The sequence below is a fragment of the Pelophylax lessonae genome (genome assembly GCF_965119305.1).
Source record: "Pelophylax lessonae genome assembly, chromosome: 12".
In the NCBI taxonomy this organism is placed as follows: domain Eukaryota; kingdom Metazoa; phylum Chordata; class Amphibia; order Anura; family Ranidae; genus Pelophylax; species Pelophylax lessonae.
In genome coordinates, this window is record NC_138779.1 from 187,802,406 (window position 1) to 187,946,584 (window position 144,179).

Below are 144,179 nucleotides of genomic sequence, written 5' to 3' on the forward strand. Positions count from 1 at the left end.
CCGTCACCGTTAGCTCGCGCACAAAAAAAAACGTATACGTAAGTCGAGCCACAAATTAAATCGCTGTTCAAACCACACATGTGAGGTATCGCCGCGATCACCAGAGCGTGGGCAATAATTAAAAAAAAAGAGCTACACTCTAACTCTAAACTGGTAACCGTTAAATAAATTTAAAGCTTCGCAGATTGAGATCTCTATTGACCGTAGTTTGTCGCCATCCCACGGGGGGGCGCAATTTTAAACCGTAACATGTTGGGTAACTATTTACTCGGCGTGACATCATCTTTCACAATATACAAAAAAATGGGCTAACTTTACTGTTTAGTATTTTTTAAATGCAGTGAAATGTGATTTTTCAATTTTTTTCCAAAAAAATGGCGTTTTAAAGACCGCTGCGCAAATACCGCGTGACAAAAATTTTTGCAATGACCGACATTTTATTCTCCAGAGTCTTTGCTAAAAAAATATATATATATATAATGTTTGGGGGTTCTAAGTAGTTTTCTAGGAATAAATACTGGTTTTAACTTGTAAACAAAAAGTGTCCGAAATAGGGCTGGGGCTTAAGTGGTTAAAAATTTTTTTTAAAAAATGCATTTACACTGAAACAAATTACAATGTCTCTTTACTGGATTTTTAAAGAGGAAGTAAACTCTTCCTTTTTTCCCCCTGCATCGCATACTAGCACATTATGTGACACTTCCCTGCAACAAAGCCTACGTTGTCCCCATTGCCGGCCGCATTCCATCTTCGCCCGTCTTCTTTCTGAGTCTGCGGATTCCGGCTGTATTACTGGCCGGAGCCGCGTGACGTCACTACCACGCATGTGCGCGAGGAGCCGCCGGTCACGCTACATGGCTCTGAAGAAACGACACGGGCGGCCGTTTCTTCAGTGCGCATGCGCCGATGACGTCATCGTCTGCATGCACTGTAAATATCTCCTAAACAGTGCAAGTTTAGGAGATATTTGCAGAACCTATAGGTAAGCCTTATTATAGACAAACCTATAGGTACAAGTCATCAAAGTGGGTTTACAACCTCTTTATTATCTGATGAGCACCTTGAGAATTCATTGAGAATTGCTACTGCATCCATTGAACCAGATATTGAGGTGTTAGTTTATCAAAAACCATGTCGAATATTGCACTCTTTTACTTTTATAATAAAAGATATCACAAACAACAGAAGTTTGGTTACTCAGATAAGTACATTATCTATATTAGTGAATGATAACTTGTGATCTGCCCGACTTTTTCTGCTTATCAATCATCAATCCTTATTGTTAGTGTATTTTATGTGTAGCCCAAGACAATTCCTATTCTTCCGATGTGGCCAAGGAAAGTCAAAAGGTTGGACACCCTTGGGTTAAAGGATAAGTTCACCTTTGGGAACATGTTACATGTCTCCACTGCTGTAGCCGCTTCCCGCTGCCCTCTGTACCCTGTGACAGCAGTACTGCGAGAGGTTCCCAGTACTAGCTGTCTCTTTTTGAAAACAGAGCTCTGTGTATGAATGAACTACAAGTCCTGACATCCTTTTCTATCCATCCATCCTTCAAGCTGTCGGCTTGAAGTTTTCAATTACCTACCATGGCGCTGTGAAGTGCTCTGGTAATTCATGAAGTTTTTCAGTCAGTGTAACACTGTCTGGCTGTACAATGTGTAGCACTGTCCCCTAGAGGACTTCTGAGAATTACACTTTCTAAATTCCCCTGGGTTACCCTTAGCAACTGACAGCACATAAACAGCAATGAAAGTTCATGGATCAGTCAATAATCAATCCAAGGGATGTTGGTTTTTGTGTTTTTATTTGGAACTGGGATAGGAGAAGGGATGAGTGGGATACTCCAACTATTAACTATTCACAGTCTGAAGGACAGCTTACTGTAGAATGCGGTAAGGCCGCTGCTTCACCTTGCCACTAAGTGAAGATACTTTAAATATTCATGTGTAAATATTCTCTTCAGGGTTTTGAAACTGGCACCCCCGTTACTCTTAATGCCAGTGTGCTGACACCCGTCCGCTGACCCTAGCTTCAGGAGTGGTCCCCTTCCTGGCAAGCCCCTGGGCAAGTTCCTCTGTACTCACGGACACTGTTTTTCCAGAGTCACCATTGCCTCCAAACTCCACTTGTCAGTATCCACTGGACCTCTGAGTTCAGCCACACTTTTTGGTTCACCAGGTCGACTGCCTGTGACCACCTTCCACAACTTCAGAAGAGGAGACAGCCATCATTCTCCTTCTGGGACTTGGCTTCCCACCCGAAGACCCCCTGCCACATGTGTCCTTGGCTTCTATAGCCCATCCATCCCAGGATGCACCGCTGTCTGTGCCAACCCACTGAGACAACTACAAAAGCCTGTGTGTCACTGGTTGGGTTTCCTCCACTGTCCAACAGGCCCCCCTATTGGACTCAGTGGGGACACTCCCTCAGTCCAGGTGAATCACACATGGACACATGCAACAGGCCTAAAGCTCCGTACACATGTACTGATCGTCGGCCGAACGATCGGCCGTCTTTTGTCCAGGGCTGTCGTGTCTGTTGAAAACTGCAAAAGACTGCACACGAATTTTGTCGGCCAACAACAGCCGACTGCAGAAGTGATGTCATGTGATGGTTAACTTTCCGTGTGTTTTTTCTTTTCTGAGCATGCCCAGTCTTGCTAATCTGCTGTCTGTCGGCCAAAATCTGTACTGACTGGCGAACAATTGGCCATTCTGGTGTTGGCCAACAAAAATTTTAATGCCTGCACGACGGATTCTGTTCAGCCGAAAATGCGCTGTCGGCTGTCGGAAGCATCATACTAACAAGCCTACAATTGGCCGATCGGTCGTCGGCCGAATATTTACGGCCGACAATCGGTACGTGTGTACGGGCTTTACTAGACATCCTGCTCCCTGATAAGCAGACAGAGCAACTATGGTTTTCTTGCTGCTTTCCCATTAAGCAGAAATGCCAAAACTATATCTACTATCTAGCAACTGACTAGGAGGGTGCTACAAATGTATGGTGCATGGCCAGACAGCTCACACTGACAGTCTGCAGGAGACCTGCATGGCATCAGAGATCTGCTGATCACTGGTGCAATGCTTTCCATGCTCCTAAAAAAATAAAAAATGTGCATTTCTTTTGCCCCTCCAAAAAATGTACATCCAATTTTTTTTTTTTTTTTAAGTGAATGTATCCATGAAAGCATTACTTCAGCTTTTCTTCTAGCCAAAACCATGAATATTGATTGCTGTTATTAAGCTGCCTACGTGCACTGAGGACCGGATACGGGTCTCTAGATTTTTAGAAGCTTAGCCCTTTAAACATTGGTGGCTACCAGTTAGGCAGGAAGATGAGACAAGAGGTTATCTCTTTTCTCTGTCCTTTGCAGCTTCTGTACAGGGAACCCACTCTCCACTAGCCTGTTGTCAACCTGACCCCTATGTCAGGAACCTAATGCCAGCTGTCAGAGAAGCCGTCCTCTTTTTCCATCCGCATACGCACATATTCTCAAACATATCTGTCTAACAAAAAATGTATTCAGTAGCAATTCTCAATGAATTCTCCAGGTGTTCATCAGATATTTTGGTTCCACTTTTGCCCTCCGTGGTCACACACAACTGAATACGAGATTCCTGCACATGATGGCCTACATGGAATCATTGCTGGGTGGTTATTAAAGCGGAGTTCCGCTAGTTCTCCATCACCTGAAAAGGAATTGGATAGTTAGGTTCTTTTTTTTTTTTTACTCACCTTGTAATTGAAGATCGAAAATACTCACCTCAGTGTACTTCCTCCCTCAGCGCCGTGGCTCCGCCGTCACTTCCTGTCTCGCGATGATTCCTGGGAGCTGAACGTCATCGCTCCCAGGAATCAATGCGACGGCACCGGCCCCGCTCGTCACTTTCGGGGCGACTCCGCATTCCCTGCTAAACAGCTTCTGGGCATGCCCAGAAGCTGTGGAGGAATGCGGCACCGCACCGGAAGTGACGAGAGGGGCCGGTGCAGGAGCATTCTGGGAGAAGAGGACGCGGAAGAAGACGCAGAAGAGGACTGCGTCGGCTTCAGCTGCCCACAAGAGAGATGGCAACGCTGTGGAAGAAATTTTATAAGTGAGTATTTCATCTTGCAGGTAAGTGCGAAACGGGACAGATCAGAGGCTAGCCATTGTGGAATGTACTAGCCCTGACTGTCCCGGGGGTATGTTCACTGAAAAATGCTTTCTGTGCCCGGAACTCTGCTTTAAGTGTATTTGCTTGTTGTCAGTAGGGTTGAGCGAACACCTAGATGTCCGTGTTCGACGGGTTCGGCCGAACTTTAAAAAAAAGTCCGGGTCCGTGTCCCGGACTTTTACCGAACTTTTCCCGGACACCGAACCCCATTGAAGTCAATGGGGACCCGAACTTTAAGGCACTAAAATGGCTCTAAAACACCAAAGGAAAGGGCTAGAGTGCTGCAAATGGCAGCAAAACGTAATTAAGAGCATGGCAAGTGCTCTGCAAACAAATGTGGATAGGGAAATAACTTAAAACAACAAAAAAAAACAGAAAAATAAAACAATGTTCTTCTTCATCTCTGAAGGACGAGGCCCATATGGAGTAGGAGGGAGGTTGAGGTGGTGGTGGATGTGGCGGTGACTAGACATATGCCGGTTTTCGGTAATTCGATATATCGCGGTATTGCATAGCCACGGTATTGTTATTGTGGCATTTTTAAAATACCGAGTTTCTCTGTCAAGTCTGCCTGACTTGTGAATTGATACATTTCAGTGAGCTGGATGACTCATTCACTCACTCAGCTAACACCTTTCAGCATTAAGTCTCCTAACTATAAACAAAAATGATTACATTTGTATCTTTTCCTTCCCTCTGCCAGGGAGAAAGGAAGTTTAACCTCTTAAAGACTGGATCTTTTTCTGACACTTGCTGCTTGCAAGTTAAAATCAGTTTTTTTTTTGCTAGAAAAGTACTTAGAACCCCCAAACATTTTATATATTTTTTTAGCAGAGACCCTACAGAATAAAATGGCGATTGTTGTAATATTTTATGTCACACTGTATTTGCGCAGCAGTCTTTCAAACGCAATGATTAGACTTTAATGAATAAAAAAAAAAAAAAAAACGTAACAGTAAAGTTATCCCAATTTTTTTTTTTTTTGTTACACAGAGAATCGTGAGAGAATCGTGATCTTTATTCCAAGCTAAAAAATCGTGATTCTCATTTTGGCCAGAATCGTGCAGCTCTAATAAATATATATATACACACACACACGCCTAGCAGCCCACATTACATTATTATATAGCCATCAAGCAGTGTCTGGCCTACCTGGTGATGACTGGTCCTGGCGCTCTGATCCGATGGCCTGGTCTTTAAAGGGGCAAATCCTTGCGATCCAGAAGTGGTTAAACCTGCAGGAGGACCGGTGTTTTTATCTATTAATGACTTTACTATTGCTTTAGGCCTGGTTCACATGTATGCGGGTTGGTGGTTCACATGTATGCGGGTTGGCGGTTCACATGTATGCGGGTTGGCGGCCCACATTTGCACAGGCATAGCAGCCCATCGATTTGAACGGGCTGCTATGCCCTCATTTTCCGCAGAAAAAAGGTGCATGCAGCATTTTTTTTAAATTCAGTGGCCTTGAAATCCATCCTGCTTTTGCACCATGCGACTAACCTGCAGTTCCTGCTCTGGCAAGCTTTCTGCATTTTTTGTATACGTGGGCACGGCATTTAAAAATAAACAGTTTGCGTGTGCAGCAACGGCAGGTAAGTCGCATGGTGCAAAAGAAGGATGGATTTCATGGCCACTGCATTTTTTTAAATTCTGCATGCACCTTTTTTCAGCTGAAAACGCAGGCATAGCAGCTCAAGCCCATTCACATCAATGGGCTGCTATGCCTGTGCAAATGTGGGCCCCCAACCCGCATACATGTGAACCAGGCCTAAAGCAATAGTAAAGTCATTAATAGATAAAAACACCGGTCCTCCTGCAGGTTTAACCAATTAATGACTTTACTATTGCTTTAGGCCTGGTTCACATGTATGCGGGTTGGGGGCCCACATTTGCACAGGCATAGCAGCCCATTGATGTGAATGGGCTTGAGCTGCTATGCCTGCGTTTTCAGCTGAAAAAAGGTGCATGCAGAATTTAAAAAAAATGCAGTGGCCATGAAATCCATCCTTCTTTTGCACCATGCGACTTACCTGCCGTTGCTGCACACGCAAACTGTTTATTTTTAAATGCCGTGCCCACGTATACAAAAAATGCAGAAAGCTTGCCAGAGCAGGAACTGCAGGTTAGTCGCATGGTGCAAAAGCAGGATGGATTTCAAGGCCACTGAATTTTAAAAAAATGCTGCATGCACCTTTTTTCTGCGGAAAATGAGGGCATAGCAGCCCATTCAAATCAATGGGCTGCTATGCCTGTGCAAATGTGAACCACCAACCCGCATACATGTGAACCAGGCCTAAAGCAATAGTAAAGTAATTTATAAACAACACCTCCTTCAGGTTTAACCACTTCTTGACCACAAGGATTTGCCCTCTTAATGACCAGGCCATCGGATCGGAGCCGAGCGCCAGAACCAGTTATCACCAGTTAGGCCAGACACTGCTTGATGACCTATTTTAGGCCTGGTTCACAGCGTCTGTACTGACTGACTATATAATAATGTGCATAAGTGAACCAAAGCCCCTAAATTCAGCAATGAAATTGAAGTGAGGTGGAAATTTAATAATTTAAATTTAATAATAGAATACCGTGATAATACCGTATACCGTGGCAAAACCTTAATCAATTAATCGCAGCATGAAAATCTGATACCGTCACAAGCCTAGCGGTGACATAGGCGTGCGCACAGGGTGTGCTGGGTGTGCCTGGGCACACCCTAATCACCTAGGGCACATAGCATTGCCAGTGAGGAGATGGGAAAGATCTCCCTGGGACCTGCTCTGCTCTATTTCTCCTTGCCTACAGGTACATGGCCCCGATACATTACTCTCCCTGCTGGCAAACACATGCATGTGTATTTCAACTTTGGGGTGCACACCTTAATGCAATAGGCTGCGCACACCTATGGGCGGTGTAGGTGGAAGCGGCGGTGGAGGAGGACCAGGGCCGGATTAACAGCATCATGGGCTTGGTGCTGAGGATTTTGAAGGGCCTTAAGGGCCGTGCCTTGCCATGCACCCAGAGGAGGAAGGGTGCAGCCATGCATGCCTAATTCAACATGGGATGCTGTCTCTGAAGCCCATAAACACATCCATGCATCGCCAACTGTCCCTCCTTGTCCGGCCTTCACGCTGTGTGGGGAGGTTCTGAGGGTGCTGCCTGGGGAAGCGAGCATAGAAGCCAGACTTCTGTGTTTACAAGTGACAGAAGAGCGGTAACAGTGAATATGGCCAACCCGGGGCCTATATAAAAGGTAGGGGCCTGGAGCTGCAGCTCCAATAGCCCCTACATTAATCTGGCCCTGAGGAGGAGGACGAGGTAGCCAACACTGCTTCTTTTCAAAAATTTTAAATGAGGGTACACCCCAAAAGAGTGAGAAAGAGCAAAAATGGAACAATGGGTGGGTAAGGTCGGTATCCATTGCTATTCTGCATAAGGTACGGAAAAGTCCCGTGGGATCCATGCCTGGTTCATTTTAATGAACGTGAGCTTGTCCACATTGTCTCTGGACAGGCGGCTGCGCTTGTCTGTTATAACGCCCCCAGCCGTGCTAAATACCCGTTCAGATAATACACTGGCTGCAGGGCACGCCAGCACCTCCAAGGCGTAAAGGGCAAGCTCAAGCCATGTGCCCAATTTGGAGACCCAGAAGTTGAAGGGGGCAGACCCGTCATTCACTACATGTAGGCGTGTGCACACATACTGCTCCACCATGTTGGTAAAATGCTGCCTCCTGCTAAGACGTTCCATCTGAGCTGCTGGTGCTGCTGTTTGTTGTGGCGTGCTGACAAAGCTTTTCCACATTTCGGCCATGCTAACCCTGCCTTCTGAGGTGCTGGCGGTGCCCTGGTTGCGTTGGCGACCTCCTCCTCCTCCTCCTCTGCCTTGTGCTTCCACTGTGGCCCCGCTGTCAGATGGGAATGCCAGCAGCATGGCGTCTACCAGCGTGCGCTTGTACTCGCGCATCTTGCGATCGCGCTCCAGTGAGTGAATTAAGGACGGTACGTTGTCCTTGTAACGGGGATCCAGCAGCGTGGCCACCCAGTAATCAGCACAAGTTAGAATGTGGGCAACTCGGCGGTCGTTGTGGAGACACTGCAGCATGTAATCGCTCATGTGTGCCAGGCTGCCCAGAGGCAACGAAAGGCTGTCCTCTGTGGGAGGTGTATCGTCCGTGTCCTCTGTATCCCCCCAGCCACGCACCAGTGATGGCCATGAGCTGGCCTGGGTGCCACCCTGCTGTGAACATGGTTCCATCTCCTCCTCCAGCTCCTCCTCCTCCTCATCCTCCTCATCCTCCAGAACTGTGCCCCTGCTGGACAATTGCGTCCCTGGCGTTTGCGTGTGCAGGAACCCACCCTCGGAGCCCCTTGCGAATGACTGCCCTGAAAGCCTTGGAAATGTTACCTCTTCATCCTCCTCCTCCTCCTCATCCTGTGCCACATCCTCTTCCATCATCGCCCGAATTGTTTTTTCAAGGAGGCATAGAAGTGGGATAGTTAAGCTGAGAACGGCGTCATTGCCACTGGCCATGTTGGTGGAGTACTCAAAACAGCGCAACAAGGCACACAGGTCTCGCATGGAGGCCCAGTTAAATTAAATAGCGGAATAGAAAATATGATCCAAAAAAAGTGTATGTATATCACACGTACACAACCACACTGGGCCCCAATTACTATTGTTTGTACCCCTAAAAGGCTAGATGAGGAGTAGGGGGAGTATGGAACAGGCAGCACCCTCAAACCTTCAGAAGTATGAGATGAACCCCAACAACTTGGAAAGGTGGATCTCTCTCACACGTACCGACACAGACTATCCCGCAATTCAATTGATCCTCAAAGGTTTTTATTGAATAGCGGAATAGGAAATATGATCAAAAAAAGTGTATGTATCTCGCACGTACACAACCACACTAGGCCCCAATTACTATTGTTTGTACCCCTAAAAGGCTAGATGAGGAGTAGGGGGGGTATGGAACAGGCAGCACCCTCAAACCTTCAGAAGTATGAGATGAACCCCAACAACTTGGAAAGGTGGATCTCTCTCACACGTACCGACACAGACTATCCCCCAATTTAACTGATCCCCAAAGGTTTTTGATTAAATAGCGGAATAGAAAATATGATCCAAAAAAAGTGTATGTATATCACACGTACACAACCACACTAGGCCCCAATTACTATTGTTTGTACCCCTAAAAGGCTAGATGAGGAGTAGGGGGGGTATGGAACAGGCAGCACCCTCAAACCTTCAGAAGTATGAGATGAACCCCAACAACTTGGAAAGGTGGATCTCTCTCACACGTACCGACACAGACTATCCCCCAATTTAACTGATCCCCAAAGGTTTTTGATTAAATAGCGGAATAGAAAATATGATCCCAAAAAAGTGTATGTATATCACACGTACACAACCACACTGGGCCCCAATTACTATTGTTTGTACCCCTAAAAGGCTAGATGAGGAGTAGGGGGAGTATGGAACAGGCAGCACCCTCAAACCTTCAGAAGTATGAGATGAACCCCAACAACTTGGAAAGGTGGATCTCTCTCACACGTACCAACACAGACTATCCCCCAATTTAACTGATCCCCAAAGGTTTTTGATTAAATAGCGGAATAGAAAATATGATCCAAAAAAAGTGTATGTATATCACACGTACACAACCACACTAGGCCCCAATTACTATTGTTTGTACCCCTAAAAGGCTAGATGAGGAGTAGGGGGAGTATGGAACAGGCAGCACCCTCAAACCTTCAGAAGTATGAGATGAACCCCAACAACTTGGAAAGGTGGATCTCTCTCACACGTACCGACACAGACTATCCCCCAATTTAACTGATCCCCAAAGGTTTTTGATTAAATAGCGGAATAGAAAATATGATCCAAAAAAAGTGTATGTATATCACACGTACACAACCACACTAGGCCCCAATTACTATTGTTTGTACCCCTAAAAGGCTAGATGAGGAGTAGGGGGGGTATGGAACAGGCAGCACCCTCAAACCTTCAGAAGTATGAGATGAACCCCAACAACTTGGAAAGGTGGATCTCTCTCACACGTACCGACACAGACTATTCCCCAATTTAACTGATCCCCAAAGGTTTTTGATTAAATAGCGGAATAGAAAATATGATCCCAAAAAAGTGTATGTATATCACACGTACACAACCACACTGGGCCCCAATTACTATTGTTTGTACCCCTAAAAGGCTAGATGAGGAGTAGGGGGAGTATGGAACAGGCAGCACCCTCAAACCTTCAGAAGTATGAGATGAACCCCAACAACTTGGAAAGGTGGATCTCTCTCACACGTACCGACACAGACTATCCCCCAATTTAACTGATCCCCAAAGGTTTTTGATTAAATAGCGGAATAGAAAATATGATCCAAAAAAAGTGTATGTATATCACACGTACACAACCACACTAGGCCCCAATTACTATTGTTTGTACCCCTAAAAGGCTAGATGAGGAGTAGGGGGAGTATGGAACAGGCAGCACCCTCAAACCTTCAGAAGTATGAGATGAACCCCAACAACTTGGAAAGGTGGATCTCTCTCGCACGTACCGACACAGACTATCCCGCAATTCAATTGATCCTCAAAGGTTTTTATTGAATAGCGGAATAGGAAATATGATCAAAAAAAGTGTATGTATCTCGCACGTACACAACCACACTAGGCCCCAATTACTATTGTTTGTACCCCTAAAAGGCTAGATGAGGAGTAGGGGGGGTATGGAACAGGCAGCACCCTCAAACCTTCAGAAGTATGAGATGAACCCCAACAACTTGGAAAGGTGGATCTCTCTCACACGTACCGACACAGACTATCCCCCAATTTAACTGATCCCCAAAGGTTTTTGATTAAATAGCGGAATAGAAAATATGATCCCAAAAAAGTGTATGTATATCACACGTACACAACCACACTGGGCCCCAATTACTATTGTTTGTACCCCTAAAAGGCTAGATGAGGAGTAGGGGGAGTATGGAACAGGCAGCACCCTCAAACCTTCAGAAGTATGAGATGAACCCCAACAACTTGGAAAGGTGGATCTCTCTCACACGTACCAACACAGACTATCCCCCAATTTAACTGATCCCCAAAGGTTTTTGATTAAATAGCGGAATAGAAAATATGATCCAAAAAAAGTGTATGTATATCACACGTACACAACCACACTAGGCCCCAATTACTATTGTTTGTACCCCTAAAAGGCTAGATGAGGAGTAGGGGGAGTATGGAACAGGCAGCACCCTCAAACCTTCAGAAGTATGAGATGAACCCCAACAACTTGGAAAGGTGGATCTCTCTCACACGTACCGACACAGACTATCCCGCAATTCAATTGATCCTCAAAGGTTTTTATTGAATAGCGGAATAGGAAATATGATCAAAAAAAGTGTATGTATCTCGCACGTACACAACCACACTAGGCCCCAATTACTATTGTTTGTACCCCTAAAAGGCTAGATGAGGAGTAGGGGGAGTATGGAACAGGCAGCACCCTCAAACCTTCAGAAGTATGAGATGAACCCCAACAACTTGGAAAGGTGGATCTCTCTCACACGTACCGACACAGACTATCCCCCAATTTAACTGATCCCCAAAGGTTTTTGATTAAATAGCGGAATAGAAAATATGATCCAAAAAAAGTGTATGTATATCACACGTACACAACCACACTAGGCCCCAATTACTATTGTTTGTACCCCTAAAAGGCTAGGAGTAGGGGGAGTATGGAACAGGCAGCACCCTCAAACCTTCAGAAGTATGAGATGAACCCCAACAACTTGGAAAGGTGGATCTCTCTCACACGTACCAACACAGACTATCCCCCAATTTAACTGATCCCCAAAGGTTTTTGATTAAATAGCGGAATAGAAAATATGATCCCAAAAAAGTGTATGTATATCACACGTACACAACCACACTAGGCCCCAATTACTATTGTTTGTACCCCTAAAAGGCTAGGAGTAGGGGGGAGTATGGAACAGGCAGCACCCTCAAACCTTCAGAAGTATGAGATGAACCCCAACAACTTGGAAAGGTGGATCTCTCTCACACGTACCAACACAGACTATCCCCCAATTTAACTGATCCCCAAAGGTTTTTGATTAAATAGCGGAATAGAAAATATGATCCCAAAAAAGTGTATGTATATCACACGTACACAACCACACTAGGCCCCAATTACTATTGTTTGTACCCCTAAAAGGCTAGGAGTAGGGGGAGTATGGAACAGGCAGCACCCTCAAACCTTCAGAAGTATGAGATGAACCCCAACAACTTGGAAAGGTGGATCTCTCTCACACGTACCAACACAGACTATCCCCCAATTTAACTGATCCCCAAAGGTTTTTGATTAAATAGCGGAATAGAAAATATGATCCCAAAAAAGTGTATGTATATCACACGTACACAACCACACTAGGCCCCAATTACTATTGTTTGTACCCCTAAAAGGCTAGGAGTAGGGGGAGTATGGAACAGGCAGCACCCTCAAACCTTCAGAAGTATGAGATGAACCCCAACAACTTGGAAAGGTGGATCTCTCTCACACGTACCAACACAGACTATCCCCCAATTTAACTGATCCCCAAAGGTTTTTGATTAAATAGCGGAATAGAAAATATGATCCCAAAAAAGTGTATGTATATCACACGTACACAACCACACTAGGCCCCAATTACTATTGTTTGTACCCCTAAAAGGCTAGATGAGGAGTAGGGGGAGTATGGAACAGGCAGCACCCTCAAACCTTCAGAAGTATGAGATTGTGTTCACTGTACCCCACAAAGATTGAGTTCACTGCACCCCACAATGATTGTGTTCACTGCACCCCACAAAGATTGTGTTCACTGCACCTCACAAAGATTGTGTTCACTGTACCCCCCAAAGATTGTGTTCACTGCACCCCACAAAGATTCTGTTCACTGTACCCCACAAAGATTGTGTTCACTGCACCCCAAAAAGATTGTGTTCACTGCACCCCAAAAAGGATGTTGTTCACTGCACCCCAAAAAGGATGTTGTTCACTCCACCCCAAAAAGATTGTGTTCACTGCACCCCACAAAGATTGTGTTCACTGCACCCCAAAAAGATTGTGTTCACTGCACCCCAAAAATGATTTTGTTCACTGCACCCCAAAAAGGATTTTGTTCACTGCACCCCAAAAAGGATGTTGTTCACTCCACCCCAAAAAGATTGTGTTCACTGCACCCCAAAAAGATTGTGTTCACTGCACCCCACAAAGGATTTTGTTCACTGCACCCCAAAAAGATTGTGTTCACTGCACCCCAAAAAGGATGTTGTTCACTGCACCCCAAAAAGGATTTTGTTCACTGCACCCCAAAAAGATTGTGTTCACTGCACCCCACAAAGGATTTTGTTCACTGCACCCCACAAAGATTGTGTTCACTGCACACCAAAAAGGATTGTGTTCACTGCACCCCAAAAAGATTTTGTTCACTGCACCCCAAAAAGATTGTGTTCACTGCAGCCCAAAAAGATTGTGTTCACTGCAGCCCAAAAAGATTGTGTTCACTGCAGCCCAAAAAGATTGTGTTCACTGCAGCCCAAAAAGATTGTGTTCACTGCAGCCCAAAAAGATTGTGTTCACTGCAGCTCACACACAGAAAAATGGATGTGGATCACTGACACCTGCCTATCTCCAATCCCACACCACACAGCAATATCGATTGTAGTTTGTAGAACACAGTTTCCCTAAAATTCAGCAGACTCTGTCCCTAACAGGATTGAGAAGAGATCGTAGATCAGGACTGAGTGCAGACCCCACCCCCCACACAGCAATATCGATTGTAGTTTGTAGAAGACACTGACCCTATAATTCAGCAGACTCTATCCCTAAAATGCCTACAACTCGCCCTGCCTAAACACTCCGACCTGTCCCTCAATTCTATCCGGACACAAATGGTTTTTTCCTGCCTATCTTTCCCTAATCAGCAGCCAGCACGTTGATGTGTGCTCTGTCCCTGAATCTAAGCAGCATAATGACGCCGCTGCGGCTGCCTCGAACTTATAAAGACTTGGTCACATGCTTCAGACGGCCAATCACAGCTACTGAGACATTTGCAGGCATGGCTGGGATGGCTTAAGGCACACCAGTTAAACGATTGTTGATTGGCTGTTGAAAGCCCGCCATGAAAAGAGCGCCAAAGCATGCAAAACCCGGAAATAAAACGACCGAACACGGATTTTTACCCGAACATACAGTAAAGTGTCCGTGTCCGTGTTCGGGTACAAAAAATCCAATTATTCGGTACGAACACGAATAATACAGTCCGTGTTCGCTCAACACTAGTTGTCAGTGTTCCTGACGTCTGCTTGACTCTATTTCTAGAAAAAGAGATGACATACAAAAGAAAATGTCCAAAAGCGCCATATACTGTAGAGTATAGAGGTATAGATTGAGTAATCTTTCCAAAAAATGCACCCACAGGAGTTCCAAGTAAAAAATAACGGAATTTTTGTAAAATCTTACCGTAAAATTCCTTTCTCTGAGTCCTCCGACAGTCGCCGCCCACTCACAAGTCTTCACCAATGGGTATTGACCTTTGCTCCGCAGGAGTAGCTAGGCAACAAGAATTGTTAATACAAAAGATTTTAGCATAGACACACCCCTAGGGGCTGTCCCCTCAGTCAATACCTCCCTGCACCAGCATTCCCAACTCAGTTTGGTAGCATAGCAGTAAGAGTACACAAAAACCCCAAAAGAGGGGCGGGGGGCGGCGAATGTCGGAGGACTCAGAGAAAGGAATTTTACGGTAAGATTTTACAAAAATTCCGTTTTCTCTTACGTCCTCCGACAGTCGTCGCCCACTCACAAGTCTTCACCAATGGGATGTCCCAAAGCAGTGTAGACATGAGGGGTGGGAGACGCAACCGTAGAAAAGGCAACGCAGTACCCACATCAGAGAAAGGAACCTTACCATAGTAAGAGAACCAACTGGGCAACAGGAAAACGTGCTCAATAGGAGCAACAACCCAGGAAAACAAGTAACACCCCAATAACCAAGGGCCCAAAAAAACAAGGGTCCCTAAGAAACTGCCGCACTGAGAACTTTACGGCCAAAGGAGGCATCGGCCGATGCCTGAACATCCACCTTATAAAATTTTGAGAAGGTGTGAACGGACGACCAAGTCGCCGCCTTACACACCTGGGCCACAGAAGCCTGGTGACGGTAAGCCCAAGACGTACTCAAAGATCTGGTAGAGTGCGCCTTCACAGGGAAGGGAGGAACCTTCCCCTTTAAGGCATAGGCTTGCTCAATGGTCTGTCTGATCCATTTGGCAATGGTCGCAGCCGACGCCGCCATGCCCTTCCGAGGTCCCTCAGGAAGAACAAAGAGGGAATCCGACTTGCGAAAAGATTTAGTGGACGACAGGTAAACCCTGATAGCCCGAACAACATCCAGAGAATGCAAGGCAACCTCCTTCGGATGCTTAGGCTTCGCGCAGAGCGAAGGCAAGACAATGTCTTTATTAAGGTGAAACTCCGAGATCCTTTTCGGAAGAAAGGATGGGTTAGGTCGCAAGACCACCTTATCCTTGTGAATCACCAGGTAGGGAGAGCTGCAGGACAAAGCCGCCAGCTCCGACACCCTGCGAGCCGAAGTGATCGCCACCAAAAAAGCAACCTTCTTGGACAACAGAGACAACGAGATCTCCCTGATCTTTTCAAAGGGAGCCTGTTGTAACACGGACAGAACTAAGTTCAAGTCCCATGGAGGCAAAGGTTCCCTCCTAGGAGGGGCCAAATGTCGCACCCCCTGAACAAAGGTGCTAATCAATGAATTAGACGCCACAGGGCGTTGAAAGAGAACGGCCAGCACAGAAATCTGACCCTTAATCGTGGCCAACACCAAACGCTGGTCCACTCCAGTTTGGAGGAAAGCCAACACTCTCGACACCGAGTATGAGCGAGGGGAATACCCCCTGGACTCACACCAGGCAAAGTATGCTTTCCAAGTACGGTAGTAAATTTTCCCTGAAGAGGCTTTTCTAGCCTTGATCAAAGTGGGAATGACCTCAGGGGAGAGACCCCCATCCTTCAGGACCTGGCTTTCAACAGCAGGATGGAATATCGGCCCTTGAGACAGAAGGTCTTCCCGAAGCGGCAGGCGCCACGGAGTGTCGACTGCCAGATTTACGAGGTCTGCGTACCAAGACCGGCGAGGCCAGTCCGGTGCCACCAGAATCACCGCATGCTGTTCCGAGGCCAATCTGCGAAGCAGCCTGGACAGTAGTTGAATCGGGGGAAAGGCATACATCAGACGATACTGATGCCAGGGCGCCACTAACGCGTCCGAGGCGTCCGCCCGAGGATCGCGCGTTCTTGCCATGAACCTGTCCACCTTGTTGTTTAGACGAGATGCGAACAGGTCCACATCTGGAGAACCCCACTTCGCGCACAACATCTGGAAGACATCCGGGTGAAGGGACCATTCCCCCTGGTCCAGGGTCTGGCGACTCAGATAGTCCACCTGCCAGTTCTCCACCCCCGGTATGTGAACTGCCGTTATCGCCGGGACGTGCGTCTCGGCCCAGGACAGAATGTCAGCCACTTCCCGAGCCGCCCGGGCACTCCTGGTGCCCCCTTGATGGTTGATATAGGCCACCGCGGTGGCATTGTCCGTCTGAACTCGAACTGGACGGCCCCGAAGCCGGTCCGTCCATCGCAGAAGGCAAAGCTTTATCGCCCTCAATTCCAGAATGTTGATCGGAAGGGAGGACTCCTCCTCCGACCAAGGTCCCTGGGCGGACAAAACGCCCAGAACACCACCCCAGCCCGACAGGCTAGCATCCGTGGTGATCACCGTCCAAAATAATGGACGAAAAGACTTGCCCCCCGACACCGCCGGGGACTGGAGCCACCACAGAAGATCCCTTCTGGTGCGTTGGCTCAACGAGATCCACAGATCCAGGGATTGCGGCCGCCCGTCCCATTTGGTAAGAATCTCCGCTTGGAGACCCCGCATGTGAAACTGGGCAAAGGGGATCGCCTCGAAAGCCGAGACCATTAAACCTAGACATCTCATGCATTTCCGGAGAGACGAGTGCCGGTTGTCCCTGAGGGACCTGACCTCGTTCTGAAGTGTCCGAAGCTTGTCTTCCGGTAGGAAGACCTTCGCTTGGACAGAGTCCAGAATCATTCCCAGGTAGGGAAGACAAACCGAAGGACACAGAGTCGACTTCGGAATGTTTACAGTCCAACCAAACTCCTGCAGTGTCCGCATCGTGGTGAACAGGTCGGTCACCAGGCTCTGACTGGCGTTTGACCTTATCAGGATATCGTCCAGATACCCCAAGACAGCAATGCCCTGTGCTCGCAACAGGGCCAGAACCGGCGCCAGCACCTTGGTAAAAACCCGCGGAGCCGAAGCGAGACCGAAAGGTAACGCCACGAATTGGTAGTGATCCTCCGCAATGGCGAATCGAAGGTACCTCTGGTGACCTTCGAAAATGGGGATGTGTAGGTACGCATCCTTCAGATCGATGGAGGCCATGAATTCCCCCGGACTCAGGGCAGCCACCACCGAGCGCAGGGATTCCATGCGGAACTTGCGAACCCGCACAAAGCGGTCCAGAATCGGACGCACCTTGCCCTCCTTTCTGGGCACAGTGAACAGATTGGAGTAAAACCCCCGAAATCTGTCCCGATGAGGCCCTGGAACAACCACCCCTTGGGCCCGCAGGTCCCGCACCGCCAGGTGCAGATCCTGTAAGCGCTCCAGAGACAGTTGAAGATTTGAAGGAAAAAATCTGCCCGCTGGCCGAGAGAGAAATTCGATCTTGTAACCAGATCGAACGATTTCCTGAACCCATCTGTCCCGAATGTGGGTCAGCCAAGGTTGTAGGAAACCGCGCAGACGTCCCCCCACCCCAGAAACGGGTGAGGGCGCCCCTTCAGGCGGAAGTGGTATGGGAAGTCGAACCGGACTGGCCGGACTTCTGCTTACCTGCCCACGGCTTCTTCTGGGAGCCTTGGCCTTTGAAGGGCTTGCCCTTGGATTGCGACCTAAAGGCACGAAAGGACCCCTGAGAGGGTCTAAACGAGGAATTCCGTTTACCACGGAAGGACTTATGCTTGTTAGACTGGGGTAAGAGAGTACTCTTGCCCCCTGTAACCCCTTTTATCAGAGTATCCAAAGCCTCGCCAAAAAGGCGAGATCCCGCGTAGGGAAAATCTGCCAGCGTCTTGCGAGAAGATTGGTCGACCGACCAACTTTTCAGCCATATCAGACGACGGTTCAGTATCGCCACGCTGGACAGGCGCGCAGCCAAGGGAGCTAAATTCAAGTCCGCATCACACAAGTACATGACACCCTGATGGATCTGATCCACCATAGCCAACGTGGTAGGCGGAGCCGAATCAGCCACCAGAGTGCGCCTGAGCATCTTCGTCCAATCTGCAACAGCCTGTGCCGCCATAATGGAAGCAAAAATAGGCTTCAGCATAGAACCAGCAACCATATAGGCATGACGGGCAAGAGACTCCAGTCTCCTGTCCGTAGGGTCCCGGAAAACCGGGGTATCCTCAGAAGGAACCGCAGTAGCCTTGTTCAAAATGGCCACCGCGTGATCCACCTGAGGCGCCACACACCAACGCTCGTCGGTGGAGGGCGCAAACGGATAAAGCAGTTTAAACTTACTTGGCACAGTAAAGGGCTTCTTTAAATTGCGCCACTGCTCATTAACAGTATGCTGAAAATACGCAGGGCAGGGAAAAACCTGCGCTGATTTTCGAGTTCTCTGCGTTCCAAAAGAGGACACCCTAGCAGGAGGAGTAGGCTCATCCTCTAGGTGCAAGGTATCTTTAATGGAGGCAATCAGCTCATTCATGAGTGCAAGCTCTTCAGGCGAGCCAGGGGGAGAAACATCAACCCCCTCCACCTCAGGCTCCCCCTCGGACCCCAGAAGGTCCAAAGATGAGCAGGACCCAGAGAAGGGTACGCCAGCCACAGCAGCCACATCGCCCTCTGAATCAGAGGAAATGGATAACCTGGCCCTTTTTGCGGATCGATCAGCCATCAGCATCTGCACCTGAGAAACCAAGGACGCCACCACCGCGGCCCGATCAGCCCCCTCGGGGGGTGCAGCAGCCCCCTGGTCCCCCACCAGGGCGGGGGGAAACTTGCTATCCTGAGAATCCATGCCCCAGCAATGAAAAGGAAAAAAAGGCACTGGCCCTTTAACACCACGGCGAGCGCAGCCCACCGTACACTACAGTATGCACCGATCCTGCAGGGATAGAACACTGAGCAAGGAATGACAGGACAAAGAAGGTAAAAACCTGGAGAGAGCACAACAGGCTGCTGCCACCGATCGCTGTTCCCAGAGAAAGAGGAAGTGATGCAATAGCTGGCTGACTGATATAGCCTATGAGGCTCCGCAAACATGGCCGCTCGGCTGAGGGATGAGGCTACAGGAAAATGGCGCCGACATGTGCTTGAACGAGAGCGGCCCGCCAAAATGGCGGCGAATGGCGCCAAAACACGGCGCTGTACAGGGACAGGGCCGGCCACATCATATATGCAAAAAAATGGCGGATCGCAGCAGCGGCCGCCGCACAACACATGTCTGTACCTAAATCTGCACCCAGAGCATAACTCACAGCAGAGCAGGATGGCCCCCCCTCGCAGCCCACAGGCAATGCAGCCATACAGGGATCTGACAGGGAGCCCGCATTTACACAGACATGGGGGGGGTTCTACCCAGCCACAGACTGACACCCACACAGAAGGTCCCCACACAGAAGGTGCTTACCGTACCACATGGCGTGGGGAACCGTCTCCAGCGACAAACCGCTATCAAGGCAGACAGGGAGTGCCGCAGCCAGGACGCTTGTGGACTGCAGCCATAGACCGCAGCATGGCGTCCAGTGAGGTAGCCACCTCACAGGCAGCATCCCTGCAGCGAACAGGGATGGGTCGTTCAATGTGCCAGGGCAAACCTAAGCTGAACGCTCGATGGCAGGCTGGGGATCCATCTGGCACTCAGCCCTGAGATCCAGGGCGGCCAGTCCGAGACCCAGCTCTGCATGACACATCTTCATCCGAAGAACCCTAAACTAAAGCTGACAAAATAACAGCTAGTAAAGAAAAGAAAAATACTTGAAATAAAATCAAAAAGGGTAGAAGGCTGAGACTAAAGCCCCAGCACAGGAAAGCCTGCTACTCCTAAGCTAGGCAAGATCAAACTGAGTTGGGAATGCTGGTGCAGGGAGGTATTGACTGAGGGGACAGCCCCTAGGGGGTGTGTCTATGCTAAAAGCTTTTGTATTAACAATTCTTGTTGCCTAGCTACTCCTGCGGAGCAAAGGTCAATACCCATTGGTGAAGACTTGTGAGTGGGCGGCGACTGTCGGAGGACGTAAGAGAAATATAAGTTGATTGAATCCAGGAACAAGGGAGTTAAAATAAACAAAAAACCTTCCACCACACCACCATAGAAAGTTGACTACGTAGTCACTAAAAACATGCACACCACATGCATCCGCTGCAAAAATTCACCATCATAAATGATCTGAACCAATGACGATTTATGGCATACAAGGAGCAAATTGAAATCCAGTTAATGAGAAGAGTAGAGGCCCGTACACACAATAAGAAAATCTGTAGGGAAAATTTGTCCGACGACCGATCTGCCGATTTTCGGATTGTTAGTATGGTGCTTTCGACAACCAACTCCGACTTTTCGACTGACAAAATCCTGATGTGCAGGCTATAAAATTTTTGTTGTCCGTAATACAACGTCCGATTTTCGTCTCATTAGTACAGAGCAAGACTAGGCATGCTCAGAGAGGAAAGAACACATAGAAAGCAATCCAACACATGACATCACTTCTGAAGTAGAATTCTGTCGTACGGGAAAATTCGTATGAAAATAACCTCTTCCCTTTCCACATCAGACTAGCATGCCACAAAAAACGGGCGACAGATCGTTCGATAATCTGATCGTGTGTACGGGGCTTTAGACCGGTAGGGGTCCCAGAGGAAGGCAGGGTGAAGACAGTGTGAAAGGTAAGCAGCTGGCTCAGACTCGCACCAGACATGTGCAGTCACTGAGCCGCCAGACCGTTGTTGAACTCCTCCCTGTCACTACCTTGATGCTATGCCGAGGAGATACACCAGGTCTTAGCCCCTGCTCTACAGTGCTACCATGAACGCTTCCCAACGGTGCAGTTTATGCAGTCCAAATCCAAGGATGAGTGAGCCCAGCCTGACTGATACTGCCTGGCTGATAGGTATCATCTACTATTAATCCATGATGGAACTTAATAAGATTTTGAGACTTTTTGCTCCATTGATCAGTATCTCTTTCCATGCAATCCTATCAACCACACCTGTGTGATCAGTGTTGTGAGGGCTCCATTCTATCACTCAAGTCATTTGGTTCATTCACATGGGATCACTGACCTATTTCCTTTACAGGTTTATTTGTGGGATTTTTCCAATTCTGTGAAGTGCCATATTTTCTATTGCCCTCTTGACTGTTTTTGTACTTCACATGGTTTTTTTCTTATTAGCTCTCCAATTGCATACGGTGAGTTCAGTATGTTTCATGGATACCCATTATTTGGGGCTATCAGTTTGATATGATTGTCCAAGATGATCAGCACTGATTTTTACCAAGCTGGTCTGAGCCCTTGTTTTGATTGATTTGTTAGACTTTTGTGGGCATTATTTCACGACACTACTTCTCTTTCTTTTAATTTTGATGATTATTGGCTTACAGCTAGTGAAAACCCAAAATTCAGTATCTCAGTATGCACTCAATACTTGGTCAGGGCTCCTTTTGCATGAATTACTACATCAATGCGGCGTGGCATGGAGGCGATCAGCCTCTGGCACTGCTGAGGTGTTATGGAAGCCCATATTTCTTTGATAGCAGTCTTCAGCTCGTCTACATTGTTGGGTCTGGTGTCTCTCATTTTCCTCTTGATAATACAACTACAATACAAAAGAAATTAGATGAGATTTTTAACAGGAATTTTTAAATATAGGCACTGTTATGTAATTATAAGAAATTGCACATACAGGGGTTGAACTTTAAATAGAATTAACTGTGTATTTATCATTTTTTTTTTCTACAGAAACAGACTCAGCCATGAATGGCCTGTTTAACCACTTCAATACCGGGCACTTTTCCCCCTTCCCGCCCAGGCCAATTTATAGCTTTTAGCGCTGTTTCATTTCGAATGACAATTGCACAGTCATGCAACACTGTACCTAAACCAAATTTGTCATTTTTTCCCCACAAATAGAGCTTTCTTTTGGTGGTATTTGATCACTGCAAGTTTTTTTCTTTTTTGCTAAACAAATAAAAAAAGTTTTTTTGTTTATGTTATAATATTTTGTAAATAGATACGTTTTTTTTCTGCACTGATGAGGCCGCACTGGCAGGCCCTGATGAGGAGGCACTGATGAGGAGGCACTAATATGTGGCACTGATATGCAGCACTGATATGCAGAATTGGTGGGCACTGATAGGCGGCACTGATGGGCACTTATAGGCGGCATGGATGGGCACTGATAGGCGGCACTGGTGGGCAATGATGGGCACTGGTGGGCAGCACTGATGGGGAGGGCTATGGCGGGCTCCCTGAGCCCTGATTGCCATCCCTGGTGGCCACGGTGGGCATCCCTGGGATCATGGGTGGGCATCCCTGGGGTCATGGGTGGGCATCCCTGGTGGTTCTAGTGGCACCCCCCCCACAAGGGTCTGCACTGGTAATCAATGCTCTGATTACCAGTGCAGACCCCCCTGTCAGGAGAGCCGCTGATCGGCTCTCCTCTATTAATGCCTGTCAGGCACGAACTGAGGAAAGCCGATCAACGGCACTTCCTATTTACTATGTGACCAGCTGTGATTGGACATAGCTGGTCACATGGTAAAGAGCCTACGTCAGTAGACTCTTTACCAAGATCGGAGATGCGGCATGTCAGAGGGACACGCCGCATCAACGATCGCCGCTCTGCGCGCCATCATATGACGTCCGGTCAGGATAATGTAACCACCTTCAAGCCGTCATTTGCCTATAGGGCGGGTGGGAAGTGGTTAAAGAAAAAGTTTACTTCAACAGAAAACCCCCCTTTCAAATTTACTAGTGTTTTTATGGTTTGTACATAAAGTCATGCCTCCCACATACCATTAGAGCTTTTTCACACCATAGCGCATGCGCATTTGGCCCAATGAAATAAATAAAGGTCCAAACTCTGTTAAACTCTGCTAAACTCACCTAGACTGTTTTAAAAATATGCAGCTTAGATGAGTTTAGAACGCTGATTTTCTCCTGTCAGGATAAACAGCATTTACAAGGAACCAGTGTGCATGAGGCTTAAGGTAGTACTAGAGGGGTCAGGTATATGTAATTTACAGTGTGCAGGGGTCAGGTATATGTAATGCACAGTGTGCAGGGATCAGGTGTATGTAATGCACAGAGTGCAGGGGTCAGGTGTATGTAATGCACAGAGTGCAGGGGTCAGGTGTGTGTAATGCACAGAGTGCAGGGGTCAGGTGTGTGTAATGCACAGAGTTCAGGGGTCAGGTGTATGTAATGCACAGAGTTCAGGGGTCAGGTGTATGTAATGCACAGAGTGCAGGGGTCAGGTGTATGTAATGCACAGAGTGCAGGGGTCAGGTATATGTAATGCACAGAATGCAGGGCTCAGGTGTATGTAATGCACAGAATGCAGGGCTCAGGTGTATGTAATGCACAGAATGCAGGGGTCAGGTATATATATTGCACAGAATGCAGGGCTCAGGTGTATGTAATGCACAGAATGCATGGGTCAAAAATATATACACTGCACACTCTATTTTACCATCAATTCAGGACCACCTCCTTTTTAAATGTCAATTCCACCTATGCACACACAATTATTGTTTATAATAAAGGATTTATATAGCACCAACAGGTTGCATAGCATTTTTACAGTATAAAGGGAGCTGGTATAGTCACAATACAATACAGGAAGGTTAGGTGAGCCCTGCTCATAAAAAAAAACTTACAATGTAATAGGGCGGATCAAGTAACACAAAAGGTAATAAGTTTGATGCATAAGTTGATGGAAAAATTTAAAGTTCAGTTTTTAGGTGGAGGTGGCATAGGCTTCCCTGAATATAATTTTGTAGGGATCGCCTAAAGGTGGGCAAAGTAGATGATAGCCGGACAGATCGGGATACAGAGTTCCAAAAGATGGGAGAAGCCAGTAGAAATCCGTGACAGTGCTGAGGATAAGTGGCATGACAGGTTAAGGGTCAGCCCTGAGCAGAAGCTGGAGACTAAAGCCCCGTACACACGTACCGATTGTCGGCCGTAAATATTCGGCCGCCGACCGATCGGCCGATTGTAGGCTTGTTAGTATGATGCTTCCGACAGCCGACAGCGCATTTTCGGCCGAACAGAATCTGTCATGCAGGCATTAAAATTTTTGTTGGCCAACACCAGAACGGCCGATTGTTCGCCAGTCAGTACAGATTTCGGCCGACAGACAGCAGATTAGCAAGACTGGGCATGCTCAGAAAAGAAAAAAGACAAGGAAAGTTAACCATCACATGACATCACTTCTGCAGTCGGCTGTTGTTGGCCGACAAAATTCGTGTGCAGTCTTTTTTGCAGTTTTCAACAGACAAGACAGCAATGGACAAAAGACGGCCGATCGTTCGGCCGACAATCGGTACGTGTGTACGGGACTTTAGAGCTGGAGCAGTGCTGAGACAAAGTGTGAAGACCTATGTGATGGGAGTCATGGTTGCCTGCATTTGAATATGATTACGTTTACTACCCTGCCCCCCCCCCCCCCACACACCTATGTTTTATTTTTCCTTCTTACTTTTAAGATATATTATTTACAAAAAAAAATGTACTCACATGCCCAGCAAATGAAGCAGTGTTCTGTAGGGATCTGCCACTCCACTGTTGCATGCCAGTGCCATCTTAAGAGCATTAAAGGGCCCCGGGCAATGCAGTGCACTGGGGCCCTGTCTACACGTCGATCATACAGGAGAATAAAAATGCAAATTATTGATAAGGAGATATTTATTGGTACAGCAGTGCCAGGCTAATGACAGTTTCCAAGTTTGGCGGCTGGGTCCGGTGAACACACATATGGACAGGAGTCAGACTGCACTGCCCTGTGTGTGCCTGTTCCCATGGAGGCGGACAGGCATTCCTGCAGTTGTGGGCTCCCCCTCCATGGCCCAAGTGGCCTGACAGCAGCACAGGGCCGACAGGTGCTTGTCACCAGCTAAGTTCGGGACATCAGGACTAATGCTTGGCTGGGGCTGGGTCGCTGCCCAGCGTGCCCATTCGGTAAGATGGCCCTGTTGCATGTCCGGTCCTGTGCCACTATCTTCTTCCCAGAAGTCATCTGGAGTCGGCTTTATCCTTCAGGTTTTTGCAGCTGGCACCCAATTGATGTGCATGTGGTGCATTGCCCCCCGCAACTTCAGTAACTCTGTAGAGTACCCTAAAACCTGGTGGTGTCTGATTTCAGGCAACTTGGAGGCTATTCTCGCCTAGGTGAAAAGTATAAGGAGGATTTCACCCCCCCCGAAAAAAAAGTATACAAAAAAAAATAATAAATGGTTGATTGTTAGAGAGGAGGAAGGCATGAGTTTAAATATGGAAAGTGGTTGGGGTGGGTTAAAGTCTGCTTTAAAAATTCCCCTCTTACTGTCTAGGCCCCATTCAATCAACAGGGGCCCGGGGGAAGGAGGGGACTACTTTACCGGATATTCGGATGCAGGCAGAATAATCCTCTGTGCCATGGCTCCTGAAAAATGAATTAAAGTTCCAGCCTGTCCTGGCAGATTGATAGAGAAGAAGAGTCTGGAACTTTATTTTTTTAGGAGCCACCGGAAAAGTATGACCTAGTCTCCTCTCTGCTCTCAGCCCCCCTGTTGAACTTATTGGGCCCGATACAGGAGGGCTGGCCCTACCGCTTATTGGTGGCCCTGCCTCCAGCCAAATGTTCCCAGTCCTTCCCTGAGATATCTTACTTGGATTTTTTTTTTTTAAATTGCAATGGTTTCATATGCAGGAGTTAAGCATTTTAGTTGTAACATCTAAAGCAAACCTTCCGATCCAAGAAGATGTATTACGCATATTTGTGCCGGGATCTGGACAGATATAGTAGTCTTTGAGGCTGCTACTCTATTTGTAGACAAGTAAAGGAGTCTTTTATAACTCAACACAAAGGTCTTTGTCACACTATAAATATTTGTGGGTTATTGCATAATTTACTGTTTTTATGGAATACATGAATAAAGAACAGCACAAGATAAATTCTGTCTCACAGTCCTTTGGGTTATTGTTCTAAATCCTTTGTTTTCTATATGCAGGGGCTTTACTGAGTACCAGTAACTAGAAACATTACTATAGAAATCACAAATAACAATTTGTCATGATAATGTGCCCAAACCCCTAATATTGTCAGACTCTGTAATTTTAACTCTGTATTGTAAAACTCTGGTCCGACCGCATCTGGAGTATTCTGTCCAGTTCTGGTCGCCAGTCCTCAGAAGGGATGTGTTGGAGCTGGAGAGAGTCCAGAGAAGGGCAACTAAACTAATTAGGGGATTGGAGGACCTTAACTATGAAGAGCGTCTGCAATCGCTTGATTTATTCTCCCTGGAGAAGAGACGCCTGAGAGGGGACATGATAGCAATTTTTAAATATCTCAATGGGGATCTCAGCTTAGAAAAAAAGCTGTTCAGTCGAAGGGATTGCATGAGGACGCGAGGTCATACAATGCGATTAGAGGAGAAGCGTTTTAACCTCAGGCAACGTGGGGGGTTCTTTACTGTTAGGGCTACAAGATTGTGGAATTCTCTACCACAAGAGGTGGTTTCTGCGGGAAGTATGGTGGCTTTCAAAAGACTCTTATGCCCCGTACACACGTGCAGATTATCTGCAGACTTTTGTCTGCAGACTTACCTTTTCTATGTAGTGCAAGGGCCTGCCTGATTGCATACAAATTGAAAGTGTTTAGGTTTTACCTCATATTATATGGTTTTGGTAAGTCTGCAGACAAAAGTCTGCAGATAATCTGCACGTGTGTATGGGGCATTAGACGTACATCTCAAGGATCAGAACATTTAGGGGTATGTGAGATGATTACAGCCACACACACCTACGCAGGTTGAACTGGATGGACTGTTGTCTTTATTCAACCTCACCTACTATGTAACTATGTAATTGTATGCAACAAAGTATAAAGCAAAAGATGGGGCTTTGTATGGGCAATTGGAGAGAGGATGATCACAATTATAACACCATATGATTAAAAATTAATCTCTTTATTGAACAGACATGTATGTATATAAAAAAGACAAAAAACAGCATGTACTATAAATACATAGAATAAATGGATAAAAGAAAAACGCATGTGTAAAAATATATTCCCATAGGGAATGCTGATAGCACGGTCTAGGGTCCCCAGCAAACCGACGCGTTTCGCAACAGGGCTTCCTCAGGGCCAGAGAGACCAAGGCAGACCGATATTTCCAGCTGCGATAGAGACCTGAGCGGACACATGCGTTGAGGGGCAGATCAGTGCAGGCAAGAGGTTAAATGCAATAGACTGACTGCAAATATGTGGATTTGGGGGGAGAATTCACAATCAGTATCCTCTCAAAATTGACACAGGAACCCCAAAATTACAGGCACCAGACACGTTCCAAGTCTAATATTAGATCAACGTAAATGGGGTCTCTGTTAGGACCACTGTATACATGAGGCAGATGCTTCACAGAGTACACTTTATATATCCATATGTATTGGCCATATCAAAGACGTTGTCATCAAAGTGAGGGACTCCTTACATCCATCTTTGTCCCAGAGATCTGCCTATAGAAATCAGTAGAAACAAAAGAAAATAGGAATATTATCTTAGAATCAAAGAAAGTAGGACTAAGTAGGAAAAAAAAAAGAGGAAAAAATTCACTCCTTTTTATTTAATTTTAAATAGAGTAGAAAAGTGTTAGGACCTTCCTGTCTTTCTGTCCCTTTAATAACGGCATCCCCTTTTTTCTATGCACATCACAGGGACAGGAAATGAGGGAAAATTCTCCCCCAATGGGATCACAGACAGAAATAAAAAGGGGGCAGATAAGAAAAGACAAAACTTTTTTTTGGTTCTTTAACCGCTTCTGGACCGGAAGATTTTCCCCCTTAATGACCAGGCCATATTTTGCGATTCGGTACTGTGTTATTTTGAAGGACAATTGCGCGGTCGTGCGGCACTGTACCCCACAGATAGAGCTTTCTTTTGATGGTATTTGATCACCTGTGCGATTTTTATTTTTTATTTTTTGTGCTATAAACAATAAAAGAGAGAAAATTCTGAAAAAAATAAAAATAAAATAATATTTTTCACTTTCTGCTATATAACATTCTCAAAAAACAAAAAAAATAAAAATCCAAATTTTTTAATTTTAGGCCAATTTGTTTTCTGCTACATATTTTGGTAAAAAAAAATATCGCAATAAGCATATTTTCATTGGTTGGCGCAAAAGTTATCGCGTCTACTAACTACGGGAAAGATTTATGTCATTTTTATTTTTTTTTTTTTTTTTTTTACTAGTAATGGCGACAATCTGCGATTTTTTTTTTTTTTTTTTTTTTTATTTTTTTTTTGCGGGACTGCGACATTGTGGCGGACAGATCGGACACCTAACTGACATTTTTGACACTTTTGGGGGGACCAGTGACATTACTACAGTAATCAGTGGTAAAAATATGCACTACTGTAATAATGACACTGACAGGGAAGGGATTAACACTGTGAGTGATCAAGGGGTCAATGTGAGCCTAGGGGAGTGATTCTAACTGTATGGGGAGGGGCTTGTGAAATGATCATAGAGACCTGTGATCCTATATAGAAGGACAGGCTCTCTGTGATCATTCCATAGAGAAGAACGGTCAGCTGTGTTTACAATTACTGACCGTTCTTCTCTCTCAGCGGGGAATGATCGCGGGTGGCCAGTGGCAATCAGAGCCACCGATCCCGTGCATCTGAGTCCCCGCTGCCGATTGGTGCACTGATGGGCACTGACTGGCAGCACTATGGGCACTGATTTCGGGCACTGATGGTGCTGCTCATCTGTGTCCATCAGTGCTGCCCGTCAGTGCTCATCAGTGCCACCAGTCATTGCCCATCAGTGCAGCCCCCGTCAGTGCCCATCAATGCTGCCCGTCAGTGCCCATCCGTGCCACCTCCCAGGGCCCATCAGTGCCCATCAAAGCCACCTATCAGTGCTCATTAGTGCCACCTATCAGTGCGGCATATTAGTACCTCCTCATTAGTGCCACCTCATCAGTGCCCATCAGTGCAGCCTATCAGTGCCGCCTCATCAGCGCACATCAGAGAAGGAGAAAAATTATAATGATATAATGATAAGGACAATTAGACTTGCTGACCGCCCCACGCAGATTTACTGCGTCAGGGTGGCTTGGCTGAACATAATCACATCATCAATGGGATTATGTGCACACGGTCTGATTAAAGAGGAAGTAAACTCAAAAAAAAAATCCGAGAAAAAAAAAGCCCTGTAAAGAGAAAGGCATAATGAGCTAGTATGCATCGCATACTAGCTCATTATGCAGTACTTACCTTAAAACGAAGCCCCCGCCGTGCCGCCACCTCAGCGACAGGACGGCGACATGTCCTGCCGTCCCGCTTCCGGTTTCGCGTCCTCCGGCCATCTGATTGGCCGGAGGCGCGATTACATCACTCCCGCGCATGCGCGCGGGAGCCGCCGTTCACGGCACTGAGCTCTGAAGGAACGGCACGGGTGGCCGTTCCCTCAGAGCGCCTGCGCCGATGACGTCATCGGCAGTTTGCGCTGTAAATATCTCCTAAACGGTGCTAGTTTGGGAGATATTTATAGCACCTATAGGTAAGCCTTAATATAGGCTTACCTATAGGTAAAAGTTATACAAGAGGGTTTACAACCTCTTTAAACACAGTGGGACCATGGCAGGAGGGGGCACAATCGCTGCCGGCCTCCTGCGATCTTCGGCAAAACTGACAGGAGAGCCGCCTGGAATGTAAACAATGCAAGACGGCTCTCCTGTCAGAGAGGCAGGAAAAGATCATGTGATCGTGAGCTAAGCTGATTTATTCCATGCCCCCCACAGTTACAAAGCACATCTAGGGAACACATTTAACACCTTGATCACCCCCAGTGTTAACCCCTTCCCTGCCAGTGTCATTTATACAGTAACAGTGCATAATATTTAGCACTGATCACTGTATTAATGTCACTGGACCCCAAAAAGTGTCACTCCGTGTCAGATTTTTCCGCCGCAATGTCGCAGTCCCGATTGCCACCATTACTAATAAAATTTAAAAAAAAAAAATAAAAAGTCCATAAATCCATCCTGTAGTTTGTAAATGCTATAACTTTTACACAAACCAATTATTACGCTTTTTGGGATTTTTTTACCAAAAATATGTAGCAGAATACAAATTGGCCTGAACTGATAAATAAATTAGATTTTTTTAAAAAAATTTCATTGGGAATGTTTTATAGCAGAAAGTAGAAAATTATGGTGTTTTTTCAAAATTTACGCTCTTTTTTTTTTGTTGATTGCACAAAAACGAAAAAACCGCAGAGGTGATCAAATACCTCCAAAAGAAGGCTCTATTTGTGGGAAAAAAAGGACCTCAATTGTATTTGGGTACAGCGTCGCACGACCGCGCAATTGTCAGTTAAAGCAGCGTAGTGTGGAATCGCAAAAAAATGGCCCAGTCATTAAAGGGGTAAAACCTCCCGGGCTGAAGTGGTTAATGGGGACACAGGCAGCAATAAACAGTCTAAAGTAGGTTACTGCTGAGGAAAGAATGAGGTTTGCTCAGAAATGAGTTAAAGCGGAGTTCCACCCTAAAATGTAACTTCGGTCCATCTTCTCGCTCCGGGTCACCTGAAAAACAAACGGATAATCGCAATTTTTTTTTTTACTTACCTGGTTTAGAAGAAAATATACTTACCTTACTTCCTCTTCCTCCCCTCGGCGGCCACGGCGAGTCGTCACTTCCTGGCTTTGCAATGATTCCTGGGAGCTGAACGTCATCGCTCCCAGGAATCAATGCACTACACCGGCCCCGACGTCAGTTCCGGTGCAGGCGCCGTCATACCTTGCTAAACAGTTTCTGGGCATGCCCAGAAGCTGTGCAGGGATGACTCTGAGGCACCGGAAGTGACGGCGGGGCCGGTGCAGTGCATCGTGGGACCGAAGAAGACGAAAGAGGACACAGAAGAGGATCGCGCTGGCTTCAAGCTGCCCACACCTGAGATGGCAGCGCTGGACAATACATTTTCAAGGTAAGTATTTCTTCTAAAAGGTAAGTGCAACCTGGGACAGTTCAGAGGCTAGCCATTGTGGAATGCACTAGCCCTGACTGTCCCGGGGGTATTTTTATGCATTTTTTTTTTGTTTTAGGTGGAACTCCGCTTTAAGTTTCAACTACTTTTTTTTATTAAGCTTGGAGTTATTTTTTTTTTTAAATGGAGCCCTGTTGGATTTATTCTCTTTGGTTATATGTGGACATATAAATAGTCAATGTTTTAGCCGGGGTAGACTACAGCCAGGTTTGAGACCAGTGATGAAAGCAGTGTTTTCAATCAGGGTTCCTTCAGAGGTTGCTATTGGTTTCTTGAGCAATTAGCAATTTCTGCATCTCTCAGATAAATAACCGCTGACAGTAAAGATCCCTTTTGTATGAATGGCTACTATTCAACCCTGATTGCTGTGATTAGCGGACCGTTTTTTGATCCGCTCCAGTACTTTTTTTTTTTTACGGACACAGATGATACTTGTGTCATCCGGTCCATATGTCCGTTTATCATCCCATCCGTTTGCGGATGATAAACAGAGATAATGTATGTCTTTGGGATTGCGGATTTCAACAGATGACACCGCTGACATCCATTTTTGCATCCGTTACGTTTTTTTAAACGAAAGAAAAATAGGATTCTCTTCCGTTCCAAAAAACGGAACTGACCGGAAAGGACGCAAATCGGATGGTCGTCCGCTGACATCCGCAATCCCATTGACATGCATTATGTCCGTTTTTCATCCGCAATCGGATGGGGATGAAAAACGGACATACGAACCGCCCGTGTGAAAAGACCCTTAGTGAACCAGGTGTGGAGCTGAGCTGCAGAGGATCCAGTGGAGCTGCTGGCAGAGTCTTCTGGGAAAAACAGTGCCCGTGAGTACCAGGGGACTTGCCAAAGTGTCTGCTTAGGAAGGGGGACCACTCCAGTGAAGTCAGAGGATCAAGGGGTCAGCTCACACAGAGTGTTACAGTAAAGGGGGTGCCGTGTAAAACCCTGAAGAAAAGGGACAAAGGGGGTACCAAGTAGGGCCCTGAAGATTGATTTACGGTACAGCACAGTTCATCTGATACTTCTTCACTGCAGTGTCAAGGGGAAGCAGCGGCCTTGCCGCATTTAACCAGTGGCGGAGCTAAACTTTTTAAACAGGGGAGGGAAGGTATTATTTTGGGGGGTCAATATGCAAAGTGTTCAATGTTTTATAGCAGCAAGTAAAAAGGATTTGTTGCTGATTTTATGTTTTTAGCGCAAAATATAAAAACTGCAGAGGGGATCAAATACCACCAAAAGAAATCTCTATTTGTGGGAAAAAAATACATCAGTTGTATTTGGGTACAGCGTCGCACAACCTCACAATTATCAGTTAAAGCAATGCAGTGCCGTATCACAGAAAATGGTCTGGTCATTAAGGGGGAGCTGAAGTAGTTAAAGGGTCAGTTTTTTCAGATAATTTTGCCCATTTAAGACTTTTTTCTGAGCGGTCAGGGGATGGTAAAAACAGGCAACTTGAAGTCTAGATCACAACTGGAACCCCTCTACATGTGCCACAGCCTCAATGGTTTATGTTAAGCCTATGTGAAATTTGGCTATCCAGGTCAATGGGGCCATGCCACAACCATAAGCCAAACACTTGGCTTGCTGTTGTGGCTTATTAGCCCCATAAAAAATCTGCCACTCTGCTAAAAAAAAAAAAAAAAAAAAAAAGGGGTGGCAATTGCCACCCCAGCTAACCCTCTGGCTCCACCACTGCATTCAACTATATTCAGAAGTCCCAGCAATTGTGCATTGTTTATTCAGTTGGAGTATCCCACTCATCCCTTCTCCTATCCAAGTTCTCAAATAAAACAACAAAAACCAAAACCCCTGGACTGTTTTCTGACTGAGCCAAGTACTTAGAATATGCTATATTGTCAAGTTGTTTCTATGGGTAACCAGGGGAATCCGTAACCAGCAGCTCCCATGGGAGTAGTGCTACACGTGGATGAGAGTGAATAGTGAAAACAGGCATACCCCGTTTTACGTACACTCACTTTACGTACACTCGCGAGTACGGACACAGCATGGCCAGCTTGGCATTGCACTATTCCAGATTTTTAACATTGGTGTCTATGGGAAATCTTGGTCAGCTTGACATGGCACTGCTCCCAAACCATAAGTGACAGGGATACCAAACTTAGGGAGCATTGAGAGGGGGCCCAGGACTACAACATATCCTATGTTGTGGTCAGCCAACTTGCCTAGCTAATCTACCATATCATAGTCCTGGTTCCCCTTAACATGGTCCCCAATTTTGGTGTCCTTGTCACTTATGGTTTGGGAGCAATGCCATGTCAAGCTGACCAAGATTTCCTATGGAGCTAGTGTATTTACATGCATTGAGAAATGAAAAAAGGTATTGCTTCACTTTAAGTACATTTTCGTTTTACATACATGCTCTGGTCCCATTGTGTACTTAAATGTGGGGTCAGAGATGTATAGTAACTAAGTAGAACTACTTCACTACTGTACTTAAGTACCGAAAGGCGGTATCTGTAGAATTTTTTTCTCCTACTTCCACTTTTACTTCACTACATTTTTTCGATGATTTCAATACTTCTACTCCGATATTTTTTTTTTTGTGCTGCATTGTTACTCGTTACAATTATAAAAATTACCACTGCCAGAACAGTAGATGGAAGGTTTCATGAAGCTCAAAACATGTATATTATCAGCGCATACGAAAATAAAAGCTACTGTATGTATAAATAAAAGCTGCATTTGAAATAATAAAAAACAATATGATGTTCAAACTTTTGACTTCTTTCTTTAATAACTACATAACACAGTACTTGTACTTTTACTTTTAGTACTTGAGTAGCAATTTTTTTTTTTCAAAACTACTGGTACTTTTACTTTCATTACTTGAGTAGCAACATTTTTAAAAAAAAACTACTTGCAATACTTTAGTACAAAAAATGTTGAATACTTTAATACTTCTACTCAAGTCACTTTTTGATCGAGCACTTCCACTTCTACTCAAGTATGGGTTTCGAGTACTTTATACAACTCTGTGTGGGGTATGCCTGTATGAAGAAGCCTAACAGAAAGCAACTGTAAATGCAAATAATCTTTGGAGTATACGCAACTGGAAATGCTTTGTATAGCAGAGTAACAGCTGACGGTGGAGTATTGCATGACTTCCCCCTATTGCACCTCCCAGATATTGAGCTGCTCAGTACACAGAGAGTCACACAGACACAGAAGAGACGGAGGAGAACAGGGAAGGGGAAAAAAGCACAAACGTTTACAGATCTAGTAAATTCTGGATTCAGACAAAGCCATCCAGGAAATGTGAATTGAGGATAACTGGGAATAAGGAGATACCAGGATTGGAGTGAATGAACATTTTGTTGTTATTTATACATCTGAGCTTGCCAACTAAAGAAAATGATTTTCAAGCAGCACCGGTTCAGCCTCTGTGTTATGATATCAGGTAAGAGCAGGAGTTGGGAGGACCGGGTGAAATAGAGAAAAATATTAACAAGATTTTATTTTTTTCATTTAGCAAGTGAATATGTTTTTGTTTTCTGTTATCCACTTTTTTTGTTTTTTTTAAAGTTTATGATTCGGCGTTTAAATCCCGGTTCACACAAATGCAATGCGAGAACCCTGCAAATCCACTGCAGGTTCCAGCATTGCATTCAACTCGCAGGCAGTTCACACTGCCATATGCAAATCGCTGGGGTTGTCAATACAAAGTTAACGACACCCCCAGATCTGTTTGCAGTGTTAACTGTCAGTTCGGAATGAATTGGATCGAATAGGTGTGAACACCCATGCGATCCGATTCTGATGTGGACCAAAAAAAGGGTCCTGTGCAACTTTGGCCGAATGTGATGCAAATTCAGCCATACAATTTGCATGGCTGATATCGCTTCACACTGACATCGCATGTGATTTGCAGAGCAGTGCGCTATGAATCACATGCAATGTCTGTCATCGCATATATGTGAACCGGTGCTCAAGCCTATTTTAAATATAATTGTTGTTTTTGATCATTTTATGATCAAATTAGTGCCTCCGGTTGGTGATTTTTCTTTTTCTTACTGAAAGGGTAACTCCATTTTCGTGGGGGAAAAAAAATAGCAAATAAAGTAAAAAAAATATAGCCTATACAATCATATTGTAATTGAGTGTTATTAACCACTTGCCGACCACCGCACGACTATTTACTGTGGCGGTCAGCCCCTCACAGGCAGAGTGACGTAGATCTACGTCGCTAGCCTGTGAGGGTCTAGGGAGCAAGCACGCGCCGCCGGAGGCACGCTCCTGCTTCCGAGTGGTCACGGACCCCCCCCCCGCGCGTGTGACTGTCGGACCCGATGTCCGCCGGTCACTCGGCGATCGTCGGGGGAGAGGGAGAAAGGCGGGCGGCTAATGTAAACAAGCCGCCTGTCATTCTCCCCGGTGTATGAATGATGATCATACGGTTCTACTATGTAGAACCGTTGATCACTGTTCATACATCTCAAGCCACAGCCAATCACAGTTAGAATCACGCCCCTAGGGACACACATAGCCCCTCCCTCTCAAAAAATTAACCCCTTCACTGCCAGTGTAATTTTACAGTAACAGTGCATATGTATAGCACTGATTACTGTAGAAATGTCACTGGTAACCCCAAAAGTGTCAAAAATGTCAGTCAAGGGTCCGATCTGTCCGCCGCAATGTCGCAGTACCGCAAAAAAAATCGCAGATCGCCGCCATTACGCGTTAAAAAAAAAACACCAAAAATGACAGAAATCTTTCCCTTTGTTAGTAAATGCGATAACTTTTGCGCAAACCAATCAAAATACGCTTTTTGCGATTTTTTTTTTTTTTTTTTTTACCAAACATATGTAGCATAAAACAAATTGGCGGAAAATGTTAAAAAATTTTGATTTTTACTTTTTTTTGGGGGGGGAATTTCATATAAAAAAAATGTGAAAAATATTGTTATTTTTGCAAAATTGTCGCTCTTTTTTTGTTTATAGCGCATGGTCAAAAAATCGCACAGGTGATCAAATACCACCAAAAGAAAGCTCTGTTTGTGGGAAAAAAAGGACGTCAAATTTGTTTAGGTACAGCGTCGCACGACCGCGCAGTTGTCCGTTAAAGTCACGCAGTGCCGAATCGCAAAATACCCCCTGGTCTTTTAGCAGCCAAATCCTCCGGGGCTTAATTGGTTAAAAATGTCCTTTCCTTTTAAATCTACAGCTGTTGTAATTTTCTGGAAATACAATGCAATATGGTCGCCTGGAGATGTTCTGTACACAGAATGTATACTGACCACACCCCAGAAACATCATTTCCTGCTTGTGTGATTGGCTCACCAATTTTCCCAGAAGTCTACTTAAGATACAAGTCAGACTTCTGGCATCCCCTGCAACAAAAATGTCATTTCTTGGTGAGATACTACCAATAGGAACACGTCTAAAGGGATGCAGGCCCAGCAGATTTCCTCATTAGGGCCCTGCAGCTTCCACAGCTAATAGATAATTATGAAACCACTCCCATTTGACCCACTCAGCACAGAGGAACAAACAATGATTTCTTCAGAATATCAAAAGGTAGGAATCTCCAACAAAATTTGTTAAAATCCCTGCAATGTACAGAAATCACCCAGAGGGGAATGTTTTTTTCTCAACAAAAGTGGAGTTACGCTTTAACTCTAACTTTAACTTTAGGTGTTATCCTCATTGTGGATCATTCACTGTGAAAACCTTTCACAATGACTTTCACCAAGACTTTCTGCTTGACACTGGTGCGATCATAGACACCACATGTGATGTGCACCGCATTGCTGTGCACATCACATGCGATGTCTGATGCAAATTCTGCCATACAAAATGTATGGCTGAAATCGCATTGCATTCACAGCAAAATTGTGCAGTACCCTTTTTTTGGTCTGCACTTACATAGTTACATAGTAGGTGAGGTTAATAAAGACAATAGTCCATCCAGTTCAACCTGTGTAGGTGTGTGTGGCTGTAATCATCTCACATAGCCCTGAATGTCCTGATCTTTGAGATGAACGTCTAAGAGTCTTTTGAAAGCCACCATACTTCCCGCAGAAACCACCTCTTGTGGTAGAGAATTCCACAATCTTGTAGCCCTAACAGTAAAGAACCCACCACATTGCCTGAGGTTAAAACGCTTCTCCTCTAATCGCATTGTATGTCCTCGAGTCTTCATGCAATCCCTTTGACTGAACAGCTTTTTTTCTAAGCTGAGATCCCCATTGAGATATTTATAAATTGCTATCATGTCCCCCCTCAGGCATCTCTTCTCCAGGGAGAATAAATCAAGTGATTGCAGACGCTCTTCATAATTAAGGTCCTCCAATCCCCTAATTAGTTTAGTTGCCCTTCTCTGGACTCTCTCCAGCTCCAACACATCCCTCCTGAGGACTGGCGACCAGAACTGGACAGAATATTCCAGATGCGGTCGGACCAGAGTTTTATAAAGTGGAAGGATTATAGACTTATCTCTGGAATACATCCCTTTCTTTATGCATGCTAATATTCTGCTGGCTTTGGCAGCTGCCGCTTGACATTGCGAATCGGATCGCATGAGTGTTCACACCCATGCGGTCCAATTCCTGTACCATTTGACAGCTCGCACTGCCATCTACTAACCGATCTGGGGATGTCATTAACTTTTTATTGACACCTGCAGCGGTTTGCAGAGGGCAGTGTGAACTGCCTGCAAGTGACATGCGATGGGGGAATCAGCGCTGGTTCCCGCATCGCATATAAAGTGAGGAAAAAAAAGTATTTGATCCCCTACTGATTTTGTACGTTTGCCCACTGATAAAGAAATGATCAGTCAATAATTTTAATGGTAGGTCTATTTTAACAGTGAGAGACAGACTAACAAAAAAAAAATATCCAGAAAAACGCATTTCAAAAAAGTTTTAAATTGATTTGCATTTTAATGAGTAAAATAAGTATTTGACCCCTTCGCAAAAAACTTGGTGGAGAAACTCTTATTGGCCATCAGAGAGGTGAGACGTTTCTTGTAGTTGACCACCAGTTTTGCACACATCTAAGGTGGGATTTTGTCCCACTCCTTGTAGATCCTCTCCAAGTCATTAAGGTTTCGAGGTTGACGTTTGTTAACTCAAACCTTCAGCTCCCTTCACATATTTTGTATGGTATTATGGTCTGGAGCCTGGCTAGGCCACTCCAGGACCTTAATGTGTCTCTTCTTGAGCCACTCCTTTGTTGCCTTGGCCGTGTCTTTTGGGTCATTTTCATGTTGGAATACCCATCCACAAACCCTTTTTAATGCTGAGGGAAGGAGGTTCTCACCCAAGAATTGACGGTACAAGGCCCCTTCCATCGTCTCTTTGATGCGGTGAAGTTGTCCTGTCCCCTTAGCAGAAAAACACCCCCAAATCATAATGTTTCCACCTCCACGTTTGAAGATGGGGGATGGTGTTCTTGGGATCATAGGCAGCATTCCTCCTCCTCCAAACACGGCGAGTTTAGTTGATGCCAAAGAGCTTGATTTTGGTCTCAAAAGTGTTTTGACCACAACACTTTCTCCCAGTTCACCTCTGAATCATTCAGATGTTCATTAGCAAACTTCAGACGGGCCTGTACATGTGCTTTCTTGAGCAGAGGGACCTTGCGGGCAATGCAGGATTTCAGTCCTTCACAGCGTATTGTGTTCCCATTTGTTTTCTTTCTTTTGATGGTATTTGATCACCTCTGCGTTTTTTTCTGCTATAAACAATTTTGAAAATAAAATGGACTATTTGAACCTAAAAGTGAGAACTTTTCTTGAGACAGGTGAGCCTTGGCAAAAGAATATTTCAATTGAGCATGTTTACCTACAATGATGGATTACATTGTTGATGTCCGGTGGTGTTGGTGATTTCCAGTTACCTGCATTGGCGAGTCTTGCTGCTATGAAAAAATGGGTAAGCAGGGTATGAAATTTGTAGGGCCAGGAGTCTATGCCTATGCCCAGTAAAGGCAGTTTGGGGTTTGTAGGGAGATCCATTTTGATAGTCGTGGATATTGTACAAAATAGTTGGGTCCAGAATGGATGGATAATGGGGTATTGCCAGCAAATATGGAGTAGTGATCCTAAAGTTCTGCATTGTCTCCAGCATATGAGGGGAATGATTGGGATAGATCTTTGCTATTTTTTGCTGGGTGAGATACCAGTGGTAGGTTAGCTTTTGTAGGGATTCCCAGTGGGTGATACATCGGGAGTGTTTTAGTGGGAATGTTGCCTTTGTTTAACCACTTCCCGCCCGCCCTATAGGCAATTGACGGCGGGAATGTGGTTGTATTATCCTGACCGGACGTCATATGACGTCGGCAGGATGATACAGCACTTGGCGCCCCCCGGGGGCGCGCAGAGCGGCGATCGGTGATGCGAGGTGTCAGTCTGACTCCCTGCATCTCCGATCTCGGTAAAGAGACTACTGACGTAGCTCTTTACCATGTGACCAGCCGTGTCCAATCAGGGCTGGTCACATAGTAAACAGGAACAGCCGTTGATCGGCTTTCCTTAGTTCGTGGGGGGGGGGTCGGCACTGGTAATCAGATCATTGATTACCAGTGCAGACCCTCGGGGGGGGGGGGATGCCACTAGAACCACCAGGGATGCCCACTATGACCCCAGGGATGCCCACTATGGCCACCAGGGATGGCAATCAGGGCTTAGGGAGCCCCCCATTGCCCTCCCCAGTGCCCTCCCTATCAGTGCTGCCCACACTGCCCACAAGTGCCCATCATTGCCATCTTTTAGTGTCACCCACCAGTGCCCATTATTGCCCACCAGTGCCGCCTATCAGTGCCCATTAGTGCCCATCAGTGCCGCATGTCAGTGCCGATCAGTGCCCACCAGTGCCCGTCAGTGCCACCTATCAGTGCCCGTCAGTGCCACCTATCAGTGCCCACCAATGCTGCATATCTGTGCTACCTATCAGTGCTGCCTATCAGTGCCACCCCATCAGTGCCTCCTCATCAGTGCCTGTCAGTGCAGTCTCATCAGTGCTCATCAGTGCAGGAAAAAACGTATTTATTTACAAAATTGTATAACATAAACAAAAAAAACTTTTTTTTTTTTTTTCAAACTTTTCGGTCTTTTTTTATTTGTTTAGCAAAAAGGAAAAAACCCAGAGGTGATCAAATACCACCAAAAGAAAGCTCTACTTGTGGGGGGGGGGGGGGGAAATGACATAAATTTGGTGTAGGTACAGTGTTGCATGACTGCGCAATTGTCATTCAAAATGCAACAGCGCTAAAAGGGGAAAATTGGCCTGGGCAGGAAGGGAGGAAAGTGCCCTGTATTGAAGTGGTTAATGGAGAGGAGAGCGAGTTTTCCCATGTTGTTAATGGTTTAGGCTTGTCCGGTTGAGATGGGGTAGATAGCAACAAGTATAGCGGGGAGAGTCCCTTGTGTAGATTTGGAGGAGATCCAAGTATGTCCAAGATGGCGTCTGTGAGGTCTGAGCAGCCAGTTTGAATGTATCTTAGGGCATGATGGATTTGTAAGTATTGGAAGAACGAGGAGCATGGAATAGAGAATGATGTACAAAGTTCTTGAAAGGGGAAAAATATAATCCCAGCACCTAGTACCCAGTGCTAGTGGCCATCATCCCAATTAATATGTATACAAAAGAATCCCCAATGGTGTGGGACTATAAATGCCACTAGACACTGTATGTCAGAATAAAATGGTAGACTTTATTATACAAAAAGACAAAAGAACACATACAAAACTATATATAACAATTATGCATAAACAAAGGGCTTGTTAAAAATGCATGCAATGATAGATGATATACCAGTCAACATTGAAGACACTCAGGTACACATGGTGGAGTGAACCGGAAAATGAACCTACGCGTTTCGGGTATCAAACCCTTCTTCAGGGGTCGACCAAAGTTCCAAACACTCAATGTGCCCTCGAAGTCTTCATAGGAGAGTGGAATGATCTGTCGTTAAAATTAATTAATTTTTTACCGTTTTAACGACAGGTCATTCCACTCTCCTATGAAGACTTCGAGGGCACATTGAGTGTTTGGAAATTTGGTCGACCCCTGAAGAAGGGTTTGATACCCGAAACGCGCAGGATCATTTTCCGGTTCACTCCACCATGTGTACCTGAGTGTCTTCAATGTTGACTGGTATATCATCTGTCATTGCATGCATTTTTAACAAGCCCTTTGTTTATGCATAATTGTTATATATAGTTTTGTATGTGTTCTTTTTGTCTTTTTGTATAATAAAGTCTACCATTTTATTCTGACATACAGTGTCTAGTGGCATTTATAGTCCCACACCATTGGGGATTCTTTTGTATACAAAAGTTCTTGAAAAGAGCATAAATGGTTTTGGCAGTAGAGTTGTCCAAATGTAAGAATTCCAGCTTGTTTCCAGAAATGTGTAGAGAGGTTTGGTGTGAGTAACTCCAGGGAGTTTATAGGAATTTTTTTGCAGGGTTGTGGTAGAAAGGCAACGGGATTGACTCATCAAAGTCCATATTCTGTGTATGGCTTGGATAGTGTCCAGAAAATGTTTCTGAGGTAGAGGGTGGAGAATCATGGCTCCAAGGTAGGTATGCTGATCATTCTTTAATGCAGCTTTTTCGATTGGGGTTTTAGATGATGTAGAACAAGGTCTCCACCAGGAGCGTTTGGTTTAAGATTGTGGCTTTTTAGTAAAATGTGATATTAGGAGCTCCCAAACCTGAGAGTTGGGTAGGGCGGAGGAGGATTGTGTTTTTGATCCGAGGGTGTTTGCCTCGCCAGATTAGTTTATTCAGGATGGATTGTCATTTTTTTCAAGTGAGCTGAAAGAAAGGGTAGTGGAAGGGCTCAAAATATGTATAAAATATGAGGGAGTAAAACATCTTAACCACTTTAACTCCGCTCACTGTGCCTCTACTGCGGCACAGTGGCTCGTTATCGTCCAGTGACGTAGACCTACGTCGCTCGACTCCTCCCCCTGTAGGCGGCGCTCGCGCGCCGCCGGAGGCGCGCACCCGCTGTTTTCATTTACAGCGGGAGTCGGGCCAGGGGATCGCCGCCGCTCTTCCCCGATTGTCGGGGGGAATCTAGTTTGGAGATCCGCCCGCCTGTGTAAACAGAGCGGGCGGATCTCCTAAGTGACAGGGAGTGACAGATCGGAGTGTTCAGCATAGCTGAACATGCGATCTGTCCTTATGTCACACAGTCACCCCCCCCCCCCCATGTCAGTAAGCACCAGGCATACATTAACCCCTCCCTCTCCAATAAAATTAACCCCTTCCCTGCCAGTGTCATTTTTACAGTAACAGTGCATATGTATAGCACTGATTACTGCAGTAATGTCACTGGTACCCCCAAAAGTGTCAAAAATGTCAGTCAAGGGTCCGATCTGTCCGCCGCAATGTCGCAGTCCCGCAAAAAAAATCGCAGATCGCCGCCATTACTCGTTAAAAAAAAAAACACCAAAAATGACAGAAATCTTTCCCTTAAGTAGTAAACGCAATATCTTTTGCGCAAACCAATCAAAATACGCTTATTGTGATTTTTTTTACCAAACATAGGTAGCAGAAAACAAATTGGCCAAAAATTTAAAAAAAATTTGATTTTTTAATTTTTTGGGGGGGAATTTCATATAAAAAAAATGTGAAAAATATTATTTTTTCAAAATAAATGCTTTTTTTTGTTTATAGCGCAAAAAGTAAAAATCACACAGGCGATCAAATACCACCAAAAGAAAGCTCTGTTTGTGGGGAAAAAAGGACGTAAATTTCGTTTGGGTACGGCGTCGCATGACCGCGCAATTGTCAGTTAAAGCCGCACAGCGCCGAATCGCAAAAAGTGGCCTGGACGTAAGACAGCAAAATCCTCCGGTGGTAAAGTGGTTAACTAGAACTATGCGTCCTGCCCCATGATGGAGATAAAGTTGGAGAGAGGAGCTAAGTTGAGTGATTTTGGAGATAAGTGCTGTGAGGTTAATTTATAGTACTTTAGAGCTGGGGGAGGAACATTTAATCCCTAAATATTGTAGAGAGGATAGGGGAGCCCATGAGAAAAGTGCAATTGTTATGATGTAATGTTTAATGGGAGGCATAAGGCCAATGGGAAGCATATGACATTTGCTATTAATTAGTTTGTATAAAGAGAGGGTACCGAAATGTTCTAGTAATTGACAAAGAGGGGGTAATAAGTGTGAGGGATCTGTTAGAAAGAGAACTACATAGTCTTTGAAAAGACCAATTTTATGTTGGGTGTCGTCAACTTTATTTTCAGAAATGAAAGGATTGGTGTGGATATGTTCAGCCAGGGGTACCATAATGAGGGAGAAGATAATGGGAGAGAAGGGGCAACCTTGTCTCATTCCGTTTGTAAAGGAGAACGGAGTTGAGAGGAAGCCTGAGGTCCACTCCAGACCTTGGCAGTTGAGCATGTGTACAAAGTGGTGATGGCTGATAAGATTTGTCCCTGGAATCCGAACCTCCGTAGGACTTCAGTCATTTTTGTCCAGTGTACTCTATCGAAAGTTTTTTCAGCGTTGACAGAATATACAAAATCAGCAGCACTATCTTTTCATTCCACAGGTCTTGTGCCTTCAGAAAATATATAGTTTTGGGGTGGGGGGTCTTTTACATACTTGCAAAGCAGTAAGAAGTAATGGTCTTCTAAGCCCTAGTTAACCCTAATCAGTTCTCACTAACTCCTTGCTCCAACTTCCTACTTTTTTGCTTTATTGTTTTTTTTTTTTAATCTGTTAAAATGTAAAGTTTTTTTTTTTCTTTTTTTTTGTCTATTTTGTCCAAAAAATACAAAAAAGACATCATTTAATTTACAAATATCTTTTAATGAGTTATGTTATCTTGGTTCCCAGATGGAAGAACACATTTTGGTTAATGAATTGTGTTCATTCTGCCTCAAAGCAATGCTTCAACTCACCAGTCCTGTTCAGTTTTCCATGGACCAAAGGGTGGTTACCCCTAGGGCTGGAGGATAGCTGTTGTCATTTCTGTACAAGGGGTTGACCAGGCCTGGGCACTGTATGTGCGGATGTGCAAGTTCGAGGTGGATTTTTTTGCTTTGGGTGCCAGAGGATCTTGCCCCAGCGCTGGGTCTGTTTAGATGTTAGTTATTCTTCAAGATCAATTATTATGGAAAATAGAGAGCATATGATCTGTGTTTTGGCATTGCAGCACCCTCTAGATAGGTGCTAGGTAAAAGTCTAGTTTTGGGCTCTGCCTGATCATCAGGATAGTCTGATTGTTAGTTTTGCCTGTTGCAGGTGTGATTCACTTGGTCTGAGGGAGTTTCCCAACTGTATCCAACAGGGGATTGTGTTGGACAGTGGAGGAAACCCAGCCAGTGACACACAGGCTTATGTGTCAGTCCCAGTGGGAGGGCACAACCGCAGTGCATCCTGGGATTGGTCATAAAAGCCAAGGGCACATGTGACAGGGCGTCTTTGGGCGGGAAGCCAGGTCCCAGGAGGAGGGTGACGACTGCCTCTCCTCCTGTCAGCAAGGAAAGTGGCCACAGGCAGTCGGCCTGGTGAGCCAGAGTGTGGTGCTGAGCCAAGAGGTCCAGGATACTAATGGTGGAGTTGAAGGCAGAGCTACCTAAAGAAAAACAGTGTCCGTGAGTACCAGGGAGCCTGCCAGGGGTCTGCTCAAGGAAGGGGACCACTCCAGTGGGATCAGAGGAAAAGAGCTAGCACACATGGTCAGTGAGAAAGGGGGTGCCAAGTTAGACCCTGAAGAGTAATCTACAGAATAGTTCACCCTTCAAATCTTCACTTCAGTGGCAAGGTGAAGCAGCGGCCTTGCCGCATTCAATCCAGTTAGAAGTCTTCAGAATTTGTGCATAGTTGTCAAGTTGGAATATCCCACTCACCCCTTCTCCTATCCAAGTTCCTAAATAAAATACAAAAAAAAAAAAATCCCCTAGACTGTTGATTGAGCCAAGTGTTGAAGTGTCAAGATTTACTAGACTGTTGCTATGGGTAACCCAGGAGAATCCAATCTAAGCAACTCCCATGGGGGCAGTGCTACAGCATATATCGAAGACCCTTTTACATCTTAAAGGAGAACATTGAGCAAATACTTTTTTACATGTCCTGTTTGCTGATCTCCTACCTTCACCAAATATGCCATCCATCTTCTTGTTAGGTCAGCAGTTGCTTTGTAATAGCCTGATGATTTGCAAATAAAACCGTTAGTTCCCAGGGGTTATCTGTTTGTAAGACTGGTGGCTGCTATTCCTTCTATTCCCCCAGCCACCGCTCGTGGCACTTCCCATCTGTAGTTTTCTCCAGCAAGCAGGGATGTACACAGGGCCACCTTACTGAATGGGCACGCTGGGCAGTTGCCCAGTGACACAGCTCCAGTCAAGCATTAGTCCAGATTCCCGCGTGTATTCCCCCGCCAAATTGAGCAGGTGGCAAGCGCCTGCCGGCCCTGCACTGCTGTCAGGCCACTTGGGCTGTGGAGGGGAGCCCACAACTGCAGGAATGGCTGTCCGCCTCCACGGGAACAGGCACACACAGGACAGTCGGGTCTGACTCCCGTCCGTGTGTGTGATCATCAGACTCAGCTGCCGAACATGGAGCTGTCATTAGCCTGGCACTGCTGTACTAATAAATATCGCCTTATCGATAATTTGCATTTTTATTCTCATGGGTGATTGTGTAGGCGGGGTCCCAGTGCACTGCATTGCCCGGGGCCCTTTAATGCTCTTAAGATGGTGCTGGATGTACGTCCGTCCCTACCTGCTGTAGTGGGCAGGACAGGACTCACAGACCCCTAGGCTGTACCGCCCATGGAGGCGGTGTCCTAACCCTGCATACAATACACCCAGCTGCCACTGTCAGTGTCCTCTCACCGCACCTCTCTCACCAGACCGGCTTGGCATTCCCCATTCGGCCAACTGTCACTGTGGCCCACCACCTTCTGCAACTCTGCAACTCCCCCCCCCCCCCCCCATGTCTACAGCTCCTTGGTTCCCACTCATCCACCTCACTGCCCGATACATTTCTGCATCTTCCTATTCGCCTCACTGCTCCATCTGTGCTTCTGGATGTACGCCTTCTAATCCCCCCCCCCACTCCCCTCAGCACTAATGCCCTGGGAGCCAGCTCCTCTTCCTTATCACCGGCTTGGAGGTGCAGGGGCTTTGTGCTCATTAGTGCAGCCCCATCAGTGCAACCAATTAGTGCCGCCTATCAGTGCCCATCACTGCAGCTTCATCAGTGCCAATCAGTGCAGCGCTATCAATGACACCAATCAGTGCTGCCTATCAGTGCCCATCAGTGCAGCCTCATCAGTGCCCATCAGTGCAGCCCTATGAGTGCCACCAATTATTGCAGCCTCATCAGTGCAGCCCAATCAGTGCTGCCAATCAGTGCCACCTGTCAGTGTCCATCACTACAGCTCCATAACTGCAGACTCATCAGTGCAGCCCCATCAGTGCCACCTATCACTGCCACCTATCAGTGACCATCACTACAGCTCCATAACTGCAGACTCATCAGTGCCCATCAGTATAGCCCAATCAGTGCCCATCACTGCGGCCTTATCAGTGCAGCCCCATCAGTGCTGCCAATTAATGCCACCTATCAGTGCAGCCCCATCACTGCAGACTCATCAGTGCCCATCAGTGCAGCCCCATCAGTGCCACCTATCACTGCAGCCTCATCAGTGCAGCCCCATCAGTGCTGCCAATCAGTGCCACCTATCAGTGCCCATCACTACAGCTCCATAACTGCAGACTCATCAGTGCCCATCAGTACAGCCCCATCAGTGCGACCCATCAGTGCCCATCACTGCGGCCTTATCAGTGCAGCCCCATCAGTGCTGCCAATCAATGCCACCTATCAGTGCCCATCACTGCAGCCCCATCATTGCAGACTCATCAGTGCCCATTAGTGCTGCCAATCAATGCCACCTATCAGTGCCCATCAATGCAGCCCCATCACTGCAGACTCATCAGTGCCCATCAGTACAGCCCCATCAGTGCCACCTATCACTGCAGCCTCATCAGTGCAGCTCTACCAGTGCCCATCACTGCAGCCCCATCAGTGACATTGTTTATTAATGCTACAAAAGAAAAAAAAGGTGCAGCACTAACTTATTAATAACTTAACAAAAATGTTGGAACCATCTAATGTATGGCAATCTCAATAAACTTCAATATTACCCCAATACTGATCTCTGTGATATGTAACGTCACATATAATACACATCAGACTGAAAATAAGACATAAAAAATTAAACTTCGCATTTTACCTCGCTGTCCATGAGCTGAGTAGTGTGGCTGGAAAATGAGGGGGTGTGATTTCACATGGGCGAGTTCACATTTAACATGTACAGGACTGGTGTACCCTCCCACATTCACTACAATTCCCAGAGGTTCATGGGAAATGTAGTTCCCTTTCCTGTAAAGAGAGAGAAGAGGATATGATGCAATCAGTGCTGTAACACCTCCTCATTGGCAGAATAAATGCTGCATTTTTTTAATTAGAGAGCTGACTTCCTGAAAACTCAGGTAGACTTTTCTCTCCCTCCTCATTGGCTTAGAAGGTAGCATGGTTCCTTTGGCTCCCACTTCTGTCAATCAAAGTCTGTGAGCAAATGAGGAGAGAGGGACGGGGCCGGGCCATGGCTCCGTGCCTAAATGGATAGACGGAGCTGCCGCTCAGCTCGGGTGCCCCCATAGCAAGCTGCTTGCTGTGGGGACACTCAACAGGAGGGAGGGGCCAGGAGCTCCGAAGAGGGACTCGAGAAGAGGAGGATGCCGGCTGCTCTGTGCAAAAACAACTGCACAGAGGAGGTAAGTATAACAGGTTTGTTATTTTTACAAAAAAAAAAAAAAACAAGACTTTACAATCACTTTAAATGGCTATATATTCTTAATATTTAATTACTGACCTTCCTGTTTGTTGCTTTCTCTTGCAGTTCTCCTCGGTGTGTTGGTGGATGTGTCCAGTGGAATGATGAATATTCAGCTGATCCCTCAGAATCCGGTCATCGGGGGATCTGTCACACTGAGTGTTACTGGGATTACTGGGAAAATTCAGAGTGTTATTTGGTATAAAGGACCGAAAACAGACGCAGTTTATCAAATCCTTTCATATTTCCCTGGTGATCCGTCCCCACTAACTCCTGGACCTCTGTTCAATAATAGTAGGATGACGCCTTTCCCCAATGGATCTCTACAGATCTCCAACCTAAATAGAACTGATGAGGGATATTACACATTGAAGATACAAACAGATAAAGCAACTGATATCTCTGTATACTTAAACATCTATGGTGAGTAATACATTAGCATTTTGTCAGACACGTTTTCCATAAATTCATTTATTTAATACTTTATTTGCAAGCAAGACTAATACGGCAATGTATGAATTTATTATGAATGGCATCTAACTTGATTTACTGAAGATGAGCGTAAATTGCCAGTCATTGTACGTAACCAATTCTGTCCCTCATCAGGAAACCCCTCATTACTTGTGTTGTTTTCAACACCCATATAATATTTTACAGAAGCTCCAGCATAGCTAGAATAAAAAAAAAACTGTGCTATCTTACCCCAGTTAGCCATTTTGTATGCACATACAGTATTTTCTCCCTGCTCTTCTGCATTTTTTAGAGCCCATTCACGCTACTGCACTGCGCTATCACACACACGTTCACACGTGTTATGTTGCTCCTTAACATGCATGTATTAAAGCAAAAAAGGAACATATTTGGCAGCGCACTGCAGCACAAAGCATATGACTAGTGTAGAACAGATGTCACTATAAACCTGGCTGACCGGTCAACCCACCACCCACTTGCACCCTTTCACCTTTTCCTTATCCCAATAATCGAGACGACACCATGAGTGGAATACAATTGGCCATAGCAGCCATTTTATTAACCAATTCCAAATTAAATTAACATAAATTAACATAAATTAACATAAAGGAAAAAAACATTCCTTAAAACAGAAACGTCAAAAAACAGTTAAAGCTTTTGTTGGTCTTTGAGGCCTCCCATTTAATGTTCAGCTAAATACTACACTGCGGGCCCACTTAGCCCAGGTTCACATTTGTGCGCGTGCGGGGTTCGCATGTAATGTCGGAGCGCACTGCTCCGACATTACATGCGATCAGCTGTGCGGTGCGAGTTTAGCCATACAAACTGTATGGCTAAATTTGCATCGCTCCCACAGCAAACACGCACAGGAGGCATTTTTGCAGCCGCATCAGGATCGGATCGCACAGCGGTTCACACTTGTGCGATCCGATCCTGTGCGAACTGCACGATCGTACTGCGATATGCGATCAAACTGGGGGTGTCGTTAAGATTACATTGACACCCCTAGCGTATCGCATATGGCAGTGTGAACTGCCGGGGGTGCGTGTGCGATGCGGGAACAGGCTGCGGATTCGCAGCCTTCCCGCATCGCATCAGTGTGAACCGGACCTTAAACATACTAGGCCTCCAGCCGCAAAACGCCAGCTCGGAGACAACACTCTACCCGCAGTATACCCCATTTTACCTTCCAGTCAAACTGACATCAAGTGGAACGCACCAGAGGGAACCTACCACCAGTGGGTCCCGAACCATTACCCTGACTTAAAGGTTCTTGCACCTGCCAGCAAAGACCAACAAAAAACGCCACAGCTGCCACGACATCCCAGGCAAACCTGTCAAAACAAAGAAAAAAGAACAAACCCCCCACCAAGGAACCATAACAAATAGATTGAAACAATAGGGAGGGAGGGAGGGACGCTTCTTCTGCCCAGTGAGGGGATTTTTTGGCGCCCCCAGCAGATCCCACCTCTTCCTGTCTGCCAGCCCCACCTCTCCCTAAAGCTAACCGAAGCAACCTAGGCTCCCCCCCCCCCCCCATAAACACACCCTGCCTAAACTTGTGCCTACCAATTTAACCCCTACCACTCCCCTGTCCACCTAGTCATGCTGGCCCTCCACTATCTTTCCACTCCTGCTCCGAGCCTTACTTTATTGTGTTGGGCTCCAATGCACATCTGTTAGCAAGGTGCATTGAGCTGCCACACAGAAGGATTGCATCAAACCAATGTATGTGTGAAATGTTTCTGTGCATTGCAATTAGTTGTTCGGTAACACTTCTATTACTGCAGCGCAATGGTGAAAATGTGCCCTCAAAGTGTAAGTTCACCATTTTTAGAAAAATATCCCTATGTAATTATTATTACATTCTATAGCTTGCACTGCTGGGAAAGGTGGAAGTCCTTCCATTCCAGATGCAATTGTTTTGGGTCCTCTCCAGACAAACATACTGCTCTATCCTGCTGCTTGCAGGACAGGCCGAATTTCACTATATTGCACCCCTAGTGACCACTCTGCCTGTGCACAGTGTGTCCTCTCCTGGCTCCAGTTAATCTTAGTAGCAGGCACTAGACAAAGAGGTTGCACACTACGCAGCCGTAGACTGTAAATGGACTGAAAAGATCTAGTGTAGGTATCTCATTTATGTTATGTTTTGTTTTCGGGTTTAGATACAATTTAACTGTATTTTTACATACAATTAACATAAATATCATCTTGGGGTCCTTTCACAGCAGTACTTATGCTTCATGAAGGAGGAGCAGCACTTTTAGCCAATCAGGGCTCTAATGCTTTGCACAGTGCTGTCAGTCAATAGTTGGAGTATGTTTACTGGAGGAGAGAGCAGAATGTGAACCTTGCCAGTGTGCCGCTTCTTCTAATTTGTCTAATCACAGACTGAAGGCAGGTTGCTGACCATGTCTTCTTAATGCTTAAACGCAGTAAAGAAAAAAAACACCAGCCTGACTTTGCTGTCTGGCTGGGGTACCAGGATTACTAGAGTAACTGAAAAAACATGAATCATTTGATAGTTCTATACTTTACAAATTTCACTTGAATGTTTAAATGAAAAAACATAGCATTTGAGGGATTGTAGGTCAACAGAGTTTGGTCTGTTTTCTCCATCGTCCTAGAAGTGGTGGTAGATGAGCAGTTATAGGCAGGGCGTTTTTTCAGTGGGAACGTGGGGGAATGCAATTCTGGCACCTCCAGCACTGAATGTATGCAATGGCAAGGGGTGCTGGGGTGTGACGAAGAGTCTACGGATGCTGGCTGCTGGGGGATCTATGACGGTCTATTGTTGCTGGTGGGGGATATTTTGTTACTGGAGGGTCAATTGTTGCTGGAAGAGATTTACTGTTTAAGGAGGGGTCCACTGTTTCTGGCTGCTGGAGAGTCTATTGATGCTTGCTGCTGGGAGATTTGTTTTTGCTGGGGGGGGGGGGGGGGCTATTGTTGCTGGGTGAGGGGGGGGTCTATTGCTGCTGGCTGCGAGGGAGTTATTTTATTGCTTTTCTTAATCAATACCAAATTCCATACAAATTATGTAGCACTAAAAAATTATACTTGGCTCAATCCTCTCTAGAAGGGCATACTTGCCAACTGTCCCGTTTTTGCCGGGACAGTCCCAGCAAGAATCAGAGCCTGTCCCAGGTAATTTAGATTGTCCCGGCAATGTACTTATTTACACTTTGCACTTTGTTTATATTTACATATTACATTTTTTGTATGGTCACACCTGAGCACATTTGACACTTTATAATTGCAGGGAATTGTGATGAGAATTTTAAACATTACGCAGAAGTAGAGCAGCTAAATGGGAAAATGATTCCAACTCTGCTACTTTGGCCTTAAGAGTAAAATCCTCTTTTCAATTTCCTGCAATTCTCTCTTTATTGAGTAGACCCTATAATCTGATAAGTAGGCGGAGATTAATTATGTGGAGTGGGCGGATCTTCAGGGAAGTGGGTGTGGTAAGTAATTGATAGCTGTGCTGCAAAGTGTCCCTGGAAAATTCTTTTCAAATGTTGGCAACTATGGAAGGGGCCGTACTGGGAGCTGGGTAGGGGTGGAATCAAGGGTCGGTGCTCAGAGGTGGGTAGAGGTGGAACCAAGGGTGGGTGCTCAGAATTTTTTTGAAAAAAAAACAAAAAACACTTTCACAAAGAAAAAAACCAAAACACTGAAGTTAGCCTAATTTTTTTGTAAAATATGATGTTACTTTGAGTAAATTGATACCCAACATGTCATGCTTTAAAAATGTCATCTGCCCATGGTATTGCGGCAAACTACGGTGCTTAAAATTCTCCATAGGCTTTAAACATTTTTGAAGATTATCAGTTTAGAGAAGCACAGGAGGTCTGGTTCTAGAATTACTGCTCTCGTTCTGACGTTCGCAACAATACCTCACATGTGTGGTGCAAGCACAGTTTACATATGCGTGCGGGAGTAACGCATGCGTTCGCATTTGCCCGCAAGCATTATTATTTTTTTATTTATTTATTTTTTTACTTTTTTGTACTAACTTTATTGCTATTACAAGGGATGAACAACATCCCTTGTGACAGCATGGGCTGTGACAGGTCCTCTTTATGGAGAGATTTGGTGTCTATTAGACCCCAAATCTCTCCTCTGGCCCTCCCATGCATCAGCTTAGACCACAATCGGTCAGATCGGCTGCTTCTCTGGCCTCTTGTGGCCAGGTAAACAAAGAGGCGGAACTGGAAGTGATGTCTACTGGAACTACTTGTCACTCCTGGTTTCCAGAGTTACAGAGAGAGGGGAATGACGTCAGTTACTCTCTCTTTGTACAGGGCAGCCATCGCCACTGACTGAATTGCTCCCAGGCATGGTGATCATATGGTAGAGCCCAGGAAAGGCGGGAGGGGGGTGGGTTCCCTTTCAGCCACCCGCAGAAGTGATCGAGTGGCTAGTTAGCCTCTCAGATCACTTCTGCCTTACTCGGAATCGCCGGCTGAAAAGAATGATACTTGGATAATGCCTGAAGGTACAAGCATCATCCCGGTATGACCACTAAAACCCAAGAACGTACAGGAACATCCATTTGGGGGAAGTGGTTCTAAGGCTAGGCATTTTATATCCCAATGCATTCCCTTCATTAAAGTAAAAAATGCCCCAGTAGTAGTATCACCCCCTTTCCTTCCTATATACTTACCATAGTCCTATCTTGGTCCCGCACAGTTCCCATCTGCAGTGGCTCTGTCCTCTCTTCCTTTTCTCACAGGCACAGAGGTAACAGTGGGAGCCATTGGCCCTCGCTGCTTCCAAATATATCCTGTGAAGAGGGAGCGGGGGGTGGGGCTGAACCGCTCTGTGTGTTTATAGACCCACACATAGACCCTTGTTAGCAAACCCACACATCTGTCCCCATAGTAAGTGGCTTGCTATGGTGACAGATACAGAAGGAGTAGCCAAGAGTGCCAGTGGGGGACTCAAGAGACATCAACAAACTAACCCAGTTCAGGGGAGCATGAGATTCATCATCCCCTAGACAAAAAGAGCATTTAAAGAACTTGTAAGGTGGTCTAGTTGGAAACTTTTACTTGCTGGTTTGGTTTAGTATTCTATGATTTAAATGTTATTCAAGGAGCACAGTTACATAGTTACATAGTTAGTGAGGTTGAAAAAAGACATCAGTCCATCCAGTTCAACCTATGATGTGCGTGTGTGTTTGCTGCTAACCGTACATTGTATACCCCTGTATGTTGTGGTCTTTAAGGTGCCCATCTAATAGTTTTTTGAAACTATCGATGTTCCCTGCTGATACGACTGTTTGTGGAAGAGAATTCCACATCCTTACTGCTCTTACAGTGAAGAACCCCTTACGCACTTTAAGGTTAAACCGCCTTTCCTCTAGTTTTAGTGAGTGGCCACGTGTCTTATTGTATTCCCTTTCTCTGAATAGTTTGTTCCTTATGCTCGGGTCACCAGTACAGTATTTGTACATTGATATCATATCCCCCCTCAATCGTCTCTTCTCCAGAGAGAATAGGTTCAGTGCTTGTAGTCTTTCCTCATAGCTGAGGTCTTCCATTCCCCTAATTATTTTCGTTGCCCTTCCCTGGACTTTCTCCAGTTCCAGCATCTACAAACACTTTGTATCACACTGTGATAGGCAAATCTGTTTTTAAGATTTAAAGTGGTTCTAAAGGCTGAATGTTTTTTTTACCTTTAATGCATTCTCTGTAATACAATAAAAAACATTCAGCATGCAGCCCCCCCCCCCCCCCCCAGCCCTCCTTATACTTGCCTGAGCCCGATCTCAATCCAGAGATGTGCACTAGAGCAGCTGCTCTCTTAGCTCTCTCCCTCCTCATTGGCTCAGACACACCAACAGGAGCCATTAGCTCCTGCTGCTGTCAATCTCAACCAGTGAGTAGGGATCAGGGGCAGGGCAGAGATCATGCTCTGTGTGTCTCTACAGCATGCATGAGTGCCTCCATAGCAGGGGGCCCATCACATATCCCACAAGGCTTCAGGACCATTCACAAAGCACTGCACAAACTTGTGCATGCTTACTGGGGAGCCAGCTATGGTTCCTCAGGAAGCCACAGCTGACTCCGGTATCCAAGACAGTACCTCCAGCAATCTGCAGCAGTAGGAGGAACCATAGGGGCTTTTGGGGCGGGCTATATGGTGCTGATGTCTCGCCGCTGAGCGATGCTGGGTCGCCAGTTGCTTTTTATGTAAGTCATTTATTTTGTGTTTTTATTGTTTGTTATACCTTTGGAACATTAAACCTACTGCACTATGAAATATCCATCTGAGCTCCTGGCGAGCTTTATTTATTCTATCGCTCTGAGTCACTAGAGGAAGCTTATCGCTGCTATTTACCCAGGGGTTTTTGCTGAAAGACGTGCATGCTGCTGTGGCGGCAGCCATTGGTTCCAGTAAGTTTGTAATTTACTTAATGGTGGTTGTCAGCTATCTGGAAACAGTGTAACACTTTTACATTTTACGGGAGTGGTTGCATCTGATCTATTTCCTTCTTGTTTTTTATATAGACTTTTGGACTGTACTTTGCACTGAAACTTTTTTGGAGACATTTTTTCACTTATCAGTGCATATTGACATTTGTTCTTTGAGTTTTTATCACATTGATTACGGTCACATTGTTTATTGACCAGATTTTCACTTTAATTTATTTGGCACTGCATTTTTCTATACATATGTTTATTAAGGTTTGCTGTACTGCATTTTTGTGCTAGCTTCCTATATTTTTGACTTTAGCACAACGTAGATTTTTGTCACTGATTCAGTAGGAGGAACCAGCTGTGGGAAAGCAGTGCTGGAACCTAGGCACTGATGAGTAGCCCATTTGTAAAAGCCAGCAACTACCGTATTTGTTTAAAAAAGAAAAAACAGGCTGAAGTTCCTCTTTAACACTTGTACCACCTTCCTACATCATACACAGAGTTGTATAAAGTACTCGAAACCCATACTTGAGTAAAAGTACAAGTGCTCGATCAAAAAGTGACTTGAGTAGAAGTACTAAAGTATTCAACATTTTTTGTACTTAAGTATTGAAAGTAGTTTTTAAAAAATTTTGCTACTCAAGTACTGAAAGTAAAAGTACAAGTACTGTGTTATGTAGTTATTAACCACTTGCCGACCGCCCCACGACTATTTACTGCGGCGGTCAGCTCCTCACAGGCAGAGCGACGTAGTACTACGTCGCTAGCCTGTGAGGGTCTAGAGAGCGAGCGCGCGCCCCCGGAGGCGCGCTCCCGCTCCTGAGTGGTCGCGGCCCCCCCCCGCGCGTGTGACCGGCGGACCCGATCGTCCGCCGGTCACTCGCGATCGTCAGTGGAGAGGGAGAAAGGCATTCTCCCCGGTGTATGAATGATGATCATACGGATCTACTATGTAGAACCGTTGATCACTGTTCATACATCTCAAGCCACAGCCAATCACAGTTAGAATCATGCCCCTAGGGACATACATAGCCCCTCCCTCTCAAAAAAAAAGTTAACCCCTTCGCTACCAGTGTACTTTTACAGTAACAGTGCATATGTATAGCACTGATTACTGTATAAATGTCACTAGTAACCCCAAAAGTGTCAAAAATGTCAGTCAAGGGTCCGATCTGTCAGCCGCAATGTCGCAGTACCGCAAAAAAAATCGCAGATCGCCGCCATTACGCGTTAAAAAAAACCAACAAAAGTGACAAAAATCTTTCCCTTTGTTAGTAAACGTGATAACTTTTGCGCAAACCAATCAAAATACGCTTTTTGCAATTTTTTTTTTACCAAACATATGTAGCATAAAACAAATTGGCCGAAAATGTTAAAAAATTTTGATTTTTACATTTTTTGGGGGGAATTTCATATAAAAAAATGTGAAAAATATTGTTATTTTTGCAAAATTGACGCTCTTTTTTTGTTTATAGCGCTTGATCAAAAAATCGCACAGGTGATCAAATACCACCAAAAGAAAGCTCTGTTTGTGGGAAAAAAAGGACGTCAAATTTGTTTGGGTACAGCGTTGCACGACTGCGCAATTGTCCGTTAAAGTCACGCAGTGCCGAATCGCAAAATAGTCCCTGGTCAGGAAGGGGGTAAAATCTTCCGGGGCTTAAGTGGTTAAAGAAAGAAGTCAAAAGTTTCAACATCATATTGTCTTTTATTATTTCAAATGCAGCTTTTATTTATACATACAGTAGCATTTATTTTGGTATGCGCTGATAATACACATGTTTTGAGCTTCATGAAACCTGCCATCTACTGTTCTGGCAGTGGTCATTTTTATAATAGTAACGAGTAACTATGCAGCACAAAAAAAAAATATTGGAGTAGAAGTATTGAAATCATCGAAAAAATGTAGTGAAGTAAAAGTGGAAGTAGGAGAAAAAAATTCTACTCTAGGAAAGTACAGATACCGCCTTTCGGTACTTAACCACTTGCCTACAGTGCACTTTCACCCCCTTCCTGCCCAGACCGATTTTCAGCTTTCAGCGCTCTCACACTTTGACTGAGAATTACTCAGTCATGCAACACTGTACCCATACAAAAAATGTGTCCTTTTTTTCACACAAATAGAGCTTTCTTTTGATGGTATTTGATCAATACTGGGTTTTTTATTTTTTGTGCTATAAATAAAAAAAGACTGAAAATATCGTGAAAAAACGCATTTTTCTTTGTTTCTGTCAAAAATTTTATAATTAGTTATTTTTCTTCACAAATTTTGGCCAAAATTTATACTGCTACTTATCTTTGGTAAAAATAACCCAAATAAGTGTATATTATTTGGTCTTTGTGAAAGTTATAGAGTCCACAAGCTATGGTGCGAATCATTGAAAATTGATCACACTTGATCACACCTGATGTACTGAAGGCCTATCTCATTTCTTGAGACACTAAAAAGTCAGGAAAGTACAAATACCCCCCAAATGACCCCTTTTTGGAAAGTAGACATTCCAAGGTATTTAATAAGGGGCATGGTGAGTTTTTTGAAGTTGTAATTTTTTCCCACAATGCTTTGCAAAATGAAGATTTTTTTTTATTTTTTTTTTATTTTTTTACAAATTGCCGTATTAACAGGTTATTTCTCTCACACAGCACATGTATACTTGCAACTACACCCCAAAACACATTTTACTACTCCTCCTGAGTATGGCGATACCACATGTGTGAGACTTTTTCACAGCCTGGCCACATACAGAGGCCTAACATCCAAGTAGCAGCGTCCGGCATTCTAGGAGCACAAATTACACATATGATTTCCTGACAACCTATCGCACTTTTGAAGGCCCTGGAGCACCAGGACAATGGAAACCCCCATAAAATGACCCCATTTTGGAAAGCCAACAGTCCAACGTATAATTTTTGAGGCATAATGAGTCTTTTGAATATGTCATTTTTTTCCACAAGTTTTTGGAAAATGTGGAAAGAAAATGAAAACACATTTTTTTTACACAAAGCTGTCCATTTATGCAATATTTCTAACACATAGCATGTACATAGCAAAAATTGCACCCCAAAATACATTCTGCTATTCCTCCTGAGTATGGCGATACCACATGTGTAACACTTTTTCACAGCCTGGCCACATACATAGGCCTAACATCCAAGTAGCGCTTTACACAAAGTTGTCCATTTATCCACTTTAAGACTGGGCCTATTTTTGACACTTGGTGTTTACAAGCTAAAATCATTTTTTTTGCTACAAAACTACTTGGAACCCCCAAACATTATATATATATTTTTAGCAGAGACCCTAGAGAATAAAATGGAGATCATTGCAATATTTTTTATCACACCATATTTGCGCAGCAGTCTTCCAAATGCGATTTTTTTGAAAAAAATTCACTTTTTTGAACTAAAAAATAAGAAAACAGTAAATTTAGCCCAATTTTTTTCCATAATGTGAAAGATAATGTTACGCCGAGTAATTAGATACCCAACATGTCATGCTTCAAAATTGCGCATGCTCACAGAATGGCGCCAAACATTGGTACTTAAAAATCCCCATAGGCAACATTTTAAAAATTTCTGCAGGTTACTAGCTTAGAGTTACAGAGGAGGTCTAGGGCTCAAATTATTGCTCTCGCTCTAACGATCGCGGCGATACCTCACATGTATGGTTTGAACACCGTTTACATATGTGGGCGGGACTTGCGTATGCGTTTGCTTCTGCGCGCGAGCTAACGGGGACAGGGCACTTTAATTTTTTTTTTTTTCCTATTTATTTTATTTATTATTTTTTTATTTTTACACAGTTTCAAAAAAAAAAAATGTTTTGATCATTTTTATTCCTATTACAAGGAATGTAAACATCCCTTGTAATAGAAATAGGCATGACAGGTCCTCTTTATTGTGAGATCTGGGGTTAAAAAGACCTCACACCTCACAACTACACTAAAAAAGAAAAAAAAAAAAAAAAATTGTTGAAAGAGGAAAAAAAAAAGAAAAAAAAAAAAAAGCGGCCCTTTAAACCGGTTGCTAGGCAACGTCTTTTGACGTAGCTCCGGTCCTCCAAGACCATAGAGTCGAGTGAGGGCCATCTTACCCTCACTCGACTTCCTGTCTCTGAGGATCCGGGACCGGATAGTTTTCCCCGCTGCTGGCGGGTCCGGTAAGCTGGGAAAACGTCTGGGACGCGGCAGGAGGGGGGGGGGACCTCTTCCCCTGCACCGTAAGGGTAATTCCGCGGCGAATTCGCCACTGGGACCACCCTTATCTGAAAGCCGACCGCCCGCCGTTTCAAAAAATACCGGGGTTATGGGGGCTATTTGCTGCAATAACCCCAGTATTTAGCTTTTAATGGCCGGCGCATATAGTCGTTAGGCAGTCAGTAAGTGATTGCATGTATATGGCAAACAGGTGACGATGACTGATGGGGTGACAGGTGACGATGACTGATGGGGTGACAGGTGACGATGACTGATGGGGTGACAGGTGACGATGACTGATGGGGTGACAGGTGACGATGATTGATGAGGTGACAGGTGATGATTGATGAGGTGACAGGTGACGATGATTGATGAGGTGACAAGTGACGATGATTGATGGGGTGACAGATGACAATCACTGACGGGGTGACATGTGACGATGATTGATGGGGTGACAAGTGACGATCACTGATGGGGTGTCAAGTGACGATGATTGATGGGGTGACAAGTGACGATCGCTGATGGGGTGACAGGTGACGGTGATTGATGGGGTGACAAGTGACGGTCACTGATGGGTGACAGGTGACGGGCGATGGTGCACGGCGGTACTGATGGCAGTCTCTGGTGACCGGTGAACTTTAGGCTACGTTCACATGTGAGCATAGCGATCGCAGGCAGAATCACTGCGATTCTGCCCGCGATCCAGAAATCATTGCAAATTGCTGGACGCCTGTGCGTTGCCCGTGATTTGCAATAGCACCCCAAACGCTGTGCGATGTTGCTGCGATTTCCACCTACCGAATCGAGGTAACATCACGCAAACAACGCATGATGCCCCAAAGAAGCTCTTGTACCTTTTTTGGGCGTCATGCGATGTTTGCGCGATGTTACCGCGATGTGAACGTTATGGGTGTCAATTTCTGGGCGCTGATGAGGTGACTGTTGGGTGACAGGTGACATTGGGGGGGGGGGGGGCTGAGGACTGTGTGGGGGGACCTTTATTTGTGTGATTTTACATTTTGCAGGTACACAGAGCAGTAACTCACTATTTCTAGCTCTGCTCTCCTCATACTGGAAACTGTATGAGGGGAGAAGAGTTAGTAACAGTCAGTTACTGCTCTTTGTTTACATTTTGTGATCGGCTGTGAATGGATTCACAGCCGATCACTTAGTAAACAGTCACTGTCAGTGACTGTTTACTACCGCCGGTGACAGCTGTGTTCCTACGGAACACAGTGCCACCGACATGACCGCGCTGCGCGCTCCCGATCGCGCATGCGCGGTCATCTCCCGGGCGCCTCCATTGTGATCGGCTGTGTCATTGGAACACAGCCGATCACGTGGGAAACAGCCACGCCCATTGGCTGTTTCCCCCCTGCCGGTGACGGGGGGTGTCCCAGGGACACCCCGACACCGGCAGTGCAGGGCGGCGCGCACGCGATCGCGCGCCTGCCCTGCTTAAAGTGCCGCCGTCATATGACGGCGGCCCAGGATAATGGTCGCACCGCTCCGCCGTCAATTGACGGCGGGCGGGCGGCATGTAGTTAAGTACAGTAGTGAAGTAGTTCTACTTAGTTACTATACATCTCTGATCATACATCCCAACTTTTTGAGACGGGAATGAGGGACACCTATTAGCAAAATTATATAGGCATAGGACACACCCCCTTAAAGGAGAATCATAAAAAAAAAGAAAAAAAAAAGGATTAGTTAAACCCACAAGTCTTTTTTTTTTTTTTTTATAACTATTATTCCTTTATACATAAAAAGGTGAAAAATGCGCTAACATACAACCATGTGTTCAAACTTATGCTTCCAAACAGTGAAAACTCAATATCACATACTGATGAAAAATAAATAAATCAGAAACTTTGCATCAAATAGATCCCGAAAAAATTGTGTCCATACCTCAATATTAAAAAAATAAACAAATAAATGTCCTTGTTATATTTAAAACATAGGTGATGAAAGTGATGAAAAAAAAATGCACCGCTCCCAGTGATAGAAAAATATTTCTCAGTGCTCCATCCGTGTATAGAGATAAATGTCCCTCTTACCGGAAACTCATAATCTCTAAATTGGAGGAGATCATAATCAGCTCTGGATTACAGATATTTTATGTGCAGCTCCTTCTTAATCAAAAGTGCCGACACTTCTTAGTAGGTGAATCGGAAGCCATCATATGATATACAGCTTATCCTCCAGTCATGGCTTCCTCTCACTCAGACTATGATCTATGTGTAGAAAAACAGAGAAGGGGAGACTCATTGTGCTGTATGTAAGCTTCAAATTTTGTTAAAATGAAGCTATTGCACTTACACTTAAATGACAACAGTCAAGCAGTATAGAGGAAGATCAGACTGTGGATTGCCCCAGCAGGTCCGAACCGAAGTAACAGCTAACCGTAAACTCAGCTCCTGTTTTCTTCCGACGTGCTTCCCCGCAAAAGACTACGTCGGGGAATGGAGGATGCAATTTTTTTCAGATCACCTATTTGATCACTTGGCTTCTGATTTATTTATTTTTAATCAGTATATTATATTGAGTTCTCACTTATTGAAAACATCAGTTTGAACTAGGGATCGACCGATTATCAGCAAAGCCGATATATCGTGGGCAGATATGCACTTTCCCCGAAATATCGGAATCGGCCCTGGAGGTTACCGATATTGCCGATATTTCGAGAAAGTGCTTGTACCGGAGTGATGCCTGCAGCTAGAGGCATCAACCCGGTACCGGCATCCATAGCCGACAGTCGGCTGTCTTGTAATAAGGAGAACACAGGCGCCAGACTAAGTGCAGTATATCAAGATTTCACTGGCGCCAGTACGTATCCCGGGAAGTGACGTCAGGACGGCCAGTGTCCCCTGCAGTTGGGAAGTACCGTTCGTCCATCCGTTACAACCCAGCACTCTGAGACTGCTTGTGCCATCCTGAATCAGGACACCGGGAATCATTATCCCTATTATGATGCTGTCATGCTGTTTTTATACACACGCTTGTGAGTACCTTTTCATTGGCTAACTCATAATAAATCTTGATATACTGCACTTAGTGTGGCGCCTGTGTTCTCCTTTCAGCTCGCCACAAGCCTCTTCTACTTGTCATCAGAGCAGCCTACGGAGTGTGGTGGTTTGAGATTTATGCATATGGACTCTCATATGGACTTTTATCACAGCCACCATTATGTTGCTGTTTCTATTATTATTAGCACATGTCTGTATGTTCACTATTGGAGTTTGCGAAGTTTATTGGACACCCCTTCCCCTGTTGTGCGCCAGGTTTCACCCCTCCTTTTTTGGCTGTCTTGTAATGACAACCGATGTGGCTGAGAAGCCGCTCGGCCGTCATTACAAGGAGCGGGAGGGGACGTCTCCCCCCTCCCACCACCTTCCGCGGCTCGCCCAGGTCTCCCGTCCCACCGGGAGACCCGGGCAAACAGCCTGCACGACCACCGAAGACCCCATCAAAGCTGCATTTGGCTCTGATTGGGTTTCCATGCAAAAACCCAGAAGTAATGTCATGAAATCACTTCCGGGTACTCGGCGCCAGATTAAAAAAAATGACAGCATTCAAAACAAGATGTAGATAAGTAGTCTGTAATAGGCTACCTATAGCGCTTGCCAAAAATGATTAGATAGAAGTATTACAGTATAATGTTGGTAATAAGATAAGTGAGTAATCCTCTAATTATATAAAGTGATATGCATAAATAATTCATACATGAAATTCATTAAAGTGACTGTAGTGAAAAAAATCATATAGTGATATACACAAATTCATTCATATTAAAAAAATCCATTAGGGTGACTGTAGTGAAAGTATAATAAAAAAGTCCATGCCTCCTCCTCATAATTTTCATAATTTTGCACACTCAACCCTTCCTCGTCCCGATACCCACTTTTCCCTCGTACCTTCTCTCCTTTTAGTCACTTTTTTCCTTTTTCTCCCCCTTTTCTACGGCTCACTTGCCGTGGCCACGTTAAGTGGCAGTTAATTCTATGAGATATGTTATTTTAATTTCATGGTTTGGTCTACACAGCGAGTGTTATCTCATTTGTATTGTTTTTTTTTGCACTTTTTGACCTATTCCATGTACATGTTCGTGTTACTTTTTTGCCAAGCGTTCCAATTTGAATTGTACCAATGTTATTTCCTTTGCAAAGCTAATGTTTGTATCTGACAATTCTTGCAATAAAGCTTTTTATTGGAAAAAAAAAAAAAAAAAGTCCAAAAAAATTCCAAAGTTTTAAAAGTCCAAAATAAATTAATAAATAAATGGTGAGTCTCTTGTGCAAACAATTGCTTATTCACAAACAGTAGGTGCAAGTACTCAGCGTGGTGATTTCTCAATTCGCTCTGTGATACTCAGTGTAGCTTCTATTTCCACCGTGATAAATGGTAAGAGTGGGTCAGTTACCAAAAAACGTGGGTCATGTATGCCTTATGGCATCAAGACCAGCTAAGCTTAGGTAGCCTTCCAGGCTATGATAGGGTCTCCTCGTGGCTTGCTTTTGGTGGATAGGGTGGCAGGCTCCCCCTCTCTCTCCTCTCACCTCAGGCCAGATAGGAAGGAAGACAAGAAAGCTCCGGATAGTGTAGTATTTTTAGGTATAAGTTTTATTCCCCAATTATGGGTAAAAAACATACTGGCAGTAATACAAAGTAATAAAAGGTATTAGCCAAAATAAAATTGTTTTCCAATTAAAAAAGGGCCACTAACGGCCGCTAGTGATCGTGTGTGACGCAGGTGGAGCGCAAGCCGGAAGTTCCCCCGCTCGCTACCCTGTATTCAGTTTGCGCTGATACACACGATCACCTGTCAAGTGCTAAAAATAAAAAATATTTTTTTTTTAAATGTACGAAAATATCAGCCGATACCGATATTCAATGGCCAAAATATCAGTATCGGCAACGGAAAACCGATACCGTTCGATCACTAGTTTGAACACATTATTGTATGTTAGCGCATTTTTCTCCTTTTTATGTAATCTGTTTGTTTTCTGTATTCAGAAATTGTTTTAAGTGAAGCAATTTTCTCATTTGATTCCGTGCGAGGTACACCATATATAACCTTATTATTCCTTTATAATGGTACAAAAACACATAGAGGGCTACACCCGGCTAAGGGTTGCCCCCAAGAGAGGACGGGGGAATGGGATGTTTAAGATGCCTCAAGTGAAAATCATATAACAACCTATGTTAATATAGGTATACTAGTAGTGAAGCAGTAAAAGTCTTTATAAATATTTGAATAGCCCCTGTGTAGAAGCCGATCTCTCAGCTGAGAGGCTGCATGTTTGAATTTATTGTCGTCGCTGCAGTTGCGACGCAACCTCAGGAACTGTGAGTAGGGGATAGAGTTGATTAAAGGCTTAGGGTGAAAACTATCGGCTCTCAAAATGGTGTTGCCTGCCGAGGGCTTCCTGAACAAATCACTTGTCAGGAAGCCCTCGGGGGAAACTTCAACCAATACATCTAGAAAAGTAATTTTGTCATGGCTATAGGTTATGGTAAAGGACAAATTGTATTTATTTTTATTCATTGCAAGGAGACAGTCCTGCAGGAGAGAAAGGGAGCCACCCCACAGGACAAACACGTCATCTATGTAATGCAGCCATAAAAGAAAATGTTTAGAAAAATGTGAGAACTCGTCCGAATGGAAGAGGGACCATTTCCACTCCCCCAGGTACAAATTGGCGTAGGATGGGGCACAACAAGTACCCCATCGCTACGCCTTGTACCTGGAGGAAGTGGGAATGGTCAAAAGAAAAAACATTATGGAAAGGGATGTATTCTAGTACAGTGGTTCTCAATTCCGGTCCTCGGGACCCACTAACAGGCCAGATTTTAAGTATTACCTTGGGGGATGCAGACTAGAATACTGCAATCACTGAGCAGCAAATGAGATCACCTGTGATGTAATTTAGTTATCTTGCAAACCTGGCCTGTTGGTGGGTCCCGAGGACCGGAATTGAGAACCACTGTTCTAGTACATCCAGTACAAATTGAAATTCACCTATAGAATGGGCTGTACTCTGATGAAAATAACCACGGATCACATCCAAACCCCTGGAGTGGGGGATGGAAGAATAGAGAGCCTCCACGTCGAAGGTCACCAAAAGGGTGCGACGTGGAGGCCATCTATACAGGACAAAAAATGGCCTGTATCCTTAACATAGGAGGGTAGGCCCATAACAAAGGGACGAAGAAAGGAATCCACATAAGTGCTCGCATTTTCAGATATACTTGCATTACCCGAAATTATGGGTCTGCCTGTTGGGTTAACAAGGGACTTGTGAATCTTGGGGAGTGCATAGAATGATGGTAATCTGTGGTGCCTATTATTTATAAAGTCATATGTATCCTTAGAGATTATTTTTTTGGAGAAGCCTGTGTCGATGATTTTATAAAACATTTTGTAGAAGTGAGTAATAAGATCGACACTTATAGGGCAATACCAATCTTGGTTGTTTAGAATTTTTAACACCCTATATTTTTCAGCATCCATCACTATCGTATTACCACCCTTATCGGCTGGTTTGATAATTATTGACTTGTCCTTAATCAAAGAATTAAGTGCCATATGGAATTCAGGAGGTATATTTGTCTCTTGTGTCATAGGAATTTTGAAAGATTCTATGGCTTTAGTTACACATTGGAGAAAGGCCGCTAAACTAGGGTTGGAATACACTAAGGGAAATTTTTGTGATTTTTTTTCTTTAAAGTGTTATGTGCTTGTTCTGGTAGGGGGGGGAGAAGGAGGGAGATCCAGGAGACCCTCGAGATCTATACGATCTATAAGGTCCCGTGGGTCTCCCTCCTCGTGAAGTAAAGTTAAATCTCTCAGAGCTCGTTTTTCCTGAGTAGTTAAACTTTCAGGAGAGGTCTCGTGAGTATTGGAGGTTTGAACATAGGGAAGTTGCAGAATAATTTTGCGGGCAAATAATTGTAAATCCTTGATAGCATAGAATTTATCCATATTTTGGGATGTACAAAAATTTGGACCAAGGGATAGAACAGATATCTCATCCTCGGTTAAATTTTGTGTGGAGAGATTGATAACCTTCAAGCTCTCTTGTCTGGCTGTGTCCGTGTCATATAGGTGTCTATTTGTTTGTATCCTTTGTGGGGTTTGTGAAAATTGGGAAGATGGGAAAAAGGCGGTGTGGACATTTGGGGGGGGGGGGGGTGCTGGGGTATGGACCCATGTTTTAGGTGTAGCCCCCAAATCCTGGGAAACCACAGGTGGTGGTTCCAACAGGGAGGCTTGTGAATGAGTGAGAGTGGGGCCTTCATTATGCATGCCCAGTACCTCATGTGCTGTGAAGTAATGGGAATTCTCGGGGTCAATAGTGCGTTTCTTCAAGCTGGAGTCCACAGAGGATTCCAGAGGGTATAAATTTATTTTACGGGTTGTGGGTTCATTAGTGTTGTAACGGTGTCTCTGTGAAGAAAAGGAAGAAGATGGTGTAACGAAATGGTCCTGTCTCTGATGAGATCTAATGCTACCCCTAGTATCTTGTGTATTCCAGAAGTAGGAATTGCCATTGGAGAAGGCCCTTCTATCACGGTCAAATTTCTTGTCTTTTTTAGCCAAGATTAGTTTATTGAATTGTCCTAAATCAGTCTTTAGTTTGGTTTCAAATTTCGCGTACCTAGGATGTGCTTTCAATGGTGCTAACAAGGATACAAGCTTCTGCATTTCACCATCCAAGGTTTCCATCTGGGTCTTATAATTTGAGGACAGCAGCAACATCATATTTTTGGTGCATGTACTCAAATTATCCTCCCACTTTTGCCTAATGTCCCGGGATACATCAGGAATATTGGGAAAAATTTGTACTCTAAGTCCCTTGGGATTGTATCCCTCCTGTATATATTTGTGAAATGATTTTACATGCCAATACAAAGCAGATTTCCTTTCCAGTACTGCCCCCAAATTTGAAAAAAGGAATACCAGATCTGATAAAGGTTTGGACGTTTCATCATGAGAGGAAAGGAAACTCTGCATGAGAGCATCCCATTCATTGCCCTTGAAACCCAGCGATTTGGGTTGAGCTCTAGAAAACCGAATTTTAGAATAGTTTTGTGTATTATATTGGTGCCAACATCCCTAATTAGAACAAGTAGTAATTATTTGGTTCCTCAGACCAGTGGGTGGGACTTTGAGGCAAAAAAAAAATGAAACAAGAGTAATATGCGTTTTAACGTTTATCATAAAACAGGGTTTATCATAAAACAATATTTAGCATGTACAAGACATGAAATGTAAGGTGCTGGATGGGTGAGAGGCCCATCCGTGATGGTGCACGAAAGAAAGAGGAGAGTGACACTGTGATAATTGGTGACTTTTTAGAGACGCTAGATCCTGCCATCCATTGATGTTGGATGTTTGCAGGATGCGTTTCCATCCAACGCGTTTCGGCTGTGCCTTTTTCAAGGATTTTCACCGTATCTATATAAAGATATTTAGTCTTTATTAGTGTCAGTTGAAGATTTTTGAGCAATTTTGTTAGTATAGTTTTTAAAGTCTTAGCTTACATTGAATTTTTTTGTGTGTAGTTACTCGATCGGTTGTGGAGGAGCCCCCTCTTGTTTCCCAAAGCAACCACAAGATCCCAAAGGGGGAGAGGAGTGGCGGTAACGTTTGATTCTGAACGGTCAAACAATTGTAAATGGCATATAGTATAAGTAAGTGTACAGCCCTTTAGGTTTGCAAAAATTATACTCACAGGGTCCAAATATTGCTGGTTTTCCACAGGTGAGTGCCCTGGTTATATAGGCTGTCCCTGGAATTATATAGATATTTGAATTAACTATATATGTCCGGAGGGTTTGGGATTGTATTGGGCCGCTCCTACTTGGGTAGTGAAATACCTGGTGAGCGTCAAATTTTGTCAGATGGTCTCTCTGTGAGAAAGAACACCTGCAAAGTTTCTTTGTTGTCAGCCGTTCTGTGTATCTAAAAGGACAGGTACAAATTATGACAGAACCGTGGGATTCCAAGTGCCTGAGATTTGGTGTAAGGTATTGTACAGGAATTTACCTTATGATGTGAAAAAGTTTTTTGGACTGCAGAACGTAAGTCTGTAGCGAGGTAATCTTTCTGTTGCGGGATGGTCTCTCCTGCGGAGGGCTACATCATTGTAGCAACAGAAAAAATTATATATGTAAAGGAGTCCTGTATGGTGCAGGGCTGTGTGAAATCTCAGAAGGCTGTTGTGGTACCTGTTGTCCAGTAGAGGGAGTCCAATCCCAGGAAGATAATGAGGGTGGTCCGCCGTCCTCCAGGAGGTGCTTTCACTCCACGGTCTGGATGTGAATGGCACACTACTGGGATCCCCGGCGCCTTAAATGTAGGCCGCGCATGCGCAGTACGGCGCCGCGCGGTCCTCTCCGTCAGGGCGGAAATGCTTCACTCGTATCCACCGCGCATGCACCTGGGCTTCTGCGCGGTCAGTGACGAGGGAGTCTCTCCGCTGCCTGGCAACTAAGGACGCCGCCGACACGGAGGAGGAGGGGCAACCAGGATGCCGTAGGTGACAGCAGCTGGTGTTTGCCCCGAACGTTGCCCCGCCAATGGCGGGGCTTTCCGTGCCGGGGGTTGTAATCGGGTATTGAGAAGGAGCAAATCCACTGATCGAGTCTGCATTACATTAATAGTATATCAAAGAACAATAGCTTTGGCAATATATGTATATATACGGTTTTTACTTTTCATTCTTGGAATAACAGATTTGGTACATACATTTAAAGGGGAGAATGAAAAAAGATGTTTTTGAGAGGGGAAAGAAAGACATGGGGGATATGTGCAGAACTGGGGGTTGTATGAGTCTCAAATGTCAGTATTTTAGGTCGCTCCGCTGTGGGAGAGGGAGAGATAGAGGTTATATCGAGGTATTTTGAGTTAGTCTGTTTTGCCAGATACAAAACCATCAAGGAATGGTTTGAAGCTCTCTGCTTCGTTGAGGCCGGGAGGTGTAGTCGCTCTCAGGCGACTGATCCACCTCAATTCTCTTTGTAAGAGAGTCTTGTTCCAGTCGCCCCCCCTCCCTGGTATGTGAATCCTGTCCAGGGCCATAAATTTTACAGGGGGCATTTTGGATTGGTGCTTGTCTCTCACGTGTCTGCCAAGTGGGAGATAGAAGTTACACATTTCCATGGATGCCAAATGTTGGCCAACTCTTTTACGGAACTCTTGCCTGGTTTTTCCTACATAATATGCACCGCAGTCACACTCCATCAAGTAAACTACTGCCTGCGTTTTACAGTTCACGAAGTGGGCCGGTGTGAATAATTCCCCATTGGGTAGCAGTGTGGTAGTGCTTTTAACGATAACTTTACATTGGGCACAGCCCCCGCATGGATATGTTCCCTTGTCCTTGCATGGGTCCTTTCTTGGTCCCTCTTTAAATTCACTGTGGACCAGTGATTGTTGGAAAGAACCAGCTTTCCTGAATGTAATTTTTGGTTTTGCTGGGAGAAGGTGTCTTAGACTTGGGTCTGCAGAGAGGATGTGCCACTTTTGCTGAATAATTTTTCTGATTGAGTCATGTTGATTAGTATATCGCATGATCAATCGATTGGTGTTTTCTTGTGGTTTTTCCAAGGGTTTTTTGAACAGGATTTGGTGTCGTTCCATATTGTTGGCTCGGTTGAAGGCTTTTCTGAGACTTGTTTTTGAATAACCTCGAGTCAGTAATCGTGCTGTTAGTTTGTCGGACTCGCTTTTAAAGTCTTTTTGAATAGTACAGTTCCTCTTTAGTCGTAAGAACTGACTGTAGGGAATTGACTGTTTAAGCACTGTAGGATGAAAGCTGTCCGCATGCAGAACAGTGTTGCCTGCAGTCTCTTTTCTATAGAGTGTAGTGTTGATATTTCCCTTGGAGTCTTTAAAAATCCAGGTGTCCAGGAAGCTGATTTTAGTTAGACTGTATTGCATGGTGAAGTGCATATTGAAGGAATTTATGTTCATGTGGTCCAGGCACTCTCGTAGAAGGTCCTCGGGTCCATCCCACAGGATGAGAATGTCATCAATATATCTCTGCCATAGGGTAATATGGCGAGAGTATATCGAGTTTTTTTCGTCGTTGAGAAAATCCTGCTCCCATACGCCCAGATATATATTAGCGTAGGATGGGGCACAGCTCGTGCCCATGGCCACGCCACAGATCTGCAGGAAGTGTAGACCATCAAAACAGAAGTAGTTATGTTGTAGAATAAACTGTAACATGGAAAGAATGAAGTCATTAAATTTTTCATCGTGGCGGCTATGTTGGCTGAGTACATGTTTGACTGCCAGTATTCCTTTTTCATGTGGTATGTTGCTATACAATGATTCAACATCAATCGTGACGAGGTAGGTGGTTTCAGATGCCGTCATGCCTTCCAGTATTTGAAGGAGATGAATGGTGTCCTTAGTATATGATGGAAGGTTAGTCACGTGTGGGCGGAGGTGGGCATCGATGACTCTGCTTATATTCTCCGAGATGTTGCCATTCCCGGATATGATGGGTCTGCCTGGAGGGTTATTGACATTTTTGTGTATCTTTGGCAAGGAATAGAAAGTTGGTGTTCTGGGGTACTTTATTCTGATGTATTCCCATAGTGTTTTGGAAATGGCCCCTTCGTTGAGGGCCCTATCGACTATTGTTCTTTGATATACTATTAATGTAATGCAGACTCGATCAGTGGATTTGCTCCTTCTCAATACCCGATTACAACCCCCGGCACGGAAAGCCCCGCCATTGGCGGGGCAACGTTCGGGGCAAACACCAGCTGCTGTCACCTACGGCATCCTGGTTGCCCCTCCTCCTCCGTGTCGGCGGCGTCCTTAGTTGCCAGGCAGCGGAGAGACTCCCTCGTCACTGACCGCGCAGAAGCCCAGGTGCATGCGCGGTGGATACGAGTGAAGCATTTCCGCCCTGACGGAGAGGACCGCGCGGCGCCGTACTGCGCATGCGCGGCCTACATTTAAGGCGCCGGGGATCCCAGTAGTGTGCCATTCACATCCAGACCGTGGAGTGAAAGCACCTCCTGGAGGACGGCGGACCACCCTCATTATCTTCCTGGGATTGGACTCCCTCTACTGGACAACAGGTACCACAACAGCCTTCTGAGATTTCACACAGCCCTGCACCATACAGGACTCCTTTACATATATAATTTTTTCTGTTGCTACAATGATGTAGCCCTCCGCAGGAGAGACCATCCCGCAACAGAAAGATTACCTCGCTACAGACTTACGTTCTGCAGTCCAAAAAACTTTTTCCCATCATAAGGTAAATTCCTGTACAATACCTTACACCAAATCTCAGGCACTTGGAATCCCACGGTTCTGTCATAATTTGTACCTGTCCTTTTAGATACACAGAACGGCTGACAACAAAGAAACTTTGCAGGTGTTCTTTCTCACAGAGAGACCATCTGACAAAATTTGACGCTCACCAGGTATTTCACTACCCAAGTAGGAGCGGCCCAATACAATCCCAAACCCTCTGGACATATATAGTTAATTCAAATATCTATATAATTCCAGGGACAGCCTATATAACCAGGGCACTCACCTGTGGAAAACCAGCAATATTTGGACCCTGTGAGTATAATTTTTGCAAACCTAAAGGGCTGTACACTTACTTATACTATATGCCATTTACAATTGTTTGACCTTTCAGAATCAAACGTTACCGCCACTCCTCTCCCCCTTTGGGATCTTGTGGTTGAAAAAGAAAGGAAAATAATAAAAAAATCAAAAGAAAAAAGAAGAAAAGGGAAAACAGGGAAAAATAAATATGTAAAAAACAAGACAAAAAGAAAAAAAACAAAATTATGTGTATGGACACACAAGTCCAATATGTCATATACCTGCTGAGGTTAGGTTGTGATTTCCCAGAGGGGAAGCCGCATGTATAAAGGCCAAAAAGAATATATAAGGAATATATTAAGAAAAAATATTTTATAAAACCAAAATGTCTTAAACCAGAGGGAAGAGGGGCCCTTTATAGCCCACCAGGTCCCAACTGGGACCAGTTGTAGTTCAAAAAGAACTAGGCAAGGTTAGGTTGAATAACCTCCTAATTGTATAGAAAAAAAAGGGGAGAAGGGGGAGAAAGAGAGAAAAAAAGAAGAAAAATAAAAAAAATATATATGTATGTATCTTTTTTTTTTCTATACAATTAGGAGGTAACCTTGCCTAGTTCTTTTTGAACTACAACTGGTCCCAGTTGGGGAGATGGGATCTATAAGGTTGTGTGAGTCATCTCTGATTGACTGAGTGGCCCTCACAACTATAAAGGCAGGGAGATCAGCACTGGGGCCCCAAAAATGTTAGAGGTAGTGTGGGTTTAAAATTTACCATGACTGGGTTTAAAACTTACCATGAAGAGATCAATTCAAAATGTCTGGTATGTGACTTTGAACAGCATTGATAGAGTAAAAAACAAAAGAGTTTAGCAGTAAGTATAAAAATCCTGGAGCAGTTTTACCATCTTGAGTTAAGAGGGTATGCCAGCCAACATCAAGGGTCAGGTAGGAACCAGGAATATTGCATATCTGAAAAATATGTAGGAATAGAATCTTGTCTGGGTCTATGGTGAGCCAGAGAAGCCGTTGGAGTTGGCCCAAAGAGTGGCCTGTGGCCCTGGGAAGAATGGGAACCATGTCTCGGAGATCTGCGGTGTCTGTGTCTAGAGGGGTGAGTTTCCATCCAGTTGTCATGCGGATTTCCTCTGGCAGGTATGGGAGGGCGGAATGCGCCAGACTAATCTGGAACCAAAACCAATGGGATGCTTAGACTCTTGCAGAAGTGTGGAAGGTCTTCCTGTACTCTCAAAATAGCAGTTTTGCCACCTAGGAGGCAGATAGACTAAAATGGAATTTCCATCTGTAATGTGCACCTTTGGCCCTCAGAACATCAAGGAGTGGGCTGAGGTCTTTTTGATGCTGCAGGGTGATGTTGGATATGTCTTGAAAGATTTAATATCTGCGCCTTTATGAGAGATGTGTATTCTTTTGCAAGCTTTTCTGAGGATGTCTTCTTTGAGACAAAAGCTGATGAGGCAGAATACAATGTCCCTTGTCAGTTCATTATCCCTGCCCAGGGACGTAACACACGGTGAATCCATTCTGTTTCTATTGCTGCAGTTCTAGGTCTGTTCAAGAGGTCGATGAATATGGCCATGACTACCTGCTGGATTTGGTCTTGTTCCATGGATTCAGGGACGCAGTGGACTCGGAGGTTGTTTCTACGGCCATGGTGTCTGTGCATGTCTCTCAAGTATATGACTTGGGTATCCTGCCCTGTATACAGCTTTGAAATATGAACTTCCTGGTGAGCTGTGATATCTTCCACCTCTTGAACTCACTCTGCAATGACCTTAATGTCTTGCTTAAGGTATTAAATGGCAGCTGAGAATGCAGCAGAGAGTTTGTCCTTTATGTCAGTTGCCACAGCATGCAGGTCGTGTAGGCTGAGAGCCACTGATTGAGTGGCATTCGGTGGCTGGCAGGGGCTGCGTGTTGGGGCTGCGGCATGTGGGAGCTGTGAGGCCATCTGTGTAGGTATGCATTGGTATGTATTCCTCCGTGCTCAGGGAGGAAGATGTCTGCACCATGTTGGAGGCTTGGGTCCGGAAGATCTCTGGTATTTGCCCGCTAAGCTGTGTCCCCCCTGTGCCCTGCTCCAGCAGAGAGTGGGGGACTGAGTTGCTTTGGGAGGATCCCCTCATGCCGAACACGCTTCGGGTTTCCGTGTCAGCTCATCTAAAGTCCTTCCTGCTTAGGCAGCCATTCTTATGCTCGGCAGACCATGCCCCCCTGCCCTGCTGATCTGATCTCCTGCCCCGCTAATTCCCCACTGTTCAGTTCAGTCCCCTATCATCTTCCTGCTGTACCACTCACATGCTGAACCTCATGTGTGATATCTGCTGACCCCCTGCCCTCAACCACCTCTCCAGGGTAAATTTTTTGGTGTGCTTTTGGGGTCATATACCAAAAATATGCTGATTGCTAAGGAGCTGGTACATTCCGGCTTCCTTAACAATCTGTGAATAGGTAAACAATGCCCCCCTAACTCCCCACATCGGGGGTAGCATGGGAGTTCTGCAATCTTGCCATCCAGCTCCTCTGGTCCTTAGATGTGATGACTGCATTCATTTTTTTTTTTTTCTTTTTAAGCCAAAACCAAGAACATTTTCAGCAAGTACAAAAAATAGCTATTGTTCTTGTCAGAAATGCAGTGTCCTTGTTATTTCCTGTGAGACGAACTGGAACCAAAAACAGTGTCATCTTTATTCTGTAAACTACAAATTTCCTCATCCCCCATATAATGGAGATGAACAAGGGAATACATACACTGCCAAAAAAAAAAGTCGCCACCAAAAATAAAGGTCACACACTCAAATATTTAGTTGGACCGCCTTTAGCTTTGATTACGACACGCATTCGCTGTGGTATTGTTTCGACAAACTTCTGCAATGTCACAAGATTTATTTCCGTTCAGTGTTGCATTCATTTTTCACCACATGATGGGAGAGTCAGACCACTACGCAAAGATTCTCAATGGGGTTAAGTTCTGGACTCTGTGGTGGCCAATCCATGTGTGAAAATGATGTCTCATGCTCCCTGAACCACTCTTTCACAATTTAAGCCCGATGAATCCTGACATTGTCATCTTGGAATACAGTATGCCCATGCCATCAGGGAAGAAAAAATCCATTGATGGGATAACCTGGTCATTCAGTATATTCAGGTAGTCAGCTGACCTCATTCTTTGAGCACATGCAGTAACTATCAAATAGTTTCTTAGTTAATTAATTGCTTAGTTAATTCCGGGTGGCGACTTTTTTTTGGACAGGCAGTGTATTTGGAGTCCAGCCTATGTAACAACCATGAACTCCTTCATAGATACAGTGAAAAAACTAGTATGGACATGAAAGGATAGAAAGACATGGGATTACCCAAAAGGATAAAGCATGAAAAAGAAAACTAATGCAACCCGCCACATCCAAGGACTAGTAAGTTGCAATATACAGTGCCTTTTCAAAAGTATTCGGCCCCCTTGAACTTTGCGACCTTTTGCCACATTTCAGGCTTCAAACATAAAGATATAAAACTGTAATTTTTTGTGAAGAATCGACAACAAGTGGGACACAATCATGAAGTGGAACAAAACAGGTGCATGAAAACAGATGCGCAGAACCAGTGGCTCAAAACTCCTTCATACACTAGCAGCGCTGCAGTTCACAAAAAATGAACATGTATATTAAAATAGAGGGAAAGTCCATGCATAAAGTCCCAAATGGAAATAGATGCTGGAGATGGTGAATCCTTGCAGGGAACCAGAAAAAGACCTCCACCACACCGCTGTGTGCACCCTTAAGTGGGAACACTTACCAGATACAATCTGTATATGCGCCAAACATATCAGTCAGTGGGATCCCCTTAGTCTCCTTCAACCATCCGCAATTCAATTTCAATGGGACCACCGTAGGTAACACAATGTAATCGCCTCACCAGCATATGGACCGTTTGCATAGAGAATAATAATAAAGCAACATAGCGTAATCCAGCAAAATTGCGCTTTTATTACCCAAACATTCAACCCTCAATAGTTGCACTTACAATAAAACATAAACAGTAAAGCATGATAAAAGCCGACAGTCCTACCACCGTCTCCCGTCCTGTTCACCCGCAGCCCGGTACCTGGCTGCGAGCCTCGAGGAATCGGCGTGTGACGAGGGCTTCCTGCGGGATTACGTGGCCACGCCCTGGCGCGTTTCGTCAGCGAATGACTTCTACCGAGGGCGTGGTCACGTAGCGTAATCACCTCTATTTAAATGCATTGGAGTAGGCGGAGATGGCGATCAGCCGATCACGTGAGAAGGTCTTCTCCCTCCCACTTCCGCCCTTTACTCCACGCTCTCCGTATATGCCGCACTTCCGCCCACACAAGGCATCACCGCTCTCACTGCCCCGGATCCCGATCTGTGTACACACACAGACCTCACGATCCGGATCAAGATCATCGGCGGATCATATAGCCAGTACTTACGCCGGTACTTAATATGACAATATTCACATCAAGTACTGAAAGACTGAACCACTTAGATTAAGCTTATTCATATAAAGTGCCAAATATTATGCATATACGCTATTAGTACATTATACATCAAATATATATCATTAATCAGCAGATATTAAATACCAATAAAACCTTCTTATAAATAGATTAAAATGGCAGCAGGGTAATTGTATACCCCCACAATATCTTATATGTTGAATAAAATCAATATGCAGGTAAAAGCAACATAAAATACAAATATAAAATCATCATAGTATTTAAAACCTATATGTATAAATATATATATAAAAATTTGTAAAAAAATTAATATATATAAAACACAGAAGCCACAGATCAATAATTACTTATAAAACAGTTGATGTCGAGATCTATATTGAGTCCCCTCGGATGCAAAGAATTCGTTTGGAAAATCCAATACGTTTCACGTTTCGATAGTTCTCTGACCCTATTGGAGCCCCTCCATACAGGATCCACCTTTTCTATGCCCCAAAATTTTAAATGTGTGGGATCCTGATTGTGATATTCCTTAAAATGGAGGGAGACATTGTGGTCTTTGAACCCTTTCCTAATGTTAGCAATGTGTTCTGATATCCGAATTGCTAGGGTTCTCTTGGTCCTGCCAATATAAAGAAGACCACAAGGGCACTCCATGCCATACACGACATGGGTCGTGTGGCATGTGATTAGGTCTTCAATCTCAAAATTTTCTCCATTGGCAGATGAATGGAAAGAGGTCAAACCCCTTAAATGGGTATGCACTTGTTTGCATGTTTTGCACCTACGACATGCATAAAAACCCGTCTTATTCTCCCAAAACATTGTGGGTTTCATGGGGGGGTCTAGTACCTTCCGCACAATCTGATCTCCAAATGTAGGCCCTTTTCTATATATGAAGGAAGGCCTAGAAGGTAGATTATTGCCAAGGATCTTATCAAGGCATAGAACCCCCCAGTGCTTCTTAATAATGTTCTCGATCTCCTTGTGTTGGGAATTATACTGGGTTAAGAAACTCCACTCATGTTTGTTAACTGGAGTATTAACCCGTTCTGCCAAACAGGACTGTTGGGAAATTGCCGCCACCTCAGATATATTTCTATCTAACGATTCTCCGTCGTATCCCTTTTCTAGGAATCGCTGGCGAATCACCTGAGCTTGTATTTGGTAATCGGCATCGGTGGTGCAATTCCTCCTTACCCATAACAGTTGCCCCTTAGGGATATTGCGTAGCCAACTGTTATGGTGTCCACTATGGATGGAGAGGTAACCATTACGGTCCGTGGGCTTGAAGTAGACCCTAGTCTCCAAAGCCCCGTTCCGCAACATGACCTCTACATCCAAATAGTGGATTGAAACCTGGCTCCAATTAAACTCTAATCTGATGTTATTGGTATTAGCATTTAATGTGTTGGCAAACTCTGCCAACTCATTCTCAGGACCCTCCCATATAAAAAAATAGGTCATCGATGTACCTCTTGTACATCTTAAGCTGTGATCTTTGCTGGGCTTAGACAAACTTGTCCTCCCATTCCCCCATGAAAAGGTTGGCAAGGCTTGGAGCAAACTTGGCTCCCATAGCCACCCCACGTTTCTGGCTATAAAATGTTGTCATTATACCAAAAATAGTTATTTGCCAGGCAAAATTCCAAGGCATACCTTAAAAACCTTTTCTGGGGGTCTGGGAGGTCAGTCCGTCTACTAAAGGCCCAGTTTAAAGCTAATAAGGCATCCTAATGTTGGATCACAGTGTACAAAGAGGATACATCCGCCGTAACCAAGAACAATTTTGCTGGATTACGCTATGTTGCTTTATTATTATTCTCTATGCAAACGGTCCATATGCTGGTGAGGCGATTACATTGTGTTATCTACGGTGGTCCCATTGAAACTGAATTGCGGATGGTTGAAGAAGACTAAGGGGATCCCACTGACTGATATGTTTGGCGCATATACAGATTGTATCTGGTAAGTGTTCCCACTTAAGGGTGCACACAGCGGTGTGGTGGAGGTCTTTTTCTGGTTCCCTGCAAGGATTCACCATCTCCAGCATCTATTTCCTTTTGGGACTTTATGCATGGACTTTCCCTCTATTTTAATATACATGTTCATTTTTTGTGAACTGCAGCGCTGCTAGTGTATGAAGGAGTTTTGAGCCACTGGTTCTGCGCATCTGTTTTCATGCACCTGTTTTGTGATTTATTTAAGTATAGCAGCAGCTTTTTGTAATATTCATTTTAGGGTTATTTTAAAGGGCCGGGTGAGCAAAGCCAGTTTGACGGTTCCTCGAGTCCCATACTTTGCTCCCTCTATATAATGAAGTGGAACAAATTTATTGGATATTTCAAACTCTTTTAACAAATAAAAAACTGAAAAATTGGGCGTGCAAAATTATTCAGCCACCTTAAGTTAATACTTTGTAACGCCACCTTTTGCTGCGATTACAGCTGTAAGTCGCTTGGGGTATGTCTCTATCAGTTTTGCACATCGAGAGACTGAAATTTTTGCCCATTCCTCCTTGCAAAACAGCTCGAGCTCAGTGAGGTTGGATGGAGAGCGTTTGTGAACAGCAGTTTTCAGTTCTTTCCACAGATTCTCGATTAGATTCAGGTCTGGACTTTGACTTGGCCATTCTAACACCTGGATATGTTTATTTGTGAACCATTCCATTGTAGATTTTTGCTTTTATGTTTTGGATAATTGTCTTGTTGGAAGACAAATCTCTGTCACAGTCTCATGTCTTTTTCTGACTCCATCAGGTTTTCTTCCAGAATGGTCCTGTTTTTGGCTCCATCCATCTTCCCATCAATTTTAACCATCTTCCCTGTCCCCGCTGAAGAAAAGCAGGCCCAAACCATGATGCTGCCACCACCATGTTTGACAGTGGGGATGGTGTGTTCAGGGTGATGAGCTGTGTTGCTTTTACGCCAAACATAACGTTTTGCATTGTTGCCAAAAAGTTTGATTTTGGTTTCATCTGACCAGAGCACCTTCTTCCACATGTTTGGTGTCTCCCAGGTGGCTTGTGGGAAACTTAAACAACACTTTTTATGGATATCTTTAAGAAATGGCTTTCTTCTTGCCACTCTTCCATAAAGGCCAGATTTGTGCAGTATACAACTGATTGTTGTCCTATGGACCGAGTCTCCCACCTCAGCTGTAGATCTCTGCAGTTCATCCAGAGTGATCATGGGCCTCTTGGCTGCATCTCTGATCAGTCTTCTCCTTGTATGAGCTGAAAGTTTAGAGGGATGGCCAGGTCTTCGTAGATTTGCAGTGGTCTGATACTCCTTCCATTTCAATATTATCTCTTGCACAGTGCTCCTTGGGATGTTTAAAGCTTGGGAAATCTTTTTGTATCCAAATCCGGCTTTAAACTTCTCCACAACAGTATCTCGGACCTGCCTGGTGTGTTCCTTGTTCTTCACGATGCTCTCTGCGCTTTAAACGGACCTCTGAGACTATCACAGTGCAGGTGCATTTATACGGAGACTTGATTACACACAGGTGGATTCTATTTATCACCATTAGTCATTTAGGTCAACATTGGATCATTCAGAGATCCTCACTGAACTTCTGGAGAGAGTTTGCTGCACTGAAAGTAAAGGGGCTGAATAATTTTGCACGCCCAATTTTTCAGTTTTTTATTTGTTAAAAAAGTTTGAAATATCCAATAAATTTTGTTCCATTTCATGATTGTGTCCCACTTGTTGTTGATTCTTCACAAAAAAATACAGTTTTATATCTTTATGTTTGAAGCCTGAAATGTGGCAAAAGGTCGCAAAGTTCAAGGGGGGCGAATACTTTCGCAAGGCACTGTATAACATTTTTGTTTTTGGGTTTAAATATGCTTTAACTTCACTCTCCTCCTACCTCAGCTTTGACTTATTAGGATAGGAAGCCAACATTAACTTTGCTCTAGTCAGAATTACATAGAGATGAGGACTCTGTATCCAACCCTATGTGACAGTATTGGGCCAATCACCCAACATAGGGGATATCACATAGGAGGAAGGAGAGTGGATCACATGCTCCCTATTCCTGGAACAAGTAAGTATTTTCCCCAGTTCCGGGTGGCTGAGAAAAATGGCAGGGGCACAAAGGTAAAAGCAGTAAGCAAGAAGTGGCCTTCACAGAAAACCTGCATTTTTTTTTGATTACCATGCATTGGCAAAGCAATTTAGTGTTAATCCAAACCATGCAATGGGGAAAAGTATAATTATGATTTGGTATTAGAAAAATGTTTCTGAAAACTCGTTTATTTTAAATTATGACCAGTGTGACTTTTGTGAACTTTGTTAATTGTCCCTATCTTCCTTCATATATAGACATGGTTGGCAAACCTAGCATCACAGTCTCCACCTCACTTCCCAAAGAAAATGATAACGTCACCCTCACCTGTACCTCTACTAGTGCCACGTGGATAGTATGGAGCAGGGTCCCCTCTGGGGCCACTCTGTCTTCAGATAACAGAACTCTCTCCTTCAAGAAGATTACCCGTTTAGACTCAGGAGATTATAGCTGTGAGGCTAGTAACCCTGTCAGTAAGAAGAACAGTGATCCCATCACAATAACCGTAGCATGTAAGTCTGCCTTTCTATACTTACTACTTTCACATACTATATTATGCTTTTATATACTCTAATAAATGTATAGGAAATATTTACAAAGAAACCCATGGTGTGCATCAGTTATGAACAGTTTTTACACCCTTTTTAGCCTAAAGTGTGTGTAACCCACAGTTTTTGGCTTTGAATAAAGTAGGAAAGGGTTGACCTGGAGATACAACCAAAAATGTTAGAAAATCGAATCAAAGTAAGACAATTTCCCATCTTAGGCTAGGTTCATGTAGTGATGGGCTGAACACTCCTCGGTTTGATTCGCACCAGAACTCCCGAACATAGCAAAAGTTCGGACCCGAACATCGAACCCTATTGAAGTCTTTGGGACCTGAAAGTGAAAAATCAAAAGTGCCCATTTTGAAGGCTTATATGCAAGTTATTGGCCATAAAAAAGGGCATGTGGGCCGGATACTGCCCTGAGAGACATGTATCAATGCAAAAAAAAAAAATTAAAAAAGATTGTTTTTTACCACTTGCCGACCAGCCGGCGTAGTTTTACTGTGGCAGATCAGGTCTGTTACGCGAAGCAATGTACCTATATGTTGCTTTGTGTAACAGATAGTGGGGACACGGGTGCGCGATGTCCCCTGGCCTCCCGTAATCGCTCCCCATGGAGACAGATGAATGACAGAGGATGACAGTAATCCTGTGTTCCTCTTATTTAGAAACACAAGTCTCTGTGTTCATTAGTGATGAGCCGAACACTCCCCGGTTCGGTTTGCACCAGAACACCGCGAACAGGGGAAAAGTTTGTTAGAACATACAAACTCCATTAAAGTCTATGGGACTCGAACATGAACAATCAAAAGTCCTCATTTTAAAGGCTTAAATGCAAGTTAGTGCCCAAAAAATGTGTATGGGAGTCTGGGTACTGCCCTGGGAGACATGTACCAATGCAATTTTTTTTTTAAAACAATCGTTTTTAAAGAGCAGTGATTTTAACGATGCTTAAAGTGAAACAATGAAAAAATATTGTGCCTGGGGATCCCCTTAATGTGCCTGTAAAGTGGCGCATTTGTGTGATGTATGTTGTCTGCTGCAGCAATACTGACATTTCTAAAGGAAAAAATGTCATTTAAACTTGCTCGCGGCTGTAATGTAATGTCGGCTCCCAGCAATACAGATACAAAAACATGAAAAAAACCGACGTGGGCCCCCCCCCAAAATCCATACCGGACCCTTATCCGAGCAAGCAGCCTGGCTGGACAGGATAAGGGGGGGGGGACGAGCGAGCGCCCCCCCCCTCCTGAACCATACCAGGCCACTTGCCCTCAACATGGGGAGGGTGCTTTGGGGTGTCTCCCAAAGCACCTTGTCCCCATGTTGATGGGGACAAGGGTCTCTTCCCGACAACCCTGGGCTGTGGTTGTGGGGGGCTGTGGGTGGGGAGGCTTTAAAAAGGGGGATACCAGATCCCGCCCCCCCCATGTGAATGGATATCGGGTACATCATTCCTCTACCCATTCACCAAAAAACTGTACAAAAAAAAAATAATGACAAAAGCCAGTTTTTGACAAGTCCTTTATTACAAAACTAAAAAAAATATGTCCCCCGATGTAAATCCATCGTCAATCACGTTGCCCGCCGCACCAAAAAATAGAAAAGAGCTGGCACAGCTCCAGCAGCTCATTACGCCAGAGGCGTCTGAAGTGGCGGGAGCATTTTTTTTTCTATTTTTTGGGTGTGGCGCCGGGGCGAATTTCCCGCGAACGGCCCCGACTCGAACTTGAAGCTCATCCCTAGTGTTCATCCAGTGAAAACAACCCCCCATACAGTTAGATAGCACACCCTAGAAGCACACTTAAACCTTTGATCACCCCTGGTGTTAACCCCTTCCCTGCCAGTGTCATTAGTACAGTAACAGTGCATATTTTTAGCACTGATTACTGTAGTAATGTCACTTGTCCCCTCAAAAGGTTAAAAAGGTCAGTTAGGTGTCTGATCTGTCCGCCGCAATGTTGCTGTCCTGCTAAAAATCGCTGATCGCCACCATTACTAGTAAAAAATAAATAAATAACTAAAAAGGACATAAATCTTTCCCCTAGTTTGAAGAAGCTATAACCAAAAACATGTAGCAGAATACAAATTGGCCTAAATTGATGAAAAAAACTGTATTTTTTTATTTTTTTTATTGGGAATGTTTTATAGCAGAAAGTATAAAATATTGGGTTTTTTTCAGAATTGTCGCTCTTTTTTTGTTTATAGCACAAAAAATAAAAACCGCAGAGGTGATCAAATACCACCAAAGGAAAGCTTTATTTGTGGGGAAAAAAAGGATATCAATTTTATTTGGGTACAGTGTCGCATGACTGTGCAATTGTCAGTTAACACAGTGCCATATCGCAAAAAATTGCCTAGTCATTAAGGGGGCCCTGCAAGTCTGGTATGGATTTTAAGAGAAACCCCACTACAAAATAAAAAAAAAAAATGACATGGGGTCCCCCCAAAATCCATATCAGACCCTTATCCGACCATTCAGCCTGACAGGCCAGGAAAGGGGGGGAAGCGAGCACCCCCCTCCTGAACCAAAGCACCTTGTCCCCATGTTGATGGGGACAGGGCCTCCTCCCGTCAACCCCGGGATGCCGTTTTGGGAGTCTGCAGGTGGGGGGCTTATCGGAATCTGGTAGCCCCCTTCAACAAGGGGGCCCCCAAATCCCCTATGTGAATGGGGGATGACTACGACACCACCGCCGGACCCGAAAAAAGAAAAAAGCAATCTGCCGTCAACGCCAATCGGTAACGTCACAATGAGGCGGTGCCACCAGGTGATGTCGTCAGGTGGCTCCGCCCCTTACCTATATAAGAACTGTCAAACAGTGGAGCCTGCATTAGGCAGTTAGCCTTCGTTGATGGCGGAATTTTTTTTTATTTCTTCTTTTTTCGGGTCGGCGATGGCGTTGTGATTGACGATGGACCCACATCAGGGGACATTGTTTTTTTTATTTTTTAATAAAGGAATTTTCAAAAAATCTTGTACTGTCTTTATTCACTTTTACACTTTTTTGGTGAATGAGTAGGGGTACTATGTACCCCATATATATTCACATAGTAAAGGCAGGGATCTGGGACCTACTTACTACTATGTCACTAACCAAGAACAGATAAAATAGATCTAAGGAATTCCAACTTTTTCTAACTTTCCTTTGCATCACGGTTGTTCCAGGCCTGTGAATCAAACGTCAACTAGCAATTTCAGAAGGAAGCAAACGATTTTCCAAGGAGTTGGGAAGCCTTTGCATTTTATAAGGAGTGCTTCTGATGGTTGAAAGAACATGTTATCACCCCTTGGGCAGTGTAGCATGCATCACTAACCAAGAACAAGTATAGAGATAAAGAGTTCCAACTTATCTAACTTTTCTTTTACTTCCTGCTTGTCCCAGGCCTAGGATTCAAAAGTCAAATATTTTAAAAGAAATCTTATTATCCAAAAAATTCTTTGTATTTGATAACAAGGACTTCTGGTGGTTAAAAAAGCCCTTGTTATCACCTCTTGAGCAGTGTAGCATGTATTTCTCCATTCCAATAAATAAAGTGTTACTAAACCCACAACAGTAAAATCAGTCTGAATATGCAGTAAAACATGCTTGTTATACTCACTGTGGAACCTAAGGGGTTAATCCTTTGCATTGTGTATAAAGGCTGTTTGATCCTGTCTCTCTGATCCTCCTCTTCTTTTATGGTCTCCAAAAAATAACCTGATATTTACAGAGCCAGGGGACGGGCTGCACATGCTCAGTTTGGTGTGTATTGCTAGCGAGTTTTTTTTTCTTGGGAAAGTGCATGTGATCAGCACAGGGCCAATTTTAACGGATGTAACTCCCTCCAAAATTAAAGGACTCCAAGTCCCAGCATGAACCCCTGAGATCTCACGAGAGAGGGGGTGAGAGGGGGTGGGGGAGAGAGAGGGGGGGTGGGTGAGGGAGGGAGAGAGAGAGGGGGGATGAGAGAGAGAGAGAGAGAGGGGGTGGGGGGATGAGATATGGGGGGTGAGAGAGAGGGGGATGAGAGAGAGGGGGATGAGAGAGAGAGAGGGGGGTGAGAGAGAGGGGGATGAGAGAGAGAGGGTCGGTGAGAGAGAGGGGGATGAGAGAGAGAGAGGGGGTGGGGGGAGGGAGAGAGAGGGGGATGAGAGAGAGAGAGAGAGGGGGGTGGGGAAAGGGAGAGAGAGAGAGGGGGATCAGAGAGAGGGGAGAGAGATAGAGAGGGGGGTGAGAGAGAGGGGGGTGGGGGAGGGAGAGAGAGAGGGGGTTGAAAGAGAGAGGGGGGAATGAGAGAGAGAGGGGGGGAGGAATGAGAGATGGGGGATGAGAGAGAGAGAGAGAGGGGGGATGAAAGGGATGGAGAGAGAGAGAGGGGGTGAGAGAGAGAGAGAGGGTGAGAGAAAGAGAAGGGGGTGAGAGAGGAGGGAGGTGAGAGAGAGAGAGGTGGGAGAGGCGGCTCTAGCAACCAGTGGCCAAAAGAGTCTCACGGGGAGGGGGGCAGCTTTTTTGCTGCCCCCCCTGCAAAGTGACGCCCTAGGCCTGGGCCTTGTTGGCTTGGCCAAAATACAGCACTGGGTTTAGTAACACTTTAAGTATTTTTCTTCAACTTTTTTTTTATTTCTTTAGTTCTGTTGTTCTGATGCTGGAGTATTTTGTTATTGCAGATGGCCCAGAAAATGTGAAAGTAAACGCCCAAAGGTTATCTTCAAATTCTTTAATTTCATTAGAATGTTCAGCTGATTCTGTCCCACCACCCACTTACCATTGGAGACTAAATGGGACAGATATAAAAAACCAGCAGAGCAAACTTCAGGTAGATCAAAAGAAGGCTGAGAATGAGGGGACGTACACATGTGTGGCCAATAACTCAGTGACACGGCTTACTGCCATGGATTCCATATATGTGAATGCAACTATCGGTAAGTGCAATAATGTGTTCTCCAATCCACTGTGGTATTGGGCAAAATTATCTTAACTCCACACAAGAAGAAGCTTGCAAAAAAAGTGCCTGAAGAAAGAGCTACAATGATTTTCTAAGACAACTAAGCAGATTATGTGCAAGAGCTGTGCTTTTTGCAGACAGATAAATAAAGCTTCGTAGTTTTGTACATGTAAAGTATATCCAAAGCCAAAGCTTTTTTTTTGTTCATGTAGGATAGAGTAGGGAAGCAATAAAACTGTTGCCAATTCACAAACATGCCTTGTCTGCAGATGACATATTGATGCTTCTTTCCTCCCCTGTCACATCTATTCCCAAATTATACACAATTTTGAAACATTTTACATCCATTTCAGGCCTCAAAGTCAACAACTCCAAATCCTTAGCGTTAAACTTATCCTTCGAGGACCACATTGTCCGTACCATACAAAACTTATTTCCCTTTAAATAGCAATCAGAAGACATCTTTTTAATCCCTTTATTGAAAATGTTGTACCAAAACAAATTACTGTCCCCTATATAGAAAACTATTGGATGAGCTCAGCAGATGGACAATTACCCCGCCGTTGCGGTTCGATTGATTGTACTCAATAAAAATGGATATCCTGCCAAGGATACTGCATATGTTCAGAACCATTCCTGTGTCAATAAACATGTCTGAACACAAGATTTTTCAACGGAAGCTGCTAAAATTCATATGGGTAAAGAGGAGATCCGGGGTTAATAGATGTATATTGTACACACCTAAATTGAGAGGAGGCCAAGTAGTTTATGCTATGCAGCTTGCCCAGTTAATCTGCTTCCATACGCAGAAATCATATCCATTATGGATAAAATTTAAATCATCCCTTCATCCTGCTAGGATGATCAGTAATTTGATGTGGCTGCAGGCTAAAGCCTCGTACACACGCGTCGAAAATCGGCAGGGAGTTTTCGTCCGACGACCGATCCGCCGATTTTCGGCTTGTTAGTATGATGCTTCCGACAACCGACTCCAACTTTTCGGCTGAAAAAAATCTGGTGTGCAGGCTATAAAATTTTTGTCCGCCGTCAAAACACGGCCGATTTTCATGCAGTCAGTACAGATTTCGACAGGGAAAAATCTTATGAGCTAGTCTGGGCATGCTCAGAGAAGAAAGAACACAAAGAAAGCAAACCAACACATGACATCACTTCTGAAGTAGAATTTTGTCGGGCTAGAAAATTCGTGGAGCAGGCTAGGCACATTCCAACCAACAAAACACCACCCTGGACAAAAGACGGACGACCGGTCGGCCGATAATCGTTGCGTGTGTACTAGGCTTTAGGATCGCTGGTTATTTTATACCCAACCTTATCCTTTTCATTAAATATATGGAAGAGATTGGTAGTAACACACAGATTCAAATCTATGCATACTTCCTTGGCCCCATTGGTTGGTAACCCAACCTTCATTCTGGGTCTCAGCCCTGAAAATTTCACTTGGTGGACCAGCAAAGGCCTGTTACGTATAGAAAATGTGTGACAATAGAGGTGTCTTATCGAAACAGTTCCTACAGGAAAAGTACCAACTCCCTAATACAGAACTCTAATGCTAAACTCAGCGCATTGTCTAGCTACTCTAAAACATACATCTGATATAACTTCTTCCACATCAATGGAATATTTTATGTAGCACAGCAGTCGCATAGCTAAACTCTATACCAGGGATTCCCAAACTATGGCCCTGCAGCTGTTGCAGAACTAGACATCCCTGAGGCATTGTAAAACTCTGACATTCACATACATGACTAGGCATGATGGGAATTGTAGTTCCTGAACAACTGGAGGGCCGTAGTTTGGGAATCCCTGCTCTATACCATATTGACTTCTGGTTCCACCAAGCTGTTCTATATGAAAAAATGGCAACAAGACATGGGTTAGACATTAGAAGCGGAAGATTGGTGTAAGATGGCACAGTATGCTTCTAAAACGTACTCTAACACCTTATTAACTGAAGCGAACTATAAAGTCTTCCTGATGTGGTACATAATGCCGGCAAGATTGGCATTATGTGTCCCGGGTGTCTCCACACTGTTTCATGCATGGTGGATTTACCCAAACGTGAAGAGGTTTTGGATGCTTACATACAACTTTATTAACTCTCTTACCCGGGCGAAAATCATTAAATATCCACAATGGGCATTACTGGACCACCCTGTGGAGGGCACACAGGACACACAAGGAGACTAATAGAATTTATTTTTGTAGCAGCTAGTATTTCTGTTGCCATGTCATTGAAATCTTCTACAATTCTATTCAAACCTAAGCTATCATGGATCATGATAAACTCCTTTCAGCAATTTTACACACTAAACATACTTTCTTCGAAAATATACAGGATCCCTGGATCAAATGCCTCTCAAAAGCCTCTTAAGATGTCTAACGCAGCACATATCTTGACGGGATGGGTTGCACTTCCTCCCTTTTGCTTTCTTTTTCTTTCTTAACTACAGTGCATCTGGAAAGTGTTCACAGCGGTTCACTTTTTCCATGTTATGTTACAGCCTTCTTCCAAAATGGATTAAGTTTATTATTTTCCTCAAAATTCTATAAGCAATACCAAATAATGATAAGAAAGAATTATTCACAGCCTTTGCTCAATAGTTTGTTGAATGAAGCACATTTGGCACCAATTACAGCCTCAAGTCTTTTTGAGTATTATTTTTATTTATTTATTTAAGGTACTTTATATAGCGCTGTCAATTTACACAGCGCTTTACATGTACATTGTACATTCACATCAGTCCCTGCCGTCAAGGAGCTTACAACTAAGGTCCCTAACTCACTTACATACACAGTAGGGCCAATTTTATACAGGATCCAACTAAGTCTTTGGAGTGTGGGAGGAAACCAGAGTACCCAGAGGAAACCCACGCAGGCACAGGGAGAACATGCAAATTCCAGGCAGGTAGTGTTGTGGTTGGGATTCGAACCAGCGACCCTCTTGCTGCTAGGTGAAAGTGCTAACCACTACACCACTGTGCCACCCATCTCATTCTTCTTTGTAGGACCTCTCAAGCTCCATCAGGTTGGATGACGAGCATCAGTGCCCAGCCATTTTCAGATCTCTCCAGAGATGTTCATTTGGGTTCAAGGCTGGGCTCTGGGTCACACAAGGACATTTACAGAATTGTCCTGTAGCCACACTATGTGGCGACTCTAGGAACAATATATAGAGGGACACATAGGGTTCAACAGTCAAAACTGGGGGGGGGGGGGGCACTCATAATTTTCGCCACTAAATCACACCACTGAAAAAAACTAAAATAGTATATATGAGAGTAATGCAGTATTCAATGATATCTTTTTATTGTATTAACCTAACACTTAAAAGACAAGCTTTCAAGAGTTTTCCTTTCTTCCTCAGGTATTGCTTCAGATCTGAGAAAGAGGAAGGCTCTCAAAAGATTTTCTTTATAATTTAAAGCAATTTCAACAAACAGTTTACACAGTAATAACCCCTATTATTGGTGCCAGTTTATGCAATAATAGCTCCTAGTATTGGTGCCAGTTTACACAGAAATAGCCCCTAGTATTGATGCCAGTTTACACAGTAATAACCCTTAGTGATAATATAAAAAGACAGCGCAAATTGGTTGTGATTGGCATATGGTAACTAACTACCAAAGTGCCTTAAATGAATAAATGAATATATAAATATAAGAAGTAAATATGCCAAAATGGTGCATTATTTTCAATACAAGACAAAATATCAATGGAAAGCACTACCATACACCCTGTGCAATGAATATATAAAGTTCATATAAGTGTAAGTCCATAAATACTATAAAAATCAATCAAAAAGTCCATAAAAAGTGCTTCAGCAAGTAGCCAGTGAAAGATAATCACCAAGACAAAAAGTGCTCAGGTGCTCAATATTCCGTGCAAAATCATGCTAGTATTTATGGACTTACACTTATATGAACTTTATATATTCATTGCACAGGGTGTATGGTAGTGCTTTTCATTGATATTTTGTCTTGTATTAAAAATAATGCACTAAGTCCTTTTTGGCATATTTAATTTTTATATTTATATATTCATTTATTCATTTAAGGCACTTTGGTAGTTAGTTACCATATGCCAATCACAACCAACTTGTGCTGTCTTTTTATATTATCACGTTTAGAATCTTTTTGATTTTTGCACAGCAGCACTTTTGAGTTACACTTTTATATTTACCATAGCGCAGCATTAACTTTTTATTTTCACAATAGCCCTTAGTAGTGGTGCTATTTTATGCAGTAATAGCCCCGAGTATTGGTGCCAGTTTATACAGTAATAACCCCTAGTACTGGTGCCAGCTTAAGCAGTAATAACCCCCAATTTTGGTGCTAATTTATGCAGTAGGAAATCATAGTATTGATGCCAGTTTACGGAGTAATAGCCCCTAGTATTGGTGCCAGTTTATGCAGTAATAAAGCCTAGTATTGGTACTAGTTTACGCAGTGATAACCCCTAGTATTGGTGCCAGTTTAGGCAGTAATAAAGCCTAATATTGATGCCAGTTTACACTGTAATAACCCCTAGTATTGATGCCAGTTTAGGCAGTAATAAAGCCTAGCATTAGTGCCAGTTTACGCAGTAATAACTCCTAGTATTGGTGCCAGTTTACGTAGTAATAAAGCCTAATACTGGTGCCAGTTTATGTAGTAATAAAGCCTAGTATTGGTACTAGTTTACGTAGTAATAAAGCCTAGTATTGGTACCATTTTATGCAGGAATAAAGCCTAGTATTGGTGTCAGTTTACACAGTAATAAAGCCTAGTATCGATGCCATGCTCTCAGCGCACAGAGGAGGTAGAGAAGAATAGTGAGACCTGCCAACCACAGTGAAGGGAGAGTCATGCAAGATCTTTATGATTTCCCCTGGGTCTCCTGATGCACTACAGTATAGCGCACCTCTTCATCCGGGACTCTTTTCTTCCACCACACACTGTGGCGAAACTAAGCGGGAAGGCTGCTACAGCGCACTTCTCCATCCAGGACTCATGCCCCTACAGCAGGGGTGCCCAACCTTTTGAGGAGCGAGGGCCACTTTAGCGACTTGGTAATCAGTCATGGGCCACAATGAATGGAGCGGGCAGATGACAGGTCCATGTCCGTGTCCATTCAGCAATCAGAATATGCAGGGCAGAAACGGACATAGCCCACTCTACTCAATGGGCCCTCCAATCTGATCCACCCAGACAGAAGGGGACGGTTCCCCTTCCGTTTTTTTTTTTTAGTGGATCGGATTGGAGATGGGTGGGTATAAACAGACACAAGTCCATTTACATCTGCTGCTCTATAGAGGGGAATGGAGGGTCCGATTGGGTCCCCCTGAAAAACAGACAGGCGGACCCGATCTGACCGATCTTGTGAAAGGGGCCTAAGGCTGCTTTCACACAGATGCACTGCGGTTTACCTGAACATCAACTGACCAATCTTCACTTGTTCCTCAGAATTCCTGCAGGTATTGCTGGCTGCTGTCCCCCAGGTGGGCAGTATGGCTTGTGGCTCCGCCTGTGCTATAGAGGAAGCATCAGCTCTGCTTCCTCTAGTGCCAGCTCCATTCTTCACACTGATGCTCGGGAATGGCCGAACCTGCAATCTGGGCTAACCGACCTGCCATCCCAGAGCAGGAGGTGGAGCTCATTTTCTGTTATGGGGGCACATGGGGAGGGAGCACAGTATAATGTTGGGGGGCCAAGGCCCCCTCTGCCCCCCCTCTAGTGACACCATTCTGTAGCCACTCCTTTTTTATCCTGGCTGTGTGCTTAGAGTCGTTATCCTGTTGGAAGATGAACCTTTGCCCCAGTCTGAGGTCTAGAGTGCTCTGAAGCAGGTTTTCATCACGGATGTCTCTGTACATTGCTGCATTCACCATTACTTCGACCCTGACTCGTCTCCCATTTCCTGCTGCTGAAAAACATCCCAACAGCATGATGCTGCCACCACCATGCTTCACTATAGTGATGGTATTGGTCAGGTGATGAGCGGCGCTTGGTTTCCTACAGACATGACGCTTGCCATTCAGGAGAGTTCAATCTTTGTTTCATCCGACCACAGATTTTTTTTTCCCATGGTCTGAGAGTCCTTTAGATGTCTTTTGGCAAACTCCAGGCAGGCTGTCATGTGCCTTTTAAGGAGTGGCTTTCGTCTGGCCACTCTACCATACAAGACTGATTGGTGGAATGCTGCAGAGATGGTTTTTCTTATGGAAGGTTCTCCTCTTTCCACAAAGAAATGCTGGAGCTCTGTAAGGGTGACCATTGGGTTCTTGGTCACCTCCCTGACTAAGGCCCTTCTCCCCCGATCGCTCAGTTTGGCCGGGTGGCCCGCTCTAGGAAGAGTCATGGTGGTTCCAAACTTCTTCCATTTATGGATATGAAGGCCACTATGTTCATTGGGACCTTCAATGCTGCAGAAATTTTTCTGTACCCTTCCCCAGATCTGTGCCTCCATACAATCCTGTCTTGGAGTTCTACAGACTATTCCTTGAAATTCATTGCTTGGTTTTTGCTCTGACATGCACTATTAACTGTGGGACTTCATATAGACAGGTGTGTGCCTTTCCAAATCATGCCCAATCAACTAAATTTACCACAGGTGGCCTGCAATCAAGTTGTAGAAACATCTCAGGGCTGATCAGTGGAAACAGGATGCACCTGAGCTCAATTTTGAGTTTCATGGCAAAGCTTGTGACTACTTATGTACATGTGATTTTTTTTTTCATATTTTGTTTTATTTCAAACAAACTTCTTTCACATTGTCATTATGGGGTATTGTTTGTAGAATTTTCAGGAAAATAATGAATTTAGTCCATTTTGAAATAAGGCTGTAACATACCAAAATGTGGAAAACTTGAAGCACTGTGAATACTTTCCCGATGCACTGTATTTCCTTTTATCTCCTTTTCGTTATCTCTGTAAGGCCTTCAGGCCAATTAATATGATAACACGCGGAATGCATGGCAGACCAAGGTCTGTACTCTAAAGGTGCGAATCATGGCAAATGTGGCCACTTTAAATGCTTGGCATACTCTGCCCTTAACCTTCTACTCACCTAGTGTGTAGGAGGGACCACTTCAGCAATAATGGAGTATCGTACCATTGTCTTCCCTATGTTGATGACACTAACTGAGGATTTACTTTATGTTTGCAGATCCCTAATGTTCAAAGTCTGTTTCCAGCGTTGCATTATTGGAGCACCACACTTTCTGGAAAATGTTTTTATTTCCTTCTTTTGTGTATTCTTGTACTTTTGTATGCAGCCAATGTCTAATGACATATGTAAAGTTGCTGGCATTTTTCCTTTATAATACCTAACAAAAATCAATGGAAAATAAAATTTCCTGTCCTATATATGCAACAAGAACTACGAGGAGCGCCTTCCAATGTGAGAAATTATCACTCCTAGACAGCTGTCACATTAACAAGTGTCCCATGGAAGATTTCCCATCTATTCTTGTTCTAGTGGCAATTAAAAAGTTGGATTTCCCCTCACTTTCATTCCCAGAGACATTGGTGATCAATACAATTAGAGGAAATGAATCCTCCAAATAAAGACACAGACAGTAACAAAAAAAAAAAAAAAGAATGGTCTCTAACCCCTCACTACTCTATTCAATTCTAAACAAAAAGTTTTAGCTTGCGTTATAAGGGATTTAGAGTGAGGATGGTAGGACCCATTTCCTTGTTTAATTGCTGTATCCCTGTTGGGGAGAATTATTTGCCTATGCTTGTCCTAGTGACTTTTGTCCCTGAGGGTAAAAAAGTGGGAAACTCAAAAAGTTTTGTGTTTTGTCACCAGAACAGGAACAGAGGGAAATCTTCTAAGTAGGAAGATTTTTGCTGTAACCAATAAGGCTAGGTTCGCACTTACAAGAGCCTCGTGGCCCAAGTTTACTTGGGCACGACAGCCCATTAATTTGGATGGGCTGCCATGCCCTGTGAAATGCCGGAAAGAAGTCCCTGCACTACTTTAGAAATCGCAGCCCGCACGGGAAGCGTGGTCCCTAGTGTGGGCGGCGTGACATTAGGATTATTGGTAGCCACCCGCGGGTCCCACAATTCCCTGTGTGGGTGGTTGCAGCTGCAGGAATTTGTGCGGGTCCCACAGCGGCACTGCTCGCATAGGTGTGAACCTAGTCTAAGAGAGGATTTCTTATTTCAGAGATCCTACTTCACTTCCGGTGTTTTGTGACAGGTAAACTCTAATCGAGTGGGAGTAAACTGTCTTGTATGACTTTAACCTATAGGTAAGCCTATTAATCTTACCTATAGGTACAGTAAATATCTTCTAAACATGTACAGTTTAGAAGATATTTACTTTAGATGCAGCCAGTTACGTCACCGGCACATGCTATGCCGTTCCTTCAGAGCCGCACTGTAAACAGCGGCTTCCACGCACATTCATATTGCCATTCATATCCCCAATGCCTACAAACCTAGAAGAAGGCCGGGTGCAGATGGAAGCGCCTTCAGCGGTGACAGCCCGCTGCTGGAGGGCTTAATTTTCAAGTAACTCTGTCATAATGTGCTAGTATGCGAAGCATTTCACTATGATTTAAACTGCCCGGTGCCTATTAGTTCTTTATTTCTTTTTATGCGGTTTTCCACCGCTTTAACCTTTCTCTATGGCTTCTGAAATTATATGAAAAAAGCTTTGGCTTTACGTATATTTGACTTTTATCACTAACGTGACTCATCATTTAGCATGTAAAATGTTCTAAATAGAAGCTTTTCATGAGTAATAACTTTTAATAACTCGTCATAAGATATCGCTGTATTTTTTGCCTCTAAATCAGAATAATGAACTAAGTTTACACTAAACCACATGATTGTTGGTAGCCAAGGAAAACTCTGGCACATGCCGACATATTATTATTCATTTTTTTATTTTTTTAACTGTAATAGGCAAGCTGTATACATCTTTAACCACTTTACGACTATACTGCTGCAGGCAGCCGCTCCTGCGCAAACCGCCGTAGGTATACATCAGTCGCGCGCAGGGAGCTAGGGGGCGAGCGTGCACTGCCGGCGGTGCGTTCCCGCCCCCGCTCATCAGCGGGGAAGCCGATGCATGGGGCAGGCGGCTCCAATTGCCGCCTGACACCCGCGATCGTTCCCCGCTGAGAGAGAAGAAAGGTCAGCTGTCGTAAACACAGCTGACTGTTCTCCCTGGAATGATCATAGAGCCCCTGTGATCCTTCTATATAGGATCACAGGTCTCTATGATCATTTCACAAGCCACGCCCCCCACACAGTTAGAAACACGCCCCTAGGTACACATTTAACCCCTTGATCACCCACACAGTTAACCCCTTCCCTGCCAGTGTCATTATTACAGTAACAGTGCATATTGTCACTGGACCCCCCCAAAAGTGTCAAAAATGTCAGTCATGGGTCCGATCTGTCTGCCGCAATGTCGCAGTCCCACAAAAAAAAAAATCGCAGATCGCCGCCATTACTAGTAAAAAATAAAAATGACATAAATCTTTCCCGTAGTTTTTTTTTTTTTTTTTTACAAAAATATGTAGCAGAAAACAAATTGGCCTAAAATGTTAAAACATTTTGATTTTACATTTTTTTTTGAGAATGTTATATAGCAGAATGTGAAAAATATAGTTTTTTTTTTTTTTTTCAGAATTGTCGCTCTTTTTTTGTTTATAGCGCAAAAAATAAAAATCGCAGAGGTAATCAAATACCACCAAAAGAAACCTCTATTTGTGGGAAAAAAAGAACATCAGTTTTATCTAAGTACAACAGGTGCAATTGTCCATGTAACGCAGTGCCAAATCACAAAATATGGCCTGGTCATTAAGGGGGAAAATCCTTCCGGTCCAGAAGTGGTTAAAATGGTTTAATTTTTATATAATTTTAGATTTCCTATTGTCAGGATTTAAAGTGAATGTATAGCCAAAACTTTCTATTTCAGCTAGGGAATTGTTAAACCCTGGTGAGTTGAGAAGACTTCCCTTGCTTCTTGTGCTGGAGGCGAACAGGTAGTAAAGTAGAATCCCTACAAAGTGGGGTAAAATCCCCTCCTAGTTGTCCCTGGAGCAGATATCTCCATGGCAAGATTTATCTTCATCTTTTGTTTTGGTGACAACTGTAAATCTTTACTGTAGATTTGCAATCAACTTTCTGACTTTGTGACAGTATACACCACTAGTGGGGACACAGATTTAAATATAAATGGCAAGGGTTGCAATCCTTCCCTTCTCTATCCAAAATAAAAAAAAAAAAAAACAAACAAAAAAACCTGATTTTATTTTGAGCGTTTGTAGAAGGATTGATCATCAGAATGTTCCTTCTTGACATCATTGAGTCGACTCATTTCGCTTGAAAGAAATAATTAAACTGAGACCTGCTATTTGAATGGAATTACAGGTGCATTAAACAGGTTTCATTAAAATATGAACTTTTTCCTGAACAAAAAAGCACCTTGGCCGGGGACCTTGGCAGTCGGCTTGGACCCTCGGTTGTGGGCCCTAATGTGCCTGGCATGCCCCGTATGAGGATGATAGGAGAGAGGAAGAGGTGGCCAGATCCGAGGAGGAGCTCTCCAGCTCTGAAGATGTTGGTGCCATGAAACAGGCTTCACCGGTGGATACGGGAGAGGTGGCTACTGGGTCCGGTCCGGCAAGGCCTGATGAGTGCACCTTTTCGGATCTTTCTTCTTTGCAGACTTTTGTCAGGTCTTTTGGGTTGGGTGGCACAAGGGGGGGGGGGACTTCTGGGAGACCTGCCGCTGTGGCTGCACCTTCTTCTGCTCCTCACTGGCTCTGGTTCTGCTGCATCTGGGGCCGATGGGGAGTTGCAGGGGCTGTTGTCAGGTCTCAGATTGCTGGTTCTTTTTTTCAACGGGGATCACAGTCCAACATTGCCCCGGTATCGGCAGGGGTACCAAGCGGGACCGGGGGTTGGCCCGACAGCTGCGGGGAGCCTTACCAGGGTGAATATTCCCCTGCAGGGGGAGCCAGAGCCTGGGGGGATGCTGGGGGACCTGGAGCTTGCGGGGTCCTTGGGGGCTCCTTCTGCTGTGACGGCAGCAGCGGTGGATGCAGCTGCTCCAACAAAGGAGCCGGCAAGGGCGCCGATACCGTCCACTTGTCCAATTTGGCCAAATGTGAGATACGTGTGCTTTGAGGGCCCCCTTGGGGCGCATCTCAAATCAGAGGTGTGTGAAAAAATCTTCAGATATGAGTACATAGAGATCTTCACTCTTCTGCCATTGGAGAAGGGTCTGGTCTGAGGAGTCAAAAAAGAGACAAAGAGAAAAGGCGTTGCAGGTTGATCCCGCGCAAGTTTAGCAATAGTCTTCAAACCTTTGCCGTTATGGCGAGCGTGATTGAGGAGAGGCACCCGGAGAGTTATTCGGCGTTGTTCTGCTATCTGGGCTTCATTAGCGAGGCGCAAAGGGTCTACAGGGGTACTGCATGGCTTCACTATGATGAACAATTTCGTCAACGCAGGGCTGTTAGACGGTGATTGCGCTGGGACCACAAAAACATCACCTTGTGGATGAAGCTGATGACGTCCGCCCATACTTCTACATCATTTTTCCATGGGGGAGGGGGGATAGTGTCTGGGATAGTGCCCCGGGACAACTGGCCCCGAAACAAAAGCGGTATTGTTGGTCGTTTAGCAAGAGAGTGTGTAAGTTTGGAAGTGGTCGCCGCTTCAAACATGAATGCTCTGGTTGTGGCGGATCCCATGCCTTCTCGCGCTGTTTCAAGCAGGGCAAGGGATATTCCGGAGACGCTTCAGGGAAAAGGGAGGACTCCAGTGATTTCTAAGTAGGTATCGGAACCGTGCGGTTGTTGGAGTTGGGTTTTTTAAATGATATTCGGATTTCTTGTTCTCTTTCCCACATCTCGCCTATGGCGGACAACCTGCATTGGGCGATATTACACCCTTCTGTGGTCTCAGACAAGCTGGCCTAGCAAGTAGCTTTGGGGCGCATGAGTGGCCTGTTTTCAGCTCCTCCTCTAGAGAACCTAGTGGTTTCTGCTTTAGGGGTCGTCCCTAAGAAGGAGCCCAAAAAGTTCCACTTGATTCCCGCCTTTTCTTCCCTAAAGATGGGTTGTCAATGAGGCTATTGACCCAGCGGCTGGCACAGTGTCTTATACCTTGTTCCATGTGGGGTTTTTTTGAGTTCGTCATTATGGACAGGGTTCCCTTATAGCCAAGACTGACATAGAATTGGCCTTTTGTTTGCTGTTAATTCATCCTCCAAACTTTCTCGGGTTGTAGGTGGATGGATGTCTTTTATGTAGACCATTGCATACCGATGGACTGCTAAATTTCCTGCCTGCTCTTCGAGAACATCCGTTCCTTCATCAAATGGGTTGTCCAGGATGTGTTGGGGGTTAATTCTGTCATTCACTATTTTGTGCGTGGGTTCCCTGCCCTCCATTTTTTGTGGCGTCCTGTTGGTAAAAGTTCAACACACTGCAAAGCTATTTGGCATTCTGCTGGCCCCTGATAAGATGTTTGGCCAAACTTCTGTGCTCAGCTTTTTGGGTATTGTTATCGACTCACAGGCAATAGAATGTTGTTTATTTGATAATAAACTGGTTGCCCATCAGGCGGAAATCCACTTGGTAAAAATTGGAAATTCTGCACCTGGGAGCAGATCAACACAGAGTTCCTTGTCCTCTGAAGCTCTAGCAAAATGCCTTGGAATCGCTGCAGGATTGATCCGGAATTCTTTAAGTAGGTCGACTTGGTCTGCTTTTTCAAAGGTATGGCGTGAATGGTGGGACCTTTTAGAGCTGGTTGCTATCGACATTTTAGTGCGGATGTGGGCAACATCTTTCTTTATTTTATTTGTTTGAATTTTGAACAAGGGGTATTGATTTCTGCGATTAACTGGAAGATGTCCAGTTTGGCCTTCTTGTTTAAATTGCTAGGACTCCATGATTTCACTATAGATTTCTTGGTGAAACAAGCCTTAAAGGGATATAGGAAGGGTTACAGACGGCCGGATGTGAGATGACCAGTTACCTTTCCGATGTTACGGGATCTGTTTGGACAGGAAAGTTCCGCATGCACTTCAGCATACGAGGTTCTTTTGTTAAGGGCGGCAGGGCCGGCCCTACCATGGGTCCCACTGGGTCCATTGGACCCAGGCAGCACTTTGAGAGGGGCAGCAAAGAGCATGAGGAGGCGGAGCGTCTCCTCATGGGAACTTCCCTCACATGATTGTGATGTGCGCAATGATGTCACACATTTAGACAAACAAAATAAAACTGGAGTTTGTGGTTTGGAATTGAATATAATGGTATGTCATATGATTTTGCATATAGACAAGGTGCTGCTGCATGTAAATCTGACTTCCTGATAAATGTAATATTCATTTTAATTATCACGATATAAAATAATGGATATGGGGGGCCTTTTGGTGAGTGTGATTATTATTTTTTTTTGGGGGGAGGGGCAGCTGTAACGCTCCGGCGTTTTTAGGAAAGTGGTGTGGATTTGCAGCTGCAGAAATGTTACACTCAGTAGTCATGTAGAGATGTGTTGAACTACCATATCCAACTCTCAAAACTCATCATTGTGCACCAGCCTGTCTCAGCAAGCACATACACAGACACAGACACTCATTTAAGATGTTCCTGGAGTGATATGTTTATATGTGAAAGTATAGAGGTGATACTGAGGGGACAGGCATGGATAGTGATAGCAATGATAGGAAGTAATGTTCAGGAGTGTTTAGCAGATGGTGATAGGTAGTAAGCACTTAGGATAGCAATCATGTACAAGTAACAGGTGATAGTGGATAGCAGATGAAGTGTGCAGGAGATGCTAGGCTAGTGCAGTGACAAAATGGTAATAGGCTCAAGAGCTTGCAATCTAAGTAACGGTGCAGATGATAGATGTAATAGTTCTTAGAGTAGCAATAGTCTTTAGTAAGCAGAGTAGTAGTGAAAGTAGATTAGGAAGGAATTCCCCTGTGGGGTACTTATCACTAGTAGGTTTGTAAGGTGAGGGTTCCGGCGGTGAGGTAAAGATCTTGTAGCGAGATACAAGAAGTTATAGCGAGTCTTCAGTCCCTCCAGGTATTAGGGAATAGCTGGAGGAGGCAGCGTTAGATACTGCTGTAACAAACGGTTTGCACGAACACATGTGAGTGAAAGCCGGTGGTTTAAATAGCTGTTCAGTCCGGCGCCTCATGATGATGTCAGCACTCTTAAAGGGAAACACACCTATATGCGCTCCATCTACCTAGGTAGATGGAACGCACCCCGGAAATGCTGTGATAGGAAGGCACTGAGAGTGCCAGGATCTTACAGCAGCATTTCATTCTTGGACCCAGGCAGCACATTGTCTTAGGCCACCCCTGAAGGGCGGCATTCTCTCTGACTTTTTACTGGGCTCTTGGGGTTGGCGAGTGTGTCAACTCATCTACGGCGGCGCACAGGGCTATGCAGGATAGCGATGTCTGTTGCGTTGATGATACTGTGCCTTTGTTCAATAGACATTTCAAAACAGATCAGGCTGGTAAAGGTACATATGTACGTGTGTATCGAGTACAAGGCTCAGCCATTTGTCCTGTGTTCACAGTGGAGGATTATTTGAGGCTTCGTCAGGGATCCTTTTTAAGGGTGGATCTTCTTCATCTTTGTTTCAGTTTGTGTTGGTTTTTCGGCATTGCTTGTTGACTGTGGGTTACGATTCACGTAATTATTCCTCCACTCCTTCCGCATCGGGGCAGCCACTGAGGCTGCCAGGTGGGGCTTGGATACATCGGTTATGATACGCATTGGCCTGTGGGAGTCAGATAGATTTTGTATATATACGTTTGCCCCCATTTGGTCCAGGAATGTTTTGATTTAGGGGAATTGTTCTCTGTGCCTGTCCCTTTGGGGAGATTTCCCCTCACTCTTTTGCGGTCATCAAGTCTCAAATGTATTATCTGTGGTCACAGTGTGATGTCTGCCACTGCCAGGGTCCATGCATGCTGTGATGAGCCCAGCAGATTGAAGTGAATGTATGCATCACAACTTGTTAAAAAACGACCAGCATCATTCACACATTTTGGAGCCTTCTATACCCATACCATCTGTCATTTCCCCTGCTAAATCCTTATCACGCTCAGGAAATGCCACAACATGGGATCCTGTTGATTTTCTTTTTCATGCCAAGCGACACATGTACAATATAATAAAACCTGGATGGGAAAATTAACAATGACAGGAAATGTAAAATAAAACACTTATCCTATTAAAATGTGTATTAATTTACTGAAGGAGTCTATTATATATAGGAGGAAGTAGTCATTCTGAAATTTCTAAGGTTATCATGATTCACAGGGGAATTACTCAACCATTTAAATATACAAGGCTGAATGTGTTTGTAAAGGTCACTGAACTTCAATTTTCTGTATGGTGTGTGCTATGCATGGTAAGACTATTAAATCCAAATTACAAAGATGTATGGATAGACTTTAAAAATAAAATTTTGGAAGAACCCAAAGTAGCAGGCTAACAGACATTAAAGTGGTATTAACCATTTCCAGTCCAGGCCATTTCTATTAATCCTCTCCTCCTCTTCTCTCCTACATGTAAAAAACATTTTTTTGAGGAGAAAACTACTTAGAACTCCCGAACATTATATATATATATATATATATATATCTATATATATATAGATATATATATATATATATATATTTATTTAAGCAGCCGAGTTGGAGAATAAAATGGTGGGTGTTGCATATTTTTGTGTCACAATATTTTTCAAATGCAATTTTTTTGAAAAAAATACACTTTAATTTCATTGCACAAAAACACAATGCAATACACATGTAGCACCCTCCTAGGTAGGTGCTAGGAAAATATATATGTGGCCCCGTCTGCTTATCAGGGGGCCTGAATTGTTAGCTAGCTTTCACATGTTTCTGGGTGTGTCTGTTGAGTCTGGGGAGTCTCCCCACTGTGTCCAATGAGGGATGTTGTTGGTCAGTGGAGGAAACCTAGCCAATAGCACACCAGGGTTTATGACTGTCTCAGTGGGCGGGGTTTATCGCAATGCACCCTGGGATTGGATATAAATTTGTGGGGAGCATGTGACAGAGCATCTTTTGGCGGGAGCATCAGTCCCAGGAGGAGGTGACAACTGTCTCGTCTCTCCTCCTGTGAGAGAGTGAAGGTGGTCCAGGCAGTCGGCCTAAGGGGACCAGAGGTTGAGCTGTGCTGCAGAGAGGGATCCAGAGTGTTGCTGACCGAGTGGAGCAGCTGGGCAGAAGTCTTCAGGAAAAACAGTATTGTGAGTACTTAAGATCTGCCCAGGGGTCTGCCTAGGAAAGGGGACCACTTCAAAAGGTCAAGGGGATCCAGGAGCCAGCTAACCAGTAGTTGTGGTAGTGAAAGGGGGTGCCAAGTCTTAAAGCCCTGAAGATAGGGAAGTGAAAGGGGGCGCCAGTGTGGGCTCTGAAGTGTTCAGCAGTGCAGTCAAAATGTACAGTCAGCTACCTTAGGAAGGAGTACCTCAGGGAGTTAAAAAGGACTTTGATAGTCAAAGGCAAAGTCACAGTGTCAAGTCAGCGTTAACAGGCATTCGGCCAGCGTTAACCAGCGTCAAGCAGCAATTTCTAGAGTCCCTGCCTAATTGTGCATAGTTCAGTTGTTGGAGTATCCCACTCATCCCTTCTCCCATCCAAGTTCCTAAATAAACCTAAAAACCCAAAGATACTGGACTGGTCCTTGTCTCAGTGCTCACACTTGGAGAATCCTGTTCAAAGTTACTTTTGTTGCACCCGGTGACCCAGGGGGACCCATATCCAGCACCTATGCTGGGAATTGTGCTACACACAATTTTTTGGTAAAATATAAAAGATTATGTTAGGCCTCCTAAATGAATACCAAACATGCTTTAAATTGCATACGCCTGTGGAACAGCGCCAAACTACAGTACCTAAAAATATCCATAGGTGAAGCTGTAAAAACCTTTACAGGTTACCAGTTCACAGTTGCACAGGATGTCTAGTGCTAGAATTATTGCTCCTGCTCTGACATTTGTGGTGATACCTCACATGTGTGCTGCAATTGCCGTTTACATGCGTGCAGGACCGATGCGTGCATTCGCCTTTGCGCGCAAGCATGGTGATACAGGGGCACATTTTTTTTAACATTTTTTTTTATTTTATTCTATTTTTTTTTTTTTTAATCACTTTTTTTGCTATCACAAGAAATAAAGCAACATGACCCCTTCAGTCGGATGTTGGATTCATTTTGCTAGCTTCAGAATCACTGGGATGGGAAGTGGATAAACTCAAACACAAATGTAATATACAGTATTGCAGTTTGCCAATTCTTAGACATAGCGGCAGTTTTGTTTTTTTTCCTTTTCCTTCATTTTCACCTGGTAATCTAGCCAGTAAGTCAGTTATTTTTCAACTTCTTTTAGCAGACCAAGCTATCCAGGAAATGTGACAAAGGGTTGGGAAAAACCATTTAACACTGACGGGGGGTAAGCTTTTATTAATTTATGAAAAGCAAAATACTGTTGCTGTAACTGCTTAGAAAGTGCTAGCTAGAGTTTGGCCTTAATTTCTTAATCAAGCCAATGTGAATCTGCAAATACATCCAACATTCCCCTCTAACCAGATTTATATTGCTGCTGTCCAAGGGCCCTGTTTCTTCTTTATATATAGACACCCTAAGACAGGAAGTGTGTTACTGGCCGGTGTTGTAAAATTTTGTCGGACCCGTGAAAAAATCGGACCTCGTCACTTCCAGTGGACAGAGCATCACAAAACAGCGGATGGGAGTCGTCCATGCGCATGCGCAGAAGACACTTTTCGAGGTTTGGCAAAATTATAACAGAGAGCGGACAGCTGATTGAGAGGAGGCGGGGCTGAGGTGCGACGGAGGACGGAGGACACATATGCAGAGCTGGTGGAGGAGGCGGGACGGAGGTGCGGCCGTGTAATATATGCAGGACTTTAGCGACTCCTTATGTTTTATTATCTTTAGCAATTATCGTATTATTTATCCTTAGGATTTCATTACATTTAGTATTTATTATTTTGTATTATACAAATAGTAAATGTAATGAAATCCTAAGGATAAATAATACGATAATTGCTAAAGATAATAAAACATAAGGAGTCGCTAAAGTCCTGCATTTATTACACGGCCGCACCTCCGTCCCGCCTCCTCTCCCGCCTCCTCTATTCAGCTCTGCAGATGACGCGGCAGTGTCTTCCGTCCCACCTCAGCCCCGCCTCCTTTCATTCAGCTGCCCGCTATGTGTTATAAGTTTACCAAACCAAGATAATGTCTTATGCGCATGCGCACTTGAGACTCCTATAACCGGAGGTGACGAGGTCCGATTTTTTTCACGGGTCCGAGAAAATTTTAGAACACCGGATCACAGGGGGAAAATAAAGAGAAAAAAGCTTCAAAGAAAACAAATGTAGCCACCACATTTAAGGATTGGTAAACTGCGATATAATACATTTTGTTTTGGGTATTATACCATTTTAAAACGTAACTTTAAAACAGTTTTTATATACAGTATCCACAAAACTGAGAACACCCCTCACATTTTTGTAAATATTTTATTATATCTTTTCATGTGACAACACTGAAGAAATTATACTTTGCTACAATTTAAAGTAGTCAGTATACATTTACTGTCCCCTCAAAATAACTCAACACACAGCCATTAATGTCTAAGTGTCGGTTCACATTTGTGCGGCTTGCGAGATCGCATGTAATTCGGAGAGCACTGCTCCTTCATTACATGCGATCTCATGTGCGGATGCAAATTCAGCCATACACTTTGTATGGCTGAATTCGCACTGTATCCGCACCAAACACGCACACGACGCATTTTTTCAGCCACATCAGAATCGGATCGCACAGTGGTTCACACTTGTGCGATCCGATTCTGTGCGAACTGTCAGATCGCACTGCGATATGCGATCAAACTGGGGGTGTCGTTAACATTTAATTGACACCCCCTGTGTATCGCATATGGCAGTCCTAGCTGAATTTGGGACATGAACAGGTTTTTTGGAGAATACAGAAAATGAATTCTATAGTGATTGAGTGAGTATGAACAGCATGTAATACAGCATTTATTGATTGTCTTTTATAATGTGGGTTTGGTGACACTTTAATCATTTGCAATTATCTGTTGTTCAAATTGGACATAATTGTTATTTGTTTAGCATCACAGAGACTCTCAAACATGATCAGAGAGGTCAGATAACTATGGGGTGTTCTTTTGTTGCTCACCCATGCTTGTTAATGTCGGTCTGTTAAAGGATCAATGCACAGAAAAGAGATATCTTGGATGGGTGCTGATTGATGATATCTTCCTATGACTCTTTCCTTTCGGCGTCCTGAGCAATTGGATCCTAGTTCTGTCTTCCTAGCCACAGAGGCTCACTGTCCTCCAATGTGGGAAGTAGGATCCCCTTGCTAAAGGCTTTGGTAGGTGCGCAAAACTGGGAATTTAGGTGCAGAGATGTAACCACGAGAGATACTTACAAAGCTAGTGGTTAAGTAAAGTCTCCGGCATCTAAAGCTCAAATATCAAATTTCATTGGACTCTTTAACCACTTAAGAACCTCCCGCTGCAGTTATACTGCAGCAGGCAGCCCCTCCTGCGCAAACTAACATATGTATACGTTGATCCCGTGCCTGCAGCTAGGGGTCGAGCGTGCGCCGCCGCCGCGCTACAGCCCCCACTCGGCAGCGGGGACTCTGATGCAGCGGGCAGGTGGCTCAGATTGCCGCCTGACACCCGCGATCGTTCCAAACTGAGAGACAAGGACGGGCAGCTGTTGTAAACACAGCTGACCGTTCTTCTCTCTGGAATGATCACAGAGTGCCTGTGATCCTTCTATATAGGAACACAGGTCTCTGTGATAATTTCACAAGCCCCACCCCATACAGTTAGAATCACTCCCCTAGGCTCACATTTAACCCCTTGATCACCCACTAGGTCAACCCCTTCCCTGCCAGTGTCATTATTACAGTAACAGTGCATATTTTTAGCACTGATTACTGTAGAAATGTCACTGGTACCCCCAAGTGTCAAAAATGTCAGTTAGGGATCCCATCTGTCCCCTGCAATGTTGCAGTCCTGCTAAAAAAAAAAAAAAAAACAACAAAAAAGACATATAAATCTTTCCCGTAGTTAGTAGACGTGATAACTTTTGCGAAAACCAATCAAAATACACTTATTGCGATTTTTTTTTTTTTTTTACCAAAAATATGTAGCAGAAAACAAATTGGCCTAAAATGTTAAAAAATGTTGATTTTTAATTTTTTTTTTTTTGGGGGGGGGGGGGTGTTATATAGCAGAATGTGAAAAATATAATTTTTTTCCAGAATTGTCGCTCTTTTTTTGTTTACAGCGCAAAAAAATAAAAATCGCAGAGGTGATCAAATACCATCAAAAGAAAGCTCACTGGTTACTGTAGCAATGTCACTGGTTCCCCCCAAAAGTGTCAAAAATGTCAGTTAGGGGTCCGATCTGTCCGCCGCAATGTGGCAGTCCCGTTAAATATCGCAGATTGCTGCCATTACTAGTAAAAAAAGAAATAATTAAAAATGGCATAAATCTTTCCCGTAGTTATTAAACGCAATAACTTTTGCACAAACCAATCAAAATACGCTTATTGCGATTTTTTTCACCAAAAATATATAGCAGAAAACAAATTGGCCTAAAATGTTAAAAAAGTTTGATTTTTACAATTTTTTTGGGGGAATTTCATATAAAAAATTTGAAAAATATTGTTATTTTTTTCAAAATTGTCGCTCTTTTTTTGTTTATAGCGCAAAAAGTAAAAATCGCACTGGTGATCAAATACCACCAAAAGAAAGCTCACTGATTACTGTAGTAATGTCACTGGTCCCCCCCAAAAGTGTCAAAAATGTCAGTTAGGGGTCCAATCTGTCCGCCGCAATGTGGCGGTCCCGCTAAAAATCGCAGATCACCGCCATTACTAGTAAGTAAAAAAAAAAAAAAAAAAACAATAAAAAAATGACATAAATCTTTCCCGTAGTTAGTAAACGCAATAACTTTTGCGCAAACCAATCAAAATACGCTTATTGTGATTTTTTTTTTTCACCAAAAATATGTAGCAGAAAACGAATTGGCCTAAAATGTTAAAAAAATTTGATTTTTAATTTTTTTTTTGGAATTTCATATAAAAAAATGTGAAAAATATTGTTATTTTTTCAAAATTGTCTCTATTTTTTTGTTAGCGCAAAAAGTAAAGATCGCACAGGTGATCAAATACCGCCAAAAGAAAGCTTTATTTGTGGGGAAAAAAAAATTGTATTTTGTCCGTTAAAGTCACGCAGTGCCGAATCGCAAAATAGGCCCTGGTCTTTGAGCAGCCAAATCCTCCGGGGCTTAGGTGGTTAAAGTACCGCAGTGCCGAATCACAAAAAATGGCCTGGTCATTGAGGGGGTAAAATCTTCTGGTCCAGAAGTGGTTAAAACAACACAATCACGTGTTTCCGGAGTTTCATTTTTAGGAATTATGATCTTTCACAAACACATGACAATGAGCTCAGAACATGCTAAGAATGATTTCTAAAAACTGGTGTGATAAGAAAGCTGCTGTTCATAGTGCTGAATGTGCTCCACATTCTATCTTCCATGTCTCATTTTACAAATGTTTTAACTTAAACAAAAATATAAAATGTTTCACTGACCTTTAAAATTTGATCTTTTATCAGAAGTTACAACCTCAGAGAACTTGAACGAGTCTAAGAATCTGGGACTGATCATTGGAATCGTGATTGCAGTCATCTTACTGCTGGGTCTTGTTGCTGCATTAGTCTACCTCTTTGTTGTTCACAGAAGGCGAAAAAAGTAAGTTTATTAGACACGACAGTAAAATTATTTTTTCCAGTGCTGCATGTTGTCAGGCAAACCTCTTTATCACAATGTTGTTAATTTTGCCATTTCAGTAAAGTTCTGTGAAAAAAAAAAAGCAGTGTTCTGATTCGGGATTGGTGCATCAACACTTTGGTGTTGAGTTACTAAGGCTGGCCATTTATTATACCATTTTCTTGTACAGTTTTCCTTTAGATTTGCCAAAACCATATAAGATGAGGTCAAACCTAAACACTTTCAATTTGTATGCGATCAGGCAGGCCCTTTCCATAGTTGAAGGTAAATATAAAGAAAATGAACCGCTTCCAGGCAGCCCCTCCTGCGCGAACCGACGTAGGTCTACATCGGTCGCGCGCCTGCAGCTAGGGGGTGAGCGTGTGTCGCTGGCGGTGCCGCTCCCGCCCCCCCCTCGTCAGCGGTGACTCTGATGCATGGGGCAGGCGGCTCCGATTGCCACCTGGCCCCCGTGATCATTCCCCGCTGAGAGAGGACAGTCAGATGTTGTTAACACAGCCAACCGCTCTTCTCTCTGGAATAATCACAGACAGGGCCGGATTAAGAGCATCATGGGCTTGGTGCTGAGGATTTTGAAGGGCCTTAAGGGCCGTGCCTTGCCATGCACCCAGAGGAGGAAGGGTGCAGCCATGCATGCCTAATTCAACATGGGATGCTGTCTCTGAAGCCCATAAACACATCCATGCATCGGCAACTGTCCCTCCTTGTCCGGCCTTCGGGGAGGTTCTGAGGGTGCTGCCTGGGGAAGCGAGCATAGAAGCCAGACTTCTGTGTTTACAAGTGACAGAAGAGCGGTAACAGTGAATATGGCCAACCCGGGGCCTATATAAAAGGTAGGGGCCTGGAGCTGCAGCTCCAATAGCCCCTACGTTAATCTGGCCCTGATCACAGAGTGCCTGTGATCCTTCTATGTAGGATCAAAGGTCTCTATGGTCATTTCAAAAGCCCCACCCCCATACAGTTAGAAACACGCCCCTAGGCACACATTTAACCCCTTGATGACCCACTGTGTTAACCCCTTCCCTGCCAGCGTCATTATTACAGTAACAGTTCATATTTTTTAGCACTGATTACTGTAGTAATGTCGCTGGTCCCCCACAAAAGTGTCGAAAATGTCAGTTAGGGGTCCGATCTGTCCGCCGCAATGTCGCAGTCCCGCTAAAAATCACAGATCGCCGCCATTACTAGTAAAAAAAAAAACAAAAAAAAAAAAAACAAAAATTACATAAATCTTTCTCGTAGTTAGTAGACGCAATAACTTATTGCAATTTTTCTTTTACCAAAAATATGTAGCAGAAAACAAATTAGCCTATAATGTTAAAAAATTTTGATTTTACATTTTTTTGGGGAATATTATATAGCAGAAAGTGAAAAATATTGTTTTTTTTTTTTTTTTTTTCAGAATTGTCGCTCTTTTTTCGTTTAAAAATAAAAATCGCACAGGTGATGAAATACCACCAAAAGAAAGCTCTGTTTATGGGAAAAAAGGGCATCAATTTTATTTGGGTACAACGCACGACCGCGCAATTGTCCAATAAAGTAACGCAGTGCCGAATAGCAAAAAATGGCCTGATTTAACCAGAAGTGGTTAAATAAGAAAATTGTATATTATATGGCCAGCTTTAAACTGGAGAGTGCAAACTCTGGTGCAGCTGTGCAAAGAAATCAGCTTCTAAACTCAACTTATTTAATTAAGCTTTGACAAAAGAAAACTGGAAGCTGATTGGTTTTTATGCACAGCTGCATCAGATTTTGCACTTTCCAGTTGTACTAAATAAACCCCTTTGTCTCCCAGCACACATCAGTGGCTATACATTTAGCACAGCTGACGCGGAGGAGCCTTTCAGACTTGGTTCACACCTTAGTAAGTTTGTAGCCCACATTTGTCTGAGTTTCATGCCAAATAAAGGTGCTTGCACCTTTCCAAAATGCTTTTCCATCATGTGATTTGCCTGCGGTTCCCATACCCACAAACATGCTGCTGTTTGAGATGCGTGGGGGGGCATTAAGAATGCGAGAACAGGTGTGATTCTCGCCACCGACATAGATGGGAACCTAGAGTAAACGGTTATTTCAACCAAATCTAGTAATCATTTAAAGGTGCATCTTTGTTTTAGGGTACCAGATTCCTCCCTGCTGGAACCATTTCATATCTTCTTAGCTTTAGGAAAACAACAAAAAATACCTCGTTTGTGGCATTTTCTTCATACACTCACCAGCCACTTTATTATTACTAAAATCAGCGTGGGGCCCCATTCAAAATATATACCGGACCTTTATCTAAGCATGCAGCCCGGCAGGCCAGGAAAGGGGGGGGGGTCGAGCGTGCGCCCCCTCCAAACCATACCAGGCCACATGCCCTCAACATAAGGGGGAAATCACCCCAAATCACCTTGTCTCCACGTTGATGCGGACAAGGGCCTCTTCCCCACAACCCTGGGATGTGAGTGTGGAGGTCTTTTCACGATCTCGATGCCCCCTTAAGTAAGGGGGACCCCAGATCCCGCCCCTCCCTCCCATGTGAATGAATATAGGGAATATAGTACTCCCACCTATTCACCAATCAAGGAGGCTTCCAGATACCGATAAGCCCCCCGCTCGCAGACCCCGACAACCACAGCCCAGGGTTGTCGGGAAGAGGCCCTTGTACCCATTAGCATGGGAACAAGGTACTTTGGGGCGGGGAGTCATGTGGCCTGGTATGGTGCAATCTCAAGTCACAGCGACTTCAAAGTAGTCCCTGCACCACTTTGGTCCGAATTTGATGCAATTCCATCTATAGGTCTATAGACCTTAAGATTACACAGGCATTGCTTCAAGTCCAGTAAAAATTGCGGAAATAAATTGCGGCAAATCGCGCAACTTTAAGGTCATGCAAGTGTGAAAGGGGCCTTACAGTGTGTTTTTTTTTTTGTTAATGTATTTACACTTAGCGAACACATGCAACCGAAGAAAAACGTGACAGTGTCTCTGTTATACCTGAAGGGTTTCACATGTACTGTCACTTTAAGGCTGGCTCCACCCAGGAGTGATGACAAGGGTCAAGGGGCAGAGTGGCCATCTTTAGACACATGCAGAGATGTATTGATATGCAGAGCTGTCCTGTAATGCTGTACAGTGAGTCCTGAATAAACAACCGTTGTTCCAGACCAGAGTCCTGTGTCTCTCACAACACGGAGAATATAACAGTGGCGACGAGGATGGGATTTTCAAGGTTACTATCCGTGTGAGAAAGGAAAGGAAGAAAAAAAAACTCTGGATTGTCAGGAATACAAACACCCACAGAGCCCAGCAGGAAAATGTCATTGATCGGGACATTAAGTGAATTTGATGGCGAACAGACAACGTGGATTTCTTGGATTGAAAGATTAGAACAATATTTCTGTGCAAATGCCATCCCAGGCGACAGGCAAGTAGCAGTGTTTCTGACAGTGGTTGGTGCTAGGACATATGACACTCTTAGGGATCTCCTTTTCCCTGAAAAACCAGCAACTAAGACTTTGGCAGAGCTCCTGACACTGTTAGGGAATCACTTCCAGCCTAAACCACTAGAGATTGCAGAAAGATTCAGGTTCTATCAGCGGCAGCAGCAGCCGGGTGAAGATATTAAGGCTTATGTGCTCGCCCTTCGCAGACTAGCCTCAACTTGTTCTTTTGGGGAGTATTTACCAACTGCACTGAGGGATAAGTTTGTCATGGGACTGAATAGTGAGTCTAGCCAAAAGAGACTGTTAACAGAGAAAGACCTTACCCTTACAAAGGCAATTGAGATAGCTTCAGTGATGGAAATGGCTGTGAAAGATACAGAAGCTTTGAACCCCCAGAGCAGAAGGGGAGAGGTTAAAGAGGAAGTTTTCAGAACAGCAGTCAAGCAAACTGCAGCTAACGGTAAATATAGACTCTCATCAAGCCGGGAGTCAGCTTGCTACCGTTGTGGGAATACAGACCATGATCACAAAGTCTGCCGGTTTAAGGATCAGCTCTGTCATAATTGTGGTAAGGCAGGCCATCTGAAACGAGTCTGCCGTAGTAAGAAGGTGCGAAATAAACAACCTCTGAACCCCAGGACAAAGGCATATATGGTGGGAAGATATACATCGTCATCTGAATCAGAGGATGAGGAAGTGCTCCACAGATTGGACATACATCATATGCATTCAGCACCCTCAGCAATGACTGTAGAGGTAACCGTGGAAGGAAAGAAACTCAAGATGGATGTAGACACAGGAGCAGCAGTTTCAGTTATCACCCAGAAACAATGGAGAAAACTTCTGATCCGAACAACTGTCCGTCCAACACCAATCAAACTGCAGACATACTCAAAGCAGATACTCCACCCACTGGGGTACGTGAAAGTACAGGTATCCTACAAGGGTCAGACAAAGAGAATGCCATTATATATCCTAGAACATGGGGGACCCCCTCTTTTTGGGAGAGACTGGATTGCTCACTTTGGCATGCCAGACATCGCCATTAACCCCTGCAACACCGTGACCATCCCATCAGGAGATAAAGAGGGATGGGTGGAATCCCTGAAACAGCGATTCCCACAAGTCTTTGATAACCATTTGGGAAAAATAAAGCATGACTGTGTGAGACTCAGGCTGAAACCCAACGCCCAGCCTAGGTTCTTCAAAGCTCGGACGGTACCTTTCGCACTCCGAGCAGGTGTGGAAGCTGAACTAAGCCGGCTGGAGGAACAAGGTGTCATCTCAAAGGTAGAGCACAGCGAGTGGGCATCACCAGTTGTACCAGTAAAGAAAGCGAATGGGGACTTACGCATTTGTGGCGATTTCCGCATGGCACTAAATTCTCAACTGGAGATAGACCAGTATCCCCTACCCAGAGTAGATGACATTTTTGCCTCTCTTGCAGGAGGTCAAAAGTTCACCAAGCTTGATCTCAGGCAAGCTTATTTACAGTTTGAGGTCCACCCTTCGTCCCGCAAGTTTCTAACCATCAACACTCACAAGGGACTGTATGAATACAATCGGATGGTGTTTGGGGTACAGACCTTCAAACGCTATTTCAAAGCTACTGTGGCTACAAGTAAACAACAGTCCCTGTCACCCCAGCAGCTGGACTCCTTCCTTTCTGCTTACAGAACCACACCACATGCAACCACTGGGAAAACTCCAGCTGAACTTCTTTTGGGTCGGCAGCCATGGACTGTTTTGGATATGCTCCGCCCTCAAACGGTCCAGGAACATGTACGGCAGTCCCAAGACAAGAGGGTCGAACACGACGAGATTCCCCGGTTTACAGCCCAGCAAAAGGTATGGGCCCGATCTTATGGCGCTTCCAACACTCGTTGGCTTCCTGCTATCGTCGCAGAGACTTTGGGACCCAAAATGTATAGGGTCTGCCTGGAAGATGGTTCCATTTGCAGACGGCATGCGGACCAATTGCGTTCTCGTTCTCAGCTGCCCGAATCCCTGACATCGGCTGCACCTCCAGTGTCTCAAGGATCTGCTCCTACCGGATCAGGAGGCATTGAGACTGATGCTTGGGGAGACTCTGAACTTTTGAACTCAGCTCCAACAGAGCCCTCCAGCCCTGGTCCAGAGGTCTGCTCACCCTCTGAGCTAGGGAATCCCCTCTTGGCCCCGCCGGTGTCCATTCCGGCCAGCCCTGCTTCCTCCAGCCCCGAGTCGCTGGGTGCCCGTCCTCAACGACACTGTCGCCCTCCTGACCGGTTTCAAATGCAAGACCGGTTACGAGACTTTCGACGGGCCCGCCGAAAGTGATCCGCTGCCATTTTCTCCCCGGAGCTTCCCTGGAAGTTGTTCTCACATCCGGACGTGGAAGAAACCATGTAAATCTCCTGAGTTGGAGGACTGTATTGGACAATTATGAGTTACTGTTTTATGCCTGTTCTCGTTTTGTTGTTTTTTTTTTTTTTGTTTTTTGTTTTTTTTTTAGGTATGGATGGAAGGTGTTATACCTGAAGGGTTTCACATGTACTGTCACTTTAAGGCTGGCTCCACCCAGGAGTGATGACAAGGGTCAAGGGGCAGAGTGGCCATCTTTAGACACATGCAGAGATGTATTGATATGCAGAGCTGTCCTGTAATGCTGTACAGTGAGTCCTGAATAAACAACCGTTGTTCCAGACCAGAGTCCTGTGTCTCTCACAACACGGAGAATATAACAGTCTCTTTACTGACCTTTTATAGGTTTTTCTCTTCCCAAAGAAAAATCTCCCACTCTTCACAATAACACCTTATTCATGTCATCAGTTTTCTCCAGCACCTCTATTTGTGAACAACTATTTTCAAGGAAGTAAAAACAAAGTCCATATCCAAAAAATGAGAATGGCCAGTGGTGCACAGAATAAGCCCTGTGATAACAGAAAGTAAAGATGATGATCACAAAGTCTATAAGACACATAAAGTTGGAATCACTCAAATAGCAAGCAATGACATTCTTCATATAATGCCGTCCACCACCATGTGAAAAAGTGCTACCGCTCCCTCTAGGAAATAAACTTACCAGATATCTGGCAATATAGAACATATCCAGCACACCAGATCAGGGGCTGTATATAGGTCTAATCCACTAGGGTAATCAGCAGCTCATTAATGTTCCATGAACATAAATAGATGTAAAGAGAATGGGAAAGACCCTAGCGTGATACCGTAATCAAAAGTGCTTTATTGAATAAATCAAATATATTAAACTCACATATCCTAAAGGGAATAACGGGCAGAAGGAATTCCCCAATATCTGATGACAGATCGAGGTAGTGGAGAACAACCTGGAGGTGGCTTCCATGTCTCTGCACATCTCTCCGGGGTCCACAACGTCACTTCCGGTTAGACGTTAAACGTAAGTAAACAAATCTAGTTGCCGTGCAGTCACATCCAGACGCGTTTCGTCATCATGACTTCGTCCTGGGATTGTCCTTGCAATACGATATCAGGACGCAGTCGTGATGACGAAATGCGTCGGAACATGGCTGCTTGGCAACTAGATTTGTTTACTTACGTTTAACGTCTAACTAGAGACATGAAAGCTGCCTCCAGGTTTTTCTCCGCTACCTTGATCTGTCATCAGATATTGGGGAATTCCTTCTGCCCGGTATTCCCTTTAGGGTATGTGAGTTTAATATATTTGATTTATTCAATAAAGCACTTTTGATTACGGTATCACGCTATGGTCTTTCCCATTCTCTTTACATCTTATGATGTTCATGGAACATTAATGAGCTGCTGATTACCCTGGTGGACAAGACCTATATAAAGCCACTGATCTGGTGTGCTGGATATGTGCTGTATTGCCAGATATCTGGTAAGTTTATTTCCTAGAGGGAGCGGTAGCACTATTTCTCGTGGTGTGGTGGACGGCATTATATGAAGAATGTCATTGCTTGCTATTTGAGTGATTCCAACTATATGTGTCTTATGGAGTTTGTGATCATCATCTTTTACACTCTGTTACCACGGGGCTTATCCTGTGCGCCACTGGTCATTCTCATTTTTGGGATATGGACTTTGTATTTATGTTGTGATTATTTTTTAATGTGGCTAGCATTATTTAATTGTATGTTTAATTCAATTTTATCAATTTATTTATTGTTGAGTGGAGTTTCATTACTTCTGCTCTTTTTGTGTCTGCTGAGACACAGTGGTAGGTTTCTTCTATAGGGTGCTCGTGGTGGATGTACCTATTTTCTTTGATTACTTTCAAGGATGAAATATACGAAGGGCAAAATTGGGACCAAAATATCTGATGAGCACCTTGAGAATTCGTTGAGAATTGCTACTATGTCCATCGAACTACTAGTTTTATGTTAGGCATGTTTACCTTTTATGATAAAAAAAAAAAATTACGAACAAATTATGTTTTATTACTTCGATAAGTACATTATCAGTATCAGTGATCGATAACTTGTGACCTGACCAACTTTTTCTGCTCATCAGCTATCCATATTGTTTGGGTATTTTATGGGTGGCCCAAGACAATTCTTCTTCTTCCAATGTGTTGGCCCAGGACGGTCAAAACATTAGACACTTCTGATGTATAAAATGTAAATGTTCTTCCTGAGTTTGTCTCCAAGCAGCCCAAATGTATTTATGTAGTTTAGTGTCAACTAAAATTCTTCTTCTCTTTTCAGGCTTTTAAGAGACCAGAGTACAAAAAGTAAGTTCCTCGGGAAAGGGTAAATACATAAATCTGTCTGTCTGTCTGTCTGTCTGTCTGTCTGTCTGTCTGTCTGTCTGTCTGTCTGTCTATCTATCTATCGTATCTCACAAAAGTGAGTACACCCCTCACATTTTTGTAAATATTTTATTATATCTTTTCATGTGACAACATTAAAGAATTTACACTTTGCTACAATGTAAAGTAGTGAGTGTACAGCTTGTATAACAGTGTAAATTTCCCCTCAAAATAACTCAACACACAGCTATTAATGTGTAAACTGCTGGCAATAACAGTGAGTACACCCTTAAGTGAAAATGTTCAAATTGGGCCCAAAGTATCAATATTTTGTGTGGCCACCACATTTTCCAGCACTGCCTTAACCCTCTTGGGCATGGAGTTCACCAGAACTTCACAGGTTGCCACTGGAGTTCTCTTCCACTCCTCCATGATGACATCACAGAGCTGGTGGATGTTAGAGACCTTGCGCTCCTCCACCTTCCGTTTGAGGATGCCCTGCAAATGCTCAATAGGGTTTAGTTCTTGAGACATGCTTGGCCAGTCCATCACTTTTACCCTCCGCTTCTTTAGCAAGGCAGTGGTCGTCTTGGAGGTGTGTTTGGGGTCGTTATCATGTTGGAATACTGCCCTGCTTTAATTCTTCTAACGTGCATATATTCCCGCTATCTAAAATATCCTTTAATCTCACATCTTCTTCTCCCATCCAATTCCCATAAATTTTCCCTTGACCCGGTGGAAAAAATCTTGTGTCTATCAATGGAATCAAAGGTGAATTATATTTCCATTTTTCTTTTTTATAATTTAAATCCCAAATTCATAGTGCTAAACATGTTCTTCAGTGAGTTCTTATGTTTAATTTTCTGTATTTTGAGGGTATCCACATAATTTTACCTAGTTGTGCTTTACTTAACCACTTCCAGCCTGCCCTATAGGCGATTGACGGCAGGAAAGTGGTTGCATTATCCTGACCGGACGTCATATGACGCAGAGCGGCGATCGGTGATGCGGCGTGTCACTCTGACACACCGCATCTCCGATCTCGGTAAAGAGCCTACTGAAGTATGCTCTTTACCATGTGACCAGCTGTGACCAATCACAGCTGGTCACACAGTACACAGGAAGAGCCGTTGATCGACTTTCCTTAGTTCGTGCCTGACGAGTAGAGGAGAGCCGATCTGCGGCTCTCCTGACAGGGGGGGGGGGGGGGTCTGCACTGGTAATCAGATCATTGATTACCAGTGCAGACCCTCGGGGGGTGCCACTAGAACCACCAGGGATGCCCACCATGGCCACCAGGGATGGCAATCAGGGCTCAGGGAGCCCGCCAGTGCCCTCCCCAATAGTGCTGCCCACCAGTGCCCTCCCCATCAGTGCTGCCCACCAGTGCCCATCATTGCTATCTATCAGTGCCCATTAGTGCCCATCAGTGCCGCCTATCAGTGCCCATCAGTGCCGCCTATCAGTGCCCATCAATACTGCCTATCAGTGCCCAGCAGTGCCACCTATCAGTGCCCAGCAGTGCTGCCTATCAGTGCCACATATTATTGCCACCCCATCAGTGCCACCCCATCAGTGCCTCCTCATCAGTGCCTCCTCATCAGTGCAGCCTCATCAGTGCTCATCAGTGCAGGAAAAAACATATCTATTTACAAAATTGTATAACCTAAACCAAAAAACTGATCCGAGTGTATCCACTCCGTCATGAGTGACTTCATCCTTGTGGCCAGTATTTTTCTAAATAGTTTTACATCTGCGTTTAAAAGTGAGATGGGTCTGTAACTAGAGCAGATTGTGGGATCTTTCTCCTCTTTCAATATTACAGTAATCAATGCCAAAAGGGCTTCTCTATTCATCTCAAACTGATGTCCCAGTCCATTAATATAATCCTTTAATTTCGGAATCAGTATATCTTTATATCTCTTATAATAATTAGCTGTAAACCCATCTGGCCCTGGACTCTTACCTGATGCTGTAGTTTTTAAAGCTCTCTCGATCTCTTCCTCTGTAATAGGGACTTCTAACTGTTCTAAATTATCTTTCTGGACTTTAGGCAAACTTACATCTTTTAAATACTTCTTTTAAATACTTCTTCATTTTTCTCCTCCTATTTACATCCCTCCAGTGTCGTTCCTCTTTGTTAATATCATATAGGCTTCCATAATACTTTTGGAATTCTCTGTGAAATTGAAATTTCCGTCGTTGAATGTAGTAACTCCCCATTTTTATTTCTTATCTTCTCTATATAATTTATTAATTTCTTTTTTCCTTTAAGATTCCCACTAGTTGTTTCCCATGTTTATTACTCCATTGGTATTTTTCTTTAGCTATCCTATTAAACTCCTGCCTCATTTCCTGATTTAGCAACTCTTTTAATTCATCTTTTTTAATAATTAAACCTAATTAAACGTATCCAGTAATACGTATCCAGTAATCCATGTCCTTAGTCTGCTTGTCTTCAGCAAACTATTTGCGCACTTTCTTGTGCATCATTTGTAAAATAGGCTTCCTTCTGGGATGACAGCCATGCAGACCAATTTGATGCAGTGTGCTGTATATGGTCTGAGCACTGACAGGCTGACCCCCCCCCCCCTTCAACTTCTGCAGCAATGCTGGCAGCACTCATACGTCTATTTCCCAAAGACAACCTCTGGATATGACCCTTAGCACATGCCCTCAACTTCTTTGGTCGACCATGGCGAGGCCTGTTCTAAGTGGAACCTGTCCTGTTAAACCACTGTATGGTCTTGGCCACCGTGCTGCAGCTCAGTTTCAGGGTCTTGGCAATCTTCTTATAGCCTAGGCCAACTTTATGTAGAGCAACAATTCTTTTTTTTCAGATCCTAAGAGAGTTCTTTGCCATGAGGTGCCATGTTGAACTTACAGTGACCAGTATAAGAGAGTGAGAGCGATAACACCATACTTAACACACCTGCTCCCCATTCACACCTGAGACCTTGTAACACTAAAGAATCACATGACACTGGGGAGGGAAAATAGTTAATTGAGCCCAATTTGAACATTTTGACTTAGGGGTTTACTCGCTTTTGTTGCAAGCGATTTAGACATTAATGGCTGAGTATTGAGTTATTTTGAGGGGACAGCAAATTTACACTGTTATATAAGCTGTACACTCACTACTTTACATTGTAGCAAAGTGTCATTTCCTAAATGTTGTCACATCGAAAGATATAATATAATATTTACAAAAATGTGAGGGGTGTATTCACTTTTGTGGGATACTGTATCTATCCATCTATATATCTATCTATCTATTTATCGCAATTTTCCATAGAATATGTTTACAGGTCAAAAAGAAACCTATAGTCCAGTTCCTCTTTACAAAACCAGAAGTTGTGGTTTTGCGTAGGCCTGTGTGTTGTAAAGGATAGTGTAACACATTTCTGGGGAAGAGACAGAATCTTTATGAATTTACAATGTGGCATTGGGGAGCTTCACACCTACCACTGTGTGGTTATTATAAAGTTATGTGCAGTATGTGCTCCACCATTGACCAATTCTGATTGAGATGGGGAACTGTAAATGAATATTCAGGTAACATTTGTTTCAGAGCTGAATCTGGTTCCATTTATTCTCTGTCTAGGAAAATGTAAACCCTACGTGTAGTCTTCCTGACCAGGGCCTATTTTGCAATTCGGCACTGCGTGACTTTAACGGACAATTGCGCGATCGCGCGACGCTGTACCCAAATGAAATTGATGTCCTTTTTTTCCCACAAACAGAGCTTTCTTTTGGTGGTATTTGATCACCTGTGCAATTTTTTGATCATGCGCTATAAACAAAAAATAGCAATACTTTTCAAATTTTTTTATATGAAATTCCCCCCCAAAAAATGTAAAAATCAAAATTTTTTAACATTTTAGGCCAATTTTTTTTACTGCTACATATGTTTGGTAAAAACATATTAATTTTTTTTTTAACGAGTAATGGCGGCGATCTGCGTTTTTTTTTTTTGCGGGACTGCGACATTGCGGCGGACAGATCGGACCCTTGACTGACATTTTTGACACTTTTGGGGGTACCAGTGACATTACTACAGTAATCAGTGCTATGCATATGCACTGTTACTGTAAAAATTACACTGGGAGGGAAGGGGTTAACTTTATTGGTGAGGGAGGGGCTAAGTGTGTCCCTAGGGGCGTGCTTCTAACTGTGATTGGATGTGGCTGTGTGTGTAACAGCAGAGATCAACGGTCCTACATAGCAGGTCCGTATGATCTGTGCTGTTACACAGGGAAGAATGACAGGCGGCTTTGTTTACATCAGCCGACTGCCTTTCTCCCGCTGTATCCGACGATCGCAAGTGACCGGCGGACATCGGGTCCGCCGGTCACACGCGCGGGCTGCTTAGGGAACGAGCGGGGGTGGGAGCACGCCTCCGGCGGCGCACGCTCGCCCCCTATTGGCTCAAAGGCTAGTGACGTACCGGTACGTCACTTTGCCTGTGAGGGGCTGACCGCCGTCGTATATAGTCGGGCGGCGGTCGGCAAGTGGTTAGATAAAAGTTGCTTTCATTGCAAGGTGGTGGTGACACCAGTGGTTATTAGGGTACAATACCTGAATCATGGGCCCCACAGGTTTTTTTTTTCCTAGTTTGCCCCCTTACATAGTTTGCCCTGGGGCCTTTTTGCCAAGTGCTCTGCTTGGCTGATTACATATACCACTTGGCTAGTCCAGTAGCTTAGCATAATCTCCAGTGACCCTTTCAGCATAAAGTATATATAGAGAGAGATACCGAGAAATACAAAAGAAAGTGCTCTCCCAGATCAGCTGGGTAACACAAGATTAGGGGACAGTATGATGGGAAATGTTTCTAGGCTTTCCAAAAGGCTCTGTATAAAGTGGCCTGTGATGGACAGAAAGCTTAGGCACTCCTCCAATGACTTAGGAATGAAAGCTGGCTTGACTTTCACCTGATTTTTGCTGAATCTACCAAAGTTCAAGCTATGGGGGAAATTGTCTGTACCACATGACTTGACAAATCTTCCCCCCAAAAACCAAAGGAGTTTGGTGGAAAATTGTTGGCCGGACAGTGACTGCATCAAACAAGATGGCTGTTTTAACCACTTGACATTCAGAAGATTTACCCCCTTCATGACCAGGCCATTTTTTGCCATAAGGCACTGCTTTACTTTAACAGACAATTACACCATCTTGCAACGCTGGACATAAATTAAATTTGTGTCTTTTTTCCCCCCATAAATAGTGCTTTCTTTTAGTGGCATTTTATCACCACTTTTTTTTTTTTTTTTTGCACTATAAACAATGCTGACAATTAAAAAAAAAAAAAAAAAAAAAAAAAAGGAACAATATTTATTACTATCTTTTATAAAACATATCCAATAAGAAAAATTTAAAAAAATCAGATTTCTTTATAAATTTTGGCCAATATGTATTTTGCTACATATTTTTGATAAAAAAAATTCCAATAACCGTATATGTATTGGTTTGAGCAAAAGTTAGAGAGTCTACAAACTATTTGGTAAAAATATATATATATATATAAGAATGTTTTTTGATGAAAAAAATCCCAATAATCTATGCTCTTGATACGGTTACTTCATGATGAATACGGATTTGGTTTATTTTCTTGTATTTTGTATATTTCAATAAAAATCTATTGAAAGTAAAAAATCCCAATAATCGTATATGTATTAGTTTGAGCAAAAGTTAGAGAGTCTACAATCTATGGGGTTAAAAAAAAAAAAAAAAAAAAAAAATATATATATATATATATATATATATATATATATATATATATAAAAGAATATTTTTATACTGGTAATGTCGGTGATCAACGACTTATGGCGGGACTGCGATATTGTGGCAGACAATCTCACACTAAAAGACATTTGTGGGGACTAGTTACACTAATACAGTGATCAGTGCTGAAAATATGAACAGTCACTGTACTAATGACACTGGCTGTAAAGGGGTTAAACATCTAGGGTGATCAATGGGTTAAATGTGTGCCTAGCCAATGTTTTTGTGTTTACTATGTGGTGCTGTTAACAAGGGATGTGCTGGAATGTATTCACTGCTTTGCTGGGGAAAAAGAATCCAGCACATCCCTGCTGACAGGATAGAGCTCTGCTTTGTTTATATAGGCAGAGCTCTGTTCTGTCACCCTCCTTGCCAATCAGCGGGTGATGGTGGACATCCCTTGGTCGGCACTTGCTGATCGTTATCTGCTGTGACTATCACAGCAGAAGCGGCGCACTGATGGCTCCTACTCAGAAGTGCTGGAACACATGCTAGGTACAGCTGCAAGAAAAAGTATGTGAACCCTTTGGAATGATATGGATTTCTGCACAAATTGGTCATAAAATGTGATCTGATCATCATCTAAGTCACAACAATAGACAATCACAGTCTGCTTAAACTAATAACACACAAAGAATGAAATGTTTCCATGTTTTTGTTGAACACACCATGTGTACAGGTGGACAAAGTATGTGAACCCCTAGACTAATGACATCTCCAAGAGCTAATTGGAGTGAGATGTCAGCCAACTGGAGTCCAATCAATGAGATGAGATTGGAGGTGTTGGTTACAGCTGCCCTGCCCTATAAAAAACACCAGTTCTGGGTTTGCTTTTCACAAGAAGCATTGCCTGATGTGAATGATGCCTCGCACAAAAGAGCTCTCAGAAGACCTATGATTAAGAATTGTTGACTTGCATAAAGCTGGAAAGGGTTATAAAAGTATCTCCAAAAGCCTTGCTGTTCATCAGTCCACAGTAAGACAAATTGTCAATAAATGGAGAAAGTTCAGCACTGCTCCTACTCTCCCTAGGAGTGGCCGTCCTGTAAAGATGACTGCAAGAGCACAGCGCAGACTGCTCAGTGAGGTGAAGAAGAATCCTAGAGTGTCAGCTAAAGACTTACAAAAGTCACTGGCAAATGCTAACATCCCTTTTAGCCAATCTACAATACGTAAAACACTAAACAAGAATGGATTTCATGGGAGGATACCACAGAGGAAGCCACTGCTGTCCAAACAAAACATTGCTGCACGTTTACAGTTTGCACAAGAGCACCTGGATGTTCCACAGCAGTACTGGCAAAATATTCTGTGGACAGATGAAACCAAAGTTGAGTTGTTTGGAAGAAACACACAACACTATGTGTGGCGAAAAAGAGGCACAGCACACTAACATCAAAACCTCATCCCAACTGTGAAGTATGGTGGTGGGGGCATCATGGTTTGGGGCTGCTTTGCTGCGTCAGGGCCTGGACGGATTACTATCATCGAAGGAAAAATGAATTCCCAAGTTTATCAAGACATTTTGAAGGAGAACTTTAGGCCATCTGTCTACCAGCTGAAGCTCAACAGAAGATGGGTGTTGCAACAGGACAATGACCCAAAGCACGGAAGTAAATCAACAACAGAATGGCTTAAACAGAAGAAAATATTCCTTCTGAAGTGGCCCAGTCAGAGTCCTGACCTCAACCGGATTGAGATGCTGTGGCATGACCTCAAGAAAGCAATTCACACCAGACATCCCAAGAATATTGCTGAACTGAAACAGTTCTGTAAAGAGGAATGGTCAAGAATTACTCCTGACCGTTGTGCACATCTGATCTGCAACTACAGGAAACGTTTGGTTGAAGTTATTGCTGCCAAAAGGAGGTTCAACCGGTTATTAAATTCCAGGGTTCACATAGTTTTCCACCTGCATTGTGAATGTTTACATGGTGTGTTCAATAAAAACATGGCAACATTTCATTCTTTGTGTGTTATTAGTTTAAGCAGACTGTGATTGTCTATTGTTGTGACTTAGATGATGATCAGATCACATTTTATGACCAATTTGTGCAGAAATCCATATCATTCCAAAGGGTTCACATATTTTTTCTTGCAGCTGTATGTGATACGGCACAGGAGAGCCACCTTGCTGCCGTATAACGACATTATGCAGTTAGCGTATGGGTAAAGTGGTTGTAGACCTCAGACAAGACAAGGGGGTGTATCCCTTCCCTCCAATCAGCTCTCCTCGTCTGAGCTCTGCAGAGTGTATTTTCAGCTCTCCACCCCCTTTTTTCTGAACTCACAGACAAGCTTTAGAAATTCAGCAGTTTGATGGGATATAAAAAAAGAGAATACTGTAGATAAACAGGTTCAACTGTAGCTGTAGGAAGATTTGTTTCATCTCTGTGTATCTCATGAGGGTAGTCACTTCACTGGGTATATGTAAGGGTTTACAACCACTTTAACCACTTACGGCAAAGTGACGTAGGGCTACGTCGGCAAACTTTGCGGTGTTATACCGGGCTAGAGGCATCACCGCGGTACTGTTGTTTAGAGCCGTTGGTTGGCTTTCTAGCGGTAACGACCGATACGGCCCGGGAGCCGCTCGGTCGTTACCCCGGCGAGCGGGAGGGGATGCCCCGAGCACCCAGTCGGCACGTCCGCCGGCTGGATGGAGTCCCGATCAAAGCCGGAAGTGGTTTTGATCGGGTCTCCGATGACGTAACCCGGAGGCGGCGTCCATGACGTCACGTCCGGGTTACTCTGCTGCTAAAGGCGGCAAATTTAAAAAATTAATGTATTCAAAAATGCGGTTTGCGGCATTTTGAATACATGGAAGTGTAGTGGAGGGGATTGGGGTCTTTTAGACCCCAGATCCCTCCATTAAGAATACCTGTCACTGCATATTGCTGTCACAAGGGATGTTTACATTGCTTGTGACAGCAATAAAAGTTATCAAATTTAAAAAAAAAAACCTGTGATGAAGTTAAAAAAAATAAAAAAAATAAATAAATAGGAAAAAAAAATAAAAATTTTAGCCGCCCCCGTCGCCGTTAGCTCGCGCACGAAAGAAAACGCATATGGAAGTCGCACCGCAAATGAAATCGCTGTTCAAACCACACATGTGAGGTATCGCCGCGATCGCCAGAGCGTGAACAATAATTTAAAAAAAAGAGCTGCACTCTAACTCTAAACTGGTAACCGTTAAAAAAATGTAAAATGTCGCCTATTGAGATTTCTATTGACCGTAGTTTGTCGCCATCCCACGGGTGTGCGCAATTTTGAACCGTAACATGTTGGGTATCTATTTACTTGGCGTGACATCATCTTTCACAATATACGAAAAAAATGGGCTAACTTTACTGTTTAGTATTTTTTAAATGCAGTGAAATGTGATTTTTCTTAATTTTTCCAAAAAAATGGCGTTTTAAAGACCGCTGCGCAAATACCGCGTGACAAAAAATACTGCAATGACCGCCATTTTATTCTCCAGAGTCTTTGCTAAAAAAATATATATAATGTTTGGGGTTTCTAAGTAGTTTTCTAGGAAAAAATACTGATTTTAACTTGTAAACAAAAAGTGTCCGAATTAGGCCTGGGGCTTAAGTGGTTACAATATTAGCTGACAGTTCAATCAAATATAGGGATTTGTTTTGAATGAGTAAGAGGACACTTGAAGCCTGAGCACCCATAATAACGGCAGATTTGATTTAATCTCATTGAAACCTTGATGTGAGCGTTGCTTCTCTCTCATTTGAATAGCTGACAGTGGAGTTTCCTCCATCCAAGCTGTTTAGCTTATAGTAGAGGTGGGTAATTACTATCTATGTATGTACATTCAACAAGAACATGGAGGATATATATTCCTGGAGTGAGATATTATTTAGATTAGATCATTTGGATCTTTTAGACTAACCTAATAGTGCTACCGAATAAATGGCCGGTTAAAAAAAAAAAGATTTGGAGACCTATTTAACCACTTAAGCCCCGGAAGATTTTACCCCCTTCCTGACCAGGGCCTTTTTTGCGATTCGGCACTGTGCGAATTTAACTGACAATTGCGCGGTCGTGCGACGCCGTACCCAATCGAAATTTACGTAGTTTTTTTCCCACAAACAGAGCTTTCTTTTGGGGGTATTTGATCACCTGTGCAATTTTTACTTTTTGTGCTATAAACAAAATAAGAGCGTAAATTTTGAAATAATAAAAATATTTTTCACATTTTTTTATATGAAAATCCACCCCAAAAAAATGTTAAAATCTAATTTTTTTTTAATTTTTGGCCAATTTGTTTTCTGCTACCTATGTTTGGTAAAAAAAATCACAATAAGCGTATTTTGATTGGTTTGCGCAAAAGTTATTGCGTTTACTAACTAAGGGAAAGATTTCTGTCATTTTTGGTGGTTTTTTTTTTAACGAGTAATGGCGGCGATCTGCGATTTTTTTTTTGTGGGACTGCGACATTGCGGCGGACAGATCAGACCCTTGACTGACATTTTTGACACTTTTGGGGGTACCAGTGACATTACTACAGTAATCAGTGCTATAAATATGCACTGTTACTGTAAAAATGACACTGGCAGGGAAGGGGTTAATTTTATTGGAGAGGGAGGGGTTAATGTATGCCTAGTGCTTACTAACGTGTGTGGGTGGAGGTGACTGAGTGACACAGGGACAGATCGCATGTTCAGCTATGCTGAACCCTGCAATCTGACCCTATCTGTCACTTAGGAGATCCGCCCGCTTTGTTTACACAAGTGGGCGGATCTCCAGACTCGATTCCCCGACGATCGGGGAAGAGCGGGGGTGATCAACGCCGCTCCTCCCCTGGCCCGACTCCCGCTGTGACTGAATACAGCGGGAGCGAGCCTCCGGCGGCGCGCACGCGCCGCCCACAAAAGGAGGAGTCCAGCTCTACGTCTACGTCGCTGGACGGGAATAAGCCACTTTGCCGCAGTACAGTCAACGTGACTGGTCGGCAAGTGGTTAAAGCTGAACTCTAGGTAGATATAAATATGCAAACTACTGTGTTTCCCCGAAAATAAGCCCGGGTCGTATATTATTGGCACCAAAAGACACAGGGCTTATTTTCGGAGTAAGTCTTATCATGTAATGTGCTGTCTTCTCTCCCTCTCTTCCTCCCTACCTGTCAGAAATCCCCAAACTGGTTGTAAAATCCTAGAACCCACTCTATTACAGTATTATATCATGTCCAATGTGTTCCTGCTCTTTCCTGCTCCGAGCACTGGAGGGGCCGAGATCCCCCGCTGACAGCTGGGAGAAGAGGAGGAGAGCAGCGGAAGGTCAGCGGGGAAGAGAGCTCCAGCGGGTCACGGAAGCGCAGAGCGGCACTGTAACAAAGGTATTTGGCACAATTATATTACAGAAACACACACATTGGACATTATATAAAACAGTATAAGAGTGGATTCTAGGATTTTACAACTACTTTACACTAGGACTTATTTTCGGGGTAGGGCCTATATTTCAGCGAAAGTCACAGTAGGTCTTATTTTCAGGGAAGGTCTTATTTTTGGGGAAATACGGTATTGCAACGTAAATTATTACATGTGTAGTAGGTTTGGCCTGATGTGGGTCTGCCATGTCACCAGTTACCTCTCCAGCCCATGTGAGCTGCGACCCTGGGTGTGAGAACTGAGACATGGACGACACCGGCATCTTGGTTTTGTGGTTTTGGCTGCAGATTCACCTTGCCATTAGATGAATTTAGGTCAAGTCTCTGTTCAGACGACTTAGTTGGGTAGATTATTTTCAGGATACCTACCTAGTATCCCCTTTCACTCCACAGACTGACACCTGTCCTCTGTCCTCTGACTATCCTACACTGGGGTGGCTCCCCTCAGGTCAGGCCCCTGGACATAATCTAAAAAGAAAACATACAGAGGACGAATCAGCCTAGCGCATTACCTTTAAAACTGTTTATTTAAATAAAGCAGTGTATACATCATACTCACAAAATGATTTAAAAACACGAGCAAGATATACAATAGTAGGTCCACCAGAAATATCCACTGAGCCTCATCCAAAGATGCAGACCGTGGTGAGATATAAACCTCCAATAACAGCTTACACATTTCAGGGGTGTCCCCCCTTCCCCATTTCTTTCCTTTACATTACCCTAGACATGATCCCCTGTACTCACAATACCGTTTTTCCAGGGTCTCCAGTGTCTCTACCCCTCCAGTCAGCTCTCCTGGACCTCTGGGTTTAGTTCCTTTCCTCTGGTCCCCAGGTTGACCGCCTGTGACCGCCTGCCACTGCTACAGAGGAGGAGGCAGCCGCCACCCTCCCTTCGGGACTCTGCCCACCAGCCAAAGACTCCGCAGCACATGTGCTCCTGGCTTTTATACAGTATCCCATAATGCACTGAGACAGACAGTCTTTACCAATCACTGGGACTGTATCAAGGTCTGTGTACTCATTGGTCCGGTTTTCTCCCACTGTCCAACATGTCTCCCTATTGGACCAGTGTGAAAACACTCTCTAGACCCAATGAATCACACACTGAGCACACTTAGCAGACCTAACTCACAGATCCTGCTCTCTGGTAGGGAGAAAGCAATATAGATTTACCTGCTGCTCCTCTGATAGGTAGACAGAGCCAAAACTATACTCTCTCACTAGCACCTACCTAGGAAGGTGCTACAAATGGAAAAAAACAGGCATGCAGCATTTTTTCAGACAGAGCACACCACAGCACATGGTACTGTGTGTTTCGGTGCGTTGCAGTGCGTGTGTCTAAACTAAAAAGAAAAATGATTGGCATTGCAGTAATGTGTCCAATACACCCCAGTACACATGAGTGTCTCAGTCCTTAATGTCTGTGTGTTACTTTTTTGCTGTATGAGGGTTGCTGTATTGTCTACTGGCAAAATGCTATATACTGAGTAGTGCAAATGAGTTTGTATATTTTACCTTGTAAAGCCTGGGGGTCTCCGAGTACAATTTCTAACCACTTAACGACCGGCCACGTAGACCTACGTCGGCTGACTTTGCGTGGTTGTACAGGGATAATGCCTCTAGCTAGTTGCATCATCCCGGTGCCGTTTTTTAGAGCCGGCGGTTGGCTTTCCAGTAGTAATGACCGATGTGGCTCGGGAGCCGCTCGATCGTTACCCCGGCGAGTGGAAGAGGACAACCCCCCCCCTCCTGCCGCCTTCCGTGGCTTTGCCCGGGTCTTCTGTCCCACCGGGAGACCCGAGCACCCAGCCGGCACGTCTGCCGGCTGAATGGAGTCCCGATCTAAGCCGGATGTGGCTTTGATCGGGTCTCCAATGACGTAACCCAGATGCGCCGTCCATGACGTCAGGTCCGAGTTACTCGCTTGCTAAAGGCGTCAGTTTTAAAAAGTGAGTGTATTCAAAAATGCAGTTTTCGGCGTTTTGAATACATGAAAGTGTAGTGGAGAGGTCTGGGATCTTTTAGACCCTCGATCCCTCCATAAAGAGTACCTGTCACTGCATATTGCTGTCACAAGGGATGTTTACATTGCTTGTGACAGCAATAAAAGTGTTCAGATTTTTTTTTTTTTTTTTTTAAACCTGTTAAAATTAAAAAAATAAATAAATAAATAGGAAATATATATAAATAGGAAAAAACATTTTTTTAGCCGCCCCCGTCAGCTTTCGCACAAAAAAAAAAAAAAACGTATACTGAAGTCGCGCCACAAATGAAATCGCTGTTCAAACCACACATGTGAAGTATAGCCGCGATCTCCAGTGCGTGAGCAATAAATTAAAAAAGAGAGCTACACTCTAACTCTAAACTGGTAACCGTTAAAAAATCTTAAAGCGTCGCCTATGAAGATTTTTATTGACCGTAGTTTGTCGCCATTCTGCGGGTGTGCGCAATTTTAAACTGTAACATATTGGGTATCTATTTACTTGGCGTGACATCATCCTTCACAATATACAAAAAAATGGGCTAACTTTACTGTTTAGTTTTCTTTAAATGCAGTGAAATGTGATTTTTCATAATTTTTCCCAAAAAATGGCATTTGAAAGACCGCTGCGCAAATACCGCGTGACAAAAAATATTGCAATGACTGCCATTTTATTCTCCGGAGTCTTTGCTAAAATATATATATATATATATATATATATATATATATATATATATATATATATATATATATATATATATATATATATATATATATATATATATATATATATAATGTTTGGGGGTTTTAGGTAGTTTTTGAGCAAAACATACTGATTTTAACTTGTAAACAAAAAGTGTAAAAAAAACAGGCCCAGTCTTAAAGTGGTTAAGGGATAGGTCTAAAATTGCTACTAAATGTGAAATATTATTTTCACGTTTGGAGAATGTTAGAGTTGACTTTTAGTTACTAAGCATGTATGCACATCCCACTGAAGATGTACTAAATGTCAGTGCAAAAATTTGTATAAGGAAGTACGAAACAGTCTGTCAATACTTTCTTATGCAAATATTTAAAACACTGTTAGCAGCTTAGGCAAACAAATACAGCATGGGAAATAATTGTAGAACGGAGTATATTCAGGGCTTCTCATGGATTAATAAAAACTTTAATTCTATGAAATCGCTGTGCACCTATCAATAGAGAGATACAGGGTGCTGTCAGTGCTCAGCTTCTAAAAATACTATTTGCTTACTTATTAACCACTTCTGGACCGAAAGGTTTTGCCCCTTTAATGACCAGGCCATTTTTTGTGATTCGGCACTGCATTCTATTAACTGATAATTGCGCGGTCATGCGACGCTGTACCCTAATAAAATTGATGCCCCTTTTCCCCCCACAAATAGATGTTTCTTTTGGTGGTATTTGATCACCTGTGCGATTTTTATTTTTTGTTCTATAAAACAAAAAAATGCAACAATTCTGAAAAAAAAAAAAACAATATTTTTCAATTTCTACTATATAACTTTCCCAAAAAAAAAATTTACAATCAAATTTTTTCAACCTTTTAGGCCAATTTGTTTTCTGCTACATAATTTTGGTAAAAAAAATCCCAATAAGCGTATTTTGATTGGTTTGCACAAAAGTTATTGCATCTTCAAACTAGGGGAAAGATTTATGTCATTTTTATTTTATTTTTTTTTTACTAGTAATGGCGGCGATCTGCGATTTTTAGCAGGACATTGCAGTGGACAGATCGGACCCCATAACTGACAATTTTGACACTTTTGGGGGGACCAGTGACATTACTACAGTAATCAGTGCTAAAAATATGCACTGTGACTGTAATAATGACACTGGCAGGATAGCGGATAACCCAGGGGTGATCAAAGGGTTGAGTGTGAGCCTAGGGGAGTGTTTTCTAACTGTATGGGGGAGGTACTTCTGGAATCAACACCTGTGATCCTAAATAGGAGGATCGCAGGCTCTCTGTGTTCATTCTAGAGAGAAGAAAGGTCTGCTGTGTTTGCAACAGCAGACCATCATTCTCCCTCAGCGGGGAGCGATCGCGGGTGCCCGGGGGCAATCACTGCCGCCTATCCTATGGATCGGCATTCCCGCTTCCTAATGGGGGGTGGGGCGGGCATGAGCACCCCCAGGAGCGCTCCCGCTGGATAGGTAAGGCGATTCCCACAGCCAAGCCAGCCTGCCGCAGTATATCTGTGGCGGGCGGTCGGCAACTGGTTAACTCGACCCTTTGGCTTGTGTACTCTCCCAATCACTGACCCAGAACAATCAAACAGGTCAGGAAAGTCATAGTAAATTTAACGTACTTTAGCGCATGCTGGAAAACAATCAGCATCCGATCAGCGCTTGCAGCCAGTGGATGCAAGCTCTGACCGGTGTGTTCTGGCAGGGGGGCAGTCATCTTCTCAGAACACAATAGCACAGTAGGGAGATCGTTGTACTAGTTAGTACAGTGACCTCCTCAGTTTTTTTCATTCAGGCTGCTGGATTGAACGGAAAATAAAATGAACATGTATCAGGCATTACAGTCCACATCCAGAAGCCCGTTGGTAAGGGGCCTACACAAATACTCTACTTCAGGGGTGGGTTTGTGGGCCACCTGGCCAGATTACATATACAGTTACAGGTTTCCCTGGTGCGTAATCCAGACAAGAGACCCATCACCACTACAGGGTACACAAACTTTCAACCTCCACCAGTCCCCTGCCAAAGTCAGACCCACTTGTTCTTGTATTTCAGGTATAGGCCACTGGAATGATGAGGCTTAATCTGCTTCTTGATGGAACTGTTATTTGCTTGTGCAACAGGCCTCAATAGTTCAAGACAACATAACTTGCAACAGTGCATTTCTTCATGGCATGGTTGGTTCTGTACAGCACTATGCTCACTATAGAATGCTCGCTTATACCGTAGAGTCCTCCAACTTTCTGGCCACCCACTATGGGGATCAAAGGAGGCATTTCACCTAAGGAGAATCCCATAAATGTGATTCACTTTTCTTGCAAGAGCCCACAGAGGTCTATTGTCCACAGGTCCACAGACCATTCTCAACTAATTACTGTCATCTTTCCTGTTTCCCATACCACAAACTACTCTCAAGCTTTAACCCACCTCGCTACTTATCTTTGCACTTAAAGACATGGGCGGGGTGGGGGTGGGGTTTGCCAGGTGTGCCTGGACACACCCAAATTACTACGTGTGGTGCAGATTCCACCTAGTCCGTGGACTTTCCCCCAAGTCCCGGCCCAGAGTTCTGCTGGCTTCCCCCCTCTCCTCCCAGCTGCTACGGGGGAAGGGGCTACTAAATATGTAATTTACTGGCCCCTTACTTTTCTAAATGAACACGCTCATTCATAACTGAAGCATAGCAAACCGTGTCAGCACGCTCAACACAGAGCACTTCCCATTCATTCAGCTGAGGCTGCTGAGAAAGGAATGTGTGTTTTAAGCTTTGGGGTGCACATCCTAAAACAATAGGCTGCGCACACCTACAGTATCTCACAGAAGTGAGTACACCCCTCACAATTTTGTAAATATTTTATTATATCTTTTCATGTGACAACACTAAAGAATTTACACTTTGCTACAATGTAAAGTTGTAAGTGTACAGCTTGTATAACAGTGTAAATTTGCTGTCCCCTCAAAATAACTCAACACAGCCATTAATGTCTAAAACTGTTGGCAACAAAAGTGAGTACGCCCCTAAGTGGAAATGTCCAAATTGGGCCTAAAGTGTCAATATTTTGTGTGGCCACCATTATTTTCCAGCACTGCCTTAACCCTCTTGGGTATGGAGTTCACCAGAGTTTCACAGGTTGCCACTGGAGTCCTCTTCCACTCCTCCATGACGACATCACAGAGCTGGTGGATGTTAGAGACTTTTCGCTCCTCCACCTTCCGTTTGAGGATGCCCCACAGATGCTTAATAGGATTTAGGTCTGGAGACATGCTTGGCCAGTCCATCACCTTTACCCTCAGCTTCTTTAGCAAGGCAGTGGTCATCTTGGAGGTGTGTTTGGGGTCTTTCTCATGTTGGAATACGCCCTGCGGCCCAGTCTCCAAAGGGAGGGAATCATGCTCTGCTTCAGTATGTCACAGTACATGTTGGCATTCATGGTTCCCTCAATGAACTGTAGCTCCCCAAAGTTGGCAGCACTCATGCAGTCCCAGACCATGACACTCCCACCACCATGCTTGACTGTAGGCAAGACACACTTGTCTTTGTACTCCTCACCTGGTTGCTGCCACACACGCTTGACACCATTTGAACCAAATAAGTTTATCTTGGCCTCATCAGACCACAGGACATTGTTCCAGTAATCCATGTTCTTCGTCTGCTTGTCTTCAGCAAACTGTTTGCTGTCTTTCTTGTGAATCATCTTTCTTGGACGACAGCCATGCAGACCAGTTTTATGCAGTGTGCAGCATATGGTATAAACACTGACAGGCGGACCCCACACCCCTTCAACCTCTGCAGCAATGATGGCAGCACGTATACATCTATTTCCCAAAGAAAACCTCTGGATATGACGCTGAGCACTTTCACTCAACTTCTTTGGTCAACCATGGCGAGTCCTGTTCTGAGTGGAACCTGTCCTGTTAAACCACTGTATGGTCTTGGCCACCATGCTGCAGCTCAGTTTAAGGGTCTTGGCAATCTTCTTATAGCCTAGGCCATCATTATATAGAGCTACAATTCTTTTTTTCAGATCCTCAGAGGGTTCTTTGCCATGAGGTGGCATGTTGAACTTCCGGTGACCAGTATGAGAGAGTGATAACACCAAATTTAACACACCTGCTCCCCATTTACACCTGAGACTTTGTAACACTAAGGAGTCAGATGACCCCGGTTAGGGAAAATTGCTAATTTGGCCCAATTTTGGACATTTTAATTTAGGGGTGTACTCACTTTTGTTGCCAGCACTTTAGACATAAACTATTGATACTTTGGGCCCAATTTGAACATTTTTACTTAAGGGTGTACTCACTTTTGTTGCCAAAACAAATGTCTCTCTCTCTCTCTCTCTCTCTCTCTCCCTCCCTCTCTCTCCCTCTCCCCCTCTCTCTCTCCCCCTCTCTCTCTCCCCCTCTCTCTCTCTCTCTCTCCCCCCCCTCTCTCTCTCTCCCTTATGTTTGCATTGCACAGGAACCTCTAATGGAGAACTAAGTAAAGGCTATCCATGTCCCCAGAATGAGGGGTCCTACAAGAGGGTCACATGACTAAAGTGAGACTTCCTCCTAATGGCAAATGGGTGAAAGGGGGAGAAGAGATTTTCAGATGCAAAGATAGTGATTTGTAGGTCCCAAATATAAAAGACTAATGAGTAGCCCAGCTTACCAACAACTACCAAAGCCTGAAAAGTAAATAATGTTGAGCTGACCACCCAAAAATGTCAACACACTAACACAACTATAGTGGCCTTTGACTTGTAAAAAAACCACAGTGAAATGCTGAGTTGATACTTAAACACAAAAAAACAAAAGTTCAGATTTTTGCACACATTTGGTAGTTCGATTTGGAAACACTATGAACGTGTACGGTTTACCCATAGGCATGTGTGCTATTTCTAAAATTATTTGTATATATGAGGTGGCCATTATGGACTTACATAGTGCTTAGAGTTTATTTTAATTTTTATTGTTCATGAGATAGTTCTGGACAGTAGAAAAAATATTGCATTCATTTAAAGGGGATTTCCCTCCACATATCAAACAGGAAGCGAACAGCTTCATGCCAATAGTCCAGCTTCCTGCAGGTCAGGGTTCAGAATGACCTCAACATTTGTCAGGCCTGATAAACAAGCAGTGAAATGGTCATTATTTATCAGTGTTATTTGTGTAGAAGAGCATTTCCCCTGGTTATAATATTTTTTTCTCTAGGTGGAAGGAAGTTTTAGTGTTTTGTCACCAATGTTCTGGAGGGGGCCCACAGCTTTCAGAGTTCACCATTTATTGCAAAACCTATTGCTGAATGCCTGCCAGCCATTATTTGCGCAGTCTTGTTCCTCATTTTTCGTTGTGTAATTTGGCAAACAACAGACTAAAATTTTAGGGACAGTTACATGACTGGTAGCAGGACTATGTTTTGATGCAGCTCAGTTTTGTTTCATCATAAATCAACAGCTGTGCACCTACTGTATTTGCCATGTTGATTGGTGTGTTTATATTTTCATCTGGAGTACATTGGCCTTTTAGTAGGCTGACCAGATGCCCCCAGCTTCTGAGGACAGTCCCTGATTTTAGGAGACTATCCCTGGATGAAAAGTGTCTCCGATTTTGTCCCCATGTCAAAGATGGCATCCACGATCTCCTCCTAGTTTTTTTTTTTTTTTTTTAAATTGTATTTTTTTAAGAAATTTTGAAAACGGGTACAAAAATAAATCCCAAAGGGACATTTCAAACAGTAAATTGAATTACATTGAAACATAAACAAATGAGACTCCTAAGAGCCTGAACCTTGCACATAATAGGAAAAAGAAAGAGTTGGAAGAAAAGAAAAAACAATTAAGGAAAGAGGTGAATAAAAGATGTGAGCCAGGAAATACAATTTTTAAATTGTATTTTTTTAAGAAATTTTGAAAACGGGTACAAAAATAAATCCCAAAGGGACATTTCAAACAGTAAATTGAATTACATTGAAACATAAACAAAAACAAATGAGACTCCTAAGAGCCTGAACCTTGCACATAATAGGAAAAAGAAAGAGTTGGAAGAAAAGGAAAAAGAAAAGAAAAAATAATTAAGGAAAGAGATGAATAAAAGATGTGAACCAGGAAATATCATTTTTAAATTGTATTTTTTTTTAAGAAATTTTAAAAACGGGTACAAAAATAAATCCCAAAGGGACATTTCAAACAGTAAATTGAATTACATTGAAACATAAACAAATGAGACTCCTAAGAGCCTGAACCTTGCACATAATAGGAAAAAGAAAGAGTTGGAAGAAAAGAAAAAACAATTAAGGAAAGAGGTGAATAAAAGATGTGAGCCAGGAAATACAATTTTTAAATTGTATTTTTTTAAGAAATTTTGAAAACGGGTACAAAAATAAATCCCAAAGGGACATTTCAAACAGTAAATTGAATTACATTGAAACATAAACAAAAACAAATGAGACTCCTAAGAGCCTGAACCTTGCACATAATAGGAAAAAGAAAGAGTTGGAAGAAAAGGAAAAAGAAAAGAAAAAATAATGAAGGAAAGAGATGAATAAAAGATGTGAACCAGGAAATATCATTTTTAAATTGTATTTTTTTTTAAGAAATTTTAAAAAAGGGTACAAAAATAAATCCCAAAGGGACATTTCAAACAGTAAATTGAATTACATTGAAACATAAACAAAAACAAATGGCTCTTAAGAACCTGAACCTTGCACATAATAGGAAAAAGAAAGAATTGGGAGAAAAGGAAAAAGAAAAGAATAAACAATTAAGGAAAGAGGTGAATAAAAGATGTGTCAGGAAATATCAAGGGCAAAATCTATAACAGTATGACCTGAGAATTATTTGGGTAAGATAACGGAAAATCACAAGTTACACAAGGGGAGCCAAGACATGGGGTGCAAGGGGCAGTCAGCGAGATGAGGAAATGTGGTCCCCTGCGGCCTCTGTCAAGGTCGGGCCCAGAGGGAAACCAAAAGTAGAGGTGTCCCAAGCATCCCATATCTTATTAAAGTGAGGTATCGTATCTCCCACCAATGTTCCATTCTGCGAATTTCTGCAATAACCTTCAGTAATTCCCCCGAGATTTAATAATTGTGTCCCCGGTCCAGTTAACTGTGGGGTAATCACTGTCTGCCACACCCCCACCCCAGCCATAATATTTCTGCATTACATAGTTATATAGTTAGTCAGGTTGAAGAAAAACATAAGTCTATCTAGTTCAACCTATAAAAAAAAATCATACAATCCCATATACACAATCCTATAACCACAGTTGATCCAGAGGAAGGCGAAAAACCCCAGCAAACCATTATCCAGTTTGCTACAGAAGGGGAAAAATATTCCTTCCTGATCCCCTGAGAGGCGATGGATATTCTCTGAATCAACTTTACCTGTAAATGTTAGTACCAAGTTATATTATGTACTTGTAGGAAAGAATCCAGGCCTTATTTAAAGCACTCTACTGAGCTGACCAGAACCACCTCTGGAGGGAGTCTATTCCACATTTCCACAGCTCTTACTGTGAAGAAACCTTTCCGTATTTAGAGATTAAATCTGTTTTCCTCTAGATGTAAAGAGTGCCCCTTGTCCTCTGTGATGACCTTAAAGTGAATAACTCAACTCCAAGTTCACTATATGGACCCCTTATGTATTTATACATGTTGATCATATCCCCCTCCCCCCCTTAATCTCCTCTTCTCAAGAGAGAATAAATTCAGTTCCTCAGTCTAATCCTTCCTCATAACTGAGCTCCTCCATGTCTTTTTCAGTTTGTTTGCTCTTCTCTGCATTTTCTCCAGTTCCCCTGATATCCTTTTTGAGAACTGGTGCCCAAAACTGAACTGCATATTCCAGATGAGGTGCTACTAATGATTTGTACAGGGGCAAAATTATATCTCTCTCTCTCTGGAGTCCATACTTCTCTTAATACAAGAAAGGAGTTTGCTTGCTTTGGAAACCACAGATTGGCATTGCATGCTATTAAGCTTATGATCTACAAGAACACCTTCTCCACCATTGCTTCCCCCAGTTGTATTCCCCCTAGTATATATGATACATGCATATTCTTAGCCCCCAAGTGAATAACTTTACATTTATCAACATTAAACCTCATTTGCCACATAGGCAAAGGGCATTACTGCCCTTCCTGCAATATCCCTGCCTACAGGTAGTGGGTGGCTGTGGATAATCGGCACCTTGTTTGGCTCCACTTCCAGCTCTGCCCAGCCCTTTGTATCACTGCAGGCAGGAATAGAAGTCCTGCCCTACGTCCCTAATACTTCAAGTTGGCTTTGAGCAATGAGGAACAAGAGCTGCAGGCTTTAAAAGTGAGCAGTGTTAGAAGAGAGTTGCAGAGCTGAATAGTGCTGGAAGAGGAGGGCAAGGGTGAGCAGTTTTGGAAGAGGGTTGTAGAGGGTGCAAGGATGAACAGTTTTGGATAAGGATTGAGGGTTGCACAGGTAAGCAGTGTTAAAAGAGGGGTGCAGAAGTAAGCATTTTTGGAAGAGGGTTCCAGGCGGTGTACGATGAGCAGTGTTGGAAGAGGGTTGCAGGGGGTACAGAGATGGGCAGTGTTGGCAGAGGGTTGGAGGGAGTTCAGCGATTAGCAGTGTTGGAAGCTGCTTGCAGGGGTAAGTAGTATTGGAAGAGGGTTGCAGGGAGGGAGGAGAAGTGATTAAGGGACAATTGTACCAAAGGTACAGCTGTGCTTTAAATTGACACTGTCTCCTTGCCAATGCAGCGCAAAGTAAGTAACAATGGGATTGATTTAATAAACTGCATTTAACACTTTGCAAACTGCATTTGCTCCAGAGCTTAGTAAATGGGGTAAAGCTTCACTTTGCAAAGAATATCCAATCGCATGCAAGGAAAATTTTAAAAAAAAAAGCATTTTTGTGTGCACATAATTGGATGATGGAAATCAGCAGAGCTTTTGCGCATTTACTAAGAAACTGCACTTTGCAAAGTGCACAGTCTATTTGCCTTTAGTAAATCAATCTCAGTATCTATTTAAAGTGCAACTGTAACATTGGTGCAGTTGTCCATGGATCAGTTCCTCCCACCACCTTGTTTACATTCTACCAGCTCAAATACTTAAAGCGGAGTTCCGGCCTCGGGGTCAATTTGAGCTAAAAATACCCCCGGGACAGACAGGGCTAGTGCATTCCACAATGGATAGCCTCTGAACTGTCCCGGGTCGCACTTACCTGTAAGAAGAAATACTTACCTTGAAAATTTCTTCTCCAGCGCTGCCATCTCAGGTGTGGGCAGCTGAAGCCGCAGCGTCCCTCTTCGTGTCCTCTTCCGTCCTCTTTTGGACATCGGAGTCCCACAATGCACTGCACCGGCCCCTCTCGTCACTTCCAGTGCAGGCGTGGCATCCCTGCACAGCTTCTGGGCATGCCCAGAAGCTGCTTGGCAGTGAATACCGCGCCTGCACCGGAAGTGACGAGTGGGACCGGTGCAGGCGCATTGATTCCTGGGAGCAATGACGTTCAGCTCCCAGGAATCATCGCAAACCGAAAGTGACGGAGTGGGCCGCGGCCTCAGAGGGAGGAAGTGGAAGGAAGGGGAGTATATTTTCTTCTATAAGGTAAGTGACAAAAAAAAAAAAAATCGCCATTATCCATTTCTTTTTCAGGTTCCCCTTAGCAAGCGGATGGCCCAAAATCGATTTTATCGATTTTGAGGCCGGAACTCCGCTTTAAGCTGGCCATAGATGGATCTAATCTTGGCCGGTTCAGTAGGGACCCAAGTCGATCCATTGATTGACTTCGGTACAACCAGCATTTTGGATTTTTAGCATGAAATTATTGCCAATGGCTATAGCAGAACACAATAGCTTAGCGGGAGGGATCCCCCCCCCCCCCCCCATCAACACTGACTGTGTGAATTGATTGGTTTTGGTTGAAGGGAAAGAAAATCCCATAATCTGTGGCCTACTTTACCCTCCTCGTTGACCCAACGATTTTCAATCTGTCGCTTGCTTAGCCTTCCCTTGGAAAAAAAATCCCACTGGGGCAACCTCTTAGTGCCTGCGTGCTGTGTTCCTATACATTATTTTGGACAAGCCGTACTCATGGCAGCCTATGGCGGTCCAGCATACTACAGCTTACTCATAGGTAGGGTTGAGCGGACACCTAGATGTCCGTGTTCGACGGGTTCGGCCGAACTTTAAAAAAAAGTCCGGGTCCGTGTCCCGGACTTTTACCGAACTTTTCCCGGACACCGAACCCCATTGAAGTCAATGGGGACCCGAACTTTAAGGCACTAAAATGGCTCTAAAACACCAAAGGAAAGGGCTAGAGTGCTGCAAATGGCAGCAAAACGTAATTAAGAGCATGGCAAGTGCTCTGCAAACAAATGTGGATAGGGAAATAACTTAAAACAACAAAAAAAAAACAGAAAAATAAAACAATGTTCTTCTTCATCTCTGAAGGACGAGGCCCATATGGAGTAGGAGGGAGGTTGAGGTGGTGGTGGATGTGGCGGTGACATAGGCGTGCGCACAGGGTGTGCTGGGTGTGCCTGGGCACACCCTAATCACCTAGGGCACATAGCATTGCCAGTGAGGAGATGGGAAAGATCTCCCTGGGACCTGCTCTGCTCTATTTCTCCTTGCCTACAGGTACATGGCCCCGATACATTACTCTCCCTGCTGGCAAACACATGCATGTGTATTTCAACTTTGGGGTGCACACCTTAATGCAATAGGCTGCGCACACCTATGGGCGGTGTAGGTGGAAGCGGCGGTGGAGGAGGACCAGGGCCGGATTAACAGCATCATGGGCTTGGTGCTGAGGATTTTGAAGGGCCTTAGGGCCGTGCCTTGCCATGCACCCAGAGGAGGAAGGGTGCAGCCATGCATGCCTAATTCAACATGGGATGCTGTCTCTGAAGCCCATAAACACATCCATGCATCGCCAACTGTCCCTCCTTGTCCGGCCTTCACGCTGTGTGGGGAGGTTCTGAGGGTGCTGCCTGGGGAAGCGAGCATAGAAGCCAGACTTCTGTGTTTACAAGTGACAGAAGAGCGGTAACAGTGAATATGGCCAACCCGGGGCCTATATAAAAGGTAGGGGCCTGGAGCTGCAGCTCCAATAGACCCTACATTAATCTGGCCCTGAGGAGGAGGACGAGGTAGCCAACACTGCTTCTTTTCACAAATTTTAAATGAGGGTACACCCCAAAAGAGTGAGAAAGAGCAAAAATGGAACAATGGGTGGGTAAGGTCGGTATCCATTGCTATTCTGCATAAGGTACGGAAAAGTCCCGTGGGATCCATGCCTGGTTCATTTTAATGAACGTGAGCTTGTCCACATTGTCTCTGGACAGGCGGCTGCGCTTGTCTGTTATAACGCCCCCAGCCGTGCTAAATACCCGTTCAGATAATACACTGGCTGCAGGGCACGCCAGCACCTCCAAGGCGTAAAGGGCAAGCTCAGGCCATGTGCCCAATTTGGAGACCCAGAAGTTGAAGGGGGCAGACCCGTCATTCACTACATGTAGGCGTGTGCACACATACTGCTCCACCATGTTGGTAAAATGCTGCCTCCTGCTAAGACGTTCCATCTGAGCTGCTGGTGCTGCTGTTTGTTGTGGCGTGCTGACAAAGCTTTTCCACATTTCGGCCATGCTAACCCTGCCTTCTGAGGTGCTGGCGGTGCCCTGGTTGCGTTGGCGACCTCCTCCTCCTCCTCCTCTGCCTTGTGCTTCCACTGTGGCCCCGCTGTCAGATGGGAATGCCAGCAGCATGGCGTCTACCAGCGTGCGCTTGTACTCGCGCATCTTGCGATCGCGCTCCAGTGAGTGAATTAAGGACGGTACGTTGTCCTTGTAACGGGGATCCAGCAGCGTGGCCACCCAGTAATCAGCACAAGTTAGAATGTGGGCAACTCGGCGGTCGTTGTGGAGACACTGCAGCATGTAATCGCTCATGTGTGCCAGGCTGCCCAGAGGCGACGAAAGGCTGTCCTCTGTGGGAGGTGTATGGTCCGTGTCCTCTGTATCCCCCCAGCCACGCACCAGTGATGGCCATGAGCTGGCCTGGGTGCCACCCTGCTGTGAACATGGTTCCATCTCCTCCTCCAGCTCCTCCTCCTCCTCATCCTCCTCATCCTCCAGAACTGTGCCCCTGCTGGACAATTGCGTCCCTGGCGTTTGCGTGTGCAGGAACCCACCCTCGGAGCCCCTTGCGAATGACTGCCCTGAAAGCCTTGGAAATGTTACCTCTTCATCCTCCTCCTCCTCCTCATCCTGTGCCACATCCTCTTCCATCATCGCCCGAATTGTTTTTTCAAGGAGGCATAGAAGTGGGATAGTTAAGCTGAGAACGGCGTCATTGCCACTGGCCATGTTGGTGGAGTACTCAAAACAGCGCAACAAGGCACACAGGTCTCGCATGGAGGCCCAGTTATTGGTGGTGAAGTGGTGCTGTTCCGCAGAGCGACTCACGCGTGCGTGCTGCAGCTGAAACTCCACTATGGCCTGCTGCTGCTCGCACAGTCTTTCCAGCATGTGCAAGGTGGAGTTCCACCTTGTGGGCACGTCACATATGAGGCGGTGAGCGGGAAGGCCGAAGTTACGCTGCAGCGCTGCCAGGCGAGCAGCAGCAGGGTGAGAACGCCGAAAGTGCGCACAAACGGCCCGCACTTTCTGCAGCAGCTCTGACATATCGGGGTAGTTTTTAAGGAACCTCTGCACCACCAAATTCAGCACATGCGCCAGGCAAGGGATGTGCGTCAAACCGGCTAGGCCCAGAGCTGCTATGAGATTTCGCCCGTTATCGCACACCACCAGGCCGGGCTTGAGGCTCGCTGGCAGCAACCACTCATTTGTCTGCTGTTCCATGCTCCTCCACAACTCCTGCGCGGTGTGTGGTTTGTCCCCCAAACAGGCAAGTTGTAAAACTGCCTGCTGTCGTTTACCCCTGGCCGTGCTGAAGTTGGTGGTGAAGGTGTTACGCTGTCCGGATGAGGAGGCGGTAGAGGATGAGGAAGCGGAGTAGGAGGAGTTAGGAACAGGAGGCAAACTGAAGCGCCCTGCAATCCTCGGTGGTGGAAGGACATGCGCCAAATTGCTATCCGCCTCAGGCCCATCCGATACTGCATTTACCCAGTGTGCCGTTAGGGAGATATAACGCCCCTGACCGTGCTTACTGGTCCACGTATCCGTAGTTAGGTGGACCTTGGCACAGATGGCGTTGCGCAGTGCACACCTGATTTTTTCCCCCACTTGGTTGTGCAGGGAAGGGATGGCTTGCCTGGAAAAGTAGTGGCGGCTGGGCACGACGTACTGTGGGACAGCCACCGACATAAGGTTTTTAAAACTGTGCGTCTCCACCAGACGGAATGACAGCATTTCAAAGGCCAATAATTTTGAAATGCTGGCATTCAGGGCCAGGGATCGCGGGTGGGTAGGGGGGTACTTCCTCTTCCTCTCAAGTGTTTGGGAGATGGAAAGCTGAACGCTTCCACGGGACATTGTGGAGATGGTTGTTGGTGACCCAGGTGGTGGTGTTGCTGACAGATCGTCTGTTTGCGGGGTGGCAGGTGCCGGTATCACTACAGATGTGGCTGGAGCGGCCGAGACTGCAGCAGAAGAGGAAGCAGGATGAGCCAGAGACGTTTCTTGGTTTTGAAGGTGTGTACTCCACTGCAGCTCGTGCTTTGCACTTAGATGCCTGATCATGCAGGTTGTGCTCAGGTTGAGAAGGTTCATGCCTCGCTTCAAGCTCTGATTGCACAGGGTGCAAACCACTCGTGTCCTGTCATCAGCACATTTTCTAAAGAACTTCCACGCTAGAGAACTCCTTTGAGCTGACTTTGGTGCGCTCGTTCCCTTGCTGCGTTGGGCAGTAGCGGGCGTAGTGTCTAGGGCACGGCCGCTCCGCTTCTGCACCCTGCTCCCTCTTCTGCTGTGCTGGTGGCTCTGTGCGACCACCGCCTCTTCCTCCAAACTACTCAGTTCACCTGCATGACGTTCATTCCATGTGGGGTCGAGGACCTCATCGTCCTCCACATCATCTTCCACCCAGTCTTCACCCCTGCCCTCCTTGTCGGTCTCCACAATGCTGAACGCCGCAGCAGTTGGCACCTGCGTTTCGTCATCATCGGAGAC

General features: G+C 44.3%; 1 protein-coding gene across 1 annotated transcript; it reads left to right on the top strand.

Moving 5' to 3' along the window:
• Nucleotides 1-34,937: 34,937 nt before the first annotated feature.
• On the top strand, nucleotides 34,938-86,178 carry LOC309568955 (cell adhesion molecule CEACAM1-like; the record flags this gene model as incomplete). The annotated part of the gene is made up of 4 exons (XM_082274720.1): nucleotides 34,938-35,010; nucleotides 48,489-48,845; nucleotides 80,926-81,180; nucleotides 85,868-86,178. Exons 1-4 carry the CDS (start codon nucleotides 34,965-34,967, stop codon nucleotides 86,176-86,178), a joined length of 969 nt encoding a protein of 322 aa, XP_082130846.1. The 5' UTR covers nucleotides 34,938-34,964.
• Nucleotides 86,179-144,179: the final 58,001 nt, after the last annotated feature.